At 43.5% G+C, this 144,179-nt stretch overlaps 3 protein-coding genes across 3 annotated transcripts; 1 reads left to right on the top strand and 2 right to left on the bottom strand.

The window, feature by feature from the left end:
* Nucleotides 1–8,604: 8,604 nt before the first annotated feature.
* On the bottom strand, nucleotides 8,605–61,228 carry SRD5A1 (steroid 5 alpha-reductase 1). Its single transcript, XM_043508482.1, has 5 exons — nucleotides 60,284–61,228; nucleotides 37,748–37,914; nucleotides 27,553–27,654; nucleotides 19,108–19,258; nucleotides 8,605–9,269 (listed from the first exon to the last, which is right to left on the bottom strand). The coding sequence occupies exons 1-5, from the start codon at nucleotides 60,595–60,597 to the stop codon at nucleotides 9,203–9,205; spliced, it is 801 nt and encodes a 266-aa protein (XP_043364417.1). The 5' UTR covers nucleotides 60,598–61,228; the 3' UTR covers nucleotides 8,605–9,202.
* On the bottom strand, nucleotides 50,199–52,967 carry LOC122458830. Its single transcript, XM_043508483.1, has 2 exons — nucleotides 51,491–52,967; nucleotides 50,199–50,779 (listed from the first exon to the last, which is right to left on the bottom strand). Exons 1-2 carry the CDS (start codon nucleotides 52,010–52,012, stop codon nucleotides 50,606–50,608), a joined length of 696 nt encoding a protein of 231 aa, XP_043364418.1. The 5' UTR covers nucleotides 52,013–52,967; the 3' UTR covers nucleotides 50,199–50,605.
* Nucleotides 61,229–61,300: 72 nt separating the features above from the next.
* NSUN2 (NOP2/Sun RNA methyltransferase 2) lies at nucleotides 61,301–115,324 on the top strand. Its single transcript, XM_038393294.2, has 19 exons — nucleotides 61,301–61,530; nucleotides 61,812–61,969; nucleotides 62,944–63,048; nucleotides 64,637–64,742; nucleotides 73,642–73,713; nucleotides 76,486–76,570; nucleotides 77,525–77,717; nucleotides 81,690–81,764; nucleotides 83,585–83,715; nucleotides 86,205–86,278; nucleotides 92,155–92,285; nucleotides 92,985–93,081; nucleotides 96,506–96,681; nucleotides 101,651–101,743; nucleotides 102,271–102,406; nucleotides 109,775–109,855; nucleotides 111,298–111,436; nucleotides 112,681–112,720; nucleotides 114,757–115,324. The coding sequence occupies exons 1-19, from the start codon at nucleotides 61,429–61,431 to the stop codon at nucleotides 115,139–115,141; spliced, it is 2,379 nt and encodes a 792-aa protein (XP_038249222.1). The 5' UTR covers nucleotides 61,301–61,428; the 3' UTR covers nucleotides 115,142–115,324.
* The last annotated feature ends 28,855 nt before the right edge of the window (nucleotides 115,325–144,179 follow it).

The raw sequence follows: 144,179 nt of genomic DNA on the forward strand, positions 1-144,179 counted from the left end.
CCCTGGGAGAGGGCTGGGGCTGTGGGAAAAGCCCAGACTGATTAAGGGAGCAGCTGCAGCTGTAGCCAGCTCAGTCAGGCCCAGCTGGCTCCTATAAGAGGCCGTGAGCCAGAAGCCTACTTACTCTCCCTCTGCCTGTAGACGGAGAAGGGCCTGGCTGCAAGGTGCCGAGCAGGACACCTAGATTGGAGCAGGACTGGGGAAGGGCCAGAGGCACTGTTCCCTCTAAGCTGTGTGTGTGCATACACAAATCCTAAACCCCACGCACATGGTGAAACACTATGTGCACAAAAATTTGCACAGCACAATAATTTGCACAGCATTTTTTTGCACACATAGCCTGTCAAAAATCAGAGGGAACATTGGCCAGAGGAGCTGGGAGCTCCGGCCTGGAAAGCCTCAGGCTGCAGGCCTGACTACTGGCCGAATAGGTGCAGGGTTCCAGAGGGGCAGCCCATGGGTAGGCGGAGGCAGCAGGTCCAAAACCCCCTTGCCTGTGATGAGTGGTGTATACACTGCAGTCTGCTCCCAATACAAGTGACTAAGTGTGGACTGGCAGTAGCCCAGACTGAAGCGAGGTGGGGTTAGAGCGTGTGGGTTCCCCTGGGTGGGGAGACCCAGAACCTGAGAGTGTGGGGGTACTGCCAGGGGGGGCAGTACCCCAGAGAAAGGGGCACCGGGTCCTGGGAGGGTTACGGGGGCCGGCAGTAAGGCAGATCATCAGTCTGCAGAGGGCGCTCCGGTGGCTGGACGAGCTAATTCCTGACGACTACCAGCAGGAGGTGCTGGAGGGGTGAGTCCGAACCTTTACAGTGCCACATAGATTTGGCCAGCTGTAATAGGGCATCATTAAGAGGGAAGGCAACCCTTCTGGGGCTGAAGTCTGGCCACCAATTTGTACCAGCTCAGCTTGAATACTCAGAGTTGCAACCATTCTCCTGAGCAATTCCTGGTAGGACTGTACCAGTCTGTAAAGGCCGATATCTAAGAATTTAGGTGTATTCTTATCACTTAACTAGTTATAGAGGTACAAAAGAAAGAATCAAAATCACTGTATGCTAGTGTAAGGGTCTTCTCTTACTGTGACAGTCTGAGGCCCTGTTCTTAGGCTAAGATCTTTGGCTAAGCAGAGGCAGCCATAAGCTGGGAAGTGTATGGTCACATCCTCACATTCCAAACTATTCACATTGAAATAAGGCAATCTGGGGCTGTTAGAAAGGTGATCTGATCTATCACCTCCAGAGAAAAGAGAAGAGCCTAGAGGATATAAAAGGAAGTTTAGTTTGATAATTTTCTGTTCTGTAAGAACTCACTTATCGATAGACACAGCTGGGAAACTCTTATGTCTTTATAGATATAGTTGTGAAATCCTCACTTCTGTATTGTTTTGTCATTATAGTTCCCACTTTGCCATTGTTTATTTGCATGGTCTCTGTTTGGTTCTGTTTGCATCCGATGAAGTGAGCTGTAGCTCACAAAAGCTTATGCTCTAATAAATTTGTTAGTCTCTAAGGTGCCACAAGTACTCCTTTTCTTTCTGTTTGGTTCTGTGATTGTTTCTGTCTGCTGTATAATTAATTTTGCTGGGTGTAAACTAATTAAGGTAGTTAAATAATCATGTTACAATATATTGGGATTGGTTAGTTAACCTATCATTTTACTGAAATTTAAGGTATAACTAAGCAAAACTCAAGTTTTGTATATAATCTGCAGTCAATCAGGAAGTAAAGGGGGGGGGAATGAGAACAGGGAATGGGGGAATTGGAATCATGTTTTGCTAAGGCGGGGAATGGGAACAGGGACACAGGTAAGGCTCTGTGGTGTCAGAGCTGGGAAGGGGGACACTAAGGAAGAAAACTGGAATTGCGCTTGCTGGAAATTCATCCCAATAAACATCGAATTGTTTGCACCTTTAGATTTTGGGTATTGTTGCTCTCTGTTCATGCAAGAAGGACCAGGGAAGTAAGTGGGTGAAGGAATAAGCCCCCTAACAGAGCTGAAGGTACTTTATGAGGTACATACTGGTTCTCAGGGAAACTGTTAGCCACAGAGAATAACCCATAAGGAATGTAATCCTGAGCTTCCACAATAGGCTGGACTGTGGCTTGGGCCATCTCCAGATAAGGGGATCTTACATCTAACTTATATGGCGATCTGGCAGAGAGGTATCCCAGGGGGCCACTACAACACAAGGCACACATAATAGGCCAGTGTATCACAGCCCAGGCAGGTCTGTCCCTACTACAGGAATGGCTCTGCTCTTGGTATCAACACTTACTTTCTGTGCGTTTGGATGATGTATGTGATCTCTTTAGCTGAGGGACTCTGACCCAGAGTGAGAAGAGCTGTTTGAATAATCAATAGGGATGGGTGGTGGGGTCACCCAACCTGGTGGCATCACTGGAAAACCTGAGTTGTCCACTCTCCAATGTGGAAAAGTTAACATTGGTAATGTGGCTGGCATTGTATTTGGTCCTGAGAGGAAACTGCAGGAGGTAGATGGTCTTATAATTGGGTCCAGTACAAAGGATGGGCCCTTTTTTGGTGTTGAGGGGTTAGGATTTGGTCCCCAATCAGACGAAGTTACCGGTACCAAGGACTCTGGTAGCAAGGCTGATGTTGTAAGTGGTGCCAAGGGCAGGGGGTGTCTTGGTCTTGACCTAGCCTGCATAAGCACCATTTGCAGAACCTGTCTCTTCATCAATACCTGAGCTGAAGGCAATCTCTATCCCAGAGATGAAGAGCACAGAGTTTGGGGTACCATCCCTGCACTGACATCCGAAGGTAGTGGGCATAATGGTACAGATAGACAAAGGAAGCCTGACAATGCTGGAGTTTCCACAGGTACTGGACTTGATGGCCACCCTGTAGATCAGAGGTGGGCTAACTACGGCCCGCAGGACACATCCGGCCCGCGGGCGCCTCCTGCATGGCCCTTGAACTCCTGGCCCAGGAGGCTTGTCCAGGGCCCCTCCCCTGCTGTCCCCCCTCCCCCCACAGCCTCAGCGCACCATGCCGCTGGCACAACACTCTGGGTAGCTGGGCAGCACAGTTGCAGAGCCGTTGCCCACCACCGATGCTACGGGCGATGCGGCTGTAGTGCAGCCAGCCACCGGTGCTCCAGGCAGCGCGGTAATGGGGCAGGGGGAGTTGGATAGAGGGCAGGGGACTTGGGGGTGGGGTGGTCAGGGGTGTGGATAGGGGGCAGAGTGGGGAACAGGGGGGGTGTAGGGGGCAGATGTTCCAGGGGGCACAGTCAGGAAGGAGAGGAGGGTTGGATGGGGTGGCGGGGGGCAGTCGGGGCAGGGGTTCTGGGAGTGGTCAGGGGACAGGGAGAAGGGGTGGTTGGATGGGGTAGCGGTCCTGGGGGGCAAGTCAGGAATGAGACGGGGGGTTGCATGGGGCGGCAGGGGGCAGTCAAGGGTGGGGTAGGAGTCCCGGTGGGGGGCCATCAGGGGACGGGGGGGTTGGATGGGGCAGGAGTCCCGAAGGCAAGAAGTGGGGGGTGGGAGTTGGATAGGAGACACAGGCTCCCTAACCAGCCCTCCATACAATTCTGGAAACCCGATGTGGCCCTCAGGCCAAAAAGTTTGCCTGCCCCTGCTGTAGATGGTTCCAGAGTCAACAGTACAGCACCAGGATCCTCCTGTCTCGGTACTGGGGAGACAGCAGTTGGCCTGTCTAGGTACCAGAGTTTTGCTGACAGCGATCCCCTGCTCTAGATGAAAAGGAGGATTAATCTTTCCTTGATTTCTGGCAGCGTCAGTCCATTTTATGGATCCTCATTTGAGGGACATGCAGAAATGATGAACAATCCCTTTCCTGCCTCTATGACTGATCAGACTGTTGGGACTGTCCCCAGCTCCTGCAGAGGTAGAGGAGCCTCCTGAAGGCAATGTCTAGAGAGAGTTAATCGAGCAGTTGGAAGGAGGAGCCCAGTGCTGAGGCAGTCTTACAGCCTGTTCTAGCAGGTGTTGCTTTAAAAGATGGTCTCTTGCAATCTGTGTCCTTTCCTTATAGGAACAACAGCTATTGCACTTTGCGTTTATGTGCCCCTTGTCAAGGAACACCAAGCAGCGCATGTGTGGGTTAGAATTAGGAACAGAGACCTCACATGACCGGCAATGCCTGAAGTCCACTGAACGGTGGATAACATTTAGGGCCTCACACCAAAAACTAAATATACAACTAAATACACTAATAAACTGAAAAAACAACGCAAAGTTCTTGTGGCACCTTAGAGACTAACAAATTCATTTGGGCATAAGCTTTTGTGGGCTAGAACCCGCTTCACACACCACATCTGATGTGGTGTGTGAAAAACAACTCGTCATTGTTTTTGCTGATACAGACTAACATGGCTACCACACTGAAACTAATTAACTCGAACTATTGGTGATAACTGCAAGTAACTATTATGCTACTGGAGACTGAGTTACAAACTGTGATGCAGCAGGGAAATTGTGAGGAGAATCCAACAGAGGGAGCTCCAACTCAAGTTGCGGGTGGTAAGAAGGAACTGAGTGGAATCAGGGTGCTGGCACCCTTATGTAGCCTCAGGAAGGGCAATGAGAAGGTATAGCTGTGGCAAAAAAGTCTCCAGCTTGCAGTGTGCAAGACACCAACACACCAGTGTGGAATACACATCTGCACACACTCTAAGAAGAACCAGTGGTATCATACTTTCTGATCACTTTGCACTCCCAGTTAAATACATGGAAGTCATATGAGGCATTAAATCTTAGAAAACGATCCCCAGACAAAGGAACCAAACTTTTCAAAAAACTGTTTTGTTCCTTCAAATGCTTCTCCACTCTCTGGTTGAATCTGTCAAACACAGCACCAACTGGGAAGGAAACAGAATTTTAATAAATTTTTATTAACCACCTGCCAAAATCGAAAAGTGACAAACAGTACAGCAAAGCTGCTTTAGAGGGAAGGAGATGGTGAGGAGGTTAATTTCAGTGTGAGTAGGCAAAGGCTACCTTGTTGGTCTGAACTGAGAGGTAGGTAGCCTCAAATGATGTTGGAATTAAGATAAGACTTTAAAGAAGGCAATACAGCTAAGCTTTGTTTGTCTTCAAAGCAGCACTTAAGATCTAAAGAGTGTCCAGGCATATTGAGAATATTTAAAAGGTAACCTCCCAAGGAAACAAAAACAACCATCCTCCCCTGACTTAACCCAAAAACGAGAAACTGGGCTTGTCTTTCCTTAGGATTTAAATAAACGAAAAAACTGTTAAAACACTTTCTGCTTGTTTTTTACATTAAAGATTCAGGACTTATTCCTACTTCTCCAGTCACCATAGTCTTTTACAGTAAATATCACAAGAGAAAGGAGACTGAAAGCTGAGCAATTGGGAAGAGAAGGGATTTTTAAATCACTATTTAAAACTCCATTTACTTTTAGTCTCCATTTAAAACCCAGCAATTAAGTCTCTGTTTAAGATTCAACAGCCCCACTCTTTCAGTTAAGGTATTGGAACTCTCATGAGTGTTTACTGTGAGCTCGCAGAAGTCCTTTAGCAAATCTAGGAAAGGAGAACAGACTTGACATTATTAAGGTAAAAACAAGTATTCAAAAATACAGTTCTCTTTGGAAAACAGATGTCATCCATGCACTTATCACAAAGAAGTAAAAACCTTTTTGAAAAATTCTCTATAGTTCTCTTAGGAGGGTAAAGTTTGCTAGTTTAGGCAAGCCAGAAAACAGTGCTACCTAAAACTGCTAAAAGTGTCAAAGACCCTAAACCTCCTAAACCAGAAATAGATACCAAATGTAAACTTCAAAAGTCATTAGGGGACTAGTAAGCAATTAAGGCAAATCCTTTACCAGTAACACTAACATTTCTTGTATGAAAAATAAAAAGTGTAACAGAGTACAATAAAAAGGAGTACTTGTGGCACCTTAGAGACTAACAAATTTATTTGAGCATAAGCTTTTATGAGCTACAGCTCACTTCATCTGATGCATTGGTAGAAAATACAGAGGGGAGATTTATATACACACACAGAGAACATGAAACAATGGGTTTTATCATACACACTGTAAGGAGAGTGATCACTTAAGATGAGCCATCACCAGCAGCGGGGGGGGGGAAAGGAGGAAAACCTTTCATGGTGACAAGCAAGGTAGGCCATTTCCAGCAGTTAACAAGAACATCTGAGGAACGGTGGGGGGGAGAAATAACATGGGGAAATAGTTTTACTTTATGTAATGACTCATCCATTCCTAGTCTCTATTCAAGCCTAAGTTAATTGTATCTAGTTTGCAAATTAATTCCAATTCAGCAGTCTCTCATTGGAGTCTGTTCTTGAAGTTTTTTTTGTTGAAGGATAGCCACTCTCAGGTCTGTAATCGAGTGACCGGAGAGACTGAAGTGTTCTCCAACTGGTTTTTGAATGTTGTAATTCTTGACGTCTGATTTGTGTCCATTTATTCTTTTACGTAGAGACTGTCCAGTTTGACCAATGTACATGGCAGAGGGGCATTGCTGGCACATGATGGCATATATCACATTGGTAGATGCACAGGTGAACGAGCCTCTGACAGTGTGGCTGATGTAATTAGGCCCTATGATGGTGTCCCCGAATAGGTATGTGGACAGAGTTGGCAACGGGCTTTGTTGCAAGGATAGGTTCCTGGGTTAGTGGTTCTGTTGTGTGGTGTGTGGTTGCTGGTGAGTATTTGCTTCAGATTGGGGGGGCTGTCTGTAAGCAAGGACTGGCCTGTCTCCCAAGATCTGTGAGAGTGATGGGTCGTCCTTCAGGATAGGTTGTAGATCCTTGATGATGCGTTGGAGAGGTTTTAGTTGGGGGCTGAAGGTGATGCCTAGTGGCGTTCTGTTCTTTTCTTTGTTGGGCCTGTCCTGTAGTAGGTGACTTCTGGGTACTCTTCTGGCTCTGTCAATCTGTTTCTTCACTTCAGCAGGTGGGTATTGTAGTTGTAAGAATGCATGATAGAGATCTTGTAGGTGTTTGTCTCTGTCTGAGGGGTTGGAGCAAATGCGGTTATATCGTAGAGCTTGGCTGCAGACAATGGATCGTGTGGTGTGATCTGGATGAAAGCTAGAGGCATGTAGGTAGGAATAGCGGTGAGTAGGTTTCCAATATAGGGTGGTGTTTATGTGACCATTGCTTATTAGCACCGTAGTGTCCAGGAAATTGATCTCTTGTGTGGACTGGTTCAGGCTGAGGTTGATGGTGGGATGGAAATTGTTGAAATCATGGTGGAATTCCTCAAGGGCTTCTTTTCCATAAGTCCAGATGATGAAGATGTCATCAATGTAGTGCAAGTAGAGTAGGGGCATTAGGGGACGAGAGCTGAGGAAGCGTTGTTCTAAGTCAGCCAGAAAAATGTTGGCATACTGTGGGGCCATGCGGGTACCTATCGCAGTGCCGCTGATTTGAAGGTATACATTGTCCCCAAATGTGAAATAGTTATGGGTGAGGACAAAGTCACAAAGTTCAGCTACCAGGTTAGCCGTGACATCATCGGGGATACTGTTCCTGATGGCTTGTAGTCCATCTTTGTGTGGAATGTTGGTGTAGAGGGCTTCTACATCCATAGTGGCTAGGATGATGTTTTTAAGAAAATCACCAATGGGTTGTAGTTTCCTCAGGAAGTCAGTGGTGTCTCGAAGATAGCTGGGAGTGCTGGTAACGTAAGGCCTGAGGAGGGAGTCTCCATAGCCAGACAATCCTGGTGACAGGGTGCCAATGCCTGAGATGATGGGGTGTCCAGGATTTCCAGGTTTATGGATCTTGGGTAGCAGATAGAATACCCCAGGTCCTGGCTCCAGGGGTGTGTCTGTGCGGATTTGTTCTTGTGTTTTTTCAGGGAGTTTCTTGAGCAAATGCTGTAGTTTCTTTTGGTAACTCTCAGTGGGATCAGAGGGTAATGGCTTGTAGAAGGCGGTGTTGGAGAGCTGCCTAGTAGCCTCTTGTTCCTACTCCGACCTATTCATGATGACAACAGCACCTCCTTTGTCAGCCTTTTTGATTATGATATCAGAGTTGTTTCTGAGGCTGTGGATGGCATTGTGTTCTGCACAGCTGAGGTTATGGGGCAAGTGATGCTGCTTTTCCACAATTTCAGCCCATGCACGTCGGCGGAAGCACTCTATGTAGAAGTCCAGTCTGCTGTTACGACCTTCAGGAGGAGTCCACCCAGAATCCTTCTTTTTGTAGTGTTGGTAGGAAGGTCTCTGTGGGTTAATATGTTGGTCAGAGGTGTGCTGGAAATATTCCTTGAGTCAGAGACGTCACTCTCCGGTCACTCGATTACAGACCTGAGGGTGGCTATCCTTCAACAAAAAAACTTCAAAAACAGACTCCAACGAGAGACTGCTGAATTGGAATTAATTTGCAAACTGGATACAATTAACTTAGGCTTGACTAGAGACTGGGAATGGATGAGTCATTACACAAAGTAAAACTATTTCCCCATGTTATTTCTCCGCCCACCCCACCCCCCACTGTTCCTCAGATGTTCTTGTTAACTGCTGGAAATAGCCTACCTTGCTTGTCACCATGAAAGGTTTTCCTCCTTTCCCCGCCCTGCTGCTGGTGATGGCTCATCTTAAGTGATCACTCTCCTTACAGTGTGTATGATAAAACCCATTGTTTCATGTTCTCTGTGTGTGTATATAAATCTCCCCTCTGTATTTTCTACCAAATGCATCCGATGAAGTGAGCTGTAGCTCACGAAAGCTTATGCTCAAATAAATTTGTTAGTCTCTAAGGTGCCACAAGTACTCCTTTTCTTTTTACATTTAGTGACACTACTAGCAGTAGATTATCCATGGGGGGTAAGGCAAGTCAATCCAGTATTTGTGTGGGATTAGATATGGTGCAATATATGAAATCTTGGAGGTATTGGGCCTGGCTGAGGCAGAAACAGGAACAGGTAGAGGCAGGATAAGAAGCAGTACAGGCACCACTGTAGTTCCAGTGATGAAGATATGATCTTACTAAGGTATTTATTACACTGTGTTCCGAATAGGAACATGCTGGCTGATTCTTCTGTCACTATGACCTTATCCATCAGTTGTATTTTATATGTTAGGAAACGAACATAAGTGGCACTGAAAATATTTAAAGAAAACCTTTAGGCTAACTTGTTGGGAGTTGTTTGTGAACTGAATATTTTCAGAATAGCAGCCATCATCATTCAAAGTCAGCCAACTCCATGACACACCCCTCAGAACACAAATGGAATCACAATCTTCCTGGACTTTGGGTAGTCTTCAAATTTCTCAAGATACCATCTGAAAAAACAAGCCACTTGAATTAGTATTCATCTTCAAAATACTACAAAAGAGACTAAATTATTGTAGGAAACAGACAAACATTTATAGCAATATAAATATAAGTAGATTAATCTACAAAGGAACATCATCAGGCCGCACTTCATGTGCAGAACTCCTATATTAAAATTATCACACCCATCCTCATGAGATCAGAGTGCTGACTACAAAAATTAATTCAAACCTATTGTTGCCAACAATGGTGAAATCTAATTAATGAGAGTGGGGTGTGTGGAGCCAGTGCTGGACTAGATTGATGACTGGTATATTTCTAATATGGGAAATGTAAGAAAGACTCCACAGCAGACCCCAGAATTGGCCTGACCATTAGAAAGAAATATGTTTCTCAGGCACCCTGCTGAGCCTGTGTTGACTGAAATTGCCTGTCAGTTTTACAAGGTCAGTGTTAATTGCAGAAACACATTCAGAGACAAAGAGTTTGTTCTAAAAGTAACAAGATAACAGCTGACTTTTATGGCTGGTACAGCTTTCTTATCTTGAACTCTGGAGTAAGATTTGTGAAATCTCCCCACTCTTGCATGCTTATCTTGTTCGTTTCCTTTTAGATATAAAAAGAGGGATGAATAGACTTATTGAAGCCTTCCATGTCCCATTGATTTTAAAACGGTTATGTTAAAGGATGGGTAGGTGATAAAATACAGATGTGACAAGATATACATTGGAGTGTGAGTACAGTTGTATGTATGATTGAATGAGGAATGAAAGATTAAAGGTTGAGGTGCCAGCCTTAAAATAAGACCGTTTGGCTGAAGAATGCAGTGGACGAGATAGCCTGATAACCCTGAGGGCATACTTGCCCCAAGGACAGGAGGGCCAAAGAACTGAAGAACAAGATAACATACCATCTTTTTGTCATCGCTGTGCCATCTGCATGATTATCACTTCAAACATGAGAACAGCATGATGAAGCAAACCCTACACATCACACAACAAAAACATTAACCCAGGAACCAAACCCTGCAACAAACCCCGGTGCCAACTATGTCCACATATCTATTCAAGGGACACCATCCTAGGACCTAACCACATCAGCCACACCATCAGGGGCTCATTCACCTGCACATCTAACCAATGTGATATATGCCATCATGTGCCAGCAATGCCACTCTGCCATGTACATTGGCCAAACCAGACAGTCTCTACCCAAAAGAATAAATGGACACAAATCTGACATCAGGAATGATAACATTCAAAAACCAGTAGGAGAATACTTCAATCTCCCTGGTCATTCAATAACAGACTTAAAAGTGGCAATTTTTCAACAAAAAAAACTTCAAAAACAGATTCCAACGAGAAACTGCAGAACTGGAACTAATTTGCAAACTGGACACCATTAAATTAGGCCTGAATAGAGACTGGGAGTGCATGGGTCACTACAGAAACTAAATCAATTTGTTAGTCTCTAAAGTGCCACAAATACTCCTTGTTGTTTTAAAAAAAAATCTAATTTCCCCTTGCTAAATACTCACACCTTCCTGTCAACTGTTTGAAATGGGCTACCTTGTTTACACTGGGCTCATTAACACAACAAAAGTGACTTGCACTCCTTCTTGTCAACTGGTTGAGAATTGCCTACTTCCAACTTAAATCGAATTGGCTCGTTAGCACTGACCCACCCACTTGGTAAGGCAACTCCCATCTTTTCATATGCTGTGTATTTATACCTCCCTACTGTATGTTCCACTCCATGCATCTAATGAACTGGGTTTTAGCTCATGAAAGCTTATGCCCAAATAAATTTGTTAGTCTCTAAAGTGCCACAAGGATTCCTTGTTGTTTTAGCTGATACAGACTAAAATGGCTACCACTCAGAAACCTGTCACCTATAAACTTGTATGAGGATAAATCCCTATAAAAACAGACCCTGAAGACTGAGGACTTTGGGTCTGATTCTGCAAACCAACCTCCAGGAGCATCGGATGCGCATCTGACAAGACCCTGCTCCACCCTCGTGTCCAGGCCACCTTGCCAGTGACTTGGCACAAGCTAGTCCTAGGCTGGAAACTATAACAACCTAGCAGAACTTGTGGGTGTACATCTGTGTGTGAGTGAACGAGATGTTATAGCTATAACTGATTGCTTACTCTGATTTTTTTTGTATTAGCAATAAACACGGCGTATTGCCATATCCACTTTAATAAGATCCTGCTGGTTTTTATTTTCTTGGTATAACATCAGGGCAAGTGGGTGGCCCAACATCACACAAAGTAGATAATGAACCACAGCAAGTGCCCAGATTCCATTATAAGATGGATACATTGGGATGAAGAAAGTGAAGTGGGTGGATTTTAGAGCAGCTGCAAGAAACGGCATGAGGAAAGACTGACAGATTGGAACAATAGTACCTTCCTCTAGGTAAGGATCTATATCAACTCTCATCAGAATTTAGATATACCAGTTCAGATTGCTGGTGAGAAACAAAACAAATCATGAGGCTTAATCATCTCCAAACCTGGAAAAAGACCCAGGCTTATTTTGATAGTATTGTAAAAGATTTGTCAGTTTTCAAGCTATTACACCCTCAAAAGGGACACCATCAACTTCAAAACAAGACCATTTTAAAAAATGAGTTAAGTGTTTTGAGGTACTACACCTGTTCCCGGGTCCTTGTTTTACAAACATATTTTCCTGTTTTAAAAATATTTTTCTGCCCCTTCTTGCTGTGTGAATTGGGATCTGACTCTCACATCCTGGTGAAATGGGATCTGACTTGTGTTCATATTACCAGATCCAATGGCATGATCAGGGTCTAAGTAACTATTAAGGGGAAACATTAAAACTGACTACACAGAAAAGACTGTCAAGTACACAAAATAAATCATCTGCCTAATTTTTCTCTACTCTTCCATTTAGGGGATTTTTCCCCACACATCCCCTCCTGCTTGTCTTCTATGACACTCTTTTTTTCCCCTCCTCCTCAACCTTTTCTACCTTTCAACAGGCTCCCTGTGCAAAAAGTTTGCACAAGGGAACTGGCAAGTATTATTCAGTTTTCTTCTTCTTTGAAGGAGTTGGCAAAAGCTTGATGTAGGAGGAAACTGGAAAAATCCTAGGCAATTTCCCGTGGCAAACTATTTATACCTGATTGTGTTTATATTGAGCTTTAGGAACTCTAGCCCCAACTGATCTCACATCACTGCAGCTCAACAAAGCTAGCACATTGTGGAGGGGTGAGCAGAGGGATAGCTCAGTGGTTTGAGCATTGGCCTGCTAAACCCAGGGTTGTGAGCTCAATCCTTGAGGGGCCATTTAGGGATCTGGGGCAAAAATTGGGGATTGGCCCTGCTTTGAGCAGGGGGTTGGACTAGATGACCTCCTGAGGTCCCTTCCAACCCTGATATTCTATGATTCTAAGTGCTAATGTAGCGCAGTGGTAGCAGGGTCGATTTGATTGACTAGATTTGGATTTCTACATAAAAATGCATTCTTGTTGGTTGTTATAACCTTAATGCATATTCTTCACAACTCAGAGATAGATGAAGGTTTCATTTGTCGAAAGTACACACTGTACATTTTTAAAGTGATTTATTTTGAAAACTTTTCAGATTAGTTTTACAGCTATATCATAAAATGAATGATTGTTTAGTTATTTCATTTAACAAAGGTAACTGAAGCAGATGTTTATGAAGTCATTGGGAGGTGAACTATCTCCAGTTCAACAGGTTAATCATTAATATTTGGAGGATTTTCTTGCTGTGCTGTATTAGAAGGAGAACATCACCAGACAGACATTTAAATTGTTTTATTTAACTAAAACAACATTATGTATTCTGTTCTTCAACAGCAAACATATAATATTTTAACAAAACAAGCATATGAAGTTTTGAATTTAGTTAAACATTCAAGTTTTTTAAAATCAGGTTTGTTTTTGTTAAAATTGTTTTTAACTAAATTATTTTTATCCACCCTGAGTGGTAGAGATTTATCACTATGTCCTAAATCTGGAAGAATTGCCTACAATTTTAAGGAGTCTACTACAAAAGGAGTAGGCTTAATCAGTTTAATTCTGCAGTTGCCACTATCAGCCTCCAGCTACTTAGTCTAGTCCAATCGCTTCATGCCACATATCAGGGTGGATAAAAATCAATTTTTTAAAAAAAAAAATCAAGAAAATCAGATTTTTTTTAATTTAAATCAGATTTTTTTGATAAAACACTTTTTGAGGAAAAAACTTATTTAAAGATAGTTTTAATTACGATACATTATAGCTCAAAGATATCTCATCATGGAATAGGGATTATAAATTCTAATTCTATAGTATGAGACCATATATTCATGTAATGTTAAAGAAAAGTTTTGTAAATGAGTTCCAGTAATTCATGGATTAGGGACCCAATCTTATGGGGTTTCAGGGGCTTCTGTATAGATTATTTAGGTTAATCTTTCTATCCACCCAATGGGACTTAACACTCAGTCTAGAAGATACCATCAGAGGTGCTTAGTTTTGCAGTTCTCAAACTGGATTTGTGTCGCCAGAGATAACATGCTTTTTAACAGCAAAAATGTTTTAAAATAAATAAATACCTAATATACAGAGGTGAGAAATAACAGATCTCAATCCTATTGTCCCTCTGCAAATTTGTGTACACAGAGTCAATCCCTTACCTCTCTCTAAAAGTGCAATAGTTTCAAGAAGTTCGATGAATAGAAGATTGTTGGGGGCGGAATAGATCTGGACACGGAAAAGAAGTCTGGAGATAAATGCGAGAAGGGAGGAACAAGTAGAAACAATAGTGAAACTGAGCAGCATATTCCAGAAGTCTGGAGGTCTTTCTGAGTGTAGTCTTCATTGATTTGAGATCTACCATACCAGTCTCTCACTAGAAGGGAAAACCTATAATGGCAGCAGGCCGTAAAAGAGACCCAGTTGGGAATATTTTAATGAAGTTCCTCTACCTGTGGGTAAGACAGGCATGTGTGCACAATGCAAAGAGTACAACAAAGAAATGCAAGGCCTAGTTGCCTGAATGAAACAACATCATGAGAAGTGTTCCTTCTCAGGAGGAAGTTGCGTTGAAGATGATGAAAGGAACATGTCTGAACATGCAGGATCTTCAGGTTGGTAAACATTTTATTTCATGCTTCTTTCTTAATGACTGCCTGTCTTCCTTCTGGACTATTCTTGAATTCTCATGTTTGAGCAAAAAATTTAGTTGTTTAGATGTTATCATTTTAGATGCAGTTGTGATAAAAAAATAAATAGCTGAAATAGGCAGATCTTCCTTTTACAATTTCACTTTTAAAGTAGTACTGAGTGTCAGTGAATGCAATGAGTAATACTAAATGAGCAGTATGATAATAATAGTTAAATAACTGCATTGACTTATTTTGTTTAGAAGAATCCATCCTCAACATACAGGATTCTGAAGACTATCCATCTTCAAGATCACCACCATTTTCTATATTTTCAGAGTTACCTGCCAATGATAGTGTTTCAGTCACAACATGTATGTCACATAGCCACAACATACCACCTGTAGCAAAAAGAAAAAAACCCTCCATCATCCAGAAACAACCATAGGTAAGTTTGTGATAAGAACCAGCAGATTACAAAAAGAGGTAATTGATGAAAAAAATGCCCAGTTTGTTTATGCAACAGACTCTCCTTTTTGTATGACTGAGAACCCACACTTCATTAACATGGTTCAGTCATTAAGACCAAGATACAGACCACCCAACAGAGCAGATGTCGCAGGCAAAGTGCTGGATAAAGTGTATGAAAGAGAAATTGAGCAGCGTGGAAAAGGTCTAGATGGTGAAATTGTTAACCTGAGTCTTGATGGGTGGAGCAATGTCCAAAATGATCCTGTTGTATGTGCTTGTGTGACAACAGAAGAAGGGAATGTCTTCCTTACAAAACCAATTGATACACCAGGAAATGCACACACAGTAGAATACTAACAAGTAGCAGTAAAAGTTATAACAAACTGTGGAAAAAAAATTCAAATGTCTAGTACGCAGCTTGGTCACAGACAACTCTGCAAATGTATTCAAGATGAGAAGAAATTATTTAGAAGAAAGTCCTAAGCTAATAACATATGGTTGCATTGCTCATTTGATGCATCTCCTAGCCAAAGACTTCAGTGTTCCAGAAATAAAGGCTAATGTTGTTGAAATTGCAAAATACTGTAATAACCATTGTGCAGCAGCTGCTCTGAAAAAACTGGGAGGAATCAAGCTAACTCTCCCACAAGATGTGCAATGGAACTCAGTAGTGGACGGTTTTGAGCACTATATCAAGAACTGGCCTAATCTGATCACAATCTGTGAACAAAATCATGAAAAAATAGATGGCACTGTCACAGCCAAAGTTCTCAATATTGGGCTTAAGAGAAATGTTGAACACATACTGATTACCCTGAAGCATATTTCTGTAGCCTTGAACAAAATGCAGGGAAATAGCTGTTTTATTGCTGACGCTGTTGAAATTTGGAAGGAACTGAGTGAGATCTTAAAGAGAAATATGCAATGACAGAGTTAAATTACAAAACATTAAAAAAAGAATGGGACAAGCACTATGTCCAGCTCATTTTCTTCCAAATATTCTCAATACTCAGTAACAGGGTCAAACCTTAACAGCTGAAGAGGAGGAGTTGGCTATGACATACACATCCAGCAATCATCCCTTCATAATGCTGACTATAATAAACTTCAGAGTTAAGGGTGAACCATTCAAGAAATATATGTTTGCTGATGATGTTTTAAAGAAAGTCACACCAGTGAACTGGTGGAAGTCACTTAAGCACTTGGATTCAGAGACTATTGAAGTGATAATCTCACTTTTAACAGCAGTAGCTTCTTCTGCCAGTGTAGAAAGAATATTTTCTTCCTTTGGACTAATTCATTCTAAATTGAGAAATTGTTTGGGACCTGAAAAAGCAGGAAAGCTTGTTTTTCTTTTTGAGATGATGAACAAACAGGAAAATGAAGGTGAAGAAGACTGAGTTAGCTGCAGAAGCCAGTATTTTAAGTTTCTCATGTTGACCTGGCTGACATATTCAATTTATTTTTATTTTTTAAATATTTCATTTAACTCTTTTAGTTAAAAACAATTTTAACAAAAACAAACCTGATTTTAAAAAACTTGAATGTTTAACTAAATTCAAAAATTCATATGCATGTTTTATTAAAATATTATATGTTTGCTGTTGAAGAACAGAATCCAGAATACATAATTGTTATTTTAGTTAAATAAAACAACTTAAATGTCTGTCTGATGATGTTCTCCTCCTAATACAGCACAGCAAGAAAATCCTCCAAATATTAATGATTACCTGTTGAATTGGAGACAGTTCACCTCCCACCTTCACTTCATAAATATCTGCTTCAATTACCTTTGGTAAATGAAATAACCAAACAATCATTCATTTTCTGATATAGTGTAAAACTAATCTGAAAAGTTTTCAAAATAAATCACTTTAAAAATGTATAGTGTGTACCTTTTAAAAATGAAACCCACATCTATCTCTGAGTTGTGAAGAATATGTATTAAGGTTATAACAACCAACAAGAATGCATTTTTATGTAGAAATCCATGATTAAATTGAGTCTTCCTAACTAATGATTCAAATCATGAAATTGTGATTTAAATCATGATTTAAATCAATTTGATTTAAATCAAATCCACCCTGCCATGTATACACCTTATTTCAGATCCTTTCCTCCTCCCTGGTACTCAATTTTTGAGAGAAATTAGAAGCGAGTTCAAAATAATCAAATGTATAAAATAAGACACAGTGCTCAAACTGATTTAGATTAAGTGACTTTCCCCAATAAATGCTTACATTAAAACTTTGTGCTTGTCTTTATAGACCTAGCACAGACAAGAGCTGAATATGAACATATATTATTCAAAACTAATCAGTCTTACAATTCACACAGCAGACATTTTATTAAATGCAATGTATTGTTAGATTATTAAATGTCTTATTTTTATAGCTTGTTTGATATATATACAGGAGATTTTGATAGATTACATACAGCCTTCAGATTGATTTCTGAAAGTTTGTGTACGCATTTTGTCCTATAGGAAGAAGCTGGAGTTCAAGGGGCAGAGGACTGGAGTGGTTATTTGTACAAACTACCTAATGTCTCATTCACTTTATAGGGTGCTTTAAGCAATCACTCAATGTTCCTTAGAAGTGACAATTAACATACTCGGTTAAGAAAGGAAAAAATGAAACTGGCTATGCTATCGTTAGGTTAGGAGCTTTTTATTCTTTACAAATCTTTCAGACCTTATGCAATTTCTTAAGAGGGAGGGAAGCTCTGAAGCTACCCCTTTGATCCATACCCCACTCCTAATGAATCAGCTTTACAACTAGATATAATGTTTAACTCTTCATAAATGTTGGTGGTTTACATGATCATGTTCTAAATATAGCCCCAAACCTACACATGCACAGTTCCATTGAGTTCAATAGGAATAGCTACATTCATAAAGTAACTGTAAAGTTTTTGCACGATCCAGACTTGTATCATGATATACTATATCTTGGTCAGCAACTAGAGAGCATCTTGATTATTTGTATTACCATAGCACCAAGGAGTCCTAGGATTGAGCCAGACCCCAATGTGAGGTGCTATACAAAAACAGAACAAAAAGATTGATTGTAATCTCCTTGGGGCAGGGACTAATATAATAAAAGACACAACAGATGGATATAGAGAGATTGAGAGGGGAGTACAAGGAAATCAATGAAACAGTTTTGGTCACCATGATAGGCTACAATTTCAGCACCCCAGTAGTCTAACTGTTGTCATGTTGTGGGGCTGCCAGGGAACTGGTTATGGCTCCCCGATTTTCAGGGTAGATCTGTACTGATACTGTGAATGCCCCAGCTACGCTCCTCTCCATGTCCCCTGTGTCACAACTGAGTGTGGAGGGGCTGGTTGCATCAGCTAAGGAGTTCTCAACTGAGTGGATCTGGCTGCTTTCTGGCCCTCTTGTACTCTGCAGGCAACATAAAGGGTCCAAAACACAACTATGAAGCCAATCCTCTGTTTTTTAAAAGCCCAGTATTAACTGAATTACTTGAGGGGGTTAATATAGATATTTCTCTGGAGTATTTCCATCCCAAGTATTCCAATATTAATTGCTAGTGCATCCATTTTACCAAAGCTAGTGATAGAGTCTCCATCACTGACAATTTTTAAAACCAAGACTGGAAGTTTTTCTAAAAGCTATGCTCTAGGAATTATTTTGGGAAGTTATACGGCCTGTGTTATAAGGAGGTCAGATTAGATGATCACAATGGTCTCATTTCGCCTTGGAATCTATGAAAATTATAATTGTTTTTATTGTTTCAGCTGAGTGAAACGTAAGTAGTAAGCAAACAACAAATACTTGCAAGTAAATTTGATTTTAAACATTCCTTTAGGTTTCAGGAAAGTGTTCTTAGTAACAAAGGCAATGAAAGGAACATTGGGCAGGGTCCTCATCTAATGACTTAATTGAACTGAGTTATGCCAACTTATACCTGCTCAGGAAATGGCCCTTATTTTTTTTAACATACTATTCTCCCTCTCTGCCATTTCTTAAAAAGCCCCATGAGATTAGGGTAAATTATTTTATTTTAAAATGCTTTAAGTAAATGTAAAGTTATCAAAAGAAAAAATACTTCAGAGTCAACATTTTTGTATGGCTACATATAAAACCTTCTTATATCTTTATGTTCTAGAAATATGTTTACCCCCTAGAATCTGTGACTCAATAGCAGATTATTTAGAGGAAAAGTGAAGAAGAGGAGACTGAAATTTCAAAATTTTGAAAACTTACTGATGATGTTGGTGTGCCCTGGAACCTAGGATGAAAAGTGTGCATATGGCAAAAGCAGCACTTTCAATGGTGCAGCTGGCAAGAGCAAATCCAAACCATTCAAGAATCTCTCCAAAAAAGTTGGCTCCAGTTACATATTCAAACAATCCTCCTAAAGAACACAACACATTAGTATTACTCTATGCAAGGAAAGTTGCAATGGCACCGGTAATTGTAGTAATAGTTCCATCAGGAAGGGCTGGCTAGATTTCCTTTATTAACCCCATTTGTGGTGAAAGAATTACTTCTTTGCAAGTTTCTACTATGAATGAGTTTCTTTTGGGCTAAGCAGTTTTGAAATCTCAACTTTCAGACAATTTTCTTAAATTACTGAAGTATGGGCAAAATAAGTTAACTGATTTCATTAGGCTTTGTGAATACATACATACATTGCTATTTTACACTGAAAAAAGATAACTGTTCATCCACAAAGAAATCTTTTTGTATTGTAGAAAATTCTAAAATGGTTGAATTATTCATATTTGTGTGTGTTGTAGGGGCCCAGTCTTGCTCAGTTAGTGAGACTACTCCCAGTAGTAATAAGAGCAGGAAATGGCCCTAATTTTTCCCTCTAAGGTTAACAAGCATATCTACATTCATAATAGTGCAACACATAATACAGAGTATTCTAGACATCAATTATGTTGGTACAGTAGGCTCTTATGACTCTTATGACATATTTCTGAAAATAGGAATATAGATATATGTCTGATAAATGACTTCAAAACACCTGTAATAATTTACCATGTCAGTTTGCAAGCAACCATACAAAATATATTATAAGTGATTAGCAGGACAAGCTATTCCACTGCTATCCAAATAGCTATAAAGACTATACAAAGCTTCGTTGATTATATAAAAACCATAAATTCTACTACAAAACACAGTTTTCCTTTTACTATTCTTGCAGCTATGTAATAGCAGAGTTACTAATGTATTCTGCAGGAATTATTTCACAATGGGAAATAATTTTTTCCCCAGCTGACAGTGACTTTTAGGTAAGGGCTTAACAGAGTGGACTGTCCCACTGAGGGCCAGGACGCTTGGGGCCAGCCAGCCCTATTTAGTTATCAGACCCAGCTGGTATGGAATCAGGTCAGGTGTTTGGCTTCTGTGATTAGCCCTTAAGTAGAGAGAGGGTGCTGCGTCCTGGTAGCTTGTTACAATTTATGGTTGCTGGTGAGTATTTGCTTCAGGGTGGGGGGCTGTCTGTAAGCAAGGACTGGCCTGTCTCCCAAGATCTGTGAGAGTGATGGGCTGTCCTTCAGGATAGGTTGTAGATCCGATGATGATCCTGCAACCACACACCACACAACAGAAACACTAACCTAGGAACCTATCCTTGCAACAAAGCTCGTTGCCAACTGTGTCCACATATCTATTCAGGGTCACCATCATAGGGCCTAATCACATCAGCCACACTATCAGAGGCTCATTCACCTGCACATCTACTAATGGGAAATATGCCATCATATGCCAGGAATGCCCTTGTGCCATGTACATTGGCCAAACCGGACAGTCTCTACGTAAAAGAATAAATGGACACAAATCAGACACCAAGAATTATAACATTCAAAAACCAGTTGGAGAACACTTCAATCTCCCTGGTCACTCGATTACAGACCTAAAAGTGGCAATATTACAACAAAAAACCTTCAAAAACAGACTCCAATGAGAGACTGCTGAATTGGCATTAATTTGCAAACTGGACACCATTAAATTAGGCTTGAATAAAGACTGGGAGTGGATGTGTCACTACACAAAGTAAAACTATTTCCCCATGTTTATTTTCCCCCCTGCTATTCCTCACAGGTTCTTGTCAACTGCTTGAAATGGCCCACCTTGATTATCACTACAAAACATTTGTTTTTTTTTCCTCTCTCCTGCTGGTAATAGCTAACCTTACCTGATCACTCTCATTACAGTGTGTATGGTAACACCCATTGTTTCATGTTCTCTGTGTATATAAAATCCCCCTACTGTATTTTCCACTGCATGCATCTGATGAAGTGAGCTGTAGCTCACGAAAGCTTATGCTCAAATAAATTTGTTAGTCTCTAAGTACAAGTACTCCTTTTCTTTTTACAACGTATAGTCATTCAAAAAAAAATAGCAAAATGTGTATGGTTTCCAGCGTTTTTGCATGTACAATTCACCTAACAGTACACCTTTATTCACATGCAGATATCATTCTCTCATGAATTCTCTCATGTTGCTAGTACCTATGCTTGAAAATGTGGCACAAAGCCTACTAGAAATCCTCGACAAATGCCTGTAAAGCAGTGGCCAATCTGGTCACAGTGCCCCACAAGTACACATTCAATTAACTGCTTCCAAGTTTTGAAATATTTGAGAGAGCCAGAACTTATGAGAACTCGGAAGTGTGATATTTCTATTTATAAATGATAGCCTTTTTGAATAATACCATACTGTTTTCCAAGGGTCATTTAGTTAGATTAATACAATGTTTAAAATCTGTATCCTAGTGAAAAGAAAAGGAGTACCCGTGGCACCTTAGAGACTAACAAATTTATTAGAGCATAAGCTTTCGTGAGCTACAGCTCACTTCATCGGATGCATTTGGTGGAAAAAGCAGAGGAGAGATTTATATACACACACACAGAGAACATGAAACAATGGGTTTATCATACACACTGTAAGGAGAGTGATGACTTAAGATAAGCCATCACCAGCAGCAGGGGGGGGAAAGGAGGAAAACCTTTCATGGTGACAAGCAAGGTAGGCTAATTCCAGCAGTTAACAAGAATATCAGAGGAACAGTGGGGGGGGTGGGTGGGAGGGAGAAATACCATGGGGAAATAGTTTTACTTTGTGTAATGACTCATCCATTCCCAGTCTCTATTCAAGCCTAAGTTAATTGTATCCAGTTTGCAAATTAATTCCAATTCAGCAGTCTCTCGTTGGAGTCTGTTTTTGAAGCTTTTTTGTTGAAGTATAGCCACTCTTAGGTCCGTGATCGAGTGACCAGAGAGATTGAAGTGTTCTCCAACTGGTTTTTGAATGTTATAATTCTTGACGTCTGATTTGTGTCCATTCATTCTTTTACGTAGAGACTGTCCAGTTTGGCCAATGTACATGGCAGAGGGGCATTGCTGGCACATGATGGCATATATCACATTGGTAGATGCGCAGGTGAACGAGCCTCTGATAGTGTGGCTGATGTGATTAGGCCCTATGATGGTATCCCCTGAATAGATATGTGGACAGAGTTGGCAACGGGCTTTGTTGCAAGGATAGGTTCCTGGGTTAGTGGTTCTGTTGTGTGGTGTGTGGTTGCTGGTGAGTATTTGCTTCAGATTGGGGGGCTGTCTGTAAGCAAGGACTGGTCTGTCTCCCAAGATCTGTGAGAGTGATGGGTCGTCCTTCAGGATAGGTTGTAGATCCTTGATGATGCGTTGGAGAGGTTTTAGTTGGGGGCTGAAGGTGATGGCTAGTGGCGTTCTGTTGTTTTCTTTGTTGGGCCTGTCCTGTAGTAGGTGATTTCTGGGTACTCTTCTGGCTCTGTCAATCTGTTTCTTCACTTCAGCAGGTGGGTATTGTAGTTGTAGGAATGCATGATAGAGATCTTGTAGGTGTTTGTCTCTGTCTGAGGGGTTGGAGCAAATGCGGTTATATCGTAGCGCTTGGCTGTAGACAATGGATCGAGTGGTATGATCTGGATGAAAGCTAGAGGCAGGTAGGTAGGAATAGCGGTCAGTAGGTTTCCGATATAGGGTGGTGTTTATGTGACCATCGCTTATTAGCACCGTAGTGTCCAGGAAGTGGATCTCTTGTGTGGACTGGTCCAGGCTGAGGTTGATATTTCCCCATGGTATTTCTCCCTCCCCCCCCCCCACTGTTCCTCTGATATTCTTGTTAACTGCTGGAATTAGCCTACCTTGCTTGTCACCATGAAAGGTTTTCCTCCTTTCCCCCCCCTGCTGCTGGTGATGGCTTATCTTAAGTGATCACTCTCCTTACAGTGTGTATGATAAACCCATTGTTTCATGTTCTCTGTGTGTGTGTATATAAATCTCTCCTCTGCTTTTTCCACCAAATGCATCCGATGAAGTGAGCTGTAGCTCACGAAAGCTTATGCTCTAATAAATTTGTTAGTCTCTAAGGTGCCACGGGTACTCCTTTTCTTTTTGCGAATACAGACTAACACGGCTGCTACTCTGAAACCTGTCATTATGCAAGGCACTGAATTTAGCCGTATAGAGTGGAAATCTGTCAACTTAATGAAAAAACTCGCACAGATACAGATAGACATCATCTTCCTCTCCAAATGCAAACAGATGGACATCATACCGAAAGGACTGAAGGTAAAAAATCCATTACAATCTACATACCACACAGACTATGCTGACAGCTTGTGCTACACACTCTCAAAGAAACTGCGGAATCACCTGATCAACATCCTCTACAGCAAACAGGGAAAGATTAAGAATGAGCTCTCAAAACTGGATACTCTCATCAAGAACCAACCTTCCACACAAACTTCCTCGTGGCTGGACTTTACAAAAACTAGACAAGCCATTTACAAAACACACTTTGCTTCTCTACAAAAGAAAAAGGACACTAAGCTATCTAAACTACTATATGCCACAAGGGGCCACAACAATGGTTCCCGTAACCCACCCAGCAATATTGTTAATCTATCCAACTATATTCTTAGCCCAGCAGAAGAATCTGTCCTATCTCGGGGCCTCTCCTTTTGCCTCTCCACCCCCACGAACATGATACAGTTCTGTGGTGACCTAGAATCCTATTTTCGACATCTCAGACTCAAGGAATATTTCCAACACACCTCTGACCAACATATTAACCCACAGAGACCTTCCTGCCAACACTACAAAAAGAAGGATTCTGGGTGGACTCCTCCTGAAGGTCGAAACAGCAGCCTGGATTTCTACATAGACTGCTTCCGCCGACGTGCACGAGCTGAAATTGTGGAAAAGCAGCATCGCTTACCCCATAACCTCAGCCATGCAGAACACAGTGCCATCCACAGCCTCAGAAACAACTCTGACATCATAATCAAAAAGGCTGACAAAGGAGGTGCTGTCGTCATCATGAATAGGTCAGAGTATGAACAAGAGGCTACTAGGCAGCTCTCCAACACCACTTTCTACAAGCCATTACCCTCTGATCCCACTGAGAGTTACCAAAAGAAACTACAGCATTTGCTCAAGAAACTCCCTGAAAAAGCACAAGAACAAATCCGCACAGACACACCCCTGGAGCCCCGACCTGGGGTATTCTATCTGCTACCCAAGATCCATAAACCTGGAAATCCTGGACGCCCCATCATCTCAGGCATTGGCACCCTGACAGCAGGATTGTCTGGCTATGTAGACTCCCTCCTCAGGCCCTTCGTTACCAGCACTCCCAGCTATCTTCGAGACACCACTGACTTCCTGAGGAAACTACAGTCCATTGGTGATCTTCCTAAAAACACCATCCTAGCCACTATGGATGTAGAAGCCCTCTACACCAACATTCCACACAAAGATGGACTACAAGCCGTCAGGAACAGTATCCCCGATACTGTCACGGCTAACCTGGTGGCTGAACTTTGTGACTTTGTCCTGACACATAACTATTTCACATTTGGGGACAATGTATACCTTCAAATCAGCGGCACTGCGATGGGTACCCGCATGGCCCCACAGTATGCCAACATTTTTATGGCTGACTTAGAACAACGCTTCCTCAGCTCTCGTCCCCTAATGCCCCTACTCTACTTGCGCTACATTGATGACATCTTCATCATCTGGACCCATGGAAAAGAAGCTCTTGAGGAATTCCACCATGATTTCAACAATTTCCATCCCACCATCAACCTCAGCCTGGACCAGTCGACACAAGAGATCCACTTCCTGGACACTACGGTGCTAATAAGCGATGGTCACATAAACACCACCCTATATCGGAAACCTACTGACCGCTATTCCTACCTACATGCCTCTAGCTTTCATCCAGATCATACCACTCGATCCATTGTCTACAGCCAAGCGCTACGATATAACCGCATTTGCTCCAACCCCTCAGACAGAGGCAAACACCTACAAGATCTCTATCATGCATTCCTACAACTACAATACCCACCTGCTGAAGTGAAGAAACAGATTGACAGAGCCAGAAGAGTACCCAGAAATCACCTACTACAGGACAGGCCCAACAAAGAAAACAACAGAACGCCACTAGCCATCACCTTCAGCCCCCAACTAAAACCTCTCCAACGCATCATCAAGGATCTACAACCTATCCTGAAGGACGACCCATCACTCTCACAGATCTTGGGAGACAGACCAGTCCTTGCTTACAGACAGCCCCCCAATCTGAAGCAAATACTCACCAGCAACCACACACCACACAACAGAACCACTAACCCAGGAACCTATCCTTGCAACAAAGCCCGTTGCCAACTCTGTCCACATATCTATTCAGGGGATACCATCATAGGGCCTAATCACATCAGCCACACTATCAGAGGCTCGTTCACCTGCGCATCTACCAATGTGATATATGCCATCATGTGCCAGCAATGCCCCTCTGCCATGTACATTGGCCAAACTGGACAGTCTCTACGTAAAAGAATGAATGGACACAAATCAGGCGTCAAGAATTATAACATTCAAAAACCAGTTGGAGAACACTTCAATCTCTCTGGTCACTCGATCACAGACCTAAGAGTGGCTATACTTCAACAAAAAAGCTTCAAAAACAGACTCCAACGAGAGACTGCTGAATTGGAATTAATTTGCAAACTGGATACAATTAACTTAGGCTTGAATAGAGACTGGGAATGGATGAGTCATTACACAAAGTAAAACTATTTCCCCATGGTATTTCTCCCTCCCACCCCCCCCCCCACTGTTCCTCTGATATTCTTGTTAACTGCTGGAATTAGCCTACCTTGCTTGTCACCATGAAAGGTTTTCCTCCTTTCCCCCCCCTGCTGCTGGTGATGGCTTATCTTAAGTCATCACTCTCCTTACAGTGTGTATGATAAACCCATTGTTTCATGTTCTCTGTGTGTGTGTGTGTATATATATCTCCCCACTGTATTTTCCACCAAATGTATCCGATGAAGTGAGCTGTAGCTCACGAAAGCTTATGCTCTAATAAATTTGTTAGTCTCTAAGGTGCCACGGGTACTCCTTTTCTTTTTGCGAATACAGACTAACACGGCTGCTACTCTGAAACCTGTATCCTAGTGGGGTACCTTAGAAATTAAGTTAGTGCCAAACTCTCCACAATTTTACTCTTCTGAATGACAGTTTAGTCCTAAGTATTTTACCCACTTAAACCACAGAATTTGTTTGCTTAAAGTTTGGTTAAAAAAACAACACCTCACTAGGAAACAGGAATAAAAGAATCTCAGGAGAATAGTCAACTTTACTGCTTTAACTCTGGCCCCTATTGAAAGAAACAAGGTATTAAAGAATCCCAAATTGTATTTCACAGCTGTGTGAGCCTAAAGTCAACTCTTCACTACTGGAATTAGAAGTAAAATAATTAAAAGTATTCTCGCACTCTTATTCATTTAGAAGAGCACTGACTCAGATATTTCCATTGTCATCAGTAAGAGTACTCAGATGAGCAAATGCTATTCAATTTAAGGGAGGCAAAAATCAGGGACAAAGTTTTAAAACTGTTTTCTTTAAGTAATAAAAATGAAGCAGGTATCAGAAAAGTACAGTGGATGCCAAGCACAGTACTTACTTTTGACATGAAAATTTTTTAAATCACATTTTGGTTTAAAGTTGTTGATTTTATTTAGGTAAATACATTTTTAAAAACAGCATCCTTCTACCTGTGCAGCAATTAACTTCTCACTTCTTTCGCAAAACTTTATACATTGATTGTTTCATAGCAAGCCTGCAATCAAGTCCTGCGTGGGTACTTTATTCACAATTGTCAATGTTAGAGGGTAATCTCAAAATTCAAAGAAGAATGATCGCCAAGGAAAGATTGCAAAAGATGGTGCAAAATTCAATGGAAAGGCTTGTTAATTCTCAGAAGAGTGAATAAACACATTAACAATAACTGTGAGAAAGCAGTGCAGAAGTGGAGTATCTCAAAAAACTGCAGAGCAACAAATATTAACAGACCTTGGGTCATCTCTAGGTCACTAGACTCTACAAAAGCAGTCTTCTGCTCTCAGGCAATTACACAGAGATAGGCAGGGTTTTTGCGGTGTAGTCAGATAGTTTCCCTTCATTTAGAGTAATAAAGCCAATTTCTTGTTTCAGGAAATACACTTGAAAATCCTCTTGCCATTGGTTTCCTGATCTTGATATTTGTTATGTCCCTGAGGAATTTATATCCTTTAAATACAATAGAACCAAGTTCTGAGACATTCCTTTGCAATTTAAAATTCCTTAACTTTTTACTCACCTCTTGGTATTTTGTAGCCTGTTTCCCCTGGTTTTCTCAGATTTCTGAGAATGTGATCAGAATAGATATTAATTGCCATGCCACTCAGCCACCCTGCAAAACCTAAAGAAAAAAAGTCAAAGTAATAATATTAAAATACTGGACTGAAAACACCTGTTTTAATAGAACAAACTAAGGTTTATACAAACAAATAACCCTACATTTATATAAAAAAACATAAGCAGTAGTGTACCTCTAACTCTACATCAACCTGTAAATCCATCAAGCAGTTCTGGTGACACTGTAAAGTATGGCCCCAATCCTACAAAGAACTAATTGCAGGGTTGGGAGCTATGAAAACAGGACAGAAGGCTTTATTCTTACCACTACCCCAGATTTAAATTATACTTTTAATATATATATATATAATGTTCTCACACCCATACTGATAAACTGAACTGCTCAAATAAACTAACATTCAAAAAGATGTTAAAGAAATTAATCCACATTGATCACAGTCTAAAAAGCATGCTTTAACCTTCTCTTTCACTGGATGTGTTCCTGAATTTTCCACAGCAGATTCATCATTTTAGTTGTTACACAGGAGTAAGCACTGCAGATCCTGATGCAGGCCCAGCACAGAAATGTACATCCATGAGGCCCCTAATTCTGAAAATATTTATGCACTTCTAATTTTGTGCATGTGAATAGCCAGATTGTCTGCATCAGGTTGTCTCTCAGTATTTTCCAGATACAGCTTGTACCTTGTTAATATTAGACATTCCCATTTTTCCCACATTTACTTGACTTCAATGAGACCTCTCTTATGAATAAAGTATGAATAAAAGTAAGTATGTGCAGGTTTGCAGAATCAGGGCCTAAAACAGGAACACCTACTTCTAAAAATTCTGCTACAGAGATTGAGTGTTGAGACTGCTGTCCAGCTTGGATGGCAAGCTTTTGAGTAAACTGCAAAGGCTCCATGAGCCCATATGGAGGCAGAGTTCTCTAGATTAGTAGGTCTGTCAGCCCAGCTGAGAGCAGATCAGAGATGAGGAGACTTTTCATATTAACTTTCTGCAACAATGGAAAATAAAGGATATTAAATATTCCAGATTCACCCGCTGCTACCTGTTCCTACAAACCTTCTCCTTTTGGTTGCAATATTAAGCCAAGAAATTGAATGCAAATGCTGACCTTCTTTCCAAATGGGGTGTGTGTGTGTGTGTGTGTGTGTGTGTGTGTGTGTGTATATATATGAGTGTGTGTGGTAAGTGGAAGCTAAGGCTGGTCTCCACTATGCGGAGATCAATGGTGCTGCAATAGATTTAGTGGGTCTAGTGAAGACCCGCTAAATCAATGGCAGAGCTCTCTCTGGTGGTCCTCCAGCTCTCAAAAAAGAGTAAGGGTAGGGTGACCATATTTCCCTATGCTGAATATGGGACACCTGGTAAAATTACTTGTATTCAAGTGAGTTCAATGGCAATCAATTGTACAAACATTCAAATTAACATTAAGTTGACTGAGTCCCTGTTAAAAAGAAATACCTCATAGTTGGATTCTTTTTATTTACCTTATCTTTAAGGCTTTAGAGTTCACACGGGGAGGAGAGATACCCCCCCAACTCCCGCACACAGACACACAGGGAGGGGTGACACACACACACTTCTGTACACCTCTCTCACACAGGATGGTGACCGACTGACCCCACCCTCCCTGCCTGATGCTCTCCGCCCTCCATGCCTGGCTGGGCCCCCCCAGGATGAACTCACCTCTCCTGATACCTGGCACCGCATCCGCATCTTCCTGAGGCAACACGTGGGGGAGCATGCAGGGTCATATATCCCACCTCCCCATATTTTTGCCAGGGTTCACACCAGAATGTGGTCAGCAGCAGCCTTTTGGCACTGTGCGGGAGGGAAGGGACGGGAGCTGCTTCCAGCCACAGAGAAGGTGGGAGGGTAAAAGAATGACCTGGCCTGTGTCTTTGCAGAGCTCATCTCTTGCCATTCCCCACCTCTCCTGTGTGGCTGGAAGCAGCTTGTCCTTTCTTGTCCATACAGTGTCAAAAGGCAGCTAACACCTCCAGGTTGCTGCTGGCCAGAACCATAACCCAGCTGCCTCCTGTCCTCTGGCTACAGTGTGGGCAGGAAGGGGTTAAGCCTAAGGCTGGACTGTACGGGCCCAGGGAACCTGACTCCAGGGGCTTCAGCGAATCTGACCAGAGAAGTGGCTCCACGGAGGAGGATGCCTAGGTGACAGAGCAGCCCTGCGCTCCCTGGGGCAGGACCCGGGGTGGGGGACAAAGAGGGTTCTAAGCTCCTGCCCCGGGCTGCTGTGAACCCTACAGGTTCAGGGTGTGAACACGCTGGAAATCGCTTCTCCCGCCCCGCCATGCCAGAGCTTAGCTGAGGTGCAGAGAGGCTTCCCCATGCCAGTGCTGTGCGGGGCTTTGGCACATGCAGGGCTTGGCTCCTTCTGGCCAGGCCCTAGGCCGGAGGGTCTTGAGCTTTCTTGGGGCACTGGCCCAGCCAGAGGCAGCGGGGGAAGGAAGGAGCCTGCTGGCTAGAGCCTGGTTCTCCGCACAGTGCTGGAAGCAGGACGTGCCTCACCAAGGTGGGATATGGAGGAGCCGCGGGGCTAAGGGTGGTGAAGGGGCAAAGCAGGGAGAGGATAGTGAGAGGGGAAGAATGTAAAGGGCCAATGGGTGAGTGACAGAGGCAACACATAACCAGCTGGCGCCTGCCCGCACTCATCAACCACTGCAACTCGCAGAGCACAGACAGTGCCAGCTGGAAACGGGACGGGGGAGGGGCTGTTGGCCGAGAGCCAACACACAGTTGGGGCTGCACAGACTGAAAAGCAGGGAGAGTGGCCCTGCCACCAGCCTTGCACACCTACTCCCATCGTTAGCTACTGGTGGGTAGGTAGCTGGCAAGCAGGGATTCAGCCAGCAGCAGGACCCACCAGGACTGATGCAGTGGAAGACAGAAAATATGGGACAATTTGCCTGTTTTTAAGAAAAAGTTGGGGTACCTGCAGGAGCTCTTAAATACAGGACTGTTCCTTTAAAAATGGGATGTCTGGTCACCCTAAGTAAGGGAAGTTGACCAGAGAGCATTTCCCAACAACTCAGCGCTGTGAAGACATTGGGGTAAGTTGACCTAAGCTACGTCAACTCCAGCTATGTTATTCACATACTGGAATATCTGGAGTAGCTGGAGTAGCATAATTTAGGTCAATTTACACCCGTAGTGAAGACAAGCCCTAAGCTTCCAACAAATATGCCTTTAACACTCGGGGATGAAGAAAAAGTGAGGTTTGAATGTACTGAAGGATCTTGCAGTGATGGGATTACAACCATACCCCTAGCAGCCCTGAGATGCAGGAGAATGGAGACCTCTGTCAAACAGGCTGCATGCAATCAACTAATAAAGACTCGTGAATCAGCAGGATCTCATGAAGTCTCCTTACTCCCAGGAAAGAATATAAACTAGAGCAAAGAAAGAGAGAGAGATGATATCTGTAGAAAACTAGATGACTGATGCTCACATTTGTTGTCTTTGGGGGTCACCATTGAAGACAGCCCATTTTCCTCATACTTTAAAGGACAATGACAACTTAAAAATCACAGTCTGAAAACATACCTCCTATTGTTACAAGAAATATATACGATCACTATAGCTGACAAAATTAACAATATTTTCTGCTGTTTCCAGCTTGCTTAATTTTGTGTATTGACTGCATTTTGGCCCAAACCCACTTACATGCCTAAATCACAGACTCAGGTGCCTAAACTGGGGGTTTAGGCACCTTGGGTCCCACTTTAGGCTCCACTGCAATTCACAAAACTCCCACTGAACCCTGTGGTTGCCTAAACTCACTAAGTTTTCAGAGTAAAAGTTCCTTACGCACCTACATTTCTGGGCAAATGCCACCCTCTAGGCGTCCAGACATTTATCTCCTGCCTAAGGCCCCACAGAAACTAACAAGCTGGGGGGGAAAATAAGCATGCAGCCACCTCAGTTGCATGCAGGGCCCAATCCGGTAGGTGACCTCTGAGCACTACTACCAGAGCAGGTCCCTTTCAGAATGCAGCAGGAGGAGGAGGATATGGTTGCGCCCACCTAAAAACTTTTAACCAAGGGGTTAGAACACTCACCTGGGTTCAATTCCTCCCTCTGCTGCAGAGGGGGAAAGGATTTGAACCTGGGTCTCCCAAAAGAGTGCTCTAACCACCAGTCTAATGTGGGACTCCCTCAGTATCTCCTGTTGAAGCTGTGGATAAATAATAAAAGAGTGATAAGAGCAGCGGGACTGGGGACTGGACCGTGGGTCTCTCACATGAATGGCCTAACTACTGGACTCCAGTCATTCTCTTTCTATATATGACTATAAGTATTTATGCACAGTGGAACAGTTTCAACAGGCACCCACATCAGACTATCCCATAGCTCAGTGGCTAGAACTCCCTCCTAAAAAGTGGGAGACCTATGTTCAAATCCTTTCTTCCCCTCTAGTGGGGAGTGGGGTGTCACCCAAACCCTAGATGAGTGCTCTAAACACCAGGCTAAAAGGTATAAGGTGAGCACGGAGTGAGGTAGACAGGTAACTCATTCACACAAGAAATGACTTAGGCCCCTCAGGCACCTAACTCCAGATGGCAGGTTCCCCTTTCATGGATTGCTAAACAGAGACAGATACCTATCTCAAAGGGCACAGTTCAGCACAAACTCCTATCATCAGCATCTCTCATTGGCTAGTTTGGGTGGCTCCCCACCTATTGTGTTGTTTTTTGTGGATCATGCTGTAAGGCACCTTTCCCTACCCCACCCCTCATTCATTGTATAGTGAGCCTAGGCACTTAATTCAGATTTTGTGGATCACAGTGGTGTTCCTGTGATTTCCAAGGCACCTAAAAGTTTGATGCCATGATACTGAGCATGGCAACAACTAAGTGACTGTGTGGATGCAGGCCTTTGTATATAGTTAGGCACCAATCTAGAATGAGCTCTGAGTGAGCAGAAAAAACTGTTGCTTACCTATACTATAACAGTTGTTCTTTGAGATGTAGGGGCAGATGTGTATTCAGGTATGCACACCCAGTGCACTGAAGCCTGAGAACCCTGTAGTATCCTACGCCTACTTGTGGTCCCTCCTGAGACTAATTAGGGGCAGTGCCGCCACGGGTGGCGGTTTTAATAGGCCAGGGTACACTGTGCCTCCCCAAACATGATGTGGCACACCTCCCTTTGGAGGCACGCTGACGACCCCCCACATTTGAGAGTGCGGATGCCTGGGCCGTAGCCTTGCCTGCATTCTGCCTCAAGACCCTGCTCCACTCTTCCCCCATGGCCTCGCCCATGCTGCTCTTCTTCCAGCCCTGCCTCTTTCTGCCAAGGCCTGCCATTGCTTGGTCCCTTCCTGTCCTCACTGCAGCCCTTCATCTAAGACCCCCATAGCTCATCAAGTCACTCCTCTCCTCCAACCCCCCTTCACTGAGGCCCTCCACAACTGCTGCCGCCGCTCACTCCTCTCCTCCGTTGAGGAGAGGAGCGAGCGAGCGGTGACAGTGAGGCCTCAGGGGAGGGAGCCAAGCATGGGTGTGGCCACAGGGGAGGAGGCCAAGCAGGGGGCAGGGCCACAATCTGGGTGCTGGGGGAGCTTCCAGCACTCACGCCAGCCTCCCTAAATTCCCTCCTAGCAGACGTTATAGCAATAAGAAAGGCTGTCTTTTGGTAAAGGAGGAAAAGAGAATGTGATGCTAGGGACTCAAATGGAGGTCCCACAAGGGCAGCAAGCACAATGTTAAGGTCCAAGAGGAGAACCTTCTTTTACTGCAGGTGGAAAGCGACTGACAATACCTTTCAAAAATCTAACTACCACGGAGTTGAAAATACTGACTTCCCTTGGATCGGGGGATGAAACACTGAGATCACTGCTATGTGGGCCCTCAATGAGTTGAGAGACAGACCTGATTTAAGATGTAACAGGAAATCTAAAATGATGCATGCTAGCTTCCCTATGTGGACAGTGCTCAAGTGAAGAGAAGGTTACTCACCCAGTACAGTAACTGAGGTTCTTTCAGATGTGTCCCCCTAGGGTTGTTCCATTGTAGGTGGGATTGGAGACCTTTGGTAGCAATGCCTGCTGGCAGAGGGGAGGAGGGCGGGTAGTGGAGCACCCATAGGAACACACATCTTGAAGAATCTCAGTTACTGCCCAGGATGACTAACCTTCTCTTATGCTTATAATAGTGTCCTTATGGGTGCTCTACTCAGACTTCCTCATTCCACCAAATGGATACAGTTCAGCATTCCCCTACCGCTTTCTTTTCCTTGTTTAAAGTCAGACTCCCTCCTCCAAAGCACTGCAGCACTACACCAATTTAGAGGCCACATTCACAAAAGGACTTAGGTAGCTAAAAATCAGAATCAGGCCCAACTGGAATTCACAAAACCCCCGCTCAGCTATGCCCAAATCCTGTAGATGCCTAAATTCTCTCAGCAACTAAATTTTTACAGTAAAAGTTCCCTAGGTGCCTATGTTTCTGCCTCGGAACAAAACTGTAGCCCCACACCAAGAATCCAGACGCTGAAGCTCCAGAGCAATGCATGAACCAATGAAAAATAGGGGTTTCTCCACCTAACTTGCCTATCCGGTAAGCGTGTTCAAAGCTTGCCTATCAGATTGGGCCACTGTTAGAGAGCTTATTTAATAGCAAAGAGTAGACATTCAAGTGATAGAAAATAAGAAAATTAGAAACAAATGATTACATATAAAACAAAATCATAATATGCTTTCTAGAGCCTAATCTTAACTGACAAGGCATTCACTTATCTCCCACAAAATAGCTTACCCCAAATATTTTCCCCAGTGTTTTCAACCAGTTTGGCTGAGATGCCTCCTCAGACGTTCAAGCCCACTGGAGGCTTGTCCTTTACACACTGAAGAAATAATTGGAGATTCATCTGTATCTCAGATATAGTTTCAAAAGTTCATTGTCTTATCCTTTAACAGGATAACCCATGCAGTTTCTCTTTTTTCCCCGCAACCTCCACAATCTGTTAGCATTTTGCTCAGGCTGTGAAGGGCCATCTATTGTGAGCCTTAGAATACTTAATCAGTGACCTGCCTTAACTCACAGACCTAAAGAACATACATTTTAGTACATATACATAACTTCACATATTACCCATACATACATCTCAAAATGATTATGATAACCAGTTTCAGAAGGGTAGCCGTGTTACTCTGGATCTGTAAAAGCGGCAAAGAGTCCTGTGGCACCTTACAGACTAACAGACGTATTGGAGCATGAGCTTTCGTGGGTGAAAACCCACTTCGTCGGATGCATGGAGTGGAGATTTCCAGAGGCAGGTATAAATATGCAAGCAAGAATCAGGCTAGGGATAACGAGGTTAGTTCAATCAGGGAGGATGAGGCCTTCTTCTAGCAGTTGAGGTGTGAACACCAAGGGAGGGGAAACTGCTTTTGTAGTTGGCTAACTACCTCAACTGCTAGAAGAGGCCTCATCCTCCCTGATTGAACTAACCTCGTTATCCCTAGCCTGATTCTTGCTTGCATATTTATACCTGCCTCTGGTAATCTCCACTCCATGCATCCGACGAAGTGGGTATTCACCCACGAAAGCTCATGCTCCAATAAGTCTGTTAGTCTATAAGGTGCCACAAGACTCTTTGTCGCTCTTATGATAACCAGTGTGATTCAGGCTTTTATACATGGCACTCTTTGGTGGATTAGTAGATAGATGCCTTACCCAAGGGATCTCTGTAATCCTTTTGTACCACTGTGCCTCTCTCAGTTTGCATCAAGATGTCCTTGAGTCACATCCCACTCTCAGGGGGCGAAGGGATAAGAACAGGGATCTGCCACCTCTGTTAGTTAGTACTCTAATCACTAGACTATAGGATATTCTGATGTGGAGTTCCCTCAGTCTCTCTTGTTGAAGCTGTTCCGCTGTAGATAAATACTAGTAAAAAGAAATTGGGCCAGACAAAGAGAGTGAAAGCACATAAGCCTGAGAATGACTAAATTGACTGGTGTTAAAGCACTCACCTGGGAGGTGGAAGACCCAGGATCCAGTACCGTGGCTCCAATGACCCCCTTCAGCCCAGACATAGGTGCTAAATCTCTATGAGAGTGGTGGGGCTTAATACATATCCCTTGCTTTTGGCAGCTCCCATGGGCTAGCTTAGGTGAGGAACTGCCTAAAATGCTGACTTTTGTGAATCCCATGGTGAGGCACCTATCTCTCCTTATTCATTGTATAGGAAGGGTAGCTGCCTAACCTAGGCTTTGTAAATCCCAATGATTTTCTAGGTGCCTCAAAGTTAGGCATGGCAGTGCTCAGTGTCATTACACTTATGTTTCTTTGTGACTCTAGCCCAGCAGACAATTTCCAAAAGAGAGTTTTTCATAAGAACGGCCATACTGGGTCAGACCAAAGGTCCATCTAGCCCAGTATTCTGTCTTCTGATAGTGGCCAACACCAGGTGCCCCAGAGGGAATGAACAGAACATGTAATCATCATGTGATTGATCCCATTGCCCATTCCCAGCTTCTGGTAAACAGAGTCTACGGACACCATCCCTGTCCATCCTGGCTAACAGCCATGGATGGACCTATCCTCCATGAACTTATCTAGTTCTTTTTTGAACCTTGTTAGAGACTTGGCCTTCACAACATCCTCTGGCAAGGAGTTCCACAGGTTGACTGTGCTTTGTGTGAAAAAATACTTCCTTTTTTTGTTTTAAACCTGCTGCCTATTCATTTCATTTGGTGACAGCTATTTCTTGTTTTATGAGGAGTAAACAACACTTCCTTATTTACTTTCTCCACACCAGTCATGATTTTATAGATAAAATATCATATCCCCCCTTAGTTGTCTCTTTTTCAAGCTGAAAAGTCCCAATCTTATTAATCACTCCTCATATGGTAGCCATTCCATAAACCTAATCATTTTTGTTGCTCTTTTCTGAACCTTTTCCAATTCCAATATATCTTTTTGAGATGGGGCGACCACATCTACATGCAGTATTCAAGATGTGGGTGTACCATGGATTTATATAGAGACAATATGATATTTTCTGTCTTATTATCTGTCCTTTTCTTAATGATTCCCAACATTCTATTTGCTTTTTTGATTGCCTCTGCAAATTGAGTGGATGGTTTCGGAGAACTATCCAAAATGACTCGAAGATCTCTTTCTTGAGTGGTAACAGCTAATTTAGACCCAATAATTTTATATGTATAGTTGCGATTATGTTTTCTAATGTGCATTACTTTGCATTTATCAACATTGAACTTCTGCTATTTTGTTGCCCAGTCACCAAGTTTTGAGAGATTGTTTTGTAGCTCTCCGCAATCTGCCTGGGACTTAACTAACTTGAGCAGTTTTGTATCATCTGCAAATTTTGCCATGTCACTGTTTACCTCTTTTTCCAGATCATTTATGAATACATTGACTAGGACTGGGCCCCGTATAGACACCACTATTTACCTCTCTCCATTCTGAAAACTGACTATTTATTCCTATCCTTTGTTGCCTATCTTTTAACCAGTTTTCAATCCATGAGAGGACCTTCCCTCTTATCCCATGACAGTTTACTGAGCCTCCTTTTACGCTTACATTGAGACTTGTAATTTAGCCAGCCTTTAATCCATTTAATGTATTCCATGTTCATTTTCTTGTAGCTTCTTAATTAAAATGTCATGTGGAACCAAATCAACTGCAGTACAGAAGTCTAAGGATATTACATCAACACTATTACCTTTATAAACTAAATTTGTAATCTCATCAAGAAAGGGTATCCAATGAGTCAGTTTTCCATAATCCCATGTTGACTGACATTAATTTTATTGATTTCCTTTAATGCTAATCCAGACCCATTTCAGCCATTCCATTTTTTTGCCCCAGACCAATGTCAGGCTGATAAATATACAGTTGCTCAGACGGCACATCAGAAAAGGGAAACAAAATTCAAAGATGGAAGTAAGGAGAGAAAAATAAAGATTAAATGACCTCCATTGTATCAGAATAAGCAGTTCTAACAAACAAACAAACAAAAAAAGTCTAGACCACTGGATCTCCATGTATGAGAACTATAATTTTATGTTCATTTTTTTATAAAGATTTATGATAATCAATTTTGCTTTTGGTTCTCATAAAACAGCAAGCTTTTATTCAACTCACCTACAATGAAACAAGGACCTTTCAGCCAACCAGAAGGATATTCTGCATAATTACTTAAGCTCCGGCCTTGCAAGTATCCATTATAGACACAGAATATGAGTGCTAGTGCAAAAATAATGAATGGTGTTGGTTTTCCTCCACGAATCAAGATAGGAAAGATGAGTGCCCTAGAACAAATAGAAAAAGAAACATTTTAAATTACCTAGTTACTATTATTGCAATACATAACAGTAGGTAGGAACTGTATTTTAAGGGACCAAATCTGCAATCCTTATGCTTGGAAAACTCTCAGTTTTGCCTATGATCCCAATTCAACTAAGTGCCAAAGCATGTGCAGAACAATAAACATGTGAATATTCTGATTTACTATGTTTGGACTGCATGATCAGGTCCCAAGAGGCAAGTTTAGTCTTTACCAAATAATCTTATTTTAGTAAGGTCTTTACTGAAGATAAATAAATATTCAATATATTTTAGTTTTATGATAAATTTGTTATATTGAGTAAAGCACCTTGGATAGCTCCTTGCTTGGAAAAGGACAACATGCAGCTGGTGTGTAATGCAGCACATGATTTGAGCCTTATTTTGTCCAAAGCCTTCATCATGATGCTACCAAGCATTTCCTTTAAGGCAAACATGACCTCATAATTCCTGTGTAAAACCTGCTAAAACTAAGGATGGGGGAAGCAACCTGAGGAAGGCTGATGCTTTTAACCCTAAGGGACCCCAACAGGTTACCTCTGAGAAGCTGATCTAGCAAACGCATCTTCCAATTCCGTTTTGTTTTTGTCACTGTCTTCTCATAAAGTACTAAGTACTCACCCTCTGAAAAATCAATTCCCTTTAAGGTCTCTAACTGAGCCACCCCCCCACCAAAATGCACACAAAATCATCAGTCATTTGAAAGTGACTACTTGGCCTCAATCTCTAGCAGGTTTCAAAGGAATTAATTAAGGATGTGGCAAATCCCCAACTGGCATTCATCTGTGAAAATGTTGAAAATTGTTCAGACATCATTCCAGAAAAAAACATGGAATATCATTTGATGTCTTGATGATGTGCCATGTTCATTCAGCCAAGTTCTGATCACAGAAATATTAATTTTATTATTCAAATGATATAGTCATAATATTTAGGTGTAATTCAAATTAAAACAACATCATGTAAAAGCTGAATATGCTTTAACAGTGCTGCAGTTATCCAGTAGTAAGAAATCTTTGAAGTGGATAAAATGACCATCAAAATACATCTTTCCTCCCTTCTTCCCCCCGAGTGGAATACACATGTGCAACCACATCTTGAAGAACAGTTACAGTATAGGTATGCAACCATTTTTTCCACATTGCCATATGACATGTGGTAGTTACAGCTTTTTAAACTTTTTCTAGAGGAGTTCTGGCATAATTTCCCTAATCACTCATATGGGGAAGTGTAGCAGTCTATAGCAACATGGTTGTACAATGGTTATATATTGTACAACATGGTTATACTTGAAGAAAACAAAATCTGCCGACACTGATACCTTATCAGAATCTTGTTAAATTATGTTTAAACAAAGTAGTAGGTAGACTTCTGATTCTAGGTGCAATGTCTATACTGGCAAAAGTCTGACTTATAATTCACTGCCAATGCAAATTCACCTGTGGTACCAACAGTGGAAGTGGTACTGCAGACTCAAACTCTTTTAACATCTTGTCATAGATTTTTTTTGGCAAAAGTTTCCCACCATTGCTAACATCACGGATACTAGCAATGGCAGGAACATTAGCACAGATAAAACTGCAGCCACCTGTGGTTTTTACCACTCTGCTCTGAGGAGTCTTAAACAATGTAACAGTTGTCATGGCAATCTTGTCTATGCCAACAGCCCCAATGTTGCTACCACTAGTAAAGCTGCATACGGCATACCCTGAGACCTCTTCCACTAGGTTACCCAAGAACTTAGTTTGACTAGTCTTGTCACTCAGGTTCCTTTATTTAGCATACATCAAATCTATGCTAAATTGATCAGACTCAAGCTTATGGGGTGAGATATAGGGTGTGCCTCACATTCAAAGTTACACAGCAAACCTCTTCCTTTATATACATTTACACATTACATTGCATTTACTAAACATTGAGTCACACATTTTGGGATTGGCTTGATCACTTTGTAGAAACCAGTCCCTGTACAGCATGCACTGTCCATGCACGTACTCTTTACCTCATTTTACAATTCAGGCTTATTTTCTCCATTATCTTGTCCATTGTGCATGGTCCCTGGGTGTTCAACCTTATCTTAACTAGTACAGACATTCTGGTTCCAGCCTGCTGATTCATTTACCTCCCTTAACCTGTTTCCCCAGAAATAAGGCCTCACCCATGTCCAATTACCCATGTCCAATTACTCGCGAACCAGCTGAGCGGCAGCGAACCAGCGGAGCAGCGGGGACAGCAGAGCAGCTCACAGCAGGAGTTTGCCTGGGACTGGTAAGTATCCGAGTGTGTGTGTTTGCTTGCTGAGGAAGTATCCGAGCGTGTGTTTGCTGGGAGGGCAGGGAGAGAGCCTGAGTGAGTGTCTGATTGGCTGCTAGCCTGCAGGGGGCGGGCATTAGGGTGTCTGTGTGTTTGCGTCAGGGAAGCCTGGCTGTTTGAAAATAGCCAGAGCCTCGCGAACCAGCTGAGCGGCAGCGAACCAGCGGAGCAGCGGGGACAGCAGAGCAGCTCACAGCAGGAGTTTGCCTGGGACTGGTAAGTATCCGAGTGTGTGTGTTTGCTTGCTGAGGAAGTATCCGAGCGTGTGTTTGCTGGGAGGGCAGGGAGAGAGCCTGAGTGAGTGTCTGATTGGCTGCTAGCCTGCAGGGGGCGGGCATTAGGGTGTCTGTGTGTTTGCGTCAGGGAAGCCTGGCTGTTTAAAATAGCCAGAGCCTCGCGAACCAGCTGAGCAGCGGGGACAGCAGAGCAGCTCACAGCAGGAGTTTGCCTGGGAGTTCGCCTGGAGTGAGCCCAGTGAGGCTTACATCTTGCCAACGTCTCTGAGGAAGCTCATAGTAGGTAGGTGATATGGAAGGGGGGGGTTCAGCTATTGTGACCTGCACTGGATGTGCCATGTTTGTCTTTCTTTCACAGGACAGAAGCGACTTTGTCTGTACAAAGTGCAAGCTGGTCTCCATATTGGAAGAGAAGATTGAAGGTCTGGAGCAACAGGTAACGACCCTGCGTTGTATACGAGAGACTGAGGATTCTGGACCAAACTCAGGATAGCCTTCTAGGGGCACAAAGCTCTAAAGATATAGAGCAGGTTGCACAGAGGAGCCAAGAGGCCAGTGAAGAAGCTTGGCAACATGTGACCTCCAGAAGAGGTAAGCGGAATGTCCGGGTTCCAGTAACACAGACACAGGTAACTAACCGCTTTCATGTTCTCTCCACAGGTACCAATGCGGAGAGTGGACCAGATGATATGTCTGGGGGGAGAAAGCAGAAGGAGACCCCGCTGGTTGGGAGGCATGAGATGCGATGTCCTGAGGTTGGGGGTTCCACAACCACCACTCCCAAGAGGAGAAGGCGGGTGGTGGTGGTCGGGGACTCTCTCCTCCGGGGGACTGAGTCATCTATCTGCCGCCCTGACCGGGAAAACCGAGAAGTCTGCTGCTTGCCAGGGGCTAAGATTCGTGATGTGACGGAGAGACTGCCGAGACTCATCAAGCCCTCGGATCGCTACCCCTTCCTGCTTCTCCACGTGGGCACCAATGACACTGCCAAGAATGACCTTGAGCGAATCACTGCGGACTACGTGGCTCTGGGAAGAAGGATAAAGGAGTTGGAGGCGCAAGTGGTGTTCTCGTCCATCCTCCCCGTGGAAGGAAAAGGCCTGGGTAGGGACCGTCGAATCGTGGAGGTCAACGAATGGCTACGCAGGTGGTGTCGGAGAGAAGGCTTTGGATTCTTTGACCATGGGATGGTGTTCCATGAAGGAGGAGTGCTGGGCAGAGACGGGCTCCATCTTACGAAGAGAGGGAAGAACATCTTTGCCAGCAGGCTGGCTAACCTAGTGAGGAGGGCTTTAAACTAGGTTCACCGGGGGAAGGAGACCAAAGCCCTGAGGTAAGTGGGAAAGCGGGATACCGGGAGGAAGCACAGGCAGGAATGTCTGAGAGGGGAGGGCTCCTGCCTCATACTGGGAATGAGGGGCGATCAACAGGTTATCTCAAGTGCTTATATACAAATGCACAAAGCCTTGGAAACAAGCAGGGAGAACTGGAGGTCCTGGTGATGTCAAGGAATTATGACGTGATTGGAATAACAGAGACTTGGTGGGATAACTCACATGACTGGAGTACAGTCATGGATGGTTATAAACTGTTCAGGAAGGACAGGCAGGGCAGAAAAGGTGGGGGAGTAGCACTGTATGTAAGGGAGCAGTATGACTGCTCAGAGCTCCGGTACAAAACTGTGGAAAAACCTGAGTGTCTCTGGATTAAGTTTAGAAGTGTGTGCAACAAGAGTGATGTCATGGTGGGAGTCTGCTATAGACCACCGGACCAGGGGGATGAGGTGGATGAGGCTTTCTTCCGGCAACTCACGGAAGCTACTAGATCGCATGCCCTGATTCTCATGGGTGACTTTAATTTTCCTGATATCTGCTGGGAGAGCAATACAGCGGTGCATAGACAATCCAGGAAGTTTTTGGAAAGCGTAGGGGACAATTTCCTGGTGCAAGTGCTAGGGGAGCCAACTAGGGGGAGCGCTTTTCTTGACCTGCTGCTCACAAACCGGGTAGAATTAGTGGGGGAAGCAAAAGTGGATGGGAATCTGGGAGGCAGTGACCATGAGTTGGTTGAGTTCAGGATCCTGACGCAGGGAAGAAAGGTAAGCAGCAGGATACGGACCCTGGACTTCAGGAAAGCAGACTTTGACTCCCTCAGGGAACAGATGGCCAGGATCCCCTGGGGGACTAACATGAAAGGGAAGGGAGTCCAGGAGAGCTGGCTGTATTTCAAGGAATCCCTGTTGAGGTTACAGGGACAAACCATCCCGATGAGTCGAAAGAATAGTAAATATGGCAGGCGACCAGCTTGGCTTAATGGTGAAATCCTAGCGGATCTTAAACATAAAAAAGAAGCTTACAAGAAGTGGAAGGTTGGACATATGACCAGGGAAGAGTATAAAAATATTGCTCGGGCATGTAGGAAAGATATCAGGAGGGCCAAATCGCACCTGGAGCTGCAGCTAGCAAGAGATGTCAAGAGTAACAAGAAGGGTTTCTTCAGGTATGTTGGCAACAAGAAGAAAGCCAAGGAAAGTGTGGGCCCCTTACTGAATGAGGGAGGCAAGCTAGTGACAGAGGATGTGGAAAAAGCTAATGTACTCAATGCTTTTTTTGCCTCTGTTTTCACTAACAAGGTCAGCTCCCAGACTGCTGTGCTGGGCAACACAAAATGGGGAAGAGATGGCCAGCCCTCTGTAGAGATAGAGGTGGTTAGGGACTATTTAGAAAAGCTGGACGTGCACAAGTCCATGGGGCCGGACGAATTGCATCCGAGAGTGCTGAAGGAATTGGCGGCTGTGATTGCAGAGCCCTTGGCCATTATCTTTGAAAACTCGTGGCGAACGGGGGAAGTCCCGGATGACTGGAAAAAGGCTAATGTAGTGCCCATCTTTAAAAAAGGGAAGAAGGAGGATCCTGGGAACTACAGGCCGGTCAGCCTCACCTCAGTCCCTGGAAAAATCATGGAGCAGGTCCTCAAAGAATCAATCCTGAAGCACTTAGAGGAGAGGAAAGTGATCAGGAACAGTCAGCATGGATTCACCAAGGGAAGGTCATGCCTGACTAATCTAATCGCCTTTTATGATGAGATTACTGGTTCTGTTGATGAAGGGAAAGCAGTGGATGTATTGTTTCTTGACTTTAGCAAAGCTTTTGACACGGTCTCCCACAGCATTCTTGTCAGCAAGTTAAGGAAGTATGGGCTGGATGAATGCACTATAAGGTGGGTAGAAAGCTGGCTAGATTGTCGGGCTCAACGGGTAGTGATCAATGGCTCCATGTCTAGTTGGCAGCCGGTGTCAAGTGGAGTGCCCCAGGGGTCGGTCCTGGGGCCCGTTTTGTTCAATATCTTCATAAATGATCTGGAGGATGGTGTGGATTGCACTCTCAGCAAATTTGCGGATGATACTAAACTGGGAGGAGTGGTAGATACGCTGGAGGGGAGGGATAGGATACAGAAGGACCTAGACAAATTGGAGGATTGGGCCAAAAGAAATCTAATGAGGTTCAATAAGGATAAGTGCAGGGTCCTGCACTTAGGATGGAAGAATCCAATGCACCGCTACAGACTAGGGACCGAATGGCTCGGCAGCAGTTCTGCGGAAAAGGACCTAGGGGTGACAGTGGACGAGAAGCTGGATATGAGTCAGCAGTGTGCCCTTGTTGCCAAGAAGGCCAATGGCATTTTGGGATGTATAAGTAGGGGCATAGCGAGCAGATCGAGGGACGTGATCGTTCCCCTCTATTCGACACTGGTGAGGCCTCATCTGGAGTACTGTATCCAGTTTTGGGCCCCACACTACAGGAAGGATGTGGATAAATTGGAAAGAGTACAACGAAGGGCAACGAAAATGATTAGGGGTCTAGAGCACATGACTTATGAGGAGAGGCTGAGGGAGCTGGGATTGTTTAGTCTGCAGAAGAGAAGAATGAGGGGGGATTTGATAGCTGCTTTCAACTACCTGAAAGGGGGTTTCAAAGAGGATGGCTCTAGACTGTTCTCAATGGTAGCAGATGACAGAACGAGGAGTAATGGTCTCAAGTTGCAATGGGGGAGGTTTAGATTGGATATTAGGAAAAACTTTTTCACTAAGAGGGTGGTGAAACACTGGAATGCGTTACCTAGGGAGGTGGTAGAATCTCCTTCCTTAGAGGTTTTTAAGGTCAGGCTTGACAAAGCCCTGGCTGGGATGATTTAACTGGGACTTGGTCCTGCTTTGAGCAGGGGGTTGGACTAGATGACCTTCTGGGGTCCCTTCCAACCCTGATATTCTATGATTCTATGATTCTATGTCAAGTCAGGCCTATATTGCATTGGGAAACTTTTGCAAATTCCTTAGCATAGGCAAGGCTTGAGAGTAAGATTATATGACACGATTGAGACCTGTCTGCAATACAGTTTCTACTATTGCCACTATGAGCTGTTAAATACAGGTCTGCTATTTCTTAATGTAGGTAAATCAAAATGGTTTTGGCCCTGCCTCTTCTTTAATCACAACATGGAAACACTTCTTGACTGCATACCTATTTCTGAAGATGATGGAAGTTTGCAGTGTGTGCAGCTGAATAAAGTATAATGGCAAGTGTGAGCAAACAAAATGTTTAGCACCATTTCAGAAACTAAGCCCGGGTCTATACTATAAGTTTAGTTTGAATTTAGCAGCATTAGATCGATTTAAACCTGCACTCGTCCAAACAACAAAGCCATTTTTGTTGACATAATGGGCTCTTAAAATCCATTTCTGTACTCCTCCCCGACAAGGGGATTAGCGCTGAAATCGACATCGCCGGGTCCAATTTGGGTTAGTGTGGACGCAATTCGACAGTATTGGCCTCCAGGAGCAATCCCACAGTACTCCATTGTGACTGCTTTGGACAGCACTCTCAACTCGGATGCACTGGCCAGGTACACAGGAAAAGCCCCACAAACTTTTGAATTTCATTTCCTGTTTGGCCACCATGGCATGACCACACAGAGCTCATCAGCAGAGATGACCATGGAGTCCCAGAATCAAAAGAGCTCCAGCGTGGACCGAACGGGAGGTACTGGGTCTGATCACTGTATGGGGAGATGAATCCGTGCTATCAGAACTCTGTTCCACAAGACGAAATGCCAAAATATTTGAAAAAATCTCCAAGGGCATGAAGGACAGAGGCTATCACAGGGACCCACAGCAGTGCCGCATGAAACTTAAGGAGCTCAGGCAAGCCTACCAAAAAACCTAAGAGGCAAACGCCCGTTTAGGATCAGAGCCGCAGACATGCCGCTTCTAGATGAACTGCATGCAATTCTAGGAGGTGCCCCTACAACTATCCCACACCTGTACGTGGACTCCTGCAATGGAGTCTCATGCAACAGGGATGAGGATTTTGGAGATGAGGAAGATGATGAAGAGGGGGAGGTTGAAGATAGTGCACACCAGGCAAGCGGAGAAGCCATTCTCCCCGACAGCCAGGAACTGTTTATCACCCTGGAGCCAATACCCTCCCAACCCTCCCAAGGTGGGCTCCCTGACCTTGAAGGCGGAGAAGTCACCTATGGTAAGTATACCTTTGTAAATATAATATACGGTTTAAAAGCAAGCATGTTTAATGATTAATTTGCCCTGAAGACTTGGGATGCATTTGCGGCCAGTACAGTTACTAGAAAAGTCTGTTAACGTGTCTGGGGATGGGGCAGAAATCCTCCAGGGACATCTCCATGAAGCTCTCCTGGAGGTACTCCCAAAGCCTTTGCAAAAGGTTTCTGGGGAGGGCAACCTTATTGCATCCTCCATGGTAGGACACTTTACCATGGCAGGCCAGTAGCACGTAGTCTGGAATCATTGCATAAGAAAGCATGGCAACATGTAGTCCTGGTGTTTGCTGGCATTCAAGCAACATCCATTCATTATCTCTCTGTGTTATCCTCAGGAGAGTGATATCATTCATGGTCACCTGGTTGAAATAGAGGAATTTTATTAAGGGGACATTCAAAGATGCCCATTCCTGCTGGGCTGTTTGCCTGTGGCTGAAAAAAATCATCCCCGCTGTTAGCCACGCGGTGGGGGGAGGGGTGAATTGATTATCCCAGAGAATTGGGTGTGTGTGGGGAGGCTTAGTTGGGTTTGTGCTGCACATTAACCTGAAAACATCAGCCCCTCCTTTTAAATAACCAATGTGTCTTTTTCAATTTTAATCTCCCCCCACCCCCTCGCAGCTGCAAATGTTTCAACACTGCCACTAGGATCTCTGTCCCAGAGGTTAGCGCAGATACGAAGGTGAAAAAAACGCACTCATGATGAAATGTTCTCTGAGCTTATGCAGTCCACCCAAACTGAAAGCCTAGCAGAATGAGTGGAGGCAGACAATGGTAGAGTCCAGGAAAGCACAAAATGAACGTGAAGACAAATAAAAATTGCTCATCTTTCAGAATTGTTTTATTAAATACCAATTAACACCACCCACAAAATCTTGGTGGGAAAGGGGATAGCTATGAAAGCCTACAATGCCCTGCTTGATACCAGTCAGCTCTGTGTTCTTGGGGAACCAGGGCGCAGTATCCAGCCTGTGACTCATGAAAGACCCCCCCTCCCCCACAGCTTCTGCTTGAGCCAAAACCAATCAGAGAAAAGACTTGCAGAAGCAGTGAAGGGTGGTGGGAGACACGCCTAGACCCCTCCTGACATGGGTGACAAGGTTAAAGGCAACTCCCCTATCCTCATCTGCATCAAAGATGGGACAGAGAGGCATCTCCACTAGCACACAGAATGGAGAACTGCACTGAACTCTGGGACCAGAAAAGCAGGGAAGCACTGCATCATGGGAGATAGATTCATTAACATCTGACAATGCCCGCACACACACAGCTCAGCAGTTATCAGACCAATTCTAGTAATGAATCTTTGATTGTTACCCAAAATACTGAAGCAAGCTAATTGTATTGTGAGCTCCCTGGAAGGATCATCATCCATATCCAAGAATGATCAGCTCCTATTGTCTAGCCTAAAGAAAACCCTTAAGTCACCAGTTTACCCATAAACAAATCTAGTGTTCTCCCTTGAACCACTGTATTCTCCCTACAAAACCCCCTACTCACACTCAGTAAGTGTTCTGATGCTTGGATCCAAACTATGCATCAGTTCTACTGGGACTCCATCTTCTCCTGACTGATCATGCTGGGAGCTCTGCCTGTCTCCAGAACTCAGGACCCTGAGCTAATACCATCACCTGGGAACCCCGCCCAGCTCAAGCTTCATGGAAGTGGTGAAATCCCCCTCTTTTTCTCTCTCTGTTTTTCTTTCTACCTCAGTTATTAACCTTTAATAATGTAACTTATGTTGGTTTAGGCTCTCCTCGTGTAGTTATCACTATTATCCAATAAATAACTTTTATGGTTAAGCTGGTTGCTTCTCTCTCTCTCTCTCTCTGAACTTTACTTTTTTCTGTTTTTAGGTTCCCCATTTACTCTGCAGCAACGCTTCTCTTACCTAAGCTAAAGATCCCTGTAGCGCGCAAAAATACTGTGGGGTTTTCTCATCAAGGGGGTTACTACCAGCACAATTGTGACGTGAAAGTGGGGATAGGGACATGCTAAAACTGTGACATACGAGGGTGGCAGCTTGAAAGTGCTGCTAGACGCACACTACTGAATCCAGGGGCATACAAGGGTGGCAGCTTGAAAGTGCTGTTTGACCCAGCCCGCAGAGTACAGGGGCATATAAGGGTGGCCGCCTGGAAGTGCTGTTCAACCCTGCCTGCTCAGGCTTACTCGATTCCGGTGTGATACTTGTGGCATGTAAGGGTTGCAGCTTGAAAGTGCTGCTTGGCCCAGCCTATTGAGCCCAGGTACATATAAGGGGTCTACTTGAAAGTGCTGACTGACCTGGTCCACCCAGACTTGCTCTGTTAATATGTGTGCATGCGCGTTCGGTCATCTGGTTCTGGGGCTGGAGGAACCCAGCCCGGGGGAACCTAGGTCCTGCAGGACAGCTCCATTGGGAGGGGACTTGTGGAAGGGAGGAGTAGAGCTCCACATGAAAACACAAGTGACACAAGCAGTACATTAATAGAATTACAGAAACAACCCCCAGAAGATCTCAGAGTAGCAGCCGTGTTAGTCTGTATTCGCAAAAAGAAAAGGAGTACTTGTGGCACCTTAGAGACTAACAAATTTATTAGAGCATAAGCTTTCGTGAGCTACAGCTCACTTCATCGGATGCATTTGGTGGAAAAAACAGAGGAGAGATTTATATACACACACACAGAGAACATGAAACAATGGGTTTATCATACACACTGTAAGGAGAGTGATCACTTAAGATAAGCCATCACCAACAGCAGGGGGGGGAAGGAGGAAAACCTTTCATGGTGACAAGCAGGTAGGCTAATTCCAGCAGTTAACAAGAATATCAGAGGAACAGTGGGGGGTGGGGTGGGAGGGAGAAATACCATGGGGAAATAGTTTTACTTTGTGTAATGACTCATCCATTCCCAGTCTCTATTCAAGCCTAAGTTAATTGTATCCAGTTTGCAAATTAATTCCAATTCAGCAGTCTCTCGTTGGAGTCTGTTTTGGAAGCTTTTTTGTTGAAGTATAGCCACTCTTAGGTCTGTGATCGAGTGACCAGAGAGATTGAAGTGTTCTCCAACTGGTTTTTGAATGTTATAATTCTTGACGTCTGATTTGTGTCCATTCATTCTTTTACGTAGAGACTGTCCAGTTTGGCCAAAGTACATGGCAGAGGGGCATTGCTGGCACATGATGGCATATATCACATTGGTAGATGCGCAGGTGAACGAGCCTCTGATGGTGTGGCTGATGTGATTAGGCCCTATGATGGTATCCCCTGAATAGATATGTGGACAGAGTTGGCAACGGGCTTTGTTGCAAGGATAGGTTCCTGGGTTAGTGGTTCTGTTGTGTGGTGTGTGGTTGCTGGTGAGTATTTGCTTCAGATTGGGGGGCTGTCTGTAAGCAAGGACTGGTCTGTCTCCCAAGATCTGAGAGAGCGATGGCTCGTCCTTCAGGATAGGTTGTAGATCCTTGATGATGCGTTGGAGGGGTTTTAGTTGGGGGCTGAAGGTGATGGCTAGTGCGTTCTGTTGTTTTCTTTGTTGGGCCTGTCCTGTAGTAGGTGACTTCTGGGTACTCTTCTGGCTCTGTCAATCTGTTTCTTCACTTCAGCAGGTGGGTACTGTAGTTGTAATCTCTCTGGTCACTCGATCACAGACCTAAGAGTGGCTATACTTCAACAAAAAAGCTTCAAAAACAGACTCCAACGAGAGACTGCTGAATTGGAATTAATTTGCAAACTGGATACAATTAACTTAGGCTTGAATAGAGACTGGGAATGGATGAGTCATTACACAAAGTAAAACTATTTCCCCATGGTATTTCTCCCTCCCACCCCACCCCCCACTGTTCCTCTGATATTCTTGTTAACTGCTGGAATTAGCCTACCTGCTTGTCACCATGAAAGGTTTTCCTCCTTCCCCCCCCTGCTGTTGGTGATGGCTTATCTTAAGTGATCACTCTCCTTACAGTGTGTATGATAAACCCATTGTTTCATGTTCTCTGTGTGTGTGTGTGTATATAAATCTCTCCTCTGTTTTTTCCACCAAATGCATCCGATGAAGTGAGCTGTAGCTCACGAAAGCTTATGCTCTAATAAATTTGTTAGTCTCTAAGGTGCCACAAGTACTCCTTTTCTTTTTGCGAACCCCCAGAAGAGTAACCCTAATAAATGAGCAGACCTCAAAGTAAGGGGCAAATCCGGTAACATTAAATACCAATTAACACCACCCACAGAAGGCTTCGTGGGAAAGGACATAGCTATGAGAGCCTACGCTGTCCTGCAATGTTACGTGTAAGTCCAGCTATCATTTTAGAAGCTGAATGAAGGGGTGAAGTGAACGTGGTACGGAGATGGAATGTGTGGGAGGAGTTTGGGGAGGGCATGGAAAGCCATTCTGTATCAGCTGAGGTGGAGAAGTGGCGAGCATGCATGCGTTCAGCCTGGAGCATTATTAGGGACTACAATATCTTTGTTTGCGCCTCCATCATTTTAATCATCTACTCCTGATCCTTTACAATTCACTCCTCACTCTCCTTTCTGTCCCGGCTTTCTATTTTAAATTTTTCCTTGAGGGTGTCTCTCCACTTCCTTGATTCTTCCCCCCCTCCCCCCAATGGCCTCTGAAGATTGGAACACCTCTCTGAAATGTCCTCCTTGCTCTGCCTTGGTTGCTTCTTTATCTGGAATGTACTCAAGCCAGTGTGTAAGGGGCTGCCCTGAAGGCCACATCTGCAGAAGCACAAGAAACAATACACAGAAGCATGATTGTTAGTTCATGCACAGAATTGAATCAATACACCTCTAACATAAAAATCACTCTCACTGTCCCCTCACAAGCAAATATCTCGGCGAACACCCTGAACATGGTGAGTGTGGCCTGGGTGGGGGTTGGGCGTTCAAGATGTGACTAAGGGTCTAGGTGGTTTTTTAAGGGGATCAGTGCAGTCGACTAGGGACAAGATTGTAAATTCTGCCACCATTTTCCATGAAGGGGAGGGGTGGTCATTGTAGCTGATATCGCACCCTGAGCCTAAGCAAGGATGCTATTTCTTGCATGTGTGTGGCTTCAGACTCAGTCTGTATGCTGCTCACCTGTGTGCCGCTTTGTTTCCCTACACAAATTATTGCTGAGTGGCATGGGAAAGTTTCCTACAATGGTGGGAAGGAACAAAGCAGCTCTTCCATGGAACCTTTGGCAGAGAATTGGCAAGTACATCCAGGAAAGTTTCCTAGAGATCTCTTTGGACGATTCCTGAAATCTTAGTGTGCATTAACACACGGTTCCACCACGCTGCTTAGTTGCACAGGGGAATGTGGAGCATACTCAAACACAAGTAGTCCTGTATATTTCCATCCCTTCACCCACTTCTAGAATACACAGAGCAAAGGAGAAATCTACCTCATATAACCGAGCAGCATCAACTCAAGAAGATCACTTACTAAGACTCTCCTCTCCTGCATTATGCGTGTCAGAGATGGACTGTTGGGACTGGCTAGACCCCTCTGGTGCGGAAAACAGTTCCTGACTTGCTGCACCACCAGACAACCCTGCTGCGTACTCCACATCATCCTCCAAATTGACCTCCTCATCCATGACTTTGTCCTTGGTGTTAAGTCCACTGCCTCCAGCGCCGCCGAAGTATTCACAGGGCTTGTGGCAGTGCAGGTTGGGTTGCTGCGAAGGATGGCATCCAGCTCCTTGTAGAAGCAGCAGGTCTTCAATGCAGGACCAGAGTGATGGTTTGCCTCCCTTGCCTTCTGGTACGCCTGTCTCAGCTCCTTTATCTTCGCATGGCACTGCTGCATGTCCTGTTTGTAGCCCTTTTCCAACAAGCCATGAGAAATTGCCTGTAGGTATCGAAGTTCCTGTGGCTGGAGTGGAGGTGGGACTATGCAGCTTCCTTTCCCCACATACTCAGCAGATCCAGCACAGCTTTGGTGTGCTCCAAGCGGGAGCTGCATGGAGTAACCATAGTCAGCTAGGAAGATGCGATGTCCATACCAAGCTAACGAAGTGGAATTTCAAAAATTCCCAGTGCTTTCAAGGGGGAGGGGCAGATGCCTATGTGCCTTGGTACAGTGCAGCTGAGTTCAAACTGCTGACTCAGAGTGGTCAGGATGGGCATTGTGGGACACCTCCTGAAGGCCATTTACGGTGACATAACCAAGCGTGGGGTCTACACTCACACTCTGTCAATATGAATTTGCCACAAAAAGCTCTATACCTCTCATCGAGGTAGGTTTATTCTGGTGGCAAAGCAGGAGAGTTTTGTCCGCAGAAGGAGCACTGCCATTTGTACACCTCCCATGTTTTGTCAACAAAACTGCTTAGTGTAGACCAGGCCTGAGATTGTTAAGTCTTTCTTGAACTGTTGTAGCACATAAAGAACTTTTTATCCTTTTTAAATGGAAAAAAACAAAAAAAAAACAAAAACCTTTCACCACTGCACTTTGAGACTGGTAGTGTCAGGTAAATGCGTTGTGCAATAAAGACATTTGGAAATGCTGTTTGCAAATTATGCATGTTGATTATCATCATTTGCAGTGGTGTAGGCAGAGCTTGTGATAACAGCTTGGAGGCAAACTGCTTTATAAGCATCCGATGAAGTGAGCTGTAGCTCATGAAAGCTTATGCTCAAATAAATTTGTTAGTCTCTAAGGTGCCACAAGTACTCCTTTCTTTTTGCGAATACAGACTAACACGGCTGCTACTCTGAAACCTGCTTTAAAAGTGAGCACCATTGTACCCATTCTTCAAATATTTCTGTATTGATGTCCTCTGAATAGAATTCAATTAAACTTCTGAAAGATTAACAGTACTGTCAAGGTCACCTTTTAAAAAAAGCAAACGGTTGTTTATTTTTGAATATGCATGAATTCTTCTGTTGAGATGGCTGAGAAGTGAGTCAGCTAAAATTATTCAACTTTGAACTTCTCTTCATTTTTCAGCAAAACATCAGCCATACGCATTGGATGATGTTGCCACTTTAACTGAAAGTTAGCTGTAGAACTTAAAGATGTCGCAGATTCATGGTATTCTTCAAAAATTTTCCATCATGCTGCCACAAACTCAGCGAGTTCAGCAGTGTCACAGATGTGCTTAAGTTCATTGTTTCAGACTGTGGAAGCTGACATGTTTTGTTTATTCTTGTACAGATACTACTCCAAAATGTTGTCATAAATGTTATCTCCAACCAATCCATGGTTTCAACATGAGTTTGCCTCTGCTTGTGTGTCACTCTTCTGCAGTGTCTGCACCAAGAGCCTGAAGCACAGATTTGTAGCTTTTGTAGTTGAATGATAAAACTGCAAAGTGCATCTGTTAGAGCTGACCACCTTGTGTCACTGAGGCACCTTGGGAAAAGTTCTCTCTTACTGGCCACAGATGGCTCCTCATTCAGAGGATCTCACAAGAGGCCCCAGCGATAAGCTGATCCTGTGAAAAACATATGCAGTTTTTGGACAAATTGAAAAACTGATTGCATGAATGCATGACTCTGCAGCAGCAACACCACATAGGTCATGCATTGGATGTAGACTGGGGTATACACACTCGGGTCTTGCATTGGATGTAAACTGCTTTCTCATTAACTGCATTTACCAGAACTTGCACACCAGAAAAAGTGCCAGACATGTTACTAGCATTATTATATGTTTAACCTCTGCTGTCCTTTAGATAGATAGATAGTTCATCACTTAGGGTTTCCTTGATAACAATAAATGAACAAACAAAATTCAAGAAGTGTTCCATAGGTATACAGTTATTCAGCATGTGGCTCACAGTAAACATCAGCTGATCAGTATGGCGTGGCATCAACGCTGAAAGTAAAGTACTTAACCAATTTTAGCTCATCCACAATATTTACCTTCTCAGCCATGAGTCTGATGAACTCTTCACAGATTGTTGAGAATAGATTTGATGTTGTGTCATGACCAGCATTCCCATACTTGTTGATGTGGCAGGTCAGGAAAGGGTCATATTCTGTTAAGAACTCTAAGCAGCCAAAGAAATTGCTATTATTAAGACTCCCAAAGGTTTCATTAGTCGTTCTCAGTGCCAGACCTCGTGTTGTCACAAATTTTATTGCTGATACGACTCACTTCACCACTTGTGTCCAGTAATTTCCTTCTTTAATACATCCATCTGCTATATGTTTATCAAGGTTTGAGTCTTTGATAAACGCATTATGTAAGTGGTGAGAGCTGGTTAGCGCTCAGTAGAACTTTCATAGTCACCAAGTCTGCCAGTTTGATTCCATGAATCAAATCCTCTCTTGGCTAGTGCAGATGTATTATTCACAGAAAATAATTTGCACAGAAAACAGAAGACACAGCCAGTCAATGGTGTGCATATGAGCCAGGGCCTTTCAATTGTTTCGTCATTCGGGGACACCTGATTGAAGACTGTATCACAGAGTTTCCTAAAATAAAAAACATTTTAATATTAATGCACACTCCAACATTTATAATGAATATAGTCACACTTGTGGGGACATTAAGAGAGTAAGCAACCTACAATGTACATTTTTATAATTAGAAACAATAAAAAGTAGTTTATTTCAATTGTCTCACAAAAGCAATAGTAAGTCAACCCCTGCTGGAAAAAGTTGCTGGAATTCCTCAAGAGCTTCTTTTCCATGGGTCCAGATGATGAAGATGTCATCAATGTAGCGCAAGTAGAGTAGGGGCATTAGGGGACGAGAGCTGAGGAAGCGTTGTTCTAAGTCAGCCATAAAAATGTTGGCATACTGTGGGGCCATGCGGGTACCCATCGCAGTGCCGCTGATTTGAAGGTATACATTGTCACCAAATGTGAAATAGTTATGGGTCAGGAAAAAGTCACAAAGTTCAGCCACCAGGTTAGCCGTGACAGTATCGGGGATACTGTTCCTGACGGCTCGTAGTCCATCTTTGTGTGGAATGTTGGTGTAGAGCTACATTGATGACATCTTCATCATCTGGACCCATGGAAAAGAAGCTCTTGAGGAATTCCACCATGATTTCAACAATTTCCATCCCACCATCAACCTCAGCCTGGACCAGTCCACACAAGAGATCCACTTCCTGGACACTACGGTGCTAATAAGCGATGGTCACATAACCACCACTCTATATCAGAAACCTACTGACCGCTATTCCTACCTACATGCCTCTAGCTTTCATCCAGATCATACCACTCGATCCATTGTCTACAGCCAAGCGCTACGATATAACTGCATTTGCTCCAACCCCTCAGACAGAGACAAACACCTACAAGATCTCTATCATGCATTCCTACAACTACAATACCCACCTGCTGAAGTGAAGAAACAGACTGACAGAGCCAGAAGAGTACCCAGAAGTCACCTACTACAGGACAGGCCCAACAAAGAAAAGAACAGAACGCCACTAGCCATCACCTTCAGCCCCCAACTAAAACCTCTCCAACGCATCATCAAGGATCTACAACCTATCCTGAAGGACGAGCCATCGCTCTCTCAGATCTTGGGAGACAGACCAGTCCTTGCTTACAGACAGCCCCCCAATCTGAAGCAAATACTCACCAGCAACCACACACCACACAACAGAACCACTAACCCAGGAACCTATCCTTGCAACAAAGCCCGTTGCCAACTCTGTCCACATATCTATTCAGGGGATACCATCATAGGGCCTAATCACATCAGCCACACTATCAGAGGCTCGTTCACCTGCGCATCTACCAATGTGATATATGCCATCATGTGCCAGCAATGCCCCTCTGCCATGTACATTGGCCAAACTGGACAGTCTCTACGTAAAAGAATGAATGGACACAAATCAGACGTCAAGAATTATAACATTCAAAAACCAGTTGGAGAACACTTCAATCTCTCTGGTCACAGACCTAAGAGTGGCTATCCTTCAACAAAAAAGCTTCAAAAACAGACTCCAACGAGAGACTGCTGAATTGGAATTAATTTGCAAACTGGATACAATTAACTTAGGCTTGAATAGAGACTGGGAATGGATGAGTCATTACACAAAGTAAAACTATTTCCCCATGGTATTTCTCCCTCCCACCCCAGCCCCCACTGTTCCTCTGATATTCTTGTTTATAAGCATCCGATGAAGTGAGCTGTAGCTCATGAACTGCTGGAATTAGCCTACCTTGCTTGTCACCATGAAAGGTTTTCCTCCTTTCCCCCCCCTGCTGCTGGTGATGGCTTATCTTAAGTGATCACTCTCCTTACAGTGTGTATGATAAACCCATTGTTTCATGTTCTCTGTGTGTGTGTGTGTGTGTGTGTGTGTGTGTGTGTATAAATCTCTCCTCTGTTTTTTCCACCAAATGCAGCCGATGAAGTGAGCTGTAGCTCACGAAAGCTTATGCTCTAATAAATTTGTTAGTCTCTAAGGTGCCACCGGTACTCCTTTTCTTTTTGCGAATACAGACCAACACGGCTGCTACTCTGAAACATCTGAAGAAACAGCATGTTCTTCACGGCCATCATAGTATAATTAATTACACGCTCATCAGTACCAGTAATATTAATATCACCAGGAGTCTCTATACTATTAATGAAATAACGGTTTACATGACACAGATTTGCATTCTGATCTTCAACTTCTGCTTTATGGCTCCATTTTTGAGTGACACAAATGTTTTTTCATCATTATTTTCTTTATCATTTGGACTTGTTCATTTTTTCTCCTAGATTTATAGTCTCCTGCTCTGCTCCTCACCCATGCAGGCAGTATACCTCAGTGCGTACATACGCACCTACGCTGCTGACAGCATGACACAACACGCCTTACCGTAAATGACTGCAGTGCAGAAACAAAACGAAAGGGTGGGCTGGCAGGGAGCTGTGGATTGGGAGTGAGGAGCACCAGCAGAGTGTGTGGGGGAATTCAGGGCTGGGGTAGCAGGAAGCTGCAGGGCAGCATGAGCGGCAGTGTGGTGGGGGGGTGAAGAGACTTGAGCTGGGCTACTAGGGGTCCTGCCTGGGTTGGTCTCTGAAATAAAGCAGGTGCTGGGGCAAACACAGCAGAGGAGGAGGCAGATCAGTTCCCAGAGCGAGATAGGGGCCAGAAACAAGAGCACAGCAGGGTGGCGGAGGGTCTGTCCCCAGAGCGAGGCAGGGGCTGGGGTAAAGACAGTAGGGTGTGGGAGAAGGCAGATAGGATCCCTCCCAGGGCTGCTCGGAGTTGGATCCAGCTCTGAGAAAGACGTAGGTACCTTGGGAGACAGTTCTCTCTCTCCAGCTGAGCTGCAGCTCCTCCAGGCAGCAGCAACTGCTCTGATTGCGGTTACTCCTATAACCGAACTTTTAGTATCTGGTCAGGCCAGGTCTGTAGACACCTGGCAACAGGGGCACTGGAACAAGGGGGGGGGGGTCACAGGGCCATGGCCCCATCACTTTTAAAAGTGGGAGGGCTATGCCACAAGGATGAATGACAGGTGTGAGGGGTTGGATCACAGAAACTCCCTTGGGGCTGCCAACTGATATGCCAAGACTATTTCTGCCCCTGCTTTCCCTGGCAGCTTGGGACTCCAGCAGCCTGTCTTGTTGAGCCAGACCCGCCAGTCTGCTCCAACACAGACCCAGGGTCTGAACCATGTGCCCCAAAGCTGCAGGCTTAAACACAAAGCATCTTTAACACTCAGATGCCCAACTTCCAATAGGGTCCAAACCCCAAATAAATCCGTTTTACCTTGTATAAAGCATATACAGGGTAAACTCATAAATTGTTCGCCTTCTATAACACGGATAGAAAGATATGCACAACTATCTGTCCCCCTCCCAGGTATTAATACTTTGGGTTAATTAATAAGTAAATAGTGATTTTATTAAATACAGAAAGTAGGATTTAAGTAGTTCCAAGTAGTAACAGACAGAACAAAGTGAATTACCAAGCAGGTATCCTTGGGGTGGAGAGGCTCTCTCTTTAGCCAGCTGAAGACCAAATGGTCTTTTGTGGGTGGAGACCCCTTCCTCTCTCCTATGCAAAGTCCAGCTCCAAGATGAAGTTTTGGACTCACCTAGGTAAGTCATATGTCCATGCATGACTCAGTTTTTATAGGCAGCAGCCATTACTCACAACCTACCTTGAACATTCTCATGTAGACTTCTTATGTGGATTGGAGCCTTCCAAGATCCATTGTCCCTTAAGTGCTTCTTGACTGGGCACTTAATTTCTCAAGAAGCTGACCAAATGCTTTACAAAGGCTACTTAAAAAAAATCAAGCAAGTATACTGCCAATATTCATAACTTCAAATACAAAAATGATACATGCATACAAATAGGATTAATAGATTCAGTAGATCACCACCTTTACAGAGATATGTTACATGGCATATGTAGCATTAAACATATTTTAGTTATGTCAAATTCATAAGCATATTTCCATAAAGCCTTATGGGGGGCACAGTCACAACAGGGGGCGGAAGAGAGTAAGTAGTGAGTGGGGAGAGAGGCAAAGGAGCAGAGAGGAGCGAGTGGCCAGCAGGCTGGGTCAGAGAGGAGCGAGCGGCCAGCTGGGTCTCAGGGGAAAGAGGCTCAGTGGGTGGGGGCCTCGGGGCCCCCTTGGAGTGTGGTTCTGGTACCACAGGCACCAGTGTCAACCCAGTACTGCAGACTAGCTGTGTAGACAGCGTTTTGAACTTGTTATAGAGCAACAGCATGAGCCCCCACTACCCTGAGTCTAGCAAGCTGCTGCCACCGGTCCGTGTGGATGGACTCTCACTTGAACTGTGTCCACACTGCAAAACACAGGAGCTCTGAACTACATCAGAGGAGGATTTGAGCTCTGACCCACCACCTCCAGCAGGGTCCAGAGGCCCAAATCCAACTAGTTTCTGTGTGGACAGAAGGGGGATTTGGGCTCGAACCTGAGTTTATGTGGACATACCCCGATACACCAGTGAGCCCAGCCCCGCGGGAGCCAATATGTGCAAGATGCAGAGGTAGAGTAATTACTCATGCATTCCCAGAATCCTGACATTTCAGTACCCTGCTCCAGGATCCTTGCGCCCCATCTCAGCATGACCCTGTCCCCACATGACCAGCATAACCTCACATGCGGGACATCACCTCAACCTAGTGTCCTTACCCTCAGCCCCTGCCATTTTGAAGCACATGTGACTCCAACCCCTCTGGCATGACCAGGCACAAAGTTAGGGTGAGGTAGAGTGACCAGATCGCAAATGTGAAAAATCACAATGGGGATAAGGGGTAATAGGTGCCTTTTATTAGGAAAAAGCCCTGAATACTGGGCCTGTCCCTACAAAATCAGGACGCGTGGTCACCATAGGGCAGTGGTTTTCAAACTGTGGGTCGCAACTGAATACTGGGTCACAGAATGAAAGGGACTGTTTCGCGGCAGTTCTGGTCAGCACCGCCAACCGGGATGTTAAAAGTCCTGTCGGTGGTGCTGTCCGACTAAGGCAGGGTAGTCCCTACCTGTTTGGACACTGCGCTGCGCCCCAAAAGCGGCCAGGAGCAGGTCTGGCTCCTAGGCAGGGGGTGGGTGGGGGAAGACAGATATGGGGTCTGTGTACTGCCCTCGCCCTGAGCACCAGCTCAGCACTCCCATTGGCCAGTTCCTTGCCAATTGGAGCTGGTAGAGGGGACGATGCCTGCAGGCGAGAGCCGCGAGGAGCCGGACCTGCTGCTGGACACTTCCAAGGCGCAGCATGGTCCATGGTGTCAGCACAGGCAGAAAGCCTGCCTTTGCACCCGCCCCTGCGCTGCTGACTGGGAGCCACCTGAGGTAAGCCCATGCCCCAATCCCCTGCCCCAGCCCTGAGCCTCCCCCTCCCCCCAGCCCCTTTCCTCCACTCCAACCTCCTTATCCCTGGCCCCAGCCCAGAGCCCTAACCCCCTCCCACACCCTGGACCCAACCCACAGCCCTCACCTCCACACCCCAACCCTCTGCCCCGCCAACACCCCAAACCCCTCATCCCCAGCTCCGTTGGGTCACAGGAATCAACCATTTTCTTCAACTGACTCACCAGAAAAAGTTTGAGAACCATTGCCCTGGGGCGAAGTCACGGGGCAAGGGGCTCTTCGAGATTACGTCACACCCATACCTGGGAAATCTTGTCCCTTTTTGTCTCAGGGACAGACCTGGACAAAGCCCCAGGCTAGGCTGAGCCTCCCCACGGAAGCTCGGGCGACCAGCAGCCCCCTGCACGCCGGGATTGCCCCGCGGGGGCTGCGCAGCGCGGGCGGCCGGAGGGACACGCCGCGTGGAGCCGCACTGGTACCTGTGCGCGTAGTGCACGATGAAGAGCGCCAGCAGGACCCGGTTCGGCCACTCGGAGAGGCGGGCCGCGCCGCTGAAGTGGCTCAGCCCCAGCGGGACCAGCAGCGCCGGCAGCTCCTGCAGCGCCCAGGCCAGGCGGGCGGGCACGGGGCAGCCGAAGCGGCGAGTGGAGTAGCGCCCGTACGGCATCCGCAGGAAGCACAGCAGCAGCGTGGAGAGCGCCCCCATGCCCACCAGCCCGTAGGACAGGATTTCCAGCAGCCGCCGCTCATCCGTCCTCGACAGCCACTGCCACAACCCGCCCGCCGCTTCCATGGCCACGTGCGCTCACTCCCCACCGCCGATGCCGCAGCGCCGCGCGCGGGGAGCAGCGGTGGGGTTTGGCCACGCGGCACCGATGAGACCACTGGGTGGAAAAGGCGCTGACCCCTCGCCGGCGCGGGCACGGCGACACGCTAGCACTGGCGGGACAGGCAGCAGGCCACCCAATCTGCACGACGCGGTAGGGACAGCTGCGCTGAGCCGGAGCCCACCTACCTACCTGCCCTCGCCCCGAGCGGTGACCCCGCCCACACAGATGTCACAATGCGGAGAGGCGCTATTTGGGGTGTGGCCTCGGGCGGGCTCTGATGCAGCTTTTCATCGACATAGGACGGCAAGAGTCACGTACCCAATCTCTGCAAACATCGATTGGAGAAATTGCGCTGTCAATCGTTTAGAGTAGTTAATACAAACTTGAGACAGCGGGCAGAGTTCCTACCCTTATTTCCTCACGTGGGCGACGCGCGGGCGCCTGTGGACGGCATGCTCGTGGGCGAGTCGAAAAATATACAACAATGAATCCCCACAGGTGACACAGAGATGTCCTCCCCGCCGGTTCATTAAAACAACGGCGCTTCCCGCTGCTGGCTGGCTCAACGATGGAGAAAATTAGCACGTTTGAGTTTATGCTGCACGCGAATTCGCGGGCAGCCTTTGGGGGGCTTTCTATGCAGAGCAGCCAGCCCGCAAGGACTCTGCGCACGCGCAAAACCCCGGCCACCGCATGCGCCACGTGACAACTCTGGGTGACGGCCGGCCTTCGGCTGCGGGACAATTCCTCCGTGGCGCGTGGGAGCAGCCGCTTTCGTGCGGCTCGCGGGCGCGATGGGCCGCAGGCAGCGCAACCGCCAAAGGCGGCAGCAGCAGCAGCAGCAGCAGCGCCGCGAGCGGGGCGGCGGCGGGGACGGGCAGGGCCGGGAGCAGGCGGTAAGCAGCTGCCGGGCGGGGTGGGGGGTGGGGGATGGGACTGAGCTGTAGCCGACTCACTGACGCCGCGGAGGCCCCGTGGGCCGAGCGCCTGTGTTCGCCGCACGCATAAGTTGCTGGGGCCCGGGGCGCGCTAAGGGTCCCTGACTCCTAGTCAGATCCTCGCGCGCGTGACCCGCCCCCCGGCAGCTCCCTGTTGCCAACCCGGGAGCCGCGTCCATGCGGCGATCTGCGCCCCGGCCTCGCGCCGCGTCTGACCCGCTGGCCGCCGCCTCTTGCAGGGCTGGGAAGGCGGCTACCCCGAAATCGTCAAGGAGAACGCGCTGTTCGAGCGCTACTACCGGGAGCTGCGAATCGTGCCCGAGGGCGAGTGGGAGCCGTTCATGGCGGCGCTGAGGGAGCCGCTCCCCGCCACCCTGCGCATCACCGGCTACAAGAGGTGAGCGCGGCCCCGGGGGCAGAAGCCGGTCGCGGGGCGTAGGAAGCGCCCAGCAAAAGGCCGTTGCTGCGGGGAGTGGGGGCAGCTGAACGCGGCCGCTGGGGACGCCGATGGCGCCAGGCGTGATGCACGGAAGCGGTGTCAGCCCCTGGGGTTCGGCAGCCAGGCGGTGTGACCAGGTCCGGCAGGGGTTGTCGTGGGGGTATTTTCTTTCTTCTGGCCTAATCTGTAACTGCTGTTATCTGTAGGGTAGAGATGGCAATGGTGGCGAAAAGGTGCCCCACGTGAGAGGGGTTTATTGTCCTCTGTAATTAATTGTTCATTCGTCCTCTTCCTGTTTTTACATCCCCTGACCAGTGCCCCCAGCAACAGGAGCAGCAGCACAGAATTGCACTAGTGCACATAACAGGAGCAGCAAAGTGAAACTGGTGTCAGTTTCTCTGTGTTGCTGGAGCTGCTGGGCAGATGGTGTATGCAGGACCATCAACAAAAGTGTGATCTTGCTTCTTAAAGTGGGAAGGATAAAATCTAGGTGGTAGAAGGTAACCATCAAACAGAAATGGGAGAGAATTGATGATAAAGCAGGGTGATATGATCTGTACTACTTGTTTATTGGTAATGTACATAATTTTGGGGTCAATATTGGTTACTTGCTTTCTGGGCCACGAGGGGTTCAGAACACTATGGAGTTGGTGCCCTCAGCCCCAGATGGATGTGTTCTAATCAGAACAGTTCTGTTTCATTGCACTCTTCAAATCAATCAGCTGTTTTTTAATCATAACAGATTTCAGAGTAGCAGCCATGTTAGTCTGTATTCGCAAAAAAGAAAAGGAGTCCTTGTGGCACTCCACCGAATGCATCCAATGAAGCGAGCTGTAGTTCACGAAAACTTATGCTCAAATAAATGTTAGTCTCTAAGGTGCCACAAGTACTCCTTTCCTTTTTTAATCATAAACATTTTGTTCTTTCTTTAGCCATGCAAAAGAAATTCTGCACTGCTTGAAGAACAAGTATTTCAAGGAATTGCAGGACCTGGTAGTTGATGGGCAAAATATTCAAGTGCCGCAACCACTAAAATGGTAAGAAAACTAAGACACTTTGTAAACTCAGACTGTTGTTTCAAGAGTTTAGCTTGCTCTATTCCTTTGCTACCTTATCTAATAATTAACGTATATACTATTAGTAGTGGAATTCACTGAGCTAAAAGTTGAACCCTGGATTTGGCTAATTGTTCTTGAAAGATACCCACTGGCTAGTCAAATCTTATTGCTTATAACTAATGACCCCTTTTAGCATTAAACATAATTTTTATACATATTATAACTTTCTTGGTGCTACTAAAAATGGATTTAGGGTGCTCAGTAGTACTGTTCTTTGGCAGATATTTCTCTATCACATTTTAATACCCAAAATGAAGTTTCTTATATAATTAATTTTTTTTTACATCATAAATATATTTTTAGTAAAAGGGAAACGCCACATAGTTATTTGAAAAGTTTGTATTCATTGTAGTTACTAGTGACCACCTAGGATTATTATAACTGAACGGAAAAAGATCTGGGGGAGGGAAGAATCTCTATTTTTCAGTTCTTTTTTCAGAATCAGTCTTAATTTCTCTGATTGCGGAGCTAAGTTCCCTCTAAGCTGTGCAGCTGTGTATCAGCCTATTAACCACTGTGCAGGTGCTCAGGGCTGTGGTGGGGAAAAAAGCTTCTCCCTCACCGGAGGGAGAGGCGCCCCTCCACAGCAGGTCCGGGCCAGGCTGGGTTGGGCCCAGGGGACAGGGAAGAGGGGCCCCTCCCTTGGTCCCAGCTCCAGAGCTTCCCCGGCTCTCTCCCTGCCGTAGCTCTGGGCAGCCTGCACCCCAAACCCCTCATCCCTGGCCCCACTCCAGAGCCTGCACCCCCCTGCACTCCAACCCTCTACCCCAGCCCTGAGCCCCCCTCACTCCTCTCATCAACCCCACCCCTGCCACATGAATTTTTTTCTCCATATTGTTGCACATAACAAAATTCATTCTGCACATGTGTGTGAAAAATTAGAGGGAACACTGTTGTGGCTGTACTTCGCTGCATGCTGACCACTTGCCACAGCACAAGCAAAGTATAGTCCAGTGGAAGTTTTTGGGGCAGTGCTTTGTGTGATCTTTCTGATAGTCTGCTATGAATCACAGCTATATCCGTTGTGATGCTGCTTTAGTGTAAAGATTAATAATAGCCTCACAAAGTGTATCCAGTACTGACCTCATAGGTAGGAGCAGGAATATTGTAGTTTGATAATGTCCTATTCTGTTGAGTTTACACGTTTTCTTTTTTTTTCTTTTCTTATGTTCTTATGAGATCAGATGGTCCCATGACAGATTTTGGCCCGGGTATCTGTGGTGTGGATTCCGCTAAGCTGTTACAATGCAAGAATCATAGTGAGAGTTGTAACAGAATTGTTTAAAGACTGAAATCTTAAAAGTCTAATATTTCTCTTACTTGACCATCTTACATATTTTAATTTTGTACTGTGTTCTGCATTCTTCAGACAACTTGTATGTAAATAATTTAGACAATTTGTAAATTGCCTAAAGAAAAGTGGCTGTATATTTTCATTTAGAAGGATTTTCGAAGTTGCATTAGTTTCTGGTGAGTTTACACTGGTTGTCTGTCTTTGTTTTATCAGGTATCCAGAAGAGCTAGCATGGCACACTAACTTGAGCAGAAAAATCTTGCGGAAGTCATCACAACTGGAAAAGTTTCATCAGTTTCTGGTTAGCGAGACAGAATGTGTAAGACTTCTTTTTTTTTTTTTTTTTTTAATAAAATGTAATAAATTGTGTCCAAAGCTGAATTTTCTTTTTAAAACCAGAACACTTTTTATTGGGAAGTGAAGGCTTGTACATATTACTGACAAAGTGCTCTATAGGGTATGATTTGTAAAGTCCTAATGTGCTCCACTCTCTTAACTGCTTCATGTAGGAAGTCCTAATGCACTCTGAACAGGTCCCTAGTTCACGTTAATACCAGCAAGATCTACGTGGGACAGTTAATATGAACTAGGTACTTTTTAGATTGTGCCAGCAGGGTCTATGTGGGGCAGTTAGAACGGCACACGTTAGCAGGCTTACAAATCACCCCTGCGGTGTACTTTGCTACACGGAATAGACAATCCATGATAGTGATCACTTACTCTATAATTAGGACTTATGTTTTTGTGGACTTATTAATTTGATGATTTGGGTTTGTTTGTTAGCAATTTTTGTGTTTTTTGTAGCTGTTCATATCAGAGTTGTGGGGGGAGGTTTTCTCTTTGTGTATGCTTTAATGAATAATATGTATTTATATACGTTACTCACTATAGTAGTATATACTGTGATGAGCAGTCTCTTTGTAATGTTTCCTAGTGCACTTCCGTGTAGTACTGTTTCAAACAAAACTGATAAAATGCTCTAGGGAGCCTTTTATACGCACCAACAGGTTTACACGGCCTAATTAATGTGCAACACGTTAGTATGCCTTAGAAATCACACCCCTGTAATCCACAATACTGCTCTGTATAGACAAGCTCTCAGGTACAAGTAACCGTTTTTTCCAGTGTTTATTGGATAAACACTGCTATCTTTATTATTATTTATTTTGTATTTGGGGTGTTTTATCAGTGTTCAAAAGTCCTGTCTATGATTTCTGGAGAGGTAGGTTAAAGTTAAAGATAGGTTTCATGAAAATCTATTTGATCTCATCCTGGTTCATTTTGGACAGTGTTTAATATCACAGGACCAGAACAGAGCAACAAAAACAAAAAGTTTGGCCTAAATTTTAAAAAGTGACTAGTGAATTTTGAGTACCTCTAATTTTGAATTGCCCAATTTGACATGCTTTAAAGGTGCTTTAATTCCCCCCCCCCACCCCCCTTTGCCCAGAAGGGAGATGCAGTGCTGAGTATTTCAGGTGGTTCAAATTAAGTATCTGAAAATGCATGAACCCAAAATCACTAGTTACCATTAGAAAACATAGGCCTTTGGCTGTCTCTCTGTTAGAGAGTCTTTTGTTGAGAATAATAGAACGTAGGTTTCAGGATTCAAATTCATTAACAGAGAAAGTGGGGAAGCTTGTACAATGCTTATCTGAACTATGCTTGACTGGAGACACTTTCTGTAGTTGCTTGCTCTTGAGTACCAAATACATCCCTAATCTTAAGGGAAAGAAGAGAAGTTAGAATAGGATAAACTAATGTTGTTGGTTGTTTGACTTATATTTGTCAGTTTTGTGTGAGCTTGATATTTAAATTTGTAATGAAATTTAGAATGCGTGAGTGCAATGTCAGAATTATTATTATTATTTATCACAGGTTTCAGAGTAGCAGCCGTGTTAGTCTGTATTCTCAAAAAGAAAAGGAGTACTTGTGGCACCTTAGAGACTAACAAATTTATTAGAGCATAAGCTTTCGTGAGCTACAGCTCACTTCATCGGATGCATTTGGTGGAAAAAACAGAGTAGAGATTTATATACACACACACAGAGAACATGAAACAATGGGTTTATCATACACACTGTAAGGAGAGTGATCACTTAAGATAAGCCATCACCAACAGCAGGGGGGGGAAGGAGGAAAACCTTTCATGGTGACAAGCAGGTAGGCTAATTCCAGCAGTTAACAAGAATATCAGAGGAACAGTGGGGGGTGGGGTGGGAGGGAGAAATACCATGGGGAAATAGTTTTACTTTGTGTAATGACTCATCCATTCCCAGTCTCTATTCAAGCCTAAGTTAATTGTATCCAGTTTGCAAATTAATTCCAATTCAGCAGTCTCTCGTTGGAGTCTGTTTTTGAAGCTTTTTTGTTGAAGTATAGCCACTCTTAGGTCTGTGATCGAGTGACCAGAGAGATTGAAGTGTTCTCCAACTGGTTTTTGAATGTTATAATTCTTGACGTCTGATTTGTGTCCATTCATTCTTTTACGTAGAGACTGTCCAGTTTGGCCAATGTACATGGCAGAGGGGCATTGCTGGCACATGATGGCATATATCACATTGGTAGATGCGCAGGTGAAGGAGCCTCTGATAGTGTGGCTGATGTGATTAGGCCCTATGATGGTATCCCCTGAATAGATATGTGGACAGAGTTGGCAACGGGCTTTGTTGCAAGGATAGGTTCCTGGGTTAGTGGCTCTGTTGTGTGGTGTGTGGTTGCTGGTGAGTATTTGCTTCAGATTGGGGGGCTGTCTGTAAGCAAGGACTGGTCTGTCTCCCAAGATCTGAGAGAGCGATGGCCCGTCCTTCAGGATAGGTTGTAGATCCTTGATGATGCGTTGGAGGGGTTTTAGTTGGGGGCTGAAGGTGATGGCTAGTGGCGTTCTGTTGTTTTCTTTGTTGGGCCTGTCCTGTAGTAGGTGACTTCTGGGTACTCTTCTGGCTCTGTCAATCTGTTTCTTCACTTCAGCAGGTGGGTACTGTAGTTGTAGGAATGCATGATAGAGATCTTGTAGGTGTTTGTCTCTGTCTGAGGGGTTGGAGCAAATGCGGTTATATCGTAGCGCTTGGCTGTAGACAATGGATCGAGTGGTATGATCTGGATGAAAGCTAGAGGCATGTAGGTAGGAATAGCGGTCAGTAGGTTTCCGATATAGGGTGGTGTTTATGTGACCATCGCTTATTAGCACCGTAGTGTCCAAGAAGTGGATCTCTTGTGTGGACTGGTCCAGGCTGAGGTTGATGGTGGGATGGAAATTGTTGAAATCATGGTGGAATTCCTCAAGAGCTTCTTTTCCATGGGTCCAGATGATGAAGATGTCATCAATGTAGCGCAAGTAGAGTAGGGGCATTAGGGAACGAGAGCTGAGGAAGCGTTGTTCTAAGTCAGCCATAAAAATGTTGGCATACTGTGGGGCCATGCGGGTACCCATCGCAGTGCCGCTGATTTGAAGGTATACATTGTCACCAAATGTGAAATAGTTATGGGTCAGGACAAAGTCACAAAGTTCTGCCACCAGGTTAGCCGTGACAGTATCGGGGATACTGTTCCTGACGGCTTGTAGTCCATCTTTGTGTGGAATGTTGGTGTAGAGGGCTTCTACATCCATAGTGGCTAGGATGGTGTTTTTAGGAAGATCACCAATGGACTGTAGTTTCCTCAGGAAATCGGTGGTGTCTCGAAGATAGCTGGGAGTGCTGGTAACGAAGGGCCTGAGGAGGGAGTCTACATAGCCAGACAATCCTGCTGTCAGGGTGCCAATGCCTGAGATGATGGGGCGTCCAGGATTTCCAGGTTTATGGATCTTGGGTAGCAGATAGAATACCCCAGGTCCTGGCTCCAGGGGTGTGTCTGTGCGGATTTGTTCTTGTGCTTTTTCAGGGAGTTTCTTGAGCAAATGCTGTAGTTTCTTTTGGTAACTCTCAGTGGGATCAGAGGGTAATGGCTTGTAGAAAGTGGTGTTGGAGAGCTGCCTAGTAGCCTCTTGTTCATACTCTGACCTATTCATGATGACGACAGCACCTCCTTTGTCAGCCTTTTTGATTATGATGTCAGAGTTGTTTCTGAGGCTGTGGATGGCACTGTGTTCTGCATGGCTGAGGTTATGGGGTAAGCGATGCTGCTTTTCCACAATTTCAGCTCGTGCACGTCGGCGGAAGCAGTCTATGTAGAAATCCAGGCTGCTGTTTCGACCTTCAGGAGGAGTCCACCTAGAATCCTTCTTTTTGTAGTGTTGGCAGGAAGGTCTCTGTGGATTAATATGTTGGTCAGAGGTGTGTTGGAAATATTCCTTGAGTCTGAGACGTCGAAAATAGGATTCTAGGTCACCACAGAACTGTATCATGTTCGTGGGGGTGGAGGGGCAAAAGGAGAGGCCCCGAGATAGGACAGATTCTTCCGCTGGGCTAAGAGTATAGTTGGATAGATTAACAATATTGCTGGGTGGGTTACGGGAACCATTGTTGTGGCCCCTTGTGGCATATAGTAGTTTAGATAGCTTAGTGTCCTTTTTCTTTTGTAGAGAATCAAAGTGTGTTTTGTAAATGGCTTGTCTAGTTTTTGTAAAGTCCAGCCACGAGGAAGTTTGTGTGGAAGGTTGGTTCTTTATGAGAGTATCCAGTTTTGAGAGCTCATTCTTAATCTTTCCCTGTTTGCTGTAGAGGATGTTGATCAGGTGGTTCCGCAGTTTCCTTGAGAGTGTGTGGCACAAGCTGTCAGCATAGTCTGTGTGGTATGTAGATTGTAATGGATTTTTTACCTTCAGTCCTTTCGGTATGATGTCCATCTGTTTGCATTTGGAGAGGAAGATGATGTCTGTCTGTATCTGTGCGAGTTTTTTCATGAAGTTGACAGATTTCCACTCTATACGGCTAAATTCAGTGCCTTGCATAATCACAGGTTTCAGCGTAGCAGCCGTGTTAGTCTGTATTCTCAAAAAGAAAAGGAGTACTTGTGGCACCTTAGAGACTAACAAATTTATTAGAGCATAAGCTTTCGTGAGCTACAGCTCACTTCATCGGATGCATTTGGTGGAAAAAACAGAGTAGAGATTTATATACACACACACAGAGAACATGAAACAATGGGTTTATCATACACACTGTAAGGAGAGTGATCACTTAAGATAAGCCATCACCAACAGCAGGGGGGGGGAAGGAGGAAAACCTTTCATGGTGACAAGCAGGTAGGCTAATTCCAGCAGTTAACAAGAATATCAGAGGAACAGTGGGTGGTGGGGTGGGAGGGAGAAATACCATGGGGAAATAGTTTTACTTTGTGTAATGACTCATCCATTCCCAGTCTCTATTCAAGCCTAAGTTAATTGTATCCAGTTTGCAAATTAATTCCAATTCAGCAGTCTCTCGTTGGAGTCTGTTTTTGAAGCTTTTTTGTTGAAGTATAGCCACTCTTAGGTCTGTGATCGAGTGACCAGAGAGATTGAAGTGTTCTCCAACTGGTTTTTGAATGTTATAATTCTTGACGTCTGATTTGTGTCCATTCATTCTTTTACGTAGAGACTGTCCAGTTTGGCCAATGTACATGGCAGAGGGGCATTGCTGGCACATGATGGCATATATCACATTGGTAGATGCGCAGGTGAAGGAGCCTCTGATAGTGTGGCTGATGTGATTAGGCCCTATGATGGTATCCCCTGAATAGATATGTGGACAGAGTTGGCAACGGGCTTTGTTGCAAGGATAGGTTCCTGGGTTAGTGGCTCTGTTGTGTGGTGTGTGGTTGCTGGTGAGTATTTGCTTCAGATTGGGGGGCTGTCTGTAAGCAAGGACTGGTCTGTCTCCCAAGATCTGAGAGAGCGATGGCCCGTCCTTCAGGATAGGTTGTAGATCCTTGATGATGCGTTGGAGGGGTTTTAGTTGGGGGCTGAAGGTGATGGCTAGTGGCGTTCTGTTGTTTTCTTTGTTGGGCCTGTCCTGTAGTAGGTGACTTCTGGGTACTCTTCTGGCTCTGTCAATCTGTTTCTTCACTTCAGCAGGTGGGTACTGTAGTTGTAGGAATGCATGATAGAGATCTTGTAGGTGTTTGTCTCTGTCTGAGGGGTTGGGTCACATAAACACCACCCTATATCGGAAACCTACTGACCGCTATTCCTACCTACATGCCTCTAGCTTTCATCCAGATCATACCACTCGATCCATTGTCTACAGCCAAGCGCTACGATATAACCGCATTTGCTCCAACCCCTCAGACAGAGACAAACACCTACAAGATCTCTATCATGCATTCCTACAACTACAGTACCCACCTGCTGAAGTGAAGAAACAGATTGACAGAGCCAGAAGAGTACCCAGAAGTCACCTACTACAGGACAGGCCCAACAAAGAAAACAACAGAACGCCACTAGCCATCACCTTCAGCCCCCAACTAAAACCCCTCCAACGCATCATCAAGGATCTACAACCTATCCTGAAGGACGAGCCATCGCTCTCTCAGATCTTGGGAGACAGACCAGTCCTTGCTTACAGACAGCCCCCCAATCTGAAGCAAATACTCACCAGCAACCACACACCACACAACAGAGCCACTAACCCAGGAACCTATCCTTGCAACAAAGCCCGTTGCCAACTCTGTCCACATATCTATTCAGGGGATACCATCATAGGGCCTAATCACATCAGCCACACTATCAGAGGCTCCTTCACCTGCGCATCTACCAATGTGATATATGCCATCATGTGCCAGCAATGCCCCTCTGCCATGTACATTGGCCAAACTGGACAGTCTCTACGTAAAAGAATGAATGGACACAAATCAGACGTCAAGAATTATAACATTCAAAAACCAGTTGGAGAACACTTCAATCTCTCTGGTCACTCGATCACAGACCTAAGAGTGGCTATACTTCAACAAAAAAGCTTCAAAAACAGACTCCAACGAGAGACTGCTGAATTGGAATTAATTTGCAAACTGGATACAATTAACTTAGGCTTGAATAGAGACTGGGAATGGATGAGTCATTACACAAAGTAAAACTATTTCCCCATGGTATTTCTCCCTCCCACCCCACCCCCCACTGTTCCTCTGATATTCTTGTTAACTGCTGGAATTAGCCTACCTGCTTGTCACCATGAAAGGTTTTCCTCCTTCCCCCCCCTGCTGTTGGTGATGGCTTATCTTAAGTGATCACTCTCCTTACAGTGTGTATGATAAACCCATTGTTTCATGTTCTCTGTGTGTGTGTATATAAATCTCTACTCTGTTTTTTCCACCAAATGCATCCGATGAAGTGAGCTGTAGCTCACGAAAGCTTATGCTCTAATAAATTTGTTAGTCTCTAAGGTGCCACAAGTACTCCTTTTCTTATTATTATTTATGTTACCATAATGCCTAGAACCCTTAATCATGGAACAGCACATTATTGTGAATGGATATGAGCAGGGCAAGACTGTATTTATTTAAGGCCAGAGAAAAAGATGTTGTAGTAATTGAGGTCTGAGATAAGGTGAGAGATTTAGCTGTGTGGATGGATAGGAAAGGCCACATTTTAGGGATGCTGTGGAGAAAGAATCTGCAAGGTTTAGACAGCCTAGATGTGAGGGCCTAGAGAAAGATCTGAAACTATGATGATGCCCTGATTATAGGCCTGAGTGACAGGCAACATGGTGGTATTGCAGAGAGGTTTTGGGGGGAAAATTAAGACATCTGCGTTACCCATGTTTTGCTTGAGCTGATTGGTAGGCATCTATCAGGGTTCCCTTCCCACTCTGAACTCTGGGGTACAGCTGTGGGGACCCGCATGAAAGACCCCCTATTATTATATTCCACCAGTTTAGGTTAAAAACTTTCCCAAGGCACAAATTCCTTTCCTTATCCTTGAACAATATTGCTGCCACCACCAAGTAATTTAAACAAACATTCGAGGAGGGGCCACTTGGAGCCCTATTCTCCCCCCCCCCCTCCCCAAATATCTCCTCCCAGGCCCCTCCAGATTTGAAAATATCTTCTTTCCCTCTTGCTCCTTCTGGTCAGGTACCAACTAGGTTATTTGAGCTTCTTAACCCCTTACAGTAAAGGAGGGATTTTATCCTACCTGTAGCTGTATGTTTATGACAGCATCCATGAGGAGAGGTCAGAGAGACATGTTGAGATTTTTAGTTTGGACAGAAGGACTTAGGTCTGGAGGAGGAGAGAAAGATCGGTGAATCATTGGCAAAGAAATGGTAATTGAATTTATGATTGTAGCTGAGATTACCCAGAGAAAAGGGGCAAGAGAAGGGCGGACCAAGGGCAGAGCCCTGTAGAATCCCCCCCCGAAAGCTGGAATGGGAGATGAGGAAGATCCTCCAAAGAACATGTTGAAGAAGCAATTAGAAGCCAAAAGAGGACACGATTTCAAGACGAGTGTAATTGGTGGTGTCAAAGTTGGCTGACTTCAAGGAGGATGAGGATGGATTACTGGTTCTGAGTTTTAGCTAAAAAGAGATTAGGAATTTTGGCAAGAGGAGTTTCAGCAGAGCTCAAGGGGCAGCAGCCAGATTGGAGAAGGTTTAGGATGGAATGGAAGGAGAGGAGCTCCAGACAGGGATTGTGGACTGTAGATTATAGTTCTGGAAATTTAGTAGGAAGGGAGATGGGACAGTAGTTGGATAGACAAGTGGGGGAAGAGTGGGTTTTTTAAGATGGGAGAGACTGAGGCATGTTTATATTGTGAGAAGAAGGAGTCGGAGGAAAGTTAAGGAAAAGAGTAAGGAAGCGGAGGAGTGAGTGTGAGAGAGATCAGAAGATGGGATGGGGTCATTGGAGCAAGTGGAGTGGTTAAAGGAGGAGAGCAAAGGAGGAACTTTCTGTATCTGTGACGGAAAAAGTTGTGGGGGGGAGGGGGAAAGTTGCATGGTGTTTTGTAATGCTGACTTTTTCAGTGCACATTCATTTATACAGCACTATTAATGTTTTATTGTGAAGTAAATCACATTTTTCAGAGTAACAGCCGTGTTAGTCTGTATTCGCAAAAGAAAAGGAGTACTTGTGGCACCTTAGAGACTAACAAATTTATTAGAGCATAAGCTTTCGTGAGCTACAGCTCACTTCATCGGATGCATTCCGATGAATGCATCGGATGAAGTGAGCTGTAGCTCACGAAAGCTTATGCTCTAATAAATTTGTTAGTCTCTAAGGTGCCACAAGTACTCCTTTTCTTTTTGTAAATCACATTTGTATCAGATCTAATGGATGCTGCAAATATGTTCATTTTATTTTAGGGAAACATTAGTCGTCAAGAAGCTGTCAGTATGATCCCTCCTCTGCTGCTTAATGTTAATCCTCATCATAAGGTAATCTTCAAAGTAATGTGAGAACTGGAAGTCTTACAGGTAAAATAAGAAAATTACAAACCCCATAGCATTTGTGTTGATGCTTTATTTGTTAGGACAGACCATGTGTTCTGCATACAGAGATTTCTGAAACCTATAATATTATAGTCACCTTTCTTAAGCTCTCCACTGTGGCTCATTTTTTCATTTTGAGCAAGAGCTATTTAGGAATATTTTGTTTTGTTTTGTTTGGAGTGCTGTCAACACCACAGGATGTGTGACTCAACCCAGGGTGATTGGTGGTTATATTTCAAGATAGTTGCCAATTAACTCAAGGTAGTTGACATGTTTGTAAAGGGTAATCTAGGCACTTCCCATAGGTTTGTCCATGGAGGGACAAAGGGTTGGAATAAATGGTCAGTTTTCAGAATAGAGAGGAGTAAATAGTGGTGTCCCCCCAGGGGTCTGTATTGGGACCAGTGCTGTTCAACATATTCATAAAAGATTTGGAAAAAGGGGTAAATATTGAGGTGGCAAAATTTGCAGATGATACAAAACTACTCAAGATAGTTGGGTTCGAAGCAGATTGAGAAGAGTTACAAAGGGATCTCACAAAACTGGGTGACTGGGCAACAAAATGGCAGATAAAATTAATGCAAAGCAATGCACATTGGAAAACATAATGCCAACTATACCTATAAAATGATGGAGTCTAAATTAGCTGTTACCACTCAAGAAAGAGATCTTGGAGTCATTGTGGACAGTTCTCTGAAAACATGCATTCAGTGTTCAGTGGCAGTCAAAAAAGCTAAGAGACTGTTGGGAATCATAAAGAAAGGGATAGATATTAAGACAGGAAATATCATATTTAAGGCTACATTTTAGTCATAGGTATTTTTGGTAAAAGTCAAAAATTCATGGCCTCTGACCTGTCCATGATTTGTACTATATACCCCTATATACCCCTCACTAAATCTTGTGTGCTTTGGGGGGGGTAGGGGGTGGCCCAGGACCACCACTGCTTCTGGGGGCGGGGTGGGGCTTGGCAGGGCTGGCAGGCTCCCTACCTGGCTCCGCGTGGCTCCCCAGAAGCGGCATCATGTCCCTCGGCTGCTAGAGCCAGGAACCGCAGCCAATGGGAGCAGCACCTATAGGCGGAGGCAGCACATGGAGCCGCCTGGCCTCACCTTCATGTAGGAGTTGAGGGAGGGACATGTCGCTGCTTCCGGGGAGCCTCCCAAGGTAAGCACTGCCTGGAGCCCTAACCCCTTGCCACACCCAACCCCCTGCCCCAGTCCTGAGCACTCTCCCACACCCAAACTCCTGCTGCTGTGGGGAGGGAGGGCACGGTGGCCTGAGACTGCCCCAGCAGCGGCTCCCAGGCCAGTCGCATTGGCCGCAGCAGAATCCGTGACTTCATGACAAATTCACAACCTTAATCATATTGCATCTATATAAATCCATGGTACGCTCACATATTGAATTCTGTGTGCAGATGTGGTCGCCCCATCTCAAAAAAGATGTATCAGAATTAGAAAAGCTTCAGAAAAGGGCAACAAAAATGATTAGGGCTATGGAAAAGCTTCCATATCAGGAAAGATTAATTAGACTTGGACTTTTCAGCTTGAAAAAGAGATGACTAAGGGTGGATGTGATAGAGCTCAATAAAATCATAACTGGTGTGTAGAAAGTGAATAAGGAAATGTTGTTTACTCCTCATAACACAAGAACAAGGGGGTTGGGTTTAAAACAAACATAAAGAAGTATTTCTTCCCACAGTGCACAGTCAACCTGTGGAACTCTTTGCCTGGGATGTTGTGAAGGCTAAGACTAACAGGGTTCAAAAAAGAACTAGATAAGTTTGTGGAGAATAGGTCCATCAATGGCTATTAGCCAGGATGGGCAGGGATGCAAAATCATGCTCTGTAGTGTCCGTAGCCTCTGTTTGTCAGAAGCTGGGAATTGGCAACAGGGGAAGATCACTTGATGATTACCTGTTCTGTTCGTTCCCTCTGAAACACCTGGCATTGTCCACTGTTGGAAGACAGGATACTGGACTAGATGGACCATTGGTCTGACTCAGTTCTTATATGAAAATTTATAGTTTACTTTAAATTTTCCCCTAAGGTAAACCACAAACTTCTGGAGAGCGTCCAGACTAGCCTTTACAAATGTATTAATTTTCAGTTCACCAAAGATAATTAATATGAAGTAAAAAACTGTAGTTTAAATGTACCCTTAATATGTATGAATAGTTCTCATTAACTCTAATGATAGTTGCTCATGTGCATGGAGACTGAACTAGAATGCCTGTCTCAGGCTTTGTCTACACTAGAGAGCTTACAGTGGCACAGCTGTACCGATACAGCTGCGCTGCAGTAAGATCTTTTGTGTAGTGTTTCTATGACAACAGGAGAGAGCTCTCCCATTACCATAATTAAACCACCCTCAACAAGCAGCAGTATCTGTTATCAGGAGAGCTTCCACTGTCCACATTGGTGTTATGTTGGTGTACCTTATGTTGCTCAGGGGTGTATTTTTTCACACCCCTGAGCGAGATAAGTTTTGCCAGCAGAAGTGGTAGAGTAGATATAGCCTTAGCTGATGGATATATGCTCAGAAAAGGGTAACTCATCTGAGAAATAGCTAGGATGAACTGTTTTGTGTCATACTTTTGAACTTTCTATTTTATGCTTAAAAGAAATCTTTGCAAGAAATCAGTTTAAAATCAAAACTGCTGAACATGTTTGAGAAATCTTGAAATGTTTTACTTTTAAAACTTTTTATTGGTAGATTCTAGATATGTGTGCTGCACCGGGGTCTAAGACTGCGCAACTCATTGAAATGTTGCATGCAGACATGAATGTTCCTTTTCCAGGTAAGTCTGTCAGGACTATTTACTTCAGGCTTCTGAAGCTTTTGATTTTCAAAGATTTTTATTATAAAAGGCCATTTGCAAGTTTTACAAACATATATAATAAAACTAATTATGTGCTGAATTCCCCAAATAGTAAGATTAGGTTGGAGAGGTGTTCAGCATGTAATAGATCTTAAACTTGTATTTTTAAAGGTCGTATTTTATTATATTGCAAGCTTCCACTTCATGAATCCTCACAGCTCTCCATAGCCAACAGTTGACTTCTCAAATTATATGCAGGTTGTCTTTAAAACTTTTTGCTTCAGTGTGACTCAGAAGAAGAGCTATGTGGATTATATACTTGCGGAGAGTTGAAATAACATTAAATGTGATCAGAGCTTAATTTTTCCATGTAATTAAGCAAGTGTGAATTCAAGAAACTGTATCTTGGGAATTTTGTTCTAGTGCTCTCCTTAGATATTACATTAGGTTGTGTTAGTTCTTCATTATAAAAACCATTTGTTTAGTCACTCTAACTTGAGAATTCTTTTTATTTTCTATAAAATGGCTGCAAAAATACCACCTGTTGCGTTCAGCAGAGCAACTTTGTCCTTTTCAGGCATCAGTGCATATCATCTCTACAATTAAGCTCTGCTAACTCTGGGATGAGATGCGGAAGAATTGTATTTTTGTTGCAGTTGTATAGTGTCAGGATTGAGCACCTCTAATTTAAACAGAGCACTCCATGTTCCAAATGTTTGAAACGAGGCTTAAAAATTAGGACTATAAAATGCTCATCTCCAAACAATTTATGTAATATGAAGGGAAACCTATATTTTAAAAATATAATTATTGAATAGTAAAACCACAATTTGGCTTCTGTGATGTATATTTTTGCAGAATAGTTGCTGGCTAATATATGAATGCAAAACACAGATGCTTCCTGTTAACCTGTACATTTTATTTTGTTCCCAGAGGGGTTTGTAATTGCTAATGATGTTGACAACAAGCGCTGCTATTTGCTGGTTCATCAGGCTAAGAGGTTAAACAGTCCTTGCATCATGGTGGTAAATCATGACGCTTCCAGCATCCCTACTCTACAAATAGACAATAATGGAAGAAAAGAGGTCCTCTTCTATGATAGGATTTTATGTGATGTCCCCTGCAGGTATATTGCATTTATTTCTTAGTACACATATTAATTGTGCTACTTTTAATGTAATCTTTTTTGTTATTAATTTGTCACGCTGTCTTTCTGCGAAGAAAGGCAGGGTTCACTGTGATTTCCAAAACAGGCTGTTTCTCCTTTCACATCAGATTAAATAAAGAATTCTAGTTTAAAATAAGTGATCTTTTTGCCTCACTCCAGCCTATCCTTAGCTTGCATTAGCTAATGGACTAAGTTTGTTTTCTAAACCTTTACATCAGGAATGGGAAGGTATATATGGAGCATATATATGCGATCTAACACCTTTTAGTTTTTGTTTAATTCCAAAACTGCGGGAATTAATGGAAACAAAATTCATATTAAAAGCAAATACAATCTTATACACTAATACTGTATCTAAAATGAGATAGCCAGTCTAAATACCTATGGGAGAGGAGGCACTACTAAATCCTGCACTAATCTTAATTTCTTTTATTTGAAACAAGTTGTACAGGCGTAGTTGTTTTTATTTCTTTCAGGGCTTAAAAGTGCAGTTCGGTTCTGAAAAGCGACTCTCTCCAAAAATGGCGTTGTAGGATTCCTAGTTATTGTCTCAATCGCTTCCATATCAAATCTACCCAATTTACAAGTAAAACCTCTTCATCCCCCACCCCCAACTGTTTGGAAATTTAGCTTGGAATCTGAAAGTCAGAATTCTTCCTAGTTCATGCATCACCAAGAAAAAAGAAAGTTAAGGGAAACGTAAATGGAATTTAAAGGGATGCAGTCAGGAAAAATACATAAATTATTTTATCTCTATTGCTATCATCTTTGCCTACTAAAAGGAATTTTTTTTTTAATAATTCAGGGTAGTTGCCCTTGTTTACTTTTTGCATTTCTTGGATAATGAAAATCAGTAAAGTCACTTTCATTTGTTTATGATCGCTAATTTTAGGTTCCTAGTGCTGCAGGGTTTCTTTCAAATACTGCAAAGGTATGTTTTTAAGACTGAAAAAATCTGGAAACATTTTTATTTTTTGTAGATTTTCTAAAAGCTTGCTTTTTTTAACAAAATGTAAATTTTTGCACAAATGTAAATTAATGTACATTTAAGAATTCTGTTGGTAATGCATGAGCCAGAGTAGAATCCAGATAGTTCTTTCAGAGCTGGGCTGGTGCTTGAAGAGTACATTGGTTTTAAAAGTAAAAATTAGTTTAATGAGCAATGTGAACAGATAGGACTCTGAATACCTTTAGTTAGAAGATGCCGTTTTCACTGATTTTTTTTTTTCTTCAGAGAAGTATTCTTTAATCATCTGTGAGTAGGATCATTCCTGCCTGCTATGTCAGCACCCTCTCCCACTGGAAGATTCCAAATGCTTGGTCAGAGGGAAAGATGAGACATTGTTGTCATTTAGCTACTTTTGTATTATTAAATCAATTGATAGTTAATTGGATTGGAAGCTAAAAACTGAGGGAGAATTCCTATTCTGTGACTGAACAATCTTCTGTATGTATTTTTTGTTAGTTCTTTGTTTTTTGGAATTTTATTGTCCCTGTTACTCCCCTTTGATCATCTCTTCCCCTTGCTCCCTTCCCCTTTTGTCGTCTTTCCGGAGTCCTCTTAGTTGTTCAGTAGGCACTCAAGCCATTTTTCCTTTCAAGTTATGTTCACGCTCTTATTTTTGCTGCTGATGCACGTTGAAGAGTAAGGATTTATTTGTGCTAGTTATGGGTGGTGGGCGGGTAAACTGCTCATCCCGCTTAGTGAATGGAGAATGAGACAAATGAGTGGCTTCAAGCCCCAACACATTCAGCACTGTATGAGAGAGGGGTACAGAAGAAAAGTCCGGCCTGCTGAACAGGACCTCAATGCAGTTCTTTAACCAATTAGTGTCTGTGACTAACTGCCCCTAGCTTAGAGCCTTCCTGTGTAGCACTGACTCTAATTGACTGCTTGGGAAGGAGAAAAGTTGCAGAAGCAGCTTCAATTTAAATTTCTCCTCACTTAAAAATGAACTTGAAAAAAATCAATCTGTCACTGCAAAAGCAGCTTTTTACGTGCCCTTGTCCTGTATCATATTTTAATGAACATTCACATTTTTATGATTGTGCATTTTTAAATTTAAAAAAAACCAACACTTTTTTGTTTGTCTGGAAAGAAGTCCTTTAGTATGAATAGCAGCATCTTAAAGCTTTTAAAGCATCTTGTGTACTTTGGTTCTATTGTAAAAAGCTGGGGCAGGAGGGGAGGCAGGGCGGTGTAGATCCCATATGTAGTGGTCTAGATGTTTCTATTGAGAGTATCAACAAAAATAACAGATGAGATGTTGTTTCTTATTGTGTGGATTATTGTCCACTGTAACTGGGATGGAGACTACTATTTTCACATCACCATCTGCTGTATGATTTGTTCTCACTTTTGGTTACAAGGAATCTACCATGACTCTTGATAAACTGTTCCAGTGGTGAATTACCCTCACTGTGAAAAATGTACACCTTATTTCCAGTGCAGTGTTTGACATTACCAGCTTCCTGAACCATCCAATCAGCCATTTTGTCTGAGCAAACCAAGTCACTTTCATATACTTACTTTACTTTCTCTTTAACTTTTAACTTAGAATCATAGAATATCAGGGTTGGAAGGGACCTCAGGAGATCATCTAGTCCAACCCCCTGCTCAAAGCAGGACCAATCCCCAATTTTTGCCCCAGATCCCTAAACGGCACCCTCAAGGATTGAACTCACAATCCTGAGTTTAGCAGGCCAATACTCAAGCCACTAAGCTATCCCTCATTATACATCTTCAAAATGGAATTGTTTTAGTGAAGAGACTACTTGTCGTGAGGAAGCATTTGTCAGGAATTTACTTGAGCCCAGTGATATAGCAATATGAAGTTCCAACTCTTGTAAATGATGTCACATTTTTGTTAAATCTCAATGCATAGTCTGAAATAAGTTAGTTTAAGCAAAAATATTAACTAACTCTTTGAAAACCTCTCATGTTTTATTTTATATTAAAATAAGGAGTGAAGTCTAAGCATCATTGAAGTCAGTGGGAGTTTTTTAATTTACTTATTTGGGGCTGGGATTTTACATGTTAGGTCTGTGAAATTAACTTCAGTGGGTGCATTACAAGGTTTTGTTGCCTATTGGACTTTCAGAACGCATCTCTTGATTGATTCTCAGCTGGTAAAACTAGTCTGGTGCTGGAAATCCACTCAGAGTAGAGATGGGTTGCATAGTTTCTGAGACTTTGGAGCTAAATAGTTGGATCAAGATGGAAGATCCAGTTTGCCCTAACTTAGAAGTAGGAATCTGAGTGCTGCTCTTGGGTCTGGTAGCTTACAAGGAATGTGTTGAAGTGAGTAACTGGGGTAAGATGATAACTAGCAGCATATCAATCAAATTAGATGGTAAATTTTTCAGTTCAGGATTGGTATTCCTACATGAGTTCAGTGCCTAGCAAAAATGGGGTTGTAATACTGACTGGGCACTATTGCAATAATAGTGAAGAAAGTACTTGTTTAGTGATGTATTTTTTTATTTTGCTGTGTTGTGTTTTGATTATTAACTTTGAAAACTTAATTTGTTTTTTAAAAAATTTTTTTTGCCTGTAAATAGTTCCACTATTTTCTTATTTTGTGACTGCCTTTAATCCCTAAAGAAATAATTAGAAAAGGGGGAAATCTATGTCTAACTTGATTGCTACCAAAACACACTGTTCCAGTTTTTAGTGGGAATTCCAGGTAATAACTGAGACAGATTATTTTTCCCTTGTCTCACAGTTGACTAATATTTTAGTCTGAGACAAGATCTGCTGGGGGTTTAGCATCCTCTTAAGATGAATCCCCTGTGGTTAGTATCAAAATGGATTGTCTCCTCATGGGTTAAAACACCATTTTTGTATTTACTTATTTTTCAGCATAGAGTTAAATGTAGATCATAAAAAAATCTTTTATTTGTGAATTAACATGTAAACTTCTATTGCAGTGGAGATGGAACCATGAGAAAAAATATAGATGTGTGGAAAAAATGGACAACACAAAATAGCTTACAGCTACATGGGTAAAAGTGCATATTTATAATTCCTGTATATATTTGCAGAAAATGTCATCAGCGTAACAGATTTACAAATAGAAATTATGAAGTGTTGCCACTTTTCCCTTCCCCAACAAACAGCTAATTTCCTTGTACTTTCTTCTGAGAAGGGGATAATCTTCCAAATGTGGGATCAGTCTACATTAAGGATAGGGTAGCATCCCTATTGTTTTTGGTTTTTATGAATACCAAAATAACTGGAGCCCTTTCAAATTCACAGCCATGAAAAACACATAGTGAACTGTGAAATCTGATCTCCCCTGTGATATCTGACTATTATAGGGGAGGGGCAGGGCTGGGGGTGCCCCAGTGGAGGATTCCTATGTGCACTGGACTCCAGCTGCTAGTCCCTGTGGGGCTAGGGAGGGATGGGACTTCCTCTTTCCCTGCAGGGGCCACTCTAGGGCTGGATCAAATCCCCAGGAACCTCCCCCGGCTGCAGGAAACTCCATGGCTGTGCTGGGCTCTGAAGGCAGCGTCCCTGCCAGCAGCAACATAGAAGTAAGGGTGGCAATCCTGTGACTCCCCATCCACACACGCACAATAGCTTTGCAACGCCCTACACTCCCCTTTTGGGTCATGACCCCCACATTTACAACACCATGAAATTTCAGATGTAAACATCTGAAACTGAAATTGACTTTTAAAAATTTTATGACTGAAATTGACCAAAATGACTTGGTAAGGCCCCACAAATAACTAATGCAAAGGCAGGGAATCCATTGGGAAGGAGTTGCTAGCAGTGGGGGGCACAGTAATGGCAGTGAGCCAACTAGTTGGATAGGAGGCGGGTGGCAGGAGCTGCAGGGAAGACCGTGCAATCCTAAAATGGCAGTGTCCACTTTGTACACCAAAACTCTAATGTAAAATAAAATATGAATATTGGTGAAATCCCTGTATTGTTATCTTCGATAAATATGAATAAAAGATTGGTCCTGACCTTGTTTTACAAATAAACAGCTTGGGTTCTTGGCTATTGTAATGCATCAAACATGGCTGTTAATTTAACACTGTAGTTTGGTGGTAGAGGGTTTGTGAATTTTGGAAGTAAGCATATTTTTGTAAATTGATTTTTTTTTTTAAAGAAAAATAAGATTTCTAAAATCTTATTTTAAAACCTAAAATTATTTAATTTTACTAACCTCTCAATTTAGATATGGTTTGATATGTAAACATTGTACTAACTTTCTGTTGTACAGATTTATATATGCTGCTTTTCAACACTGCAAATTATTGCAATCCATAGGAATTTTTTTGTAAGGTTTTTGGGAAATAGCTTAATTGACTAAGTTCTTTAAAATTTAAGTGTTTTGTGTACCTAAAAGTGTATTTGAAACAGTAGTATTCTAGTAGTTGAAATAAATTAGTTTACGGGGTTTATTTTAGGGGCAGAGTTGTATTGTGGATGCACATCCCCGTCCAGGATATTGTATTGTGTGATATGTGTCTTTCTGGTACAACACTAACTGTTGTGCTGGCCATGCTTCTCATTCTGTTGATTTTAATGCTAGAATTCCTGGGCCAGAGAGGTATAGTGGCCAAGATAGGTTGCCTGCATTCAGATACTATGGTAATAGACACATTCAATGGAGGCGTGAGGAAATTAAGCTCTGTGTTTAAACGTTGTGTGTTCTGTTTTAATGCCTAATTTAATATAGCTAGAATGTCTGTAATGAAGTTTTCCCTGAGGTTTCAAGTAAGCGTCACCTGTAACAGGGTGTTTTGTACAAAGGATAATGGGAGTCTTGCTGGTTCCTGAATGGTTTAGACAAACATTTTTCTTTTAGATTGCAGTTAAGGATTGCAACCCGTGGTGTAGAACAACTGGCAGAAGGAGGGAGGATGGTCTATTCTACATGTTCATTGAATCCTGTTGAAAATGAAGCTGTGATTGCATCCCTGCTGGAAAAAAGTGAAGGTGAGAAAATGAGATATCTTGGCTGAATATTTACTGAACAATACATTAAAATGTTACTGATTCACAATAACAGATTAGATTGCCAGGGATGAGTGCAGTATAGATGAGAAACTCTCAGTGTGTGAATGGGAGCTGCCTTATTTTCTCCTCTTACATCAACAGCTGTAATAAAAGTTCTCTAGACCAAATAAGGTCTCCTGCGACATCTTATCAGCACCAATAGCGTAGCTGGGGGCGCCCCGCTCCCCCACCGAGCAGAAGTGGCACTGTTTTAATTCTTTGGCGCCTTTTAAATTTTTACTCACCCAGCGGCACTCCAGGCCTACAGCAGCACTTCGGCATCGGGCCCTTCACTCGCTCTGGTCTTCGGCGGTATTGCGGTGGGGGGGGTCCTTCAGCGCCGAAGACCAGAGCGAGTGAAGGACCCAATGCCAAAGGGCTGCTGAAGACCTGGAGCACTGCCGGGTGAGTACTAGCGGGTGGTGCCTTTTTTTTATCTCCGTTCCCCCTGTTTTTTCCACCTGGCTACGCCACTGATCAGCACTGGTAGATTTTATAACTGTAACTGTTGGATCTTAAACAGTTCTGTAAATGATGTACCAAAGGCTCATTTAGACTCAGCTTTTGTTGCCTCGGTAGCATCAACAGGAGTAAAAAGTAGTAAACGTTTATTTTTGTCACTGTAGCAAGCAAATATGGAGCACAACAGTTGAGTAAGAATGTGCCATTTTATGGGGGGAGGATCAGATGCAGCAGTAGTTGGTAGTAAGTAGCCTAGGCCTGCTGGAGGGATGTTACCAAATATCAGGGAATGACACTAGCTCATGGGCAACTGGGTTCTAGTGCCTTCTGCCTGGGGACTGAGAGTTATGAGGCCTGGATTCTATTCTTGACTCTGCTGACATCCTTTGTGTCCTTGACTAAATCACTTAACATCTCTGGTTTTTATCCCACATCAGTTTCATGCCATCTCTAAAGGTATTTCTAGACTTTCACATGCAGTTTTTTATAAATTATATTATTATCCACACTAGATCCACCCCAAGCAAACATTTCTTTTCTGACTGAATCAGCGAACTGCACACTTACAAATTATTTCCAGTGGTTTTGGATGTCTGTCTTGAGTGGCTATCCTTCAACAAAAAAACTTCAAAAACAGACTCCAACGAGAGACTGCTGAATTGGAATTAATTTGCAAACTGGATACAATTAACTTAGGCTTGAATAGAGACTGGGAATGGATGAGTCATTACACAAAGTAAAACTATTTCCCCATGGTATTTCTCCCTCCCACCCCACCCCCCACTGTTCCTCTGATATTCTTGTTAACTGCTGGAATTAGTCTACCTTGCTTGTCACCATGAAAGGTTTTCCTCCTTTCCCCCCCTGCTGCTGGTGATGGCTTATCTTAAGTGATCACTCTCCTTACAGTGTGTATGATAAACCCATTGTTTCATGTTCTCTGTGTGTGTGTGTGTGTGTGTGTGTATATAAATCTCTCCTCTGTTTTTTCCACCAAATGCATCCGATGAAGTGAGCTGTAGCTCACGAAAGCTTATGCTCTAATAAATTTGTTAGTCTCTAAGGTGCCACAAGTACTCCTTTTCTTTTTGTCTTTACTGAAGCTCAAATCAAGGGGTTTTACTGTACATGGAGTCCTTTTAATATTTGTGACTAACTTCCAATTGAGTCAACTTTGAAAAATGACATCCCATGCCAATTTGTGGGGTTTACAATTATGTTTTTCTATTTTAAGATTTTCACCTTTTTATATTGTCTGGAATACCTGTGGAAATAAGAGACTGGTGACTGCTTGGTTGACAAAGGGGAGTGAACTGACAAAGTACTATAAAATGCATAAAGCAAGTAAACTGAAAATCAGTAAAGAAAAAGACCTTTCTCTGTTCTTTCATTTATAGCAATCCTGAGTTACAGCAATTTAGTAATAATGAAAACAGTAATGTGTGGCTTTTTTTTTTTTAAATGGGTGATGATTCAAGTACACTTAAAGGAATCATAGAAAATGTAGTTTTATTCATGTTCAGAGCGTCTTGAAGCATTTTACCAAGTAATGAGTTAAATACTGCAAATAGTGTTTTGTTGAGGGACTGTTAGATTGAAAGTCTGATGCCTCATAATCTATCAGGGTTGAAAGTGGACATTTTATCTAATTATAAAGTCATTTTTGACAGCAAGTGTTGTATAGCATTGTCTTTTTATCCTTTACTTTCATCTGTTGTCAAACTTCTTTAAAGTTCTTATTGGTTTTTAAAAATCTGTTCATAATGATGTGTAATTTCATATCTTCTTTGTTACCTTGAAGTACAAAATGTATTTCAAAATAAATCTCTCTAGCTTCCCCAACATGGTGTATAATTTTATAGAAAATCATGTTTTGAAAGGTTACATAGAAGTACACCTCTAAACAATTTCCCTGAAGTTTATATTTTCAAGATTACTTATTTGCTTTTGTGTATTTGGCTTTCTAGGTGCCTTAGAACTTGCTGATGTCTCTTCCGAGTTGCCAGGCTTGAAGTGGATGCGAGGGATTACCCAATGGAAGGTACTCAGAAGATATTTCTGTAAAGATATATACCAGAGTCCCAATCTTGATGCATGCTTTATCTGCACAATTTAGGGTGCACAGCCTCCACACTCTCTTTTTGGGTACTTAGGAAATAAGGGACCCAACTTTACCCCTACTGGTGTAAAGGTGGGCACCAGACTCTACTCCTCCTTGGACTCAGGGCTAACACCCATTTCCAGTGGACTCAGGGCTCTGCAGGGCCTTTTAGCAGTGAAAGAGTCTTAAACAGTAATATCCTTAACCTCTATTATTTATTAACAATTACCAAAACAGAATACACACACTAAGCATACAGTGCTCACCACTCCCAATAAGGCAGGTGAACTTTTCTTGATTGCCAGTCAAGATTAGATCATCCGGGGGCTCTAAGGGGCTCTAGTTTCTGCATGGTATGGTCAGCAGGTTGTTGAGGTCTTACAGCTCTGATCTTGGGCTGTGTCCTGGAGTTAGGTTCCAAAGAACTTCCCTTTGGACCCCAGTGTATATAGTTAAAACTACCATGCTATACCTTAACCAATAATTTTAAACTAAAGTACTACAAAACAGTGTTTTTTTTCACCAATCCTAGCCCATGATGAAACAATTCTTTAACTAATCCTAGCACATTATGAAATAATTCTTGAACCAATTAGACCCCACCACCTTAGTTCATTTAAAACTTGAGAATTTAGTTATTCAACAGACAGAAACAATTAAAGAATCAGACAGAGACCATACAGATAAACAGTAGAGAAGTAGGGACCATAAAGGCCAAACAATAGAGAAGTATAGATTTCACAATCACAACAGTTGATAAGTGGTTCCTTGCCAAACAGAATATCAAACAAAGTTTTCTTTGAACATCTTATACTCTGTTTCTTTATCTGGAGATGGTGAGTACTATTAGGACAGGAGTGCCTGCCTAACAGCCCAGTATTACATTGTATTGATGCAATTTAGATGGAACTAAATGTGACTCTGCATCTTAGCTCATGTCTGCTGTTTCTCACTCTTGCTGCTGCTTTTACTGCAAAAAAAGGCTTCAGACCTTACAGCTTTGGGTAACTCAAAGAGCTCTAAAATTGAGGTATTAGCCTAAGCTAATAAAACTGGAAGAAGTTAAATGATAGCAATAAATATGCCACCAAGGTTTTTAATCCTCCCCAGATAGAGTACGCTCTACGCATTTTTGAGGCTCCAATAATACAGTCTCTCGGGGCTGGGGATCACTGTCATCTTTCTTACTTTACTTCACCATTTCAGGCAGTTCTGTCTCCCATTTTGTTGATAATGTTGTCAGATCCACTTTAAGTTGTCTCTATAACTTTTCATGTCTAAAGGTAAATCTGTCAAAAGAGGAAGCCACCTGCTTCTTTCCCATCCTTTTTTATCCAGCCAGTTATCCATCCCTGAGGCTCTGTAGCTGAGCTGGTTGCTTGGGGAAAAGGGTCAAGAAGTGGACAGGTCCTGCAGACTTATTGAAATACAGGGAGTCCTCGATTTTCGACTTATGACATTTCTGAATTGACACCCTGATTCGATTTGCAACAATTGGTTTCGACATTACGACGCTCGGTCCCTCAATGGAGTGGATTGCGGTTTCGATGTTTCAACTTACAACGCAATTTTCAGGAACCAATTGTATCATAAGTCCAAGTATTGCCTGTATTCTTTCAGCAGAAACCAACCTTAGAAGGTTGCTTTAAGTTTCCTACCCCTTCTGACACTGAAGGCTGAACCTTAAAATGTGTACCCGGGTTGTAAATGCAAAATGGGTAATGGCATATGCAATTTGGAATCTTGTGTTTTGCATTTACAATTTAAGTACACACTTTTCGAAGGTTCACCATGAAATAAAATCTTTCTGCAGAGTCATTAGCAAAATAGACCTGCCTGCAAGTAGAGGTGAAGCTAAGAGAAAGGAAAACGGAGGTAACTTAGGATGCCAAATTTATAAAACAAATCTTGCTTCAGAGGATCCTGGCAGATTAAATGTATTTACGGATAGAATGGTGGTTGGGGAGCGTGATTCCAATTGTTTTAGGCTGCATCTCCAGCTTGACCATAAATGGAAAGGGGTTCAAGTAGAATCCATAGTTGTACGCAAATAGCAAAGCACAAAGTGAAAAGATTTTGCTTTCCCTTGACTGGGATTATACTTTACTTTTTAAATAAGCAAAAAGATAGGGTTTACACACACACAGCTTCAGTCAGACACAAAATATCCAGAAAGAATGTTAACTGATGTACTGCATTCCTGTGAATATTTATGATAAAAGTTGATCTCGGGATAGAAATCTTCCCCATAACATTAAGACGTATATTCAAAATAATGCAGAAACACTATGCAGAGAAATACTGGTAGATTTAAATTCTTGGTTTTCACTGCACATAATTTTCTCAAATAAATCTTTACCACTGAAACTTTTAATGCTTGGGTCTGTCCAAAGGTGTAACTAGCTTCCTTTAAAACTACAATCTTTATGGCAGCTTTTAAGTTAGCTGATCATTATGTAGGGGGAGGAAAACATATCTTATTCAAAGATGCCTGTTACAATTCCAACACACCAATACGGATGGAACTCTCTCGGGTCAAAATTGTGAGGTTCAGCAGAGGTCACCTTATGCTTTTTCTGCTGAGGTGTGTAGGCTTTCCTTGGTATTTCCATGGCTGTTTCCTTTCTGATTGTATGTCAGAACATCCTGCGGAAGGAGACCCGATCATGTCCATGGGATGTGGACCAGAGAATGAGAAACTGTTGTGATCTATATTTTCATAGATTTTAAGACTGGAATGGACCAATAGATCAATCAATCCAGTCTGACTACCTGTATAACACTCACTACAGAATTTCACCAAATTACCCCAGCATTGAGTCCAGTAATTTGTATAAAGTACATCTTCAAGAAAAGCAGGTTTTGAACAAGGCTAATTGAAAAATGGCTGAATTTTAGAAGTTGAAACTTCATGTGCTAGTCTTGACAATTCGTAAAGTATAAGTGACTAAAATTGAGTGCAAAACTCCTTCATTATTACGTTGTATGCGATAACAGAGTAACATAAAACTAAGTATTGGATGAGCAGTTGTGGTTTCATGCTATTGTTTCATTGGAGTTCCACAACTATGTACTTTTGATATTATCCAAATGTGAAAGTATGCAGTTAATTCAGCAGAATAGAGCTACTCCTTTTTTGTCTTAAATAGGATGACCTGATATCCCGATTTTATAGGGACAATCCTGATTTTTGGTTCTTTTTCTTATATAGGCTCCTATTGCCCCCTACCCACTGTCCTGATTTTTCACATTTGCTGTCTGGTCACCCTACTTAAACATATATTAATGTGATAAGAAAGATTAAATTAATCATACAAGTCAGGAAAATGTTACCATTCTTACAGAAATGTTGACTGGATATCCTTGCCCATTTGTAATGATTGCTTTTTCTTGGTAAACGTATCCTGTACAAATATACTCAGACTAATATTGCCAAGCTAAGGTTCCTACAGGAATTTTGAATTTCCGCCTTTTTTGGTGTGGTTAGTTTTTCAACCTGCATTATTTCTTTATGTTCCATCTGTATTTGTTAACAAGTAAATTAACCTCAGATTTTATTTCTAAATGGACAACTGGCACTAGTAATCTTGATACAGCAGATTTTAGTTGTTACACAGGGTTGCCAACTTTCTAATTCCAGAAAACAAAACACCACTGCCCCGCCTCTGCTCACTCCATTCCCCCCTCCCTCTGTCACTTGATCTTCCCCACCCTCTCTTGCTCATTTTCACTGCAAGACCTAAACAGGCATATTTATTGTTTTGACAGATGTATTCAGGTTTTCTTTGTTACAGGACGCTAGAGCTGGCAGCCAAATAGTCAAAAAGGATAATTTTTTTAAAAAATGAAATTTCACAAACGTTTTCATGATTCTTTCCTTCCCCTCTTTCCATTTTTCGTAACTAGCTCCATGTTTTTTGTTCACTAAAGTTATTTTAATTTTATGTATGGAATTAGGACCACACATTATCACAGCTACAGTGGGTCCATTAAAGACCCACTCCTGAAGCCCAAATACAAATCCATAGAGCACAACCACAGAAATGCACACCTGTCCAGATACCTATATAAATAAATCTGTAGAAACTGATACCAACACCTACATGCAGATACACACGTGTATTCATGTGTACACATCTAGCATGCACTAACACATATACTTCCACATTATTTAATATTACAGTTGTTTAGTGCCTAGAGACCCCAACTAAGATCAGGGCTCCAGGGTGGTAGGTGCTGGACATACACATAAAAAGAGAGAATTGCAACAGAGTTTATAATGTAACTAGACAAGGGTGGGGAGAAACGTATAATACATTGGCTCTTCTGCAGTTACTAGTCAACAACTAGTCAACAACAGGGATTGGTCCTGCTTTGATTGGGGGTTGGACTAGATGACCTCCTGAGATCCCTTTCAACTCTGATATTCTGTGATTCTGTGATTAACTTTTTAAGAAATAATACTTTCTTTCTATAGTTCCCTTCTCTTTTAAAAACTTGGTATGAAATGAATACACATTTTATGTTATCAATTTTTTTTGCACAAGCCAGCAAAAGGAATAAAAGTCAGAGTTAGGCTGCAAATTTTATTCACACAGGTATATACACATGTGACAATACACACAGCCCCCTACATAAAGACACACAGTCTCTTACGCACATACAATGCATGCATACACACACGTGCCTACAAAGAGACACTTTTTCATGCACTTTTCCAGAGGCTGCCTAAATCACCCAACCGGGAAGGGAGGAGGGTGGGCTGGAGGGGAAAAGATGGGGTGGGGTGGGGGTGGAGGAGAGAGGGTGGGGAGGGAAAGAGGCTAAGGATGAGAGCAGGGTAGGGGTAAGAGGGGGCAGTAAAGGAGAGAGGAATAGGTGTGTTGGGGATATATGGGGTGGATGGTGATGCAGGGGGAGGCAGAAGGTTATGGGTGCATAAGGATGTGGGGGGCACAGGGGTGTATAGGGACATAATGAGAGTGGAGCAGTGTATGGAGGTGAATGGGATACAGGGCTGTGGGGGGTGAAGGACATGGAGGTGGCAGCTCTGGGAGGTGGAGAGGATGGGTGGGAGAGCGCTGTATGGGTTACAGGGCTGGGATGGATAGGTGTGTGGGGGCAGGACAAGATGGGATGGGGAGGGATGCAGTGAGGGAGGCGGAGATTGGGATACAATGGGTGATGGGGGTGCAGGGGAGTTGGGACGGGGAGGGATGCAGTGGTGGGGAATGGGGGTGCAGAGGGGTTAGAATGGGGAGGGATGCAGCCCCATTCCCAGCACTCGGAGACAGGGATACACATACTCCTGGGTGCTGGCAATGGGGAGACAGACAGACTCGTTGCGGTTTGCCACAGGCCCCGCACTGCAGCTCAAGCCCAGCCACAGCCAAGGAGAAGAGGGCCAGGCAGCAGCAGGAGAGGTGCATGCCACGCGACCCCTGAACAGCTGCATGCTGAGTGCTCGTGAGTTGCGCTTGTGCTAGCTCCTCCCCTGCCATGACCCAGCCAATAGGAGCTGCGGGCAGGGAAGCACGTGGACCTAAGCCCCTAAAGCTAGGAGCTGGACATGCTGGCTGCTTCCCAACCCAGGAGCCACACGGCGCGGAGGCTAGCAGGGAGTCTGCCAGCCTCGCTATTTCATGTGGCGGCACCGCCAACTGGACAGTCAATGGCCCAGTCAGTGGTGCTGACTGGAGCCACCAGGATCCCTTTTTGACCGGGTATTCCAGTCCAAAACCAGACACCTGGTCACTGTACTGTTATGTGATGCAAAATTGCAGGCTGAAATGACATTGTCCCATTTTCCCATGCAGGTAATGCTAAAAGATGGACAGTGGTTTGAAGCCTGGAAGGACGTGCCTTCTAACAGGCAGACCCAAATTCGGCCCACCATGTTCCCCATAAAAGAAGAAAAAAAACTAAAAGCAATGAACCTGGAGCGTTGGTACGTTTTCCCAGAGTAATTTAAAGTGATATGGAATTTTGAGGTATAGGTTTTATGGTGATGGGAAGACACTTTGCGGTAACTGGCAGTTTAGTTTTAGGAATGAATTGTGAGCTAAAGCTAAACTTTTAAGTGGCTAGGATGGGGTTTATTATAAGCATTGGTAACTGGATACTATGATTAGAACCCTAAAAATACATATGGCAGTAAGAGATAATTATAGGTTGATTTCAAGGAAGATTGTACTACTTGATGACAACATAAGGACAAATTCTGGCTTCATTTACAATCTGGCAGAATTACTACAAGTGTATAAAGGGCATGAAAAGTGCTATGTAATAGCTAGGTATTATTGTTAGATCTCTTGATTAAAATAGTAGTGCAGTTAAACAACCAGTTGTGTGCAAATTGGAAAGCCTTTCACAGTGAATAATCGTAAAAAAACAAGCATTTAAAATTCTCATTTTATCAATGCTAAAGTTTAGTCAAATATAAAACTAAGGATATCTTACAACTGATGCAATTCACTGTAGGAAGCTAGAATATTTCATTTAGACTGTTTCAAACATGATCATTTCATCTTCCTAATTTTAACAGATACATAATTTACACTAAAGTAAATGTGAGCATGTTTCTTTCAGTATTTCATAAAATCCCAATTGCTGGTATTGACCATGAAGTTCTTTTTTCCCTCTCCAGCATTAGAATATTGCCACATCACCAGAACACTGGAGGTTTCTTTGTGGCTGTATTAATAAAAAAATCTCCAATGCCATGGAATAAACGCCAATCTAAGGTAACGTTCCTTTTTAAAGAGCAGTGATGACAGCATATATTGTGTTTTGGAAGCTTTCATAAACTATTTAGAGTATTATTGGGAAAACCACAGTTAGCCAAAATAGTTGTCTTTCATGCCCATCCATGAAGTATTTTTTTAAACAGTGCAAAAGTTCAATTTTTTTATTTTATGGAAACGTAAAGTATGGATTTATATAAAACATTAACTTTTTCTAGTTGTATATTAAACTCATGTGGTGTCCCTTCCAGTGTGAAACTTGTTTACAAAAACATTCCATGAAAACTCCAGAACTTGATTCAATGCTAGAATGACCTTTCCAAGACTTATAAATACTTTTCATACTGGTAAACACGCTGCTTTACAGGATTATTGTAATGTTTGTCTGAATTTTTGTCTAATATTGTTAGAAGTAATACCTAAGATTGCAATAACTGAAAAAAATTAAAATTTATTTTTCTCTGTTTTGTCAGTTTATTTTGTGTAGTCAGTCAGCTAGCTTGTCAGTTCTCTTTTGTTTGTGTGGGCCTTTCACACAGCAAGAAGGTAAAGGAAAACATTTAGAGATCGGCAAACTACGGCCTGTGGGCCACATCCGGCCTGCGGGACCATCCTACCCAGCCCCTGAGCTCCTGGCCCAGGGAGGCTCGCCCCCAGCCCCTCCCCCGCTGTTCCTCCTCCCCCGCAGCCTCAGCTCACTTCACTGCTGGCACAATGCTCTGGGCGGCGGGGCTGCGAGCTCTTGGGGCAGCGCAGCTGCAGAGCCCGGCCTGACGTGGCGCTCTGAGCTGCGCGGTGGCATGGCTGGCTCCAGCTGCGCGGCTGGGCTGTAGCACCACCAGCCACTGGTGCTCCAGGCAGCTTGGTAAGGGGGCAGGGAGCGGGGGGTTGGATAGAGGGCAGGGGTGGTCGGGGGCGGGAGTGTGGATGGGATGGGGCAGTCAGAGGGCAGGAAACAGGGGGGTTGAATGGGGGCAAGGGTCCTGGGGGGGGTAGTCAGGAATGAGAGGAGGGGTTGGATGGGGTGGCAGGGGGCAGTCAAGGGCGGGGAACAGGGGGGTTCAATTGGGGCAGAGGTCCCTGGGGGGCAGTCAGGAATGAGGAGGGGTTGGATGGGATGGCAGGGCGCAGTCAGGGGTGGGGGCTCTGGTGATGGTCAGGGGACAGGGAGTGGTGAATGGAGCAGGAGTCCCGGGGGGACCATCAGGGGACAGGGAACAGGGTGGGTTGGATGGGGTAGGAGTCCCGGGGGGGCCATCAGGGGGCAAGAAGCAGGGGGGGTTGGATAGGGGTCAGGGGCTGTGCCACACTTGGCTGTCTGGGAAGACACAGCCTCCCTTAACCGGTCCTTCGTACAATTTTGGAAACCCAATGTGACCCTCAGGCCAGAAAGTTTGCCTGCCCCTGATTTAAAAGAAGGTTTTCAAAAGCACTTAAGGCAGGGATTCTCAAACTGGGGGTTGGGACCCCTCAGGGGGTTGCAAGGTTATTCCATGGGGGGGGTTCTGAGCTGTCAGCCTCCACTCCAAACCCTTCTTTGCCTCCAGCATTTATAATGGTATTAAATATATTTAAGTGTTTTTAATTTATAAGGGGTGTCCCACTCAGAGGCTTGCTATGTGAAAAGGGTCACCAGTACAAAAGTTTGAGAACCACTGACCTAAGGTATTTAGGGTCCCATAGTCTGTAAATCCCTTTTACAAGTAGGAAAATGGGATTGTGAAACCACAGTAAAAAAGAAAGGCAGATAGTGTACTAAAAGAGAACTTTTTTTTTTTTTAAACTGACAAGATTTCAAGTTGGTGTCCCTTTAACTTAAAACATTGCGTCTCTTTAGAGGAGAATATTCCTCATGGGAATCACTTGGAACAATGAGGTAAAATGACTTGCCCAGCAGGCCAGTGGCAGAGCTAGAAATAGTTTCAGTCCAGTGGTTTCTCTACTAGGCCGCTATGTGATTCCTCAGTGTTCAGTCCCCCCTTCTGTACATGTTGTTTCAATGGAATGGAGATAATGGTCATACTTTGAAATGTTTGCAATGTGTAGTTTCTAACAGGGCTGATGAGAAAAATTTCATCTATGGTCTGTCTCAAAATCTTGACAGTTTTATTGTATTGTTATTTTATAATTTTCAGTGTGTGAGAGAAGACAGGTGTGTCTTCCTCTCTCATTCTGCCTTCCATCTCACCATTCCCTCAACACATATCCCCTCCCACATCAAAATGTCCAGCACCCCTTCCCATCCCATCCCATTAAGCTATTAGTTGGCACTGTAGAAACCATTAACATGTAAGAAGTTGCTCCTTGCTGTCTCATGCCCTATGCTGCTGCATGCACATATCACAGGCTGAGCAGCAGCAGTTTCAAGGGCTACACACTACCTTGGTTATATAGTCTGAGCTGCATGCTGAGCTGGCCCCTCACTCCTACTACCAGTCTCCAGCTGTGACTTCTGCGGCTGTTTCAGCCAGGCTTTTCCAGCCGTCATGCTCCAGCTGCACCCAGCCTGCCGCTCCTCCAAACTGTACCACTTCCCCACAGATTGACCAGCCTCCACACCCCACACAGGGAGTATCTTAACTATTCATTTTCTGGATTTCATGTCTTTAAATTTGTTACCTTCATTCCCACTCCCCAGATCCCCCAACACAGTGAGAAAGTATAGGGGCTCAGCCCCGTGCTGAGGGGTAGGGCTTCCATATATCCTAGCATGCACACCAACGGGGAGAATTGAGGACTGACATCCCTACCTCCCAGTTTCTGCTATTCCTGATATTTTCCAACCACTCCTGTGTTCTCCCTTTCCACTTTCCTTAATTTCTACCTCCTCCACTTTACCAAAGGTCCCCTCCCCCCATTCCTCTTCCCATCCTTTAATAGAGACCCAAATCCCTCTTCCCCTATTACCACCTACTCTTGCACCCTTAGTTGCCTCTTCTCTCCCAATAAGCATTCTTGCGGGGCGGGGAAGGGGAAAATTTCCAGAAAAAGTTTCAGTGCCTTATGTACTCAGATTACATTTCTCAAAACAGACACACACCCAAATAACTTGACAAATGTCCCAGAATTTGAGCCACTAATAGTATTTCTCGCTTCCAAAATGCATGCCAGATTTCAAGGCAATCTGAACAACTGTGTAGATTTTAGCGGACTTAGAAAAGTTGAGGCCTAAATGGAAAGCTGATGTTAACCTTAACTATAGCAGAATTCTCACTCAGCTATAACGGGGTGCATAGAGACCAAATACACTACATGTAACTGTGAATGGATGGTAACTTGACCTTTGGGGAGCTACTTTATCCATGATGTATACAATTAACTTTTATATAAATGTTAGTGAGAGCTGAGCATATGTTCATTTTAGGGATAATGTAGGCATTTTGTTATAACAGTTGTATATGACTTTCTTCATAATCTGGAACAGCTTCAGCGCAAGTTATCACAGAGAACAGGAGATGTTTCAGTGAGTGCAGCTGCTACAGAAGATGGCTCCATAGAAATTGTTGAAGAACCACCAGTTGCTGAGGATGAAGAGACTAAGAAAACTCAACACTTGCTGAATGTAGAGAGTGAACAAAGCAAGAAAGATGGAGTATGTGGGTAAGAGACTACATTTAAGCCTCTGTCCTGTCCTTGTTTCCTGAGTGTATAACAGAAGAGATCCATGGTCTGTGGAGAATTTCAGTTCTGTTCAGTTCTTAAATTGTATGTCTAATTTTAAAAAGTGGACCTAATAGAATACATATTGCACTTTCCATAACATGATCATTTGCTTTAATTTTGCCCTTTTCCTTGCCGCGTCCTTAGATTGGTGCTAAAGTCATTTAAAGAGCTTACAAACACATTGCTGACAATGTATGTGTTTGCTGTACAAGACTCGGTGAAGGATGCAGTTCCAGTCTTGATTATCTTACTGTGTGAATACTCAAAAGAACTGGTCTGAACAATTGGGCAGCCCAGAGGGAAGGGTGCTGGCTTAGAATGCCTTTTTAATAGTGGAGTGATGGTGGCTTTTTGCAGATATGGCTTGGTATTTGTGAGCTTTTTAAGAAATGAGTTTAAAAGAGGAACTTAAATGAAGAGAGTAGGTCTGTGGTACACTGGGATAGGAATGGAGTTCTTCAATGATTGCTCATGTCTATTCCACAATAAGTGTGCGTGCTCACCACGTGCACTGGTGCCGGAAGCTTTTCCCCTAGCAGTACCCCTAAGGGGGAGTGCCCCAGTGACCCCTGGAGTGGTGCCTCCATGCATGGTATAAGGGGAGCTGCGCGCTCCCCCCACCCTCAGTTCCTTGCTGCCAGTGAAGGTGCGTCAGACCTACTCTGCTCCAGCTTTGCTGTAACTCATCCCCAGAACTGCTTGTTCGTTCAGTGTTAGTACCTGTAGTTACAGAGTACCAGCCGTGTTAGTCTGTATTCGCAAAATGAAAAGGAGTACCCGTGGCACCTTAGAGACTAACAAATTTATTAGAGCATAAGCTTTCGTGAGCTACAGCTCACTTCATCGGATGAAGTGAGCTGTAGCTCACGAAAGCTTATGCTCTAATAAATTTGTTAGTCTCTAAGGTGCCACGGGTACTCCTTTTCATTTTACCTGTAGTTAGTTAGCTGTTTAGTTAGTTCGGTTAGTTAGAGTGCTGGGGCCGGGGCTTGCCCCACGCCCTGGGTTTTAAGTTGTGCGACACTTGTAGGTGATCTGTGCCAAGGAGTGGCCCGCACTCGGACTGTCTCTGCTGTTTGGGAGAAATCCATATCAGCGATCTTTGCAAAATTTGCAAGTCGTTTAAGCCCCGGACCAAGAGAGAAAGGGATATTAGGCTTCGCGCTATTCTGGTGGAGTCGGCGCTGACCCCAACTCCGGTGCACTGCTCCACTCCAAGTTGGCACCGGGCACCACTGTGTCTGTGCGCGGCGACCTTGTGGCGCCATCGACCAGTCGGCACCGCTTCCCATCCATGGGGCACACCAAGAAGACTAGAAAGATGCCTTCTTCGCAGCGGCACCGAAGTAGACCAAGGACAGAGGTAGACCCATGTTGGGCAGTCCTCGATCCCCACCAGCCTCTAGGCCTCCGACTCAAGTTGAGCAGAGTAGCCCAACCCATTCGGAGCAGGCCTCCCTGGATGTCCAGATGCCCTCCACGCCAGAGACCCTGCAGGCGGCCCGGAACGTTATGTCCATGCTAGTACCAGGAGCACCACCTATGTCAGCTCCATGCTCCAGAGGCAAGCCACCGCTGGGATCTCCGCAGTCAGTCCCAGCTTGGTACCGGTCTCTGTCGAGGGTATGTTCCCTACGCCGTTCTCCACCAAGCATCCATTCAGGGCAAAGTCCACATGCAGTGGCAGCGGGGGGCTCGCTCGTTTGCCAGAACCTCAGAAGTACCATCAGCATACCTCTCCAGACCTCCAAGGAAGGAGTCGATGGGATGTACATCCTTGGCACCGTGCCCAGAGACTGACCAGGTGGTGGACCCCTGCCGGTGGTGCTGGCAGACACCCAGAGTACCACACCAGCCTCCTTGCCCTCCCCGGATGAGGCGATTATGGCCCCGCCTGCCTCCATCCTGCAGGAGGACTTTAGGGCCCACCAAGAACTCTTAAAAAGGGTGGCAAAAGCCTCCACCGCCAGGCAGAGGAGATGAAGGAGCCCTTGGACTCCCTGTTTAATGTGCTGTCCTCTTCGGCACCGGGCAGGGTAGCCTTGCCTCTCCATGAAGGGGTGGCAAAAATTTCAAATGCCCTGTGGCAAACACCGGCTTTGTTAGGCCCCATCTCCAAGAGGGCGGAACGCAAGTACTTTGTACCCACCAAGGGATAGAAGTACTTGTACACCCACCCAGCGTCCAACTCCCTGGTGGTCAAGTCGGTCAACCACAGGGAACGGCAGGGCCAGCCAACCCCTACCCGAAAAAATAAAGATTCATGGAGGCTGGACTCTTCTGGAAGAAAAATTCATTCATCCTCGAGTATTCAGTTACGAGTGGCAAACCACCAGGCTCTCCTGGGTCGGTATGAGTTCAATCTTTGGGGCTCTCTGCCCAAGTTCGAGGACTCCCTCCAGGAGTGCGATAAGAAGGAGTTCAAAACGCTGATGGAGGAGGGTACAGTGGCTGCCAAGGTGACCCTACAAGCAACTTTGGATGAGGCGGACACTGCCACGCAATCTGTGGCCCCTGCAGTGTCCATGAGAAGGGCATCGTGGCTCCTGCTCTCTGGGCTGTCCTGCAAGGCGCAGACCTCCATGCAGGATTTCCCATTTGATGGCAAAGCTCTGTTTGCAGAACAAATGGATACAAGGCTGCATGGCATGAAAGACTCCCCCACGACCCTCCAGACTCTGGGACTCTACGTTCCGGCTAAATCTAAATTCAAGCCGCAGCAGACTCCCACTCAGGTCACTCACCCAAAATCTGAGGCTGCCTATAAGAAGTTGCAGGACTACAAGAGGCACCCTCAGGGGCAGGCTGAGACTGCCCCCCAGCCTGTGCCCTCCAAGGGCAAGCAGGCGGGGAAAAGGCGGTTTTGACAGGATGCTTGGGGGCACCCGGTGGTTCTCATCAAGGATCCACCCTCAGTAAAGCTTCCCTTCTCCAATCAGTTGTGTGCTTTCCTCCCGGAGTGGTCGCAGCTGACCTTGGACCGATGGGTCCTCAACACCATCTCCCCAGGCTGCACCCTCCAATTTACTTCCTCCCTGCCCAACCATTCCCCGCCCCCATCCCTCCTGGGAGACCCCTTGCACGAAGCTCTGCTCGAGCAGGAGGTGGGGCAGCTCCTGGGCCTAGGAGCGGTAGAAGTAGTGCCCAGGGAGTTCAAAGGCAAGGGGTTCTACTCCTGCTATTTCCTTATCCCGAAGGCTAGAGGGGGCTCAGGCTCATCCTGGACCTGCGAGGTCTGAACCAATACATGGTGAAGCTCAAGTTCCGCATGGTGTCCCTGGCCTCCATTATCCCCTTCCTGGATCCCTGGTATGCTGCCCTCGACCTGCAGGATACGTACTTCCACATTCATATATTCAAGGGGCACAGACACTTCCTCCGTTTTGTGGTGGGGCAGAATCACTACCAATTTACGGTCCTCCTGTTTGGCCTGTCCATTGCCCCCAGGGTATTTACAAAATGTATGTCCATAATAGCGGCCTACCTCAGGCGACAGGGGTTCCAGATCTTTCCCTATCTGGACGATTGGTTGATCAAGAGCAGCTCCGGGTTGAAGGTGAGGGATCATGTGACACTTCTGTCCACATGCACTTCTTCGGGCATGTTGGTAAACAACACCAAGTCCATGTTAGTCCCAGTTCAATGCATAGAGTTTATCCGGGCACTCCTGGACACCTTTTCGGCCAGAGCCTCCCTCCCACCATACAGGTTTGAGACCCTGAAGGGGCTTATCGACACAGTCACAAGGTTCCCGGTGACAAGAATCAAAACGTGCCTCCAGCTCTTGGGGCACATGTTGGCGTGCACATATGTGGTCCATCATGCCAGACTCAGGATGAGGCCCCTCCAGCTCGGGTTGGCCTCGGAGTTCTCCCAGGCCAGGGACAGGATGGACAAAGTCCTCACTGTACCTGACTTGGTGATCGACTCCCTACGGTGTTGGTCCGCCCCAAACGACATGCTCCAAGGGTTCTCGTTCAGGGACAGGGTCCCGTTGTTGGAACTGGTGTCGATGTGTTGGACCTGAGTTGGGGGGATCCACGTGGGGAATGTTCAGACCCAAGGTCTGTGGTCGGCTCAGGATCTGACGCTTCACATAAATGTAAAGGAGCTCAGGGTGATACGGCTGGTATTCGTGGCCTTCCGCTCGCACCTGGAGGGCAGGGTGGTCAGGGTTCTCATGGAGAACACGGCCTCAATGTTCTATATCACAGGCAAGATGGGGCCTGATCCTCTGCTGCGAAGCCCTCATGTGTGGGATTTCTGTATAACCTTTTTCAGGCATAGAAGGCACCATGGAAGAAAGCATAAAAGAGTGAGGAGGAGAAAAGGGTTTCAGTATCGAAGAGATGAGACTGATTATAGATAGGTAAAAAATGAGAGCATTCAACTCTGTGTTGTCTATATTAAGGTATCTGTGTTTTATGGAATCATAGATTTTGTTTATATCTTCAAAAACTTTTTATGGGTATTTTAAACCCTTCATTTCAATGTGCCAGCTGTGCAAGCAAAGGTTTACATCACATCTAACACACTTCAATTTCACTCTTACTACATCAGCCTCCTATCTGCACTAACTGCTTCTTACAGCCATCTCCTATCATAGCAGTATGGAAACAGTTGCCTCTTCTGGCTCCTCCAGAGTCCATTATTTCTCCCTTCCCAACTTAGGAGGGCAGTATTACTTTCAAGAGTTGAGCTGTTGCCGCTCCTGACCATCTTCTCTTTACCTTACCTCCCACCTGCCTTCCCATTTGTTTCTGAGAAAACTTCTCAGCGTGCTTCACAATTGCTCCCTCAATGTCAATACCTGGTTTTGAATGTTTATTACTATTTGCAGAACAAGCACTGACTAATGAGTAAATCTGCAGGGTTTAACGAAGTATTTACATGAATTTGCTTCTAGACCACCACCATCTAAGAAAATGAAGCTGTTCGGATTTAAAGAAGATCCGTTTGTGTTCCTCTCTGAAGATGATCCATTGTTTCCACCCATCCAGTAAGGAGAAATTCTGTCCTTTTATTCTGTAATAAAGGTTTCAAAGTAATTCATGATCAGTTTCACAGGAGACTAGATCTAGTTGTAGTTCTTGGGGGGGGGGGGGGGGGAAATCTGGATTACATAAAGCAAGTTTCCTTAATTTTAAGATGAGGTGAACATACTCAAAACTATAACTCTTCCTTTTAAATGGAAATAGCCAAGTAGGAATGAAAATTGAGTTAAGCTTAGAAATAGGTTTGGAATGCAGGCAAGGTATTCAGCATGGAAATTTTCAACTGAACTTTATTTTTAAAATGTATTTTTTCTCTATGAATTTTCTAAAATGCTTTGATTCTATGAAGCGCCTGGATTAACCTCATTTTAAAATTAAGGAAACTTGCTGTATATATGAGCAATAATCCAGAAGCCAAGCCATCTATTAAGTGGCTGATTTGAGAGGGTGTTGTGGGGAATAGGTTAGACAATAAATGTCATTTACTCAATCTTGAACTTGGGCAAACAAAACATAAATATTATGACCACAGGAAATTTTATGCATTGGATCCTTCATTCCCCAAGATGAATTTACTAACTCGAACTCAAGAAGGAAAGAAGAGGCAGCTATACATGGTTTCTAAGGAGCTAAGGAATGTATTGCTGAACAACAGTGAGAGAATGAAGGTATGACTCTTATTTTTAGATTTTTAGCATGGGCCCCATAGGCATTCAGTATGTGGATACTTGTTTGTCTATCCCTCCAGAACCTAATGTCTGTCTACAGAAGCTATCTGCTGCTGGGACCTTCACTTAGTCTGAATGGGTGTGTTTTGTTTCCTCTTACCTTTTTGTCAAGGAAGTGACTGTCTGAATTTTTGGTACCCAGTCTCCTCCAATATAAGGAATACTACTTTTACAAGATGGGGGAAGGGAATTCTTTAAAATGGAGATGGTGCCACCCTGCATAATAAAAATAAAATAAGTGGAGAGAACCGTACAATAGAATTTGTATAGATACATTTTATTCTTATGACCTGGGATTTGTAACAGTGGAGTAGAGCTGGTTAGGAACTTCTCAACCAAAACTTTCTTTGTTGGAAAAATATTGATTCTTTGAAGCCAAAACTACTACTGTGAGTGCTTGTCTATATGTGTTCCATGTCAGGTACACATGTGCTCTATGTGCCGAAGATTGGAGCACTTTGATCAGCAGTGTGTTGTTTACACCTGCTCCCTGCAAAGCGTAAACCCCTTCTCCTTTGAGGTTTAGGGTTGCCAACCCTCCCAGTTTCACCGGGAGTCTCCCAGAATCGGGCTCTATTTCCTGGAGGCTACTGAAGCCAAATGGGGAGATTTTAGGCCACTAAAAGTCTGGCTGGGCTAAGACAGGCTCCCTGCCTGCCCTGGTCCTGCACCACTCCTGGAAGCGGCCAGCATGTCTCTGTGGCCCCTGGGGGGGGCAGAGGATCTCCGCGCGCTGCCACCGCCCCGAGTACCAACTCCGCAGCTCCCATTGGCCAGTGGGAGCTCTGGGGGTGGTGTCTATAGGCATGGGCAGCGTGCAGAGTCCCCAACCTTCCCCTCCTCCTCCTTCCCCTGCCACCCCGCTGGTGCCATGGGGACATGCTGGTCTCTTCAAGGAGCAGCACGGGGCCAGGGCAGGCAGGGAGCCTGTCTTAGCTCCTCTGCGCCACCTGGCCGAAGCCCACACCCCTCACTCCCTCCGCATCCCAACCCCCAGCCCTGAGCCTCCTCCTGGAGCCCGCATCCCAGCACATAGCCCCCTCCAGCACCCAAACTCCCTCCCAGAGCTTTCACGCCCTCCTGCACCCCAACCCCCTGCCTCAGGCTCAGCCTGGAGCCCCCTCCCACACTCTGAACCCCTTGGCCCCAGTCCAGAGCTTGCACCCCAACCCCCTGCCCGATGAAAGTGAGTGAGTGTCGGGAAGAGCGAGGAGGGATGAAGTGAGTAGGGCGGGGCCTTGGGGAAGGGACGGGGCAAAGGTGTTTGGGTTTCGTGATTAGACATTTGGCAACCCTACTTGAGGGGATAAAAGAGGGCAGAGCAACCAACCAACCCTCATTTCCTTTCACTGTCCTTGATTGTTAGTTAGAACCAGTTGATAGTGTCCCATCTTGTCCACTCATATTAGTTTACCTGTAAATAGTTAGTTATTGGTAGTTAGGGTATATTGTAATTGATCTGATAGGTTTTTAGTTTGTTGGGGTTTTTTTTGTTTTGTTTTTCCTAGTAGGGAAATTTCCTCATGTCTGCTCAAAACTCCCCAGGTTTTAAATTGTGTTTGTCATGTGACACTGCTGTGCCCCTTAATGACAGTACTCTAATTGTCTTTACTGCCTGGCTAATGGACTTGTTAGGATTGTATGTCCCTTATGAAAAGGTCTGCTAAATTCAAAGAAAACAGGCTAAAACTTCCTCTGTTAGAAAAATCATTGTAGCCAATTTCAGACTCTGAAGGGAGAGAGGATCTTCCCAGTCTGGAATAATTGTCAGCTAAAAGTGTTCCTGCCATGGCCTGAGCCTCAGAGCGTCACTATTACCTAAGCCTCTTCTGATAATGAGGATGCCTCACCTTCATCAAGGTTGCCATGCTATGATCCATATAAAGTGGGGATGCAGACTAGCGTTAAAGGCAAACTAAAGTAAGTGAAGCCAGTTTCCTCTGCCTGATATCCAACCCCCAGCCACGTTTTTTTCATCTATGTGGTCAAAGCTCTTGATCTTATTGGCCCCTGTAGTCCTATCAACACATCACCGGACACTTTTCAACATCTGCTTCCAGAGACAGGTCACCTTCACCTCAGGATCTGTCTGTGTTTCAGTATCAGCAGTTGTGTCGGCAGTTTGGGGTCTCTGTTTTTATCTCCGTTGGCTTTTCAGTAAGGATGTTACTTAGCATAATGCTATTGATGTTATCCTCACGTACACATCCCCTTCATTACCAGGTAAAGCTGATTCATCACCTTCAACTTTACCAGGATTATAAATCAAACTTTGGTAAATGGCAATGATACTTGGAATGCCAATTCAGACTGTCTAAGATAAGGGATATAAATTATTGGACATTTTATATATGTCCTAATCTGAGGGGCTTGCTTTGCCCATAAACAAGATAGTTTTAGAACTGTCACAGTTACAATGGTAGACACCAGCATCACTACCTGCAACTTGTAGAAAGGTGAAAAAATGGCGTTGGGTTCCTTCAGTTGAGTTTGAATATTTCCCATTTTTGGTGCTGGAAATAATTCAAAAATAATAATTCTATCCAGTAGCCACAACCTCCTTCCTTGTCCCTCTCCTGGGAGGGGTCCCTGAAGAGTCTACTTTAGCAAGGGGTTCGGTTGCTTCTGACTCTAGGGCCTGTCAAGGAAGTTCCCTGTTAAGCATTGGGCGGAAAGGCTTCTATGCCCAATATCTTCAGATTCCCAAGAAATCGGGAGGCATGTGTTTGAGATTAGACTTGAGAAATCTAAAATCCTTTATGCATCGATTCAAGTTTCAGATGGTAGCCTTCTCTTCCTTTCTGCCCATCCTGGAACCTCTTGATTCGTTTGCAGCTCTCGATTCACCTAACACCTTGGACATACCTGTGTTTTGTAGTGGGTGGTATGCATTACCAATGCAGGGGACTGCCTTTTGGCTTGCTGATGGCGACAGGGTCTTTATGAAGTGCCTGGCTGTAGTTGTAGTGCATTTAAGTTGAAGGAATATCTTGGTTTACCTGTATATCAATGAATGGTTAATTCAGGTTTCTTCTCCTTGACGAGAACAAACAAGGGCCTGTCTCTCTTGACTATCTAAAAGAATAGAATTTATTAGGGCCCTCATAGATTGCACAGTTGCAAAGGTGTTTCTGTCTCAGACCAGGTTCAACAATATGTTGGAACTGATCAATCAGCTAAAGAACAACCCTCAGACAGAACATGCCTTTTTGCCTGTTGGGTCATATGGTCTCATGCACTCTGGTAAGTCCATTTGTAAGGCTGAGTTTTCAGGAGTGGCTAAAACCCCTTTATCGCCTCAGAGTTCAGAGTATGGATGTAAAGCTTTCCTCAGTTGGTGGAAGGATCAGCAACAAGTTTGCAAGGGCATTCCTTTCTCCCCATCACTTCTTGCAAGGTTGATTGTCACAAATGCATTTTTAGAGTTATTTTAGAGATCTCTCAGTTCAGGATCAATGGTCTCATTGCATTACCTGACATCCTATTAACATTCTGGATCTCCAGTCAATACAGCTTGCATGCAGATCCTTTCTCTCTCATGTTCTAGGTCAACGTACTGAAATTTGATTGACAATACTGCAACAGTGTTTCACGTGAATAAGTAGGGCAGAGCCAGGGAAGCAGTCCTTTTTTGGAACTTATGTATTACTTGGCATAACTTAACAATAGCTGCTGTTCATCTGGCATCTCGTCACAATTTATTGGTAGACTGTCTAAGCAGGAATTTTTTGATGAACCGGAAAAGGACTTTAAAGGACTCTGTTGTTAAGCCTGTATTTGGTCAATGGGGCATACCTCAAATAGATTTATTCCCACCAACCACAAGAAATGCATGTCTTTCTGCTCAAAGTGGGAACAGAACCTGAGTTCTTTAGAGGATGTGTTTCTGATTCCATGGACTCAGGCTCTCCTTTATGCTTACCCCTGTTCCCTTAATTCCTTGTGTTGAGGAAAATCAAACAAAATGGAGCCCCGGTTATTCTGGTAGCTCCAGTGTGGCACAGACAGCACTGGTTTGTAGAACTCAGGAAACAGTTGCTTCCTCTGTGTGCTGACTTGGTCAGCCAGAACAATAGGGCCACTTTTCACTGACTTGTGGCATCTTTGAGCTCTCTGCATGGAAAAAATCTGGCTGACAGATTTGGAGAAAACTTGTTCTGTTGATGTTCAAAAGGTATTGATTGAAAGTAGGAAAACTTCTGAGTATTTACACAGCAAAATGAAACATTTTTCTATTTGGTTGACACAAAGCAATCTTTCTCCAATGGAAATGATGACTGTTGATAATCTTGATTACCTTTTTATCTTTGAAAAACTTGAAGTTTTCAGTTAGTTCTCTGCATGTCCATTAGGCTGCTATTTTAGCTTATCCTTCAGTTCAGGATTATCCTGTGTTTTCTGCTCATCTTTCAGTGAAAATATTTTTGAAAGAAGTTTTTAGAATTTTTCAGTTGTGTGGCAGCTTTCTCCATCATGGGATCTTAAGGTTGTTCTTACAGGGCTTATGGGTCATCCTTTTGAACCACTGAGCTCCAGTACCTTGCTGCATTTGTCCATGAAGACAACTTGCCTTATGGCCATTACATCAGCACGGTGGGTGAGCAAATTGCAAGCACTTATGGCAGGGCTGCCATACACAATTTTCCCCAAAGACAAGTTGATTCCCAGACTGCAACCTAAATGTTCCTAAGGTGCAGTTTGATTGATTTTAAATGGCAATCTATACGTTTATTATTGTTCTTTCCCAAAACCATGCTTTCAGTTGGATATTACAGAATCATTTAGGACATCCCTTAGGCTGTTTGTTTCTATTGCTGATAAGGGTCCTTCTGTTTCTAATACTGTGCGACCAACATGGCTACAACAACTAAGGGTCAGGCAGTTTCAACCCAAAGAATTTATAGATGGGTGTTAGGTTATATAGAGTTACAAGATGGCCAGTTTACAGCTCCCTGGGAATGTTAGGGCCCATTCAATCAGGGCACAGGCAGCCTCTGCAGCCTCATTTAGAGGTGTTCCTACAGTTGATATTTGTAGGGCTTCTACCAGGAGTGATATATGTACCTTCACAAAATATTACTCTATTGTGGAAGTATCATGTGCACATTCTCAATTTGGCAAGGCTGTATTAAAATTCCTATTTAATTAGACTGAGTACCCTCCACCTTTTAAGATTATACTGCTTGACAGTCACCAGACATGGAACAGACATAGAAAAGCATGCAAAGAAGAAAGGAAGTTACTTGTTCAGTAACTGGAGTGCTTTGAGGTGTGTTGTCTTTGTGTTCCACAACACATTCTCCTTTCCCAGCTTCTAATACTTTGGACTGGGTAGCGGTAAAGGAACAGAGGGTCAGTTTGTTTTTCCACCCTGCTTTATATACTCAAAGTGGTGAAGGTCCTGAGGCTGTGCAAGGAGTGGGGACACTGCAGGCTAAAGTATTGTTATGATCTCCAGTGCATGGAGTGTTTGCTCAGCAAACATGGTACACAAACAGATGACACATCTCAAAGAACTCCAGTTATTGAACAAGTAAATAACTTCCCTTTTTTGTGGAAATGTAGTGGCTACTCTCAGAATAGTTATTAGGATCTGATTCACATCAGGGACTTGAATCTGAGTCTCCCACATGCCGAGCGAGTGCCTGGATCATTGCCTCTTGGCTATTCTGGGGTGTGGCTTTTTTCATTAAAAATATTAAGTTTTGTTCACATCAGAGCAGAAATGTTAAAACCTCAAATTTTTTTGTGAAGTGGAGTTCTTATTTTCTGGATGGACCTATAGTGGAAATACATTACAGCCCTCTGGATCATGTATGAAAGTGTTCAGAGATTCAATAGCCTCCCAAATAAAGGAATTTATATGGCCTTCATCAGAGAAGTATCTGGGCATCTCACAAATATTAAGGGCTTATACTTGCAACACACCTGTGAGATAGGGAAATAGTCTCATTGTACAGATGGGAACTGAAAGATTCATGGCAAGTTTTTTTTTGTTTTTTGTTTTTTGTGTTTTTTTTTTTTAAATGGGTTACACTGCTAAGCATGGGTGCTTAAAATAGATTTAGGATCTTAACATTAAATGTGTACGTGTGTGTGTGCATTTTTTATTGCATATAAAATTATATATAATTTTCTAATATATATAAATAAAAATACACGCACACACATACACATATATGGAAAAGTCACTTAAAGCCAAGATTAAAAACATATATACGTGTGTGTGTGTGTGTGTGTGTGTGTATGTATGTATGTATGTATGTATATGTATGTATGTATGTGTGTGTATATATGTATATGTATATGTGTATATATATATATATATATATATATATATATATATATAGAAGGGGTTACCTCAGGTAACACAGTTAAGGGTAACAATCCAATTAAGGGCTGCCTGAGGCCTTTAAAAACCCCTCCTCTAGGCAGAAGGAGAGGGGGAGAGAAGAGAGAGAAGCTACTGCCAGGCTAATGGCAGTTGGGAAACAAGCTTTTCCAGGCTGAGAGGCTGTGCTCCTTCCCATAGGGGAACAGCTAAACCTGAGTGCCTGCTTGGGGAAGGACTGGCAGCTCAGGGCAAGCAACAGGATGACGCTGTGCCCCAGTGAGGAGGCAAGGAAAGGTATTCCCTTTTGTTTTGGGGTTTAAGAGACTGTTCCCTTTTTCTTTGATGAAGGATCACCCATTAGGCCAACCATGGGGCTTACCCTGGAAACACTGCTAAAGGAGCACAGAAGTGGGGGAGGCAAACACTGCCCAGAGTGGGACTGATTTACCCCAGGCCCACTATTGCCAGAGAGAGAAGTGCTAAGTCTGGCAAAACAAAGGAGTTGCCTTTCACAGTATATATGTTTTTAATCTTGGCCTTAAGTGACTTTTCCACGTCACACAGGAAGTCCTAAACAGAGCTGGGAACTGAACCCATTTCTTAGAAGCATTTCAGTTCCTTAATTGCAAGACCACCTCTTCTCCCCATAAGAATAAGTGATCAATTTTCAACAAGGAAGTGGTTAACAAGAGGATGCCCCAAGATGTATAACTGTATCTTCAGAGTTGGGAACTTTTATTCATCCTTTTCTTCCAAAGCAATATAACTTGAACAGCACTAATAATGTAAGCTAGTCTAAATTTTGATTCTGACTTTTGAGTTTAATTCAGTCTCCAACAGAAATGAAGACCTCTGTATGGCAGAGTTACTATTCCCTGTGACTGCTAGTTAAGCAGTTTCAAGATGAGTTACGTAACTCTTAAATTTGGTTTTCCTTAAAAACTTTATTGATACTTTTTTACTTTGACTGACAGGTTATTAACACTGGGATAAAAGTCTGGTCTCGCAACAGTGATGGTGAACAGTTCGGCTGTGCCTTCAGACTAGCACAAGAGGTAATTGCAAAGAACTTTGATTTCATATCATGGGATTTCTGTTCGTATTTCCCATAGTGCCTGCTGTATCGTCAATATGAATGTTGCACATTATGAAATGCAGCCTCCAAACTTAGTGTGTTAAACTGCATTAAACAAATGGATTGTGTTCTGATGTTACTGTTCATTCAGAGCTTTTCTTTAATTTGATCTTTTGTCAGAAAGCAGTGTGAGCATGGCTGGTGTGGTATACAGATGAGAATGTCAAACTCAGGACAGACTGATAAAAATAGGACAGACACACCCCAAACTGGTGGTTATTCTAACATTAATTTCACTAAACCAGCAACAGAATGAGCTTCTGTAGCACCACACTGGTTAACAAGAAGCTAACAACACAGTCCCATTAGGCAGCCAGCCCATATCACCACCCAGACCCCTGGCTTTGATGGGAGGTTACTGAAAACCAGATTCATCGCATATGAAGTTCTTCTTCCTATCCCAAAGGATTGGCCACTTCCTCAGGTCATTATATATATATATACTTGGACCTTACCCAGATATCACACTGAAGCTAATCCCTTTACTCTAAAGTTTTATTATTTTAAAAAAAAAAAAAAAAAAAAAAGAGAGAGAGAGAGTTTTTAAATGATAAAGGAATCCTATATGATACAAGTGATTATAGAGTTGTAGATCAGGTTCATATCAGAGATGATGATTCTGGTGGCTTGCAAAAGTTGCTTTATGGATCACACCCAAAAGCTTCAGGAAAAAGAAAAGGAGTACTTGTGGCATCTTAGAGACTAACAAATTTATTGGAACATAAGCTTTCGTTAGCTACAGCTCACTTCATCGGATGCATTCAGGGTCATTCAGTTCTTTTGTTCAAAGCTTCCATAGAAAGTTACAGTTCAGAGGAATGAAGCAGGAATGAAGATGATGCAGTGATGTCATAGCTACAATTTATAGTTCACAACACAGGTACATGGAAATTTACTAGCAGAAATGGAGTCCAGGGTCACATGCCTTTACCACATCTCCTTACATGCTCTGTTGAATCATAGGGCATCAGTGGCTCCAGGCTGTCTGAGGCATCCTGGAGAAGAACTGCCGGGCGAGTTAAGTCCCTTCAGTGGCCTGTTACCTCATGGATGGGCCATAGCACAGAGATGGTCAGTGCTGATGCAAATTTGTCTGGGAGTGTCACCTAGGAACACAAAGCACAAGTCTGAGATACAAATATATAACAGATATGCATAACTTCAGATACAAAGATAACACATGCAAATAAACAGGATTATCAGATTTAGCAAATCATAACTTTTCTAATGATACTTTAGATGACTTGCATAAGATTTATTGCAGTTATATAATTATAATGTGATATAGCTACCCATCTTTTATATAGCATCACAAACAGAGATTGCATTTTAAAACTAATTTTTTTTTTTTTTTAACCACAGGGAATATATACACTGTACCCATTCATTAATGCAAGGATTATAAATGTGTGCATAGAAGATGTTAAAGTGCTGTTAACTCAAGAGAATCCATTCTTAAGTAAATTTACCAGTGAAACACACAAACGGGTCAAAGACTTGGGTAAGCTTTCTGTTTTTATTATGGCAATACAGAGCACTATTCTGCATCTGTAAAACTTTCAAACTCTTTGCAATGAGTTATCCATTCAAATGAATGGAAAATCCAACATCCAACTACTTTAATATATTAGTCTTCGCCATGACTTCTAGCCATCTATAGTGCAACAGTTAATATAGACATTCTAATGTTGCTGGAGACAAGAGCCTTTCCTGAAATCTTAGTAGACTAAGGTCTGTAAATCCTGCAGGACCCAGAGAGCCTGGATTCTTGCAAAGAACATGACCTTCATAGAACCAGAAGAGTCACCAGGTCTGGGATTCCCACAAAGTATAAATTCAGCAAGAACTTCTGACTAGCCACATTTCTTAACTCTGCCTATTTTTGTTCCTGCATGTACTTTAGTTGAAGCTGTTCCTAACCCCTGCAGGTGTCTTTTTATTCATTGTATGTTTTAAGAATGGCATTGGCCATCTCTAGATTAAATATGCTAATATTTTATCTAAACAGGTAGGAAAAGACGCTCACTCTGAACTTTTTTTCCTCTCCCTATTATGTGAAGAACCCTTACAAACAGGTCACTGACTATACAGGAAAAACAATAAAAATAACTATAAGCATAGTTCTGTCAAATGTACACAGTAAAGCAAAAGAAAACTATTTTTTTGTTAAGACTACTATAGCTGAAAGAGTTTAAGTATTACCTGTAAAAATTCAGACAGAAGTTTGATTTTTAGTTCTTTCATGCTAGGGAATCTTTATATAATCTTACGTCCATATTCATCACAATGGTATCTGCATGCCTGATGCTGTCGCTTTAAGATAAAATGTAGAGACAAAAGTATTCTTCCAAAACTCTAACCTAGTCTTTTGGCCAACACTCTGTGACTTCTGATTTATTTTTGTGTACTACGTATGGAACCCATAACAGATTTGTAGAGATACATTTTTATTATTCTAGAATTCAGGCATGTCTTTGTTCCTATAAGGGTGGTGGTTGGTTCGGGGTTGTTTTTTTATTATTTGGGGGGGGGGGGCAGGCTTTTCTGTGTGTAGATTTTTCCATCTATAAATATGAAACAAATAAAAATCTGAACTTTTATAATCCAGTTTATTGTATTGCTAAACATAGTGATAAGGCTGTTCTGATTGCTCTACAACAATACACATTTTGCTGTTATAACATTTTGGAATCACAAGTATTTTTTATGTTTCCAAGTAAATTTTATCTAATCTTTCTTTTCTAGCTATGGGGAGCATTGTCCTGAAGTATGAACCAGATCCCAGGTAAGTAGGTGCTTTACTAAAACTTATTTTTTCACTTATCCCCACTCAGAAAATGTGTAAGAGAAATACATGTGAATATAGAAACAAGCACGTAACTCATTACAATGGGTCTTTATCTTGAATTTCAGTGTCAGTTTAAAGCATTTGAACATCTTTTGAAATGAAAATATGTGCTGTGAATTAATTGTCACTGTATTTGCTGATTAGAAAAATAGGCTTCAGTTAGTTTAGTGGTTATGCCTAGCAACAGCCAAGTGGTATTTCACTCCATCATAGGCAATGCTGGAGCATGAAAATTATTCATAAATGTGGCATTAGCACTTCTTACATTTAAAAAAAAAAGCTAATGTTGATTCTCCTTAAATTTGGTCAAGAAATGTTTTTTTAAATCATCTTTCAGTCATGAATGTTAGGGCCCCCTTTTTTTTTTTTTTTTTTTTTTTTTTGGTCCTGAACTTGTCCTTCAGCATTGCAGGGGCAGCTTGGTGCTTCTAATTTACATGCCAAAGTGATTTGTAAATGTGATTGGGAAGTTAGAATTCTAAATGGGTGCAGTTGTGCAGGCCATTTTTGTAAACTTGCTTTTCTAAAAAGTTATGGCAGATTAGAGGTTAGCAGGCTTTGCACTTCACCTTCACTATTGTCAGAGCTCTGAATGTAAATACAAGGCTTGAAATACTTATTAACTCAAAGACTAAGCCAACTAGCCTCGAGTAGATGAAGAAAAATGTGAATGGAAGTCCACCAGTAAGGTCAAGAGCAATACCAGGCAGGGGAGACATATCCAACATATAGTCTCTGTTCCTCCTTAAGGTCTTGGGGTTTTTTGGCTTCTCCTTCCCCATTAACAACTCCAATACTTATGTCTGTTGCTGCTAATAGCTTTGCAGAGCACAGCTCTACGGTGAAATTGATGTGATTCTTTACCAGTTTCTCTGCTGCCTGCAGAGTTTGGAATAGAAAAAGTGAAAATGACTATTGTCTTGTCTTTCTTTACTTCGTAAAACTTAGAGCAGTAGCAGAGGCATTGGAGTTGTCAGTTGACTCAGGAAGGTAACAGCTTACATTTAGTTCACATTGAGAAAATTACCTTTGAAACTGTAAGGACCAGGCAGTTTTATTTTAAAGGAAAGCTTAAATGATGCAGAAATGGATGGCTTAGTAGGAAAACATTGTTTGTCAATGGCAAGTTGGGTGAGTATATTTTTTTTCAAACTTCTATATATCTGGTTGAATTTTGATCAATGGATTCTCTCAGTCTTTTCCATATATGGAAAGAATCCTGGGATTTAAAAGTTCTTCCCTTCCTCGTTACTGTGTAAGGAAACGGAAAAGTATGTTGAAAAATTGGAAAAGGTGCAGAAAATAGCCACAAAAAATTATTCAAGGGCTGAAGAAAATGCTTTGCAGAGTTCAATCTGTTTCGGTTATCAAAAAGAAGATTGAGAGGTCACTTGATTGAAGTGCGTAAGTATCTTCGTGGGGAGAGAATACTGTGTACTCAGGGCTTTTAAACCTAGGGGAGAAGGATGTAACAAGAATCAGTTTTTGGAAGCTGAATCCAGACAAATGAAAATTAGAAATAAAGCACAATTTTTTTTTTAACAATGAAGGTGATTTTCCTTGGTAGTTTGTTCCAATGGTTTGTGAGAGATTCTCCAACTCCATGCTTTAGGCTCAGTTCAGGGTAATTAGATGAAATGTAAATTGCCTGTGAGAATAGGAGACTAGACTGATCAAATAGTGCCTTTTGGCTTTAAACTCCATGAATATATGAAATATGAGTTTATATAGTTATTGCTCTACCTGCCTGGATGTTCCTGTCCCAATCTGTAATATTGACTTGTCCTTATCAGTGTTTAAACAGTGCTGGATTAGGTATTGCATTAAAAGTAAAGTTGCTGTTAGAGATGCATAATACTGTTGCCTTGCTCTATTGAAATGATGTGTATAGCTTTTACATTAAAATATTTCTGTAGAAATGAATTCTCAAGATTAATTTACTCAATCTTTACCAAACACTAATTTTTTAATAGCAAACCTGATACTCTTCAGTGCCCTATTGTTCTGTGTGGCTGGCATGGAAAGACCTCACTTCGTGCCTTTGTGCCCAAGAATGAGAGACTTCATTACCTGAGGATGATGGGAGTTGAAGTGTTTAAAGCAAAGAGGAAAGAGGAGGATTTTGAAAGTAAAACAGAGGAAGGAGATCAGGACAACACAAAGCACATGGAGGAAGAGATGGTTATAGAACACAATGAATTAGCCACAAAAATAGAGGCAGAAGTAGACGAAGAATCTATTCATGAGCTTATGGAAAGCAGTGTTCTAGAACCAGAGAATAAAATGGAAAATGTCCAGCCTTCCAGTGAAAATGCTGAAAATAGAGACATTGCTGACCTTAGTAGTGTGAAAGCTTGAGTTTTCGCTGTCTGTCATTTTGGCATTACTTTCATGATATGTAATCTAGACTTTTGTCTTCAGTATGTAAATACACTTTTTTAAAACTGTTTTAGTTTCTTGGGAGAGGATGAAATATTGGCACGAGGTATTCTTTTTACAGAAGTTCCTGTGTTATTTTTTAAATAAAAAAAAATCTTCCCCCAAGAGTTTGTCTTGTTCTTCCCATTTAACTCCATTGCATTGGTAATGTGGTATGTCTGTTGCCACCGATGGACTATGCACTAGTAAATTCCAACACCTGGTGTGTAGAGAGTAATTTTCAAATATGAATTGTTTGTTTAATCTGTAAATCCTGTCTGAATCTGTCTTGATCGGATCATTTTTGAAAGGTCAATAGGTTTTCATGCAAAAAGCATGAGGTTTTCAGAGAAACATAATTACGAGAGAAGTAATTTTCCTCTATAGTAAATGATGCTAAATAGTTTATTGTAAAAGTATAAAACATATTGGGCCAATGTACCATAGTACAGTTACCAGAAAAATTACTCTTGTTCTTGAGTATATTCAAAGTTGTAAACGAGACAACCCCCCGAACAGGAAATACAGAACATAGATATTTGAGTGATCAGTATGTGCAAAAGTCCTAGATGAAAAGGCAGTTTCCCAAGTTTGAGAGCCAGTAAATGCCTATGTAACATTTCCAGCTCTTGTTGGGTGAACATACAGCAGCAATGTCCAGGAACACTATTGGTCATAGGTTTCAGAGTGGTAGCCATGTTAGTCTGTATCAGCAAAAACAACAAGGAGTTCTTGTGGCACTTTAGAGACTAACAAATTTATTTGGGCATAAGCTTTCGTGGGCTAGAACCCATTTCTGGGAAACTGCAGCCATCTCATCCTGATGCCAACCATGCTTTTGTAATCCATGCCTCTGTCACTTCAAGACTAGACTGCTGCATTGCACTCTACCTGGGCACTATACCTTAAGTGTACCTGGAAACAAGCTGCCAAAGAAGGCAACTCTAGGTAAGCAGTGCTTCCTAGCAGGAGCACATGACACCAGTGTTCCATAATCTGTATTGGTTGCCCTACGGGGTAATTATGGGTGGAATTTAAAGTGTTGGGTTTGATACACAAAGTACTAAATGGCTCAGAGCCACTTTCACCAATTCAGTGATACCCCCACAGCTATGACTTTCTGATCCATAATCTCAACAACAATATCAGACAAATGGTCTCTTTCAGTTTTGTATAATTTCATAAAGAAGAATGTCCTATCTTCTGACGTGTTAAAGAAAAGAAAAAACAAAGCGGATGAGGTAATGCCTTTTATTGGACCAACTTCTGTTGGTGAGACAGACAAGCTTTTGAGCTACGCAGGGCTGCTCTTCAGGTCTGGGAAAGGTACTCAAGTGTGGGGTTTTTTGTTCATTTTTTTTTTTTTAATACTCATGTAGTAACAAACTTTTCAATTAAGAATCTATGAAAAAAGGTTAAGAAAACTATTTTTCAAACTCATATTTCATTTTTTAAAGATGAGTCCATTTTGGAAATGAAAAGCCTGCTAAATATATTTTAAATGAAAGTTAGGATTCTTTCCTCTATTGTTTGATCAAATCAACTTGAAATTGACTATGCTACTTTTGGGCAGCTTTATAAACTGAAAAATGACTTAGCAGAGCTTTCCCTTGAGAGAGAGGTTTGTATGCCAACAAGTTCCAAATAAATTCCTAACTCTCTGTAATTCTTTCTTTTAGGGTGACTTGGATTTCATGCTGTTTAATATTGGCATCCAGTCAGTTCATATTTGCTTGTCTGCGTTTGAGAATTAAGCGTTTGCTTTAAGTGGAAAACGGGTGAAATGTGTTGTATTTTTGAACCTTAAGGTCTCATGTACAAGGCCTGCAATGCCCTCTCCCCGTAATTTAGTAACTCTTATCCAATCAGTACCGTTGAGCAAAGCTGTTAGAACATAGTGTAAAAATTCTCCCACTCAAATTCTCATATGTATTTATGGATTTTTATTTTAATGATGCCTGCCATTATGTTGCTCTTTAAGGAAAAGTCACCCATGAGCAGGTTGCATGAGCTGTTAGGATTGACTGACTAAGTCAACAAGTTCACATCGGCATCACTTTATTTAAATATTTCCAAATAGTATTTTTTTTCCTGTTTACATCAATAAGTTTTTTGTGTGGTTCTAAAGATAATGTAAATCAAAGAATACTTTTAATATCTACCATTGTTTGGCACTTGGAGTTTCCTCTTGCTAAATGCTAATGCAAAAGTCATTCTAATTTTTTTATATGGGCAGCAAAGGGTGGGTGGGGCAAGTAGCAAGGGGAAGGGTGCACGGGGGGGCAAACTGCTGCAGTGGGCAAAGCAGAGGGTGGGGAGGTCCACTGGCCAAAAGCAGCAGAGGAGCGGAGGGCCAGTCCAAAGAGGAGGGAAAAGGCATATGTGCTTCTGCACTCAGTCTATGCTGGCTGCTGCACTCAGTCTATGCTGCTGCTGTCCCAGATGGTGGAGGAGGGTGCAGCAAACAGCGCTGAGTCCAGGAGTGAGGAGTGGAGGCAGATGGTAGGCAAAGGTGGTGGAGGGGACAGTGTGTTGGTTGGTGGGGTGGGGGGCAGATGGCTCGGGGGAGGGCTCCTCCACCCCCACAGCAACAGTAATTGCCACTACCACAAGAGCAAAGGTGGAAAACAGTTACTCAGTTCTGCAGTAGTTGGTCCAGACTTTTCAGTGACAAGGGGCTAAAATTACTATTTCATTTTCCAGAAAATCTGTCAATCAAGAATTATTAATAAACTGTGATGCTGCTTCTGACTCTTGCTTCACCCCATATATGCAGTGACGGAGATGATGATCTTGTCCTGACTCACCTTAATACTTGCAAAGAATGGATAATTCACACAATGTCTGGCCCAGAGCAGTGGGTGAATCAGTCCTGTCTTCCCAGGCTATCTATTTATTTTCCCACTCACTGTTTTCTATAAGATTTTTGTGGGAGAGAGTGGAATAATCATGTTCCATCAATACTGGTGGTATTGCATCTCTTAATTTACCATTGGTTGAGTTTCTAAGATAGCCACTCTTACTGGCCTGTATAGAAATACTTGTTCAAAATGGCATCTCCATTATGCTCCACACATTTTCCAGACTTGGAATCTTTTATTTTTCCTGAAATGTATTCTGCAATAACATGTTACATAGCCTAATGTTCAAATGGCTGAGACATGTTTGTCAACTTTTTGTATTGAGCATTGGCTTCATGTATCACACAGCAGAAAAGGAGACTAAAGAGGGCATCAGAGCGACTAAGCAATTATAATTCTGTTGGAAATGTTTCTAAAGCCTCTGGAAATACAATGGATGAAAAGCCCTCTTTGACTTGTGGAGATTTCCTGCAATTAATCAGCATTCAGTAAACACAAAAGGAATGTAAATGTGTGATGGGTGGTGGCAGAAGTTTATAAATGGTAGCAGGGTGCTTGTTCTGCAGGAAGACTTTGTCTATGAACAATATACCATATTTGGGGATCTTTTACTCCAGAACTAGGTGAGTTGACTCATCTGGCTCCCACTAGAAAGTGCAAATATCAATTCCTATAAGCTTTGTACTGTGGCTGACTTGCCAGGAGATCCAGGAGTGTGATCTGTGGTTCAAGAGGAAGCCCATGCTTTAATTCTTGAGGTAAAATTGTGTCTTCTATCTGAAGAGGTTGAAAGAAAGATGGAGGGAGGGGGGAGAGAATACCATATCGAGAGAGAACGAGGAGTCCGGTAATACCTTAAAGACTAACAGATTTATTTGGGCATAAGCTTTCATGGGTAAAAAAACATGCATCTGAAGAAGTGGGTTTTTTACCCATGAAAGCTCATGCCCAAATAAATGTTAGCCTTTAAAGTGCCACCAGACTCCTCATTGTTCTTGTGGAAACAGATGTGACTGGTTGGATCACAGAAAACCCCTTGGGACTGCCAACTGATGTGTTGAGACTACCTCTGAGCCTGTTTACCCTGTCAGCTTGGGACTCCAGAACCTTGCCTTGTTTGAGCCAGACATGCTTGTCTGCTGCAAACACAGACCCAGGTCTGAACAACGTCCCCTAAAAGCTGCAAGTTTAGCTGAAAACAGCTTAAGAAGTGTTCCTGTCTCTAACACTCAGATACCCAGCTCCCAATGGGGTCCAAACCCCAAATAAAACCATTTTACCCTGTATAAAGCTTATACAGGATAAACTCATAAATTGTTCACCCTCTATAACACTGATGGAAATGCACAGCTGTTCTCCCACTTTCCCCCCCCAGGTATTAATACGTACCCTGGGTTAATTAATAAGTAAAAAGTGGTTTTATTAAATACAAAAAGTAGGATTTAAGTGGTTCCAAGTAATAACAGACAACAAAGTAAACCACCCAACAAAATAAAATAAAACATGCAAGTCTAAACCTAATACAGTAAGAAAGTGATTATTGATGAAATCTCACCCTCAGAGATGTTCCACTAAGCTTCTTTTACAGACTAGCCTCTTTCTAGTCTGGGTCCAGCAATCCCTCACCCCGAGGTTACTGTACTTTGTTCCAGTTTCTTTCAGGTATCCTTTAGGGGTGGAGAAACTATCTCTTGAGCCAGCTGAAGACCAAATGGAAGGGTGTCCCAGGGGCTTAAATACACTTTCTTTTGTGGGTGGAGACCCCCTCCTCTCTTCTATGCAAAATCCAGCTCCAAGATGGAGTTTTGGAGTCACATGAGCAAGTCACATGTCCATGCCTGACTCAGTTTTTATAGTCAGCAGCCATTGCCCACATGCTATCTTGAATATCTCCAGGAAGACTTCTTATGTGGATTGGAGTCTTCCAAGATCCATTTTCAGTTGGGTTTCTTGATTGGGCACTTAATTTGCACATTCCTTTTTCAAGAAACTGACCAAATGCTTTACTAAGGCTACTTAAACTCAAACAAGTACACAGCCACTATCATAACTTTGAATACAAAAACGGCACATGCATACAAATAGGATGAATATATTCAGTAGATCATAATCTTTGCAGAGATATGGCATATGTGGCATAAAACATTTCAGTTATGTCATATACATTCATAAGCATATTTCCATAAAGAATTATGGGGTGCAACATCACAACAGACTAACACTGATAAGGAGAAAGGCTTGTGGTGAAGAAACTAGGAGGACTTCGTAATGATCTGATCCACTTGCACTGTTTATCCACAGGAGCCCATTCTAATTTATTTTTTAAAAAGTAAATAGATTTTAATAACACCTGTGATTTGTTTCAGAATAAGTAGACTACAGCCTGTTAAGGATTTGAGATCAGATTTTTGAAAGCTAAGTGACTTGGGAAAACAAATGACACTGAAAATCAATGAGGCTTGTGTTTTGAAGTCTCTTAAACTGTTGAAAATGTCACTGAAGATACTTTGTATTTGGTCTCACAGTAAGAAATATTTAGTTCATGCATTGCTCCTCATCCATAGATCTCAAAATGCTTTACAAAAAGAGAGTGGTGGTATATTCCTCGTAGAAATGAGGAAACGGAGGCACAGAGAGGGGCAATGATTTACCCAAGATCACTTAGCAAGTAAGTAGCAGAGCTGGGAGTAGAACTCATGTCTTCTAATAACTAGGTCAATGTTCTATAAGAAAGAAGACTTAGACAAGCTGGACAAGTTAAATGGCTAGCCATGTATTTATTATTTATTTGTATTATCATAATGCTTAGGAGCCCTAGCCATGAACCAGGACTCCATTGTGCAAGCCACTGTATAGTCAGAAAAGGACAGTCCTTGTTGCAAAGAGCAGCTTACCATCTAAGTAAGTTTGGCCAAGTCTGTCTTGTAGTCTTATAATTGCTACAGAGCTTTAGCATCATCCGAGGTTTATAACAATCACATAATGATGTTCAATACTGTAATGTAACCAATTTGTAAGCTTAATTTTTTTGTCTAGAGCACAACTTACTCAGTATAAGCATACATCTACTACCAATAGATGAAATTTAATTAAAAAAGTGGTCTCCATGTTAAATCCTTGTTCTCATAAAAACAATTGGTGTATGTGGTTAATCATAATGTACAATGTAATCCAATGTATGAAAATCAAAAAGGTGGCGGAGTTGTTAGCATTGACTTAAATGTACTTTAAAAGGTATGTAAAGTAGTGACATTCATTGCTGCATTTACACAAGTTGCAAATGGATACCTGCAAAATTCCACTACGCATATGTGAGATATCTTCTGCATCTTATACTGCCAAATGTTTGTTTCCAAAATGAGGTGGTTGCCTCTTCCCCCTCCCCCAAGGAAATAGATCCACTCTAATGTTGCAGTTATCAAAGGATCCCACTGCTTAAGTGCTGAGAAACACTGGGCACAGCAAGGGACAGCACAAAGTTATAAACAAATGGCATGTTCTGCATTTATTTCTGGGTATTCTAGGTGTTTGGGCCTGTTTAGGTTCAAGTTAATTTAAAATGCCTATGTTAATCTTTGGTACCAAGACTGTAATTCGATTATGGTTAAATCATGCAGTGTTTTTAAAGAAAATTCCTGAAGATTATTTCTGCTTGGTGAATTTTGATCGCGCAGTTAAGCCTATTTTTGGGAAAGGCTACAGATTGCAAATCTACAGTTCTGTGTCCATTTCTTTTATTAATGTATCCACTTCTACTGTAAATAGAAGAAAATAAAAATCCACATGCAAGTTCTATGTACTTTTTCCTTCAAATTACATTTAAGGTGACCATATGTAGTCTATCTAATTTAGTCGCCCATAATTGTTTTATAAATCTTTGTTTGTGTTCACAACATTTGTCACCTGTGGTGTAATACAGAATGTAAATATTGAGTCTTCTAAATAGTACAATAGAACAGAGCTAATTGATCTACTTGTACCACTCATATTGCAAGATCTGTAATTATTACGTAAACATCAAATGTTTATTGGATAGGATAAATGTACAGGAATTGGTAAATCTGACAAATAAAAGAAGATAAGATATAACAGCTGAGCTGACTATGCAGTGTATTGTTTTTGGATATAATGTAGTTGTTCAAGTGCTGATTCCTGCCTCTATTTCACTGTGGGGTATGCATATGCTGCATGGGCCGCAGATTGGAGAATTCTAGCAAGTAGGATCTTTCGGTCCACACCTGCTCGCTTGCTTTTCTCATGCTCTGTGTCAAGGACATAAGGAACCACCGATTACAAAGAGTCCATTTACACTGACTCTGGTAGCACAGATGCCAACTTCCAAAGTGTCAGGAGGTGATCAACCCCCAGCTCTGCCCCAGGCCTTGCCTCCACTCCACCCCTTCCCCCACGGCCCCACCCCCACCCCGCCTTTCCTGTCCTGCTCCACCCCTGCCCCTCCTCTTCCCATCCAATTCCGCCCCTCCCCATAGCATGCTATGTCCTTGCTCCTCTCCCCAAAGCCTCCTGCCTGCATGCCACAGAACAGCTGATTGCTGTGGGGGGAGGGGGAGGTACTTATGGGGCCTGCCAGTGAGTGCTCTGCACCCACCATTTTTTCCCTGGGGGTGCTCTAGCCCCAGAGCACCCACGGAGTCAGTGCCTATGTCTGGTAGTGTGACATGGCAAAACACAGACTACTAAGGATTTGGGGTCCTATACCATTCAAGAGGATATCTTCATCCTCCAGGACCTGCAATCTCTCCTGTTGTTGGGACCTGTACGTATCAGGCTGATTCTAGCACCAGGAGGAACCCCATCTCACATTCGATCCACTAGCTATAGCGTCCCAACATTGGTACTGACAGCGCTACCAACAGGACCAGACTAGACCATCTCATCAGGAGAATCTGATATACTGGTGGAACCATACTCCCCTGCACCATAATCTATTTTTGACCCTTCATATTGGCCTTACAGGGATCCATAGGATACCTATGCATGGCATCAAGCAACATGCAATCCAATAAGGATCATACTTAACCCTCTAACAGGTCAACCAGATCCTCTTGAGCCTATGGAGGAGGAGGAAGACAAATCGGATCTACCTGTGCAGAGAGATTTCCTCCTCTTCACCAAAAAAGATGGTTGCCCCATCCTTGCCATCTCCTCTGGATGACAGACAGTTCCAAGAACTACTTTGGAGAGTAGAAGAGCAGCTCTAAATCCACTTAGAAGAGGTCTAGGACTCTCGGCACAAACTCCTGGACATCCTATAGCCTATGGGACCTAGCCGAATAGTACTCTCAATCAATGAGGTCACCCTTGAACCAGCAAGAACTGTATGGCACACGCCAGCTTCCTGTGTCCCTACTCCCAAGAAGGCAGAAAAGCAGCAGTTTGTCCCTGTTGAGGGAGAGGAGTTCTTGTTCTCTCACTCTGCCCTAAATGCCCTAGTCATCCAAGCAGCCACAGAAAGGTCCAGACAACAGTATCCAAGGACCACCTCTGTGTATAAGAAGTCAAGCATTTAAATGACATGGGGAGAAATGCATTTACTTCTGCCTGCCTCCAATTTAGAATTTCCAGCTAGCAGGCATTCCTGGCAAAATGATTTTTGAATTATTCTAAGTTCTTGGAGTTTAAGGACAAATTATCCCCTGAATAATAAGGTTCAATTTCAAGCCCCTATTGATGAGGACAGATTAATGACAAGAGCCTTGTTACAGGCTGCAGTCAACACTTCTGATACTGCTTCAAGATCCATGGTGACTGCTATAGTGATGCACTGGGAATCTTGACTTTTCAGTTTTCCCAGGGAGATATAGAACACCATACAGTACTTTGCCCTTTTAAATCAATTTTTTCAACCAGAAAACAGACATGTCTTTGCATGCACTAAAAGACTCCAGGGCAACACTACTCCCTGTGTTTATATTCACTAGCCCAGATGTGATCTACTCTCAATAACCGATGAGGAGGTGTCAATACCAAGAGAGGGAAAATTGCTTTTGTAGTGAGCCAGCCGCTCCCAGTCCCTATTTAAGCCCAAATTAATAGTGTTAAATTTGCAAACGAATTGTAGCTCTGCTGTTTTTCTTTGAAGTCTGTTTTTGAAGTTTTTTGTTGAAGTATGCCTACTTTTAAATCTGTTTTATAGACTGTCCAGGGCGATTGAAGTGTTCTCCTACTGGCTTTTGTATGTTAACATTCCTGATGTCTGATTTCTGTCCATTTATTCTTTTACGTAAAGTGTCCGATTTGGCCAATGTACATGGCAGAGGAGCATTGATGGCACGTGATGGCAGATATCACATTAGTAGCTATGCAGGTGAATGAGCCCCTGATGGTGTGGCTCATGTGGTTGGGTCCTCTGATGGTGTCGCTAGAGTAGATATGGGACAGAGTAGGCAACAGGGTTTGTCACAAAGATTGGTCCTGGATTAGTGTTTCTGTGGTGTGGTGTGTAGTTGCTGGTGAGTATTTGCTTCAGGTTGGGGGGCTGTCTATAAGCCTGGACTGGCTTGCCTCCCAAGGTCTGTGCGAGTGAGGGATCATTTTCCAGGATAGGTTGTAGATCATTGATGACGTGCTGGAGAGGTTTTGGCTGGGGACTGTATGTGATGGCCAGTGGCTGTTCGTTTCCTTGTTGGGCAAGGTGTAGGTGTTGAGACAAACACCTACAAGATCTTTATCAAGCATTCTTAAAACTACAATACCCACCTGGGGAAGTGAGGAAACAGGTTGACAGAGTGAGACAGGTAGCCAGAAGTCACCTACTACAGGACAGTTGAAATGCCAATAGTGATCCTGGAGAACCCAGCCTACCCCTTGCTCCCTTAGCTCATGAAGCCATACGCTGGCCATCCTGACAGTACCAAGGAAAGATTCAACTACTGGCTCAGCAGGTGCAGAATGACAGATGAATGTGCCTTTGATAGGTTTAAGAGACACTGGTAGTGTTCATCCACAAGACTGGATCTCAGTGAGGAAAATATGCCAATGATTATGGCTGCCTGTTTCCTGCATAACATCTGTGAGGCAAAGGAGGAAAAGTTGCCCTCAGGGTGAAGCCTAAAGGTAGAACATCTGTCTGCTGACTTCGAACACCCAAACACAAAGGCCATTAAAAGAGCTCAGTGTGGAGCTATGTGGCTGAGGGAGGCTTTGAAAGAGCATTTTAAGAGTCAGCAGTGATGGGTAGTGGACTGTGCTCTACCTGCCCCTGTAGTTTTGGGGGCTGTTTTAAGAATTGTGTAGTGCTTGATGTGTATATTTATGAATATAACCCTGTTAATGCAATTATTAATTAAGCAGTGCTTGCCGTACATTTATAATCATTCCTGTTTTGCACTGAACCTATGAGTTCTATGGTCCTGAACAATTACAAGTATTGGTGCTTTGATTAGCTCTCTCAGACCAGTGTAAGTAAAGCTTTTGTTTGGGAGGGGTAGTAAGGTGCCCTATGATGCCATGTAGAATGTTGGGGTGTGTAGGAAGGTGCTGAAATGGAGTTCTCCAGTGACTGCAAAGGGAAACAAGTTAGGAATGTGGGCTCTGCAGGTCAATGAGCATCTGCAGCATTTGCCTGCCTGAGCATACCCATTATATCTTGCTGTATTTCCCTCTCCTATCCCTGGGCCTTTCTCCTGTTCACTCTTTCCTTCATGTTGTCTGCCATATCCACCCTCCAGACCCTCTGTTCACAGACTGATGATACACTGACTTGTAGAATCTCACAGAACATGTCCTCCCTAGTCCTTTTCTTTCTTTCTTTTCATCATGAATATCAGGCATTCCACGGGTGTGGAAGGAGTGCCCCTCAAGGCCTGAACGGCAGCAGCTACAGATAAAAGACAGCTGTATCACTGTATTTAGTCACGATGGAAAGTGAAAAGTAAGTTTCAGAACTCACTTCCCTTATTTCAGTAAACGTTTTAAATAAGACATGCTTATTGACATTTCAGCTATGGAGTGCCTCTGCACTGCACCACACTCCAGCCATGGTGAGTATGGCCCATCAGAGCTAGGTGGTAATGGGCAAAGTAAAGAGGGAATTGTTTGATTGCATGAAACAATAACGTCTTGGCCCCTTTTTCTATGACTCTGAGTACAGGGCAGTAGCACGGAATACTGGAACTATTTTCCACAAGTTGTGGTGATTTTAGCTGATCATAGAATATCAGGGTTGGAAGGGACCTCAGGAGGTCATCTAGTCCAACCCCCTGCTTAAAGCAGGACCAATCCCCAATTAAATCATCCTAGCCAGGGCTTTGTCAAGCCTGACCTTAAAAACTTCTAAGGAAGGATATTCCACCACTCCTGAGAGTAACAAAGGCACAGACACCACCACAGTTGCTGCTTGCATCCTAAAGGTGCCTGGGCCCAGATGGCACTAGCTAGTTTACTGTAAGGTGCCCACCAAAGTCATTGCAGAGTGGCATGGGAGTGTCCGACTGTGGAAGGAAAAAAGACTGCCATCCCTAGAAACCTTCAGGAGAAAATTGTAGAATGCCTTCGTGAAAGTTTCATTGGGATCTCTCAGAAGGATACAAGGTTAATCCCCATGTACATAAACTGCTCATGAACCCTTCTGCCCTCCCCACCTAACCCTACATGGGAATGAAAAGCAGTTAACTCTACCTTTGTTTGTTGTACCTCTCCATACTCTAAAACAATGAAAAGTTGATACCTGACTTTTGCTAACTTGGAGTTGGGCTGGGTGCCATCTTTACATTTAAACATTGTAAGGAAAAAGGCATGCACACACTTAGCCAAGGTTCCTTTTCTTGGATTGGACTCATCCGTGCTCAGCTGGCATGACTAGCTAGACTGCATTGGAGTCTCGAAAAGATCCTGCCTATTGGCATAGCTGGACTCTCCTGCTGTGTGTTCCCCCTCCTCTTCACTGTTCACAGAAGGGGTATCTGTCTTGGGCTCCTTGAAAGTATCCATGGTAGTCTACAGGATGCTGGTGAGGTCTCCACCAATGATGGCATGCATCTCGTTGTAAAAGTAGCAGGACTGGGAGCTGGGGCCAGCTTGATTGTTGGCCGCTGTTGCCTTGTGGGATGCCTGCCGTAGTTCCCTCACTTTCACATGATACAGCTGCTGATCCTATCGTATCCTTTCAACTGCCTCCACTGTGGAATCTGTTCATAAACATCCATGTTTCTAGGACTGGTCTTTAGCAGTAAATGCACAGCGCTTTCTCCCCACAAGTCCAAGAGATCCAATGCTTCCTGTTTGCTCCAGGCAGGAGTGCATCTAATGTGGGGAACCAGCATGTTGGGCAGTTTCACCCAACAAAGGAGAGAGGCTAGGTGTGTTCACCAAGCTGGGCAATAAGGAAAAGACATTTCAAAAATACACTAGGGCTTTAAATGGGGGAAGGGGAAGGGATGGCTTCCGGTTTGTGTAACCCCTGTATGCTGGAGTTCACAACTGTGACCAGAATGGATGATTTAGTTGGTGTTGGTCCTGCTTTGAGCAGGGGGTTGAAATAGATGACCTCCTGAGGTCCCTTCCAATCCTGAGATTCTATGACTCTTGTGCATTGTGGGACAGCTGCTGAGTGACTGTTAGGGTCACCATATGTTAGGCAGTGTCTATACTTACACTGCATTGACATCAATAGGTCAACCATGGCTCAATACCTTTTGGGGAGATGGTGTTGTTGCATCATCAGAACAGGGTGCATATGTTGGCCGGAGACAAATTTGTGTGTAGGTATACATGTAGGTTGACGTAACTTTGTAGTTTAGACCAGGTCTGAGACAGGTAAGTGGGGTGTCCACCATCTCCAACAGAAGCATGGAGCCTGCACAGCTCTGCACTATTGTCAAGCACAGGGCACACAATCCTGCAGTATTTGCAAAGCCATAAAAAGAACCAAATGAGTAGGGAACATGATGATTCCTTGGAAGACAGATTGCTATGGGGCACAGCGAGAACCAATTCAAAGACGGTGGTATTCATAGAGCAGTTGCAGACAGTTCAATGACAGGTTTCAGAGTAGCAGCCGTGTTAGTCTGTATTCGCAAAAAGAAAAGGAGTACTTGTGGCACCTTAGAGACTAACAAATTTATTAGAGCATAAGCTTTTGTGAGCTACAGCTCATTTCATCGGATGCATTTGGTGGAAAAATTTTGTTTTTTCCACCAAATGCATCCGATGAAGTGAGCTGTAGCTCACGAAAGCTTATGCTCTAATAAATTTGTTAGCCTCTAAGGTGCCACAAGTACTCCTTTTCTTTAGACAGTTCAATGACACTTCTGGGCCTGAGAAACAAGCACTGACTGGTGGGATTGGTTTGTAATGCAGTCTTGGGATCATGAGCAGTCGCTGAAGAACTTTCAGATGCACAAACCCACATTCTTTGATCTGTGCGCTGAGCTAGTCCCAGCCCTTCAGTGTAGGGACACCAAAAAGAGAGATGCATTGGCTGTGGAAAAGCGAGTGATGACTGCACTATGGAAACTTGCAACACCATATTTTTACCAATCAGTCACAAATCAATTGGACTTGGGGAAATCCACCATGGGGGTGTGTGATGTTGCACTCCGTATGATTTTATGAAAATATGCTAGTGAGTGTGAATATAATATAACTGGAATACACTTCATGCAAAAGGTCTCTTGTAAAATATCATTACAAAGCTTATAATCTACTGAGTGTGGTTATCCTATTTGTATAAATGTATCATTCTTGTATCTGAAACTAGAAATATGAAATATAACTCTGAGGTCCTATTGTAATTATGCAAATGATAGTCTGGAATCTTGATGTCTCCCATCAACTAGGACAATTGGTTGTAAATGGTTCTGTTTACTTGCAAGCCTTCCTGTGAGTCAGGCCAGGAAGAATGAAGGCTGGGGTCTCACAGGACATGTGACCATGTCACCTGGTACTGGAATCCATCTTAAACCTGGTTCTTTTCCATTTAGAAGGAGGGGTGGGAACCCAGAGAGACAAAAGATTCTTGCCTTGTGCCAAAGCTATATAAGGGAGTGGAACAGAACAAAGGAGGTTCCAGTCATGAGAAATCCCCTAGTTACCACCTGAGCTGGAGCTAACAAGAACTGTACCAGGGAAAGGATTGGGCCCAGACTAGGAATGAGTCCAGTCTATGAAAGAAGTTTATTGGAACATCTCTGAGGGGAGGTTTTATCTGTAATCAGTTTCTTAATGTATTAGGCTTAGACTTGCATGTTTTGTTTTATTTTGCTTGGTAATTTATTTTGTTCTGGCTGTTATTACTTGGAACCACTTAAATCCTATTTTGTATACTTTATAAAGTCACTTTTGCTTATTAATTAACCCAGAGTAAATAATTAATACCTGAGGGAGCACACAGCTGTGCATATCTCTCTATCAGTGTTATGTAGGGTGGACAATTTACAAGTTTATCCTGTATACAGAATAAAACAGATTCATTTGGGGCTTGGATCCCATTGGGAGCTGGGTGTCTTGGTGCTGGAGACAGGAACACTTCTTAAGTGTTTTCAGTTAAGTTTGCAGCTTTGGGACACGTGGTCCAGACCCAAGGTCTATGTTGGAGCAGACTGGTGTGTCTGGCTCAACAAGGCAGGGTTCTGGAGGCCCAAACTGGCAGAGAAAATGGGCTCAGAGGTAGTCTCAGCACATCAGGTGACAGTCCCAAGGGGGTTTCTGTGATCAAACCCATCACAGGAGGTTGGTCATACAAGTGTGCAGAGTCATTAATCACCTCCTGCTATGCAGGACTGTGACTCTTGGCTATGTGCAGGACATAGTGGGTGGATTTGCAGCAATGGGGTTCCCGAACTGGCGTGGAGCAATAGATGGCACACATATCCCTATTTTGTGGTACCTTGCCACAGAGTACATCAACAAAAAGAGCTACTTTTCTATGGTTATGCAAGCATTGGTGGATCACCAATATCAGTGTAGGCTGGTCAAGAAAGGTCCATGACACTTACATCTTTCAGAAAGTTGCAAGCAGGGACTTTCTTTCACGAGCAACAGATTAGCACTGGGAATGTTGAAATGCCAATAGTGATCCTGGGTGACCCAGACTACCCTGATTTACGAAGTCATATGTTGGCCACCTCAACCGCACCAAGGAATGATTCAATTACTAGCTCAGCAGGTGCAGAATGACATTTGAATGTGCTTTTGGTCAATAGCAGGGACACTGTCATTGTTTGGATTTCAAGACTGGATTTCAGTGACAAAAATGTCCCACTGTTTATAGCGGCCTGCTGTGTCTGGCATATTATCTTTGAAGCAAAGGGGGTGGAGGTGGAGGTGGAGCTTCTGTCTGCTGAGTTTGAACAGCCAGATGCAAGGGTACTAGAAGAGCTTAACACAAAGCTATACAGCTCAGGGAGGCTATTTTAGCTATCAACCAGAGTAGTGTGTGGTCATGGTGTGTGCTGTACCTGGCCCTGCTCTTTTGTGGCCTGTTGGAAATTGCATGGTGATTGCTGCACATGTAGGAATGTCCCTTTGTCAATACATATATTAATTTTGTTTGTGGCTTATCTTATGAGATGTCACACTACTGGTAATAAGTAATTGATTGCTTTTAGACTTGCTAAGCACTTGGTAGCAGATGTTGCAAACTAATAAAGATGAATTAAGTTTTAAATAATAGGCATTTATTTTGTAACAGAATTCAGTGCAAGAATGTGTGAAACTTTAAAACAAATATGTTTAAAACTTACTGTAATTTAATAAATTAAGGGAACAAAACCTATGAACGGGAAAGAACATTCATGTCCATTTCAGCTATACCTGCACCAGCTGTGGTTTTCATAGGTAAGTGTAAGCAAACCTGTGATTGTTTTTAATGTCCTCTAGGGTGGAGTGGTAGGGGTAGTGCAGCAGCCCCAGATGCCACATGAAATGTTGAGGTGGCGCTATAGGGAGGTCTCAATATTGAGTTCTCAATGAGCTGCAGAAGGAGGCGAGCCTGGGGTAGTTGAAACTGCAAATCCCCCAGAGCCTGCAGTATTTGTGTTTGCTGCCCAGGAAGCCCCATTATGTCCTAGTGCATCTTCCTCTCCTTTTCCTGCACTGTTCTCCACTCCTTTCTTTCTTTCTTTCTTTCTTTCTTTCAGCTGTCCCAACTGTTCGTCCTCCAGGCCCTCAGTTCATGGATCGTTGCAGCACGGGCTTACAGGATCTTTTCTCCTCCTTCTCTGGGTCAGATATTCTACAGGTGTGGGGGGAGACCCTGAAGGCCACAGTGGCAGCAGCTGTAGATAAAACACATAAATGTATCATTATCAGAGTATTCACTATGGAAAGCAAAACTCTACATATTGAACTCACTCTCCTTGCTCCCTAAAGTTTTAAGCCCTACATTCTCACTTCCACTTGGGATTGCTTGTGCATGGCACCAATCATAACATCAGCCATGGTAAGTATGACCCACTGGGAGTAGGAGAAATGAGGAGGGAATTGGTTGATTGCATGATTCTAGAAGTATAAGGTCTTGGCACTGAATTCTGGCACTGTTTTCCACAGATGGTGGTGATTTTAGCTGATATCTCACTCCTGAGGGTAACAAAGGCTGAGAGAGCACAGCTGCTGTTGGCTTCCCAAAGCTACACAGGCTCATATGCTACCAGCCTGTGTAAGGCAATGGTGCCTGCTGAAGATATTGCTGAGTGGTTTGGGAAAGTGTCCTACCATGGAGGGAGAAATAAGGCAGCCTTCATTAGAAACCTGTGGCAGAGGATTGCAGAATACCCCCATGAAAGTTTCATCCAAATTTCCCAGGAGGATTCTAAGGGACATCCCTGTGCACATAAAAAAACTGCTCTGAATGGCCCCACCACCTCACTTTAGAGAGGCATATGATGAAGTGGGTTCTAACCCACAAAAGCTTATGCCCAAATAAATGTGTTTGTCTCTAAGGTGCCAAAAGGACTCCTCGTTATTTTTGAAAAGCTGATAGTAACTCTACCTCTCTTGGTTACTTCTAGCACAAGTAAATCAATGAAAAATCAAAATCTGTGTCCTGCTATTTTAGGGTGGGATGTATCGCTACAATGGAAAATTTATCTACACACTTATCCGAGGTTCCATGCCCTGCAGCAGGTTTGCCCATATTCAACTGTCCGGACTATGGTGAGTCAAAAACAGTTCCTGGCTTGCTGTGCAGCTGCTTGTCAGTTGCTTGTCCTCTGTCCCAATGGTCCTCTTCCTCTTCTACCTGCTCCTTGCTGTTCATGGCAGAGGCCTGTGACTTAGGTGTCTCAGATATTAACAATGTTGTGTGGGGGTCTGGGGGGGGTCTCCTTCAAGTATGACATATGCCTGGTTGTAAAATGGACAGATCTGCCGCTCTGTACAAGATCGATTTTTGGCCTTTCTGGCCTTCTGGTATGCTTGCTGCAGCTCCTTGGCTTTCATGTGACCTTGCTATTGGCATAGATGTCCACGTTTATCTGGTTCAGAGCTGTGCCTGCACAGCCTCTTCTCCCCACAGGCCCAGGAGATCCAATATCTCTTGTCTACTCCAGGCTGGACCACGTAGCCAGCATGGTCACCTGGGAAGTTGTACTCAACAATGGAGAGCTGCTAGGCATGCTCACCAAGACAGGCAATCAGTAGAAGGAATTTCAAAACTTAGTGGGGCCTTAGACCAGAACCCCCCCCCCCCCCATTCCAGTTTATGTGACCCTTAGACAGTGGAGTTCACTGTAGTGACCAGAGCAGTCAGTGGGAGGCATTTGCTGGAGGACTGTTAGGGTCGATATAGGTAATGCAGCACCTACCATTAGTAGTGCTCCATCAACCTCCATACATTAACCTTGGCTCAATGCTGTTCAGGCATGTGATGTCACTATGTCGGTGTAACAGGCTACTTACATCAGTGGGAGACAAATTTAAGTGTAGACACATGCACAGCTAGGTTGATACAAGGCAACTTACATTGACCTAACTTTGTAGTGTAGACCAGGTCTGAGCCTGCAGAGAGCCTAACATATTCTGGCTGTGTGAACTGTCCATGAATCACAATGGAGTGTTAATTCCAATATATATTCTTCCATGGGTCTTGCCAGCATCACATCAGCAAAGACCTCTGTGTGGCAGGAGAGGAGTGCAATGGATCTGGCCCACCCTCCCTCACACTTTCAACCCAGCTGCTGTGTCATAAATATAAAGGGAAGGGGTTAAGAAACTCTGATACAGTACTATAAAATCCTCTTACCTGTAAAGGATAAAGAAGCTCAAGTAACCTGGCTGGCACCTGACCAAAATGACCAATAAGGGGACAAAATACTTTCAAATCTGGGGGGGGGAAAGGGGAAGGCTTTGTCGGTCTGTCTGTGTGATGCCTCTGCTGGGGACAGATCAAGAAAGCAAACAATTCAACTCCTATAGAGTTAAGGTGTAAGGCTTGGGGGGATATTTTGGGGGAAGATGTCTCCAAGTAGTCTCTTCCCTGATTCTTTGTTAAATTGCTTGGTGATGGCAGCATACTGAATCCCAGATATGGGGAATTTTGTGTCCTGGGAAGGTTTAAACCTAAGCTGGTAGAAATAAGCTTAGGGGATCTTTCATGCGGGTCCCTACATCTGTACCCCAGAGTTCAGAGTGGGGAAGAAACCCTGACATGCTGGGATAAGGGCTGGGGGTCCTGTTGGCATTCTGGGGCAGGGGAGAGCCATCTGCTATTGCTATTCCAGTTCAGGGGCAAGGCTGTGAGGGTGCAGTGCTGTGGTGTGTCTATAGCCTTGGATTACCTTAATCTAACCCTGACTGTAGTATGTGATAGATTTAAATCAGGCCCTGACTTGCTTTACTGATTATTAGTCAGCAGTTCCATCTTTAAATGCTTTGAATTGTTCAGACTCACAAGGGGATGCTTTGTTTCTTAATTCAGCTGTATGGGGAGCTATCTTTCCACACATCTTCTGGTTTGTGCTTAACAGACCCATGCCTTTCCAAAGTCAAATTCCTAGGGGTGCAATATTTCTAAAATTCTCAATTACTTAATGTTTAATTCTATGCCTTCCTGATCTCACTGGAAAGAAAGATGCAGTTACAGTACTGTCTTCTTCCCCTGCAATGTTCAGGCTTCTGCTGCATCTGCCAGTCAACTGAGCAGGCAGTTGAGGCTAGCCTTCCTTTCCTGTTCTCAGCATTCTTCCATTTAAAGTGAGGTGACTTGACAGTCAGGACATTTGTGCTGGTGATTTGCACACACACAAACCTCCCCTTTTTATCATCCAGCCAATCAGTTGCAGGCCTCTTTCAAAGCTGAGGCCTCCCTTCCGCTGAGGGTGTCTTGACTAGGGAGCTCTGTTTTCTTGTCTGCTGAACTGAGAGGATGGTAACTATGGGTTTGTCTATGCTGCGTACTAAGCCGGGTCTCTAAGACCCGGGTGTGTGGACCTAAGTTCCCTCTAAGCTGCGCTGCTGCACAGCTGCCTATTAAGCCCCGCTGTGGTGGGAAGAGGCCCCAGTGGGGACCTGCCCCAGTCAGGGGAGAGGCGCCTCTCCTCCTTCCCCTCAGCTGCTGCGGCAAGAGAGAGCTGGGGGGAGTTCTCTCTCCCCACCACAGCCCCGGGGCAGCCTGCACCCCCAAACCCCTCACCCCTGGCCCCACCCCAGTCTGCACCCTAAACCTCTCATTCCCAGCCCCACCCCAGAGCCTGCAACCCCAGCCGGAGCCTCTGCCCGAGCCCTGAGCCCCCTCCCACACACAAAACCACTTGGCCCCACCTCCATCACATGAATTTTGTTATGTGCACCAATATGAAGGTGATGTGTCACACATCACCTCCATATTGGTGCACATAACAAAATTCATTCCGCACATGGACATAAAAAATTAGAGGGAATACTGGTGTGGACTTATGTTTTCAAGGCTGTACTTGAGCATTCACACTGCAATGGAAACCCAGGTCTCACAACCATGCTGCAGTCTGCAGACCTGGGTAAGAACTTTAGCTCTGTGGGCATGTACGATCATATCCCAGAGTTTCTAACACTCTCAACAACTGAAACTGCATTGGGGCTTTCTTCATAGTGGGTTGTCAGAGAACTTGTCTGTCCTTCAGGAGTTTACGGAAGATTTTGGGAAAAATTTTTAGCCCACAAATAAATTGAGCCAAGCTATTTTGTGTCTACACACTCCATGCAGCCAGAGTCAGCATGTATCCCACCCCAGTGGAAGAACTTTTCTACCTCAGTCTGTCACTCCTATTTCTGGAAACCAGTGGAGCATCTGTGGATGCTGGTGGACATTTTCTTGGCAGATTTTGAACTGCTAAAGACACTTTTCAGAGGGGGATGCTAACATGCCAAATGCAAACCAGCTGATGTTGCTTATGCCTATTGTTTTACATGTAGATTCCTCCTATGTAGACCTGCACTTCTGGAGTAGGGCCGTAAGAACAGACTGGTGAGATCACATTGTCATGCAGATGACCAGCACTGAGTCCAGAACTTTTGCACAAAGCAGCAGACATTCCTGGAGATTTGTGAGCAGCTTGCCCCTGCCCTCCAGTGTCAGGACAGCCACATGATGGCAGTTCTGCCAGTCTAGACACAGATTAGTGTAGCCTATTGTTAGTGCTGTGGAGTGTTGTTAAGTCTGCTTAGTTGTTAATGCCACCAGTGCTGCTGCTGTTGGAGCTCCAGTGTTAGCTGTATGAGCAGAGAGTGAAGCATGTGGATTCAGAAGACCTCGAAGTTATTCATAAAGAAAAATCACAGGTGCAGTTTGATGGTGAAGGCTCTCCGTCAGGTTTATTATTGACAAATCATGGTACTAGTGCCCCAAGGGAGCTACAGGCACACTAACACAGGTATGCCCATGAAAATGGTACCCATTCAATCAGCATAACATGAGACAGTCCGCTAGACCAGCACAAAGATGCCCCTCCTATGACTTCTCCTTTTATACATTGATACAAACAAGTTATGTATTACACTCTAGATGTTGTTAGCTTCTACCCTAATCCTCATATCTGCTAGTTTGAACAAACCATCCTTATCCATCCCCTACTAATCTTTATGAGGGGCCAGAGTCTTCTTGTACCATCTCTTGGGAATGTGTTTATGTAGTTAGTTGAGAGATTTGTGTGTACCATTGTCTCCAGTCAAGAATATGCTTACTTGGTTAGCTGACACCTAGTGTGTTACTATCCAGCCCAGGTCAGGCCTACTCTGGTTCAGCCTTCATACTGCTATTTAAGTCTAGGGCTCCAGCAAGGCATACATTGCCATCTTAAAGCTGGCTATCCAAGACTGCTACAGGTCCATGGCTAACCAGTTTGGAGTTGGCAAATCAACTGTGGGGATTGTTGTGGCAAAGGTTTGTGAGCTGATCAGGACTGTGATTTGCCCAGTGATGCTGGGCATAATAAATGTTCCTGAAATAATTGCTAGTTTTCAGAATAGACTTTCCAAACTGCACCAGGACCATTGATGGGACACATGTGCCTATAGTTTGACAAGCACAAGGAGCATGAGTACATAAACCACAAAGGGGTCTTCTCCATTGTTATACAAGCCTTGGTCCACTACAGAGGCAGACTCATGGACACTAATGTAGGATGCACTGGCCAGGTGCGTGATGCCAGCGTGTTCCAGAGATCAGGACTTTACTTTTATGGAGAAGGTGGGACATTATTTCCAGTGAATGAAACTGTTATAAATGGAGTTACTGACCCTGCTGCTATTGTTCTAAGGCACCTCACTTACTCCCAGTTGGGTTGCTGAAACTTCACCCTGGACTATGGAACCATGCCCTGATTTCAGAGAACCTGGCAAAAGAAGGTTGAACTACACAGTCAGTAGTTGTAGGATGGTGGTGGAATGTGCATTTGGCAGATTGAAATCCCATTGGGGCTGCCTTCAAAACAACTTGGATGCCGGTGTCATTAATGTAGTCCAGACTATTGTGGCTTGCTGTGCTCTACACAATGTCTGCAAACAGAAGGGGAAACCTTTTTGCCAGGAGTGGACTCAGGATACTGCTAGACATCTGATCTGGTACACGCAGTCAGACAGTGCACCTGTCATGACTGGAGCTGGATCCAGACATGCAATGGCAATCAGGGATGGATACTCTGCAGGGCTTAATAATGATGAGGCAACTCAGGCCAGGGGAGCTGAAGATTGCACTGGAACCTGCTGTCTAGTAGCCATGAGCTCCAGTAAGCATTCAAACAGCTCCTGCTGTGCTCTGTCTTTGTCCCACAACCCGCAGTCATGGTCTGTGAATCTGTCTGCCAATCTCTCCTCACCCTGTGTAGCCTGTCTCTCTCTGTCTGTTCTGCGAGCATTCTTATCCTTTTGGTACTTGAGTTGGGCCTTGTGGACCTCGATTTCCCAATTCATTTTATCAGGAAGATCTCCCATCAGCTTGCATTGACTTTCTCTTCTCCTGCATTAGGGTGGTCTGCAACTCCAGGATCCTGGTGCCGTGTGTTTGCTCTGTGGAGGTGGAAGGGCCTTGAAAAGACAAAAAAACTGAAACAATGCCTGAGCATGGCAAAAAATACTGTGACAGGTTTGGTTACAGAGACCCCCTTGGGACTGTTACCTGATATGCTGAGCCCGTTTTCCCTGGCAGCTTGGGACTTCCAGAACCCTGCCTTGTTGAGCCAGACATGCTAGCCTGCTGCAACACAGACCCATGTCTGGTCCACGCCCCCAAAACTGCAGACTTTAGCTGAAAACCATTCAGCAGGTCACCTATCTCCAGCACCCAGACACCCAGATCTCAATGGGATCCAAACCCCAAATATATCCATTTTACTCTGTATAAAGCTTATACAGGGTAAATGCATAAATTGTCCTCCCTCTTGCTCCCCCGGGTATTAATCACTTACTCTGGGTTTAATAATAAACAAAAGTGAGTTTATTAAGAATAAAAAGGAGGATTTAACTGGTTTCAAGTAATAACAGACAGAACAAAGTAAGTCACCAAGCAAAATAAAGCAAAAACACTTAAGTCTAAACCTAATAAATTAAGAATATGTTTACAGGTAAAATCTTACCCTCAGAGATGTTCCAATAAGCTTCTTTCACAGGCTGGACTCCTTCCTAGTCTGGGCCCAATCCTTTCCTCTGGTACAATCCTTGTTCCAGCTCAGGTGGTAACTAGGTGATTTCTCATGACTGGTAGCCACCCTTGTTCTGCTCCACCCCCTTTTATAGCTTTGGCCCAAGGCAGGAATCCTTTGTCTCTCTGGGTCCCCACCCCTCCTTCTAAAAGCACCAGGTTTAAGATGGATTTCAGTATCAGGTGACATGGTCACATGTACTGTGAGACCCCAAGCCTCCATTCTTTCTGGCCTGACTCACATGAACACAGGAAGTCTTACAAGTAAACAGTTACAACCAATTGTCCTGGTCAATGGGAGCCATCAAGATTCTAACCCACCATAATTACAATAGGATTTCAGAGTAATATTTCATATTTCTAGCTTCAGATACAAGAATGATACATTCATACAAATAGGATGAACACTCATTAGATTATAAGCTTTGTAATGATACCTTACAAGAGACCTTTTGCGTGAAGCATATTCCAGTTATATCATATTCACACTGATAAACATATTTCCATAAAACATATGAAGTGCAAAGTCACAAATGCATTTCACAGTTTATGAAAGAGGCGACTATACTTCGTGGGGAATTGTTTATTGGGAGAACTTATCAGTTGTCTTAGTTCCAAGCTTATGGTTTTTCAGTTCTTCCACTCGGGAAGCTCTAGAATATCAGTGTTATCCAGAGCTTATCCTGCCTGAAAGTGTGAACGTCTGTTCCAGACCAGTAGGGCAGCTATCAGAGTGTGCTAAGGAGCTATTTTGGTATCTAGTGACTGAACAGCACATCATAGAATGGAGTGGATTCATGAATTACAGAGGTGGCCCTAGTAAGTTTACCCTGCTCAGGAATGTAGCAGACCATCTGGAGTTCCTCTGTGTTAAGTTCGCTTTCATCACCAGCCAGCAATATGTGACAATTGGTGGTAAAATCAACAAAATGCTGGATTAGCATGGAGATGCAGTACAGCCTCCTTACAAGCACCCTGCATCCATCCAAACACCCAGCTCCATTGGGATTCAGACAGACTGCCATCCATTGGGACTCAAACAGACTGATACCCTCCGCTGCAGTTTGCACTCATACATTAAACCAATAACAAACCAGATACACACTCCAGTTTTGTTTGAGCTTATAACAGCCAGGTTTTTGGTGACTCAGTTCACAGGCAGGTAGGAACAATATGTGCATGGACAGTTTATAAGATGTATTGCGTTGCATGGAAGGAGTATATGAGACTATGAATTGTTGAGCACCAACCCATACATATACCTATCAGTGAGGAACTGGTAAAAATTTCATAACTGCTTGTTTAATTTTTTCTTCTTTTTTGCAGTGTCCATTTTCAATCCACGTTGCATTGAGGGATGGTAGGGAAATGACATAGGTTCTCCCCTGAATGGAAGCACACAAAACCCCCAGCTTGTATTAATAACTCAATAAGCCCATAAGCTGGAAATCCCTCCCATCCATATATTACTAAAAACAAACATGGAGGCAGAAACTTATAGGCTTCAGCTCCAGCATAGCTTCTGATGCTGTATCTGCAGCAGACTGCTCCCCAGGGCTATATCTAAATGGGTCCTATGAGTATAGACCTAGGATGTTCTGTAGCTACTCCAATGGCATAACCTCTCTGGTTATTGGCATTGGCTCCAGGGTCGCTTCTTGTCCTTCAAATGGTGGTTGACTCTCCTCTGGTAGTACTTGTGAGGGGTGTTAAGAAGTCATGCACCATTGTCATGCACCCTGGAAGCTCAGAGCTTAATGCAGTTTCCATTAGTAGGCTGAATTCCTTGTAAAAGAGGCTGGAAGATGGGGAGTTCCAGAGGTGCCATTAGCATCCTTGACTTTGCAGTAGTCTGGTTTCAGCCACTTGAGCTGGTCTCTGCATTGTTCTGCTGTCTAGTCAATCCCCCCAGCTCCCACTAGCTGCTCAAATATAGATGTGATAATTGCTCATGTTCTTGCTAAAGTCAAACGTCTTGCTCACCTTGCACCAGAATCTGAATCTGTTCCTCTGGCCAGCTACCAGTGCACTTTGTTCAGGAATTCATCTTACTGCTAGTCATAGCTAATACATATCGCAATAGCCTGTGTCAGTTCCTGTTGAGCAGGCTGCTTGGAAAAGAAGTGTTAAATGCCAAGCAGCTGTATTTGAACCAGGAAGTTGCTTCCAATTCCTGGGAAGTGAGTTGCAAATTTTGGAATTGAAGGGCTATGAAGCATAGTCCCCAGGAATTGTGGGATGGTATTAGTAAACTCTTTAGACCCAAGTCTCGTGGTGTGGACTTGAGCTGTGTCCACACTGCAAAATGCCTAAAAGGTCCACCCCTCTTAGCATGGTCCACAGGTCCAAGTCAAGAGAGGGTTCCTGGCTGAATCAGACTAATTTGTGGTGATGGAAGAGAAGGTTGGCCCTGAGTCTGGGTTTAGTGTGTTGTGTAGACTACCCCAAGGTACCAGGACTTCCTCAGCCAGCACAAGGGAGATACTGAGTAAGGCTCTGATTCACCAGGATGTCTAACTTTAAGCATTTAGTTCCTCTGAAGTCAATAGGAGTACTGACATGCTTAAAATTAGGTACTTGCTTGATTACATAGTCACATAAATGTCGCAAGGGCTAAAAAATGGTTCTGTGCTCCTTACATTCTATTTGCTCAACTGCTTCTCTCCTTCCTCCTGGGAGGTGGGGTGATCTGTGAAAATGTGAAATTGCTGCCTCCATCCTTTGGCCTCTTGGAGAGGGGAGAGACGATGCTCTTTTACACTGACAGTCTATACTATTATGGTCACCACTTTTACAAGACTATGACAAACTTTGTACAAAGTATGCCATGTGAGGGATCATTTGAAAAGTCATTATCTGCTGCTAGTGTATCTTCATCGCAGAAAAACTGGTTTGTGGGTGTTACCCAGAATTACAACATATTTCAGTGACAATCATACAGTAGAATCTTATAACTTTGTATATAGTGTTGCCACACGTATTTTAACAGGATAATGATAAATCATGAGTGGCTGGTCAGAGTGCTCATGTATTTAGCTGGTAATGAATTTGCATGCTGAAGGCTGTGTGCACAGGGCAGAACTGGAAATTCTGACAGCAAAGCAGTGTAAAGGGCACCCCCTGCTAGAGATTAAGGGGACACAGGTATTCAACAGCCCAGATTGTACCCTGGGTAATGTCATACACACACATCCCTCCAGCCTTCCCAAAAGTAGAGGATCCCAATGTCATCCTCTCTGAAGGCTAAAGGTATTTGAGAGGGAGGGTTACTTCTGCCAGATTGAGAACTCCACAATGCCATGGTTCTGTGTGGGCTATTCATAGAGGTGCAGGATTACTCTGGGTTTTGATGGATTTTCCCCATACCATAACATTTATGGGAATAATAAAAACAGTTGTTTGAGCTGAAATTAGCAATGAGGCAGGGGGCGGGAAGGCCAAAACTCAGGCAAGTTTCTTGGTTTTCTTTCAGGACAGCAGAGTTGAACAGAGCGATACAGCCCCCTGCTTCCTTATTGAAATTGGCAGGTACAAAGGACACATAGGGGGGCTATTTCTTTGTTAATTGCTATTGATTCTGTTTTACCATTTAAATATAGTGTTTGAACTTGTTGGCTGGTATCTTGTTTTTCTTTTGTTGCAACACCATTTTGCCCATTTAAACCAGCTTTGTAACTGTCCCCCTGAAACCATTACAGAAATGAAATAGCACTGCCAGTGCCCCCATTTTATTTTTATACTTTATTCTGATTAGAATCTGTCACTACCTGTACAACTGCATCAGCCTACAAATGCAGGTACTCTGTTGTCAGGGGGCACCAGAATGAGATTTTTCCAGGAGCAGGTGTTTGCTCCCTGTAGATGCTGTCCAGATGCTCAGAGATGTTATCTGACATTGTGACTTCCTGCTTCAGATGATATAGATAATATTTACAGAGTGGGCTCATTCAAAGGTAATAGTGACTAGAAATGTCTTCTGTGAGAGGAAGAAACACAAACACATACATTATAACCTGAAAGATGGCTGTTGGATTCTGTAATGGAAATACAGAGTCCCCAGCTAGTAAGCTGATTCTCTGTAACTTGAAGTCTTCAAATCATGATTTGAAATGCACAAGATGGGAGAGAGCACAAAGAACCCCACGAGGCCCCAGCCACAAGTAGGGACCAGACGAATCGCAATCTCGGTACTCATCTGAGTATAGTGACATTGCAGGGCAAGTGTTGCTAGCAGCACACCATTCCAAATGGGGAGGTAGGGTCATGACCCTGCTGCCCCCGGAACTGCCAGGAGAGCTGACTTACTCCAGAAATGAACGTGTGCTGCTCTCCTTTATGCAATAACATTCCCATTTGCCTCTACATGTTACAGCACTCCAGAAGCCATTGTGCAGTGCCTGAACGATGTCATAGCCAGAGCCTTAATGGTGCTGTGTGCCCCTAATGTTTATCAAGAGCTTTGAAGATGAAAAATCATTGTCATTGGTTGGAAGTAGCTACTATGACTACTCTCCCTGAATAATTTATAACTCGAGGTCTTAGGAGTGGAGGGAACCCAAGTTACATGTAGCCCTGTTTTCAATATATATTATTTTCTTCTGGTTGTTAGTGCTCATGTCCCAAACATCCAAGTCAGAGTATCTGCTTCAAAGATAACAATTTTAATTGCTACAAAGTTTGTTTTTGGATATGCACTTTAATTGCTGGATTAATAAAAGCAGTGTTCCTTTTTTCTGCTGTCTTCCCCCATTCTCCTCTATATTTTCTAAATAGACAGCATTTCCTGTTCTGTCCTGTCCTGTGTTATACTATTGAGGATAATGATCACTGCTAAGAGCAGCTGAGTTCTGCAAAACTCACTGAGAGCCTTTGTTCCTGTAGGAGCTATAGATATTTATCACTGCAAAAGTCATTCTGCTGGAGCATATGTAATTACATAAAAATGGACATAAAAGCTTTGGAAGTTAATTGTTGTATTATATCTGAAATCAAATGTACATGGCAGAGAATGGTGATTGTGGATGTGCATCGAGAAGAGCCTCATTAAATCAATCCCAAGAGTCAGTAAAGAGCTTGAGCTGCCTGCCCTTTGCTAGGAGAGAGGGGAAAAAAAGTCAGCATTGTTCATGCACCACATGGGCTTATGTGCAATCAGAAATTGTAGGTATGTTGCCCTATGTAAAGCCATTTCACCCAAAGCAGAAGTATATTTCACTCTCCAGTATTTTCTGGGGAGGGGTTCACATTTGAGACATTATCATTTCTCTCTTTAGAACATTACAGTGTAATGTTGTGAGCTTTAAGCTTGACTAGGTTTGAATGACTCTCTGAGTTTAACATGAAGGAAGTGCCCTGTACTCTTTCCAGCTAAAATTAGTAGGTTCAGTTCAAATAATTTTTAACTTGCTCTACCTTAACTATGAATTTTTCTTTGTAGTACAGACAATCCTTGGAAGACTATCCTTTTCAGTTCAGCAACAAAATTGTAGTAGCCTCTTATGTGTAATACACAAGGTTATTCATGCCTAAGTCCTAAAGGAAGCTTGGAAACCATTTAACCCAAAAGTGCCACTATCTGCTTTGTGTTCTTAGCTTTTATTCACTGTTATGAAAGGCTCATATTGAGAACACTAAAAGGGATTAGCTATAAAACTGGAGAATTTCTAAATGATTTCCAGCACTTCTTGGCTTATCAAATTGAAAGGGGGAAAAATGTTTTTCGACAGACCCCATGGTATCTTTTCCCATAAATATATTTCCTATGTATTTAAAAGTGGCCTTACTGACTTGTGTATACATTTCCTTTAAGGCTGCAGTATTGTACTCAAGCTCTGGTCACAATTTCAGAATAGCTGTTTTTTCTGCTAAAATGATTAATGATTGGTAGTTAACCAGAGTAACATTAAACCTGTCAGGTTTCACTCCCCACTCTGAACTCTAGGGTACAGATGCAGGGACCCGCATGAAAGAACCCCTGTCATAAACAGAAAGAGAAGGGTAACCACCTTTCTGTATATAGTACTATAAAATCCCTCCTGGCCAGAGG

The sequence above is a fragment of the Dermochelys coriacea genome, chromosome 2 (assembly GCF_009764565.3).
Source record: "Dermochelys coriacea isolate rDerCor1 chromosome 2, rDerCor1.pri.v4, whole genome shotgun sequence".
Taxonomy (NCBI): Eukaryota; Metazoa; Chordata; order Testudines; family Dermochelyidae; genus Dermochelys; species Dermochelys coriacea.

Excerpts from the sequence above, each read along its gene's own strand:
- LOC122458830 (XM_043508483.1), bottom strand. The coding sequence starts at position 52,012 with ATGCAGCTCCCGCTTGGAGCACACCAAAGCTGTGCTGGATCTGCTGAG. Across the intron at positions 50,780-51,490 it reads TGCAGGAGAGGAGAGTCTTA|ATGTGGCCTTCAGGGCAGCC; the intron begins GTAAGTGATCTT and ends GTGCTTCTGCAG.
- SRD5A1 (XM_043508482.1), bottom strand. The coding sequence starts at position 60,597 with ATGGAAGCGGCGGGCGGGTTGTGGCAGTGGCTGTCGAGGACGGATGAG. Across the intron at positions 37,915-60,283 it reads ATCGTGCACTACGCGCACAG|GGCACTCATCTTTCCTATCT; the intron begins GTACCAGTGCGG and ends TATTTGTTCTAG. Across the intron at positions 19,259-27,552 it reads AGGCTACAAAATACCAAGAG|GAGGATTGTTTGAATATGTA; the intron begins GTGAGTAAAAAG and ends TGTGTTCTTTAG.
- NSUN2 (XM_038393294.2), top strand. The coding sequence starts at position 61,429 with ATGGGCCGCAGGCAGCGCAACCGCCAAAGGCGGCAGCAGCAGCAGCAG. Across the intron at positions 61,970-62,943 it reads CGCATCACCGGCTACAAGAG|CCATGCAAAAGAAATTCTGC; the intron begins GTGAGCGCGGCC and ends TTCTTTCTTTAG. Across the intron at positions 111,437-112,680 it reads CAAACGGGTCAAAGACTTGG|CTATGGGGAGCATTGTCCTG; the intron begins GTAAGCTTTCTG and ends TTTCTTTTCTAG.